Source organism: Thamnophis elegans, chromosome Z (assembly GCF_009769535.1).
Source record: "Thamnophis elegans isolate rThaEle1 chromosome Z, rThaEle1.pri, whole genome shotgun sequence".
Lineage (NCBI taxonomy): Eukaryota > Metazoa > Chordata > Lepidosauria > Squamata > Colubridae > Thamnophis > Thamnophis elegans.
The window spans coordinates 82,672,852-82,774,934 of NC_045558.1; the positions used below are offsets into that span (position 1 = coordinate 82,672,852).

The 102,083-nt window shown below is 38.5% G+C and overlaps 2 protein-coding genes across 10 annotated transcripts; one reads left to right on the forward strand and one right to left on the reverse strand.

Annotated features, from left to right (window-relative positions):
• Nucleotides 1-4,403: 4,403 nt before the first annotated feature.
• On the reverse strand, nt 4,404-33,967 carry TRIP13 (thyroid hormone receptor interactor 13). Of its 2 annotated transcripts, none has more exons than XM_032234732.1 (15): nt 33,887-33,967; nt 33,656-33,776; nt 31,495-31,619; nt 28,529-28,694; nt 25,639-25,768; nt 24,716-24,771; nt 20,470-20,560; nt 20,049-20,121; nt 19,460-19,523; nt 17,569-17,655; nt 14,862-14,968; nt 13,062-13,215; nt 12,684-12,796; nt 10,183-10,252; nt 4,404-4,784 (listed from the first exon to the last, which is right to left on the reverse strand). In XM_032234732.1, the coding sequence occupies exons 3-15, from the start codon at nt 31,584-31,586 to the stop codon at nt 4,689-4,691; spliced, it is 1,299 nt and encodes a 432-aa protein (XP_032090623.1). In that variant the 5' UTR covers nt 31,587-31,619; nt 33,656-33,776; nt 33,887-33,967; the 3' UTR covers nt 4,404-4,688. The 2 variants fall into 2 exon arrangements, with proteins under 2 accessions (XP_032090623.1, XP_032090622.1); XM_032234731.1 differs by having other exon boundaries at nt 33,862-33,952.
• A 50-nt stretch (nt 33,968-34,017) lies between these two features.
• BRD9 (bromodomain containing 9) lies at nt 34,018-94,987 on the forward strand. 8 transcript variants are annotated; one of them, XM_032237345.1, is made up of 17 exons: nt 34,018-34,191; nt 39,695-39,909; nt 52,658-52,790; nt 57,926-57,986; nt 64,265-64,409; nt 68,011-68,121; nt 70,499-70,674; nt 74,184-74,316; nt 75,604-75,679; nt 79,827-79,922; nt 81,300-81,432; nt 81,636-81,747; nt 85,356-85,394; nt 85,734-85,805; nt 87,167-87,272; nt 89,111-89,278; nt 93,858-94,987. In XM_032237345.1, exons 1-17 carry the CDS (start codon nt 34,098-34,100, stop codon nt 93,953-93,955), a joined length of 1,968 nt encoding a protein of 655 aa, XP_032093236.1. In that variant the 5' UTR covers nt 34,018-34,097; the 3' UTR covers nt 93,956-94,987. The 8 variants fall into 8 exon arrangements, with proteins under 8 accessions (XP_032093236.1, XP_032093238.1, XP_032093239.1 ...); XM_032237347.1 differs by having other exon boundaries at nt 70,559-70,674; XM_032237348.1 differs by having other exon boundaries at nt 70,562-70,674.
• The last annotated feature ends 7,096 nt before the right edge of the window (nt 94,988-102,083 follow it).

The window sequence follows — 102,083 nt, forward strand, 5'->3', positions numbered from 1 at the left end:
GCAGCCTTCAAGGCCATAGCTTCTTCAGTGTCCACGCGACATCTTTTGTGGTTCAAACAGTGGCAGGTGGAAGCCAGAACTAAGTGGAGACTAGCTTCTGCACCATTTTCTGCGGATCGTCTATTTGAGCCTCCACTTGAATTTATGCTGATTGAGTCTAAAGATAAGCGAAAGGTTCTGCCTTCTGCTACGCGTAGGACTGATAATAAATCTTCTTTCTCTTTCTTCTGCAGGCAGCCCTTTCGGAACACAGACAGGGGTTTCAATTACTCCCGTCAACGTCAGCCTTCCGCCAGGCAGGGATCTGCTACCTATGACAGGTCAGGCAAGAGTAACCAACGTTTCACATACAGAAAGCCTTACAAGGGAGCTTCTAACAGTCCATTCAGTAAGCAGAAGTGACTATGTGAGTTCCCTTCTCATTGGAGGTCACTTGGCGGCCTTTGCAAATCATTGGGATGCCATCACCAACGATGCGTGGATTCGCCGCACCATCAGATTCAGATTGGCTCTGGAGTTTCTCTCCACTCCCCCGCAGCACTTCGTCACATGTCCAGTTTCCAGGGACACTATCAAGAGAAGGTTGGTGGGAAAAGCTATTCAGCATCTCCTTCAGATTCAGGCCATAGAGGAAGTGCCTTCCAACCAAGTGGAACAGGGTTTTTACTTTTGTCTCTTCATAGTGCCGAAGTTTTCAGGGGGTTGGAGAGCAATTCTCGATCTCAAATGTCTAAATTACTATGTAGTTTATCGGAGGTTCAAGATGCATTCCCTGCAATCCATCTTGGAGAGTGTTCGCCCAAACGACCTCTTCTCCTTGGTGGATCTCACGGAAGCATACCTCCACATCCCGATTCTGGAGGCAGTTTCTCCGATTTTGTTATGCCGGAAAGCACTTCCAATATCGGGCTCTCCCTTTCGGCCTCTCATCGGCTCCGAGGGTCTTCACAAAAGTCCTTGCGGTTCTTGCAGCCCATCTGCACGCTATGTCTATCCGCATTCTTTGTTACCTGGACGACATCTTATTATTGTCCAGAACGACACACCAGGCCCACAGGGACATTCAGACCACTCTGCAGGTGCTCCAGGATAATGGGTTCCTGGTTAATACCAACAAGAGTCATTTAACTCCTGCCACTCGCCTCACACATCTAGGGGCTGTTATAGACACAAATATAAGGAAGGTTTTTCTGTCTCCGGAGCGAAGAATGAACACTCGCAGGTTAGTTACAGACATACGGCTGCAGCACAAGGTTCAACTACTACAATTGTTGCAACTACTAGGGAAGATGGTGTCGTGTTTTCACATTGTTCCATGGACTCGCTTCCACAGTCATCTACAGTGGCTTCTGTTTCCCTACCAGCGGTCTGACAGCAGCTGTTTGGCAGTTCATGTATGTCTCACTCCGGAGGTAAGGAATTCTCTACATTGGTGGATGTCCCCAGCGCTGTCACAGGCCACCCTGTTCAGGGATCCTCAAAGACTGGTCCTCACTATCGACGCAAGTCTTCTGGGGTGGGGAGCTCACATTCAAGATCACGTAGCTCAGGGATTTTGGTCCCAGTCCGATCTAAAGAACAGTATAAACTGGTTAAAGCTATGAGCAGTGTATCTTGCGCTACTCCATTTTAGGGAAATAGTCACCAATGCGCATGTACTTAGTCCTAACAGATAATACCACCACAAAGGCACATATAAACAGGCACGGGGTAACATGGTCAAAGACTCTAATGACTTTATCATTCCAGTTAGTGGCATGGGTGGAGATACATATACTTTCAATTCGCATAAAACATATCTCAGGCGTTCACAATCTGCAGGCGGACAGCCTCAGCCGAATGAACACCGGTGGAATGGAGCCTTCATCACAGTGTTTCCCAACAACTCTCGGAGAGGTACGGTTGCCCAATTCTGGATTTGTTTGCGACGCAGAACAACCATCAGCTCCCCAGGTACGTCACATGTTACACAACTGTGGGGGCGGAGGGCACCGATGCGCTCAGATGCAGTTGGCCGCAGGGTCTTCTGTATGCGTTCCCTCCAATTCCACTGAATCAACGAGTAATCAGAAAAATGTTGATAGAGGAAGCAGAACTTATTCTTATAGCGCCCCATTGGCCACATAGGCCTTGGTTTGCAGACTTGATTAACCAGTCAGTGGGTCCTCAATGGCAGCTTCCTCAGTTCCAGTCTCTTCTACAAGGTTCTTTCCGACACCCAGATCTAGCCTGGCTTCGTCTCACCACTTGAAGATTGAGTGGGAGGCATTGGCAGCAGTTAATTTGTCCCATGATGTAATAAGAACTATACAGACAGCCAGGCGTGCATCCACTAATTGAATTTATGATGCCACTTGGACTCAATTCTCTTCCTGGTGTCAGATACAACGAATTCCTCCATTGCAGACCTCCATACCTAATGTACTTCTGTTCCTTCAGTTGGGACTTGACAAGGGACTGTCCCCAAATACGCTATGTCATCAGGTGGTGGCCTTGTCCTCGGTCCTGTCCATAGATTCTTCCAAGCCGTTTTCGCATAAGCCTCTTGGCAGGTTTCTAAGGGGTGCTACCAATCTCAAGCCTCCTACAATACATAGGTTTCCTTCTTGTGACATTGACAAGGTCTTGGAGGCATTAACAGGGGCTTTGTTTGAACCTCTGCATTCAGCATCTCTGTACCACCTGACAATCAAGGTTGTATTTCTTGTTGCAGTCACTACGGCCAGAAGGGTTTCTGATATTGCTGCATTGTCTACCAGACAGGACTTATGCATATTTCATCTAGAGAGGGTTGTCCTCTGTCTGGATCCTAAATTCCGTATTTCATAGGGCACAAGAACTGGTGTTCCAGACTTTTGTCCCAATCTGGTACATTGGATGGAACGCAAATGGCACAATCTGGATATGCATAGGGCTTTGCCTGTGTACATCAAATGCACGGCGGAATTCAGACTGTCAGAATCTCTCTTTGTACGTTTCCAACCTGGAGGTAAGAAGGGGTCCAAGGCTTCTTCTACATACATTGGACGTTGGGTTCGCTCAGCTATTTCCAGGGCATATATCGCCTTATCTCTTCCGATTCCAACACAAATCACTGCACACTGCAGACGCAGCACTGCCACTTCAGTTGCCTGGTACTCTCAGGCCCCCTTGGAGGAGATCTGCAGGGCAGCTACATGGACAACGGCAACACCATTTATCCGTCACTACTGGGTAGACAGGTATGTGTCGGCAGATGCAGCTTTCGGACAGCAAGTATTGCAGCAGGTGGTGGCTCAACAGGATTCTTAAGTCCTTACTCCGTTCCATGTCCCATCTCTGGATGACGTTTTCACCTACTGGGAGAATGGGCGTTGGTTACTCACCTGATACGCCCCTTCTCCAAATGGTGGAGACATCATCCAGCCCCACCCAGGGAGTATTTTGTTCGGACTAATCTTTGTTTTTTATGTTAAGAAGGAGAGATCACATTTTAATCTGTAAGTGACACAGCAGTCTACCATTATTCTTCCTTCGTCTAAGCTGGAGAAGCTAGCACGGAGGGCGGAATTTGTCAATTTGGTAGACCCAGTCCTATTGGATACTGGCTGGAATACCCATGTCTGGATGATGTCTCCACCATTTGGAGAAGGGGCGTATCAGGTGAGTAACCAATGCTTATTCTATTATGTACTGTTCCTTCAGTGTTCAAACCTTCTGAACTAAAAACTCTTCAATCTTCTTAAAATAAAAAGAGCCTCAATAGCATTTTTAATTGTAGTTACTAATACATATCTTTAAAGCTTTATCATTCATACAATCTACTTGAAACCTCGGCTCAGAAGTGCTTCAGCCTCTAATTTGTATTGATTTGTTTTATTTTAGGGCATTGCCAATGCTATTTGGTTAATGTATTAAACTGTTTTTGCTTATTAGAACTGAATTAAATAAATACATATTAAATTGTAGGTAAAAAGGCAAGTAACAGATATTCTGTGAGATAGTTTCTTTTTAGATTGGTCTGGCCTATACTCATGCATATATTATACAAAAAAACATCTCTGCCACTATTAACATGTAGTTTTCAATGTGTTTTAAATCGAACAGTAGCCTTAAATAGCATATCCCAAAGATCCTTTTTTAAAAAGACAACAGAACTTGCTTGGGTTTTTTCTTTAAAAACTTTTCATTTCTCACCCAAGAAATTTCTTTAGTTCTGAACAGAAGAAGCTTCTTAGATGAGAAGCAAAACAAACACATACAAAAAAATGATTCTTATTTATTATTAATGATTGCCTAGTTAGTCTTAATGTACTGAAAGATAAGATTTTCACTACACACCATCTTTATTTTTTACAAGAGATATAAAAGTTAGTCATCTTGTTCAGAGAAATAATACAAACATGATATAAATTATAGGCATTCCAACTCCAAGAATGCGTCAAAATCATTGGGAATAATAACTTGGAATTGCTTTTAAGTTACTTCCCCTAACAATACATGGCATCTTGACAACCCAAACAAAATCAAACCTTTGAATATATGGAGGTAATTTATTGTACATGCAATAGTTAAAAAAAGAAAGTCTGAACTGATCTTCAGGTTAAAAACACATGGTTTTTAATTGGCAATCTCAGTAGGTAGATAGAAAAACAAAGTAAGAATGTATGTAAATAAAACTACCACAAAACAGAGTAGGAATGAGAACATCAAACACAGTCTGAAAGCTTTGCTCGTTCTTCAAATTGCTTGTCCACTGCAAGTGATAAAGCTTGGAGGAAAGTTGCCATTATAACATTAGGGGACTAAAAGGAAAGAAAAATGTTAAGTGCCAGAATAAAAGCTTATAAATTCACTATATAAAAAGAATTGAAGAGTTATTTAAGACACAATATGAAATATTACAAGCATTACATAAATGTAAATGTACAAATTCCATTGAAATAGAAACAGTTCCAATGGAATTTCTGCAGCATAAGCAGTTGGGTACCTCAGAGTTATGCCTTGGGCCCAGTGCTCTTCAACAATGGCTAAGGAAACTAGATATATTTAGCCCAGGAGTCCCCAATCTCTGGCCTATTACTGGGCTGCAGCCCGCTTGGAACTGGACTGGACTCAAGCACTGGGCAATTATGCCTATGCAAATGCGCCCATGCCGATCCACTTGTGTAATTGGTAGGCACTTGAATGGTAGGCACAGCAAAGCTCCACTTGTGCAAGCAATGGGTGCACGTGCCTGCCACATATACAAATGGAGCCGGGCATGCTCAGATGCCTGCCACTCACAAAGAACCCTCCCATCTCTCTCCCCCCACCTACTGGGCCACCACCAAGCTCGAAGATTGGAACCACTGGTTTAGCCTGACAAAGGGAAGGCTTAAGGGTGACATCATAGATGTCTTCCAATACTTGAAGAGAGTCACAGGAAAAAGGTGGATTGATTTATTCTTCAAAGCACCTGAAGGCAGGAAAAAACCAATTGGTGGAAATTTGTTACAGGGAAATTCTATCTGGAATTAAGAAGAAATTTCCTGACAATAAGAACAATTAATCAATTGGGAACAGTTTACCTCCAGAGTTATCAATGTCTATTGCTGGAGATTCTCTAGAAAAGATAGGACAATCATTGATAGAATAAGGACTTCTCCCAAGGGCAGGGGATTATATTAGACTTCCAAATTCTCCAAATTCTTGGTGGAGACAGCTCAGCCAGAACCAATAGGACTGAGTCTACTAAATAATGTCATCGTCTCTGAGGAGTGTCCTCCCGCATTTTTAGACTCAGTTTGATCAGGACTGGCTGTGCTAACTGCTCTCTCCTCAACTTACTACTCTAAATTCGTTTTTAAAAATTATTCTAATTGGCCTTTTTTCAAAGAGAATTAATTCGGAAGGATTCCTGTCTCCAAATTACCAAAAAAGAAAAAAGAAAGAATAAAAGACAAGTATCATGGAGGACGGCTCCTCAGGGAGTGAAGGCTTTCAAATAGCCCTTCAGGGGTCTGACAGAAGGCACCGCCACGAGAGCTCTTTCTGAGACTCGCAGCCTCCTTGCTCTCCATGGCTATTTAGAGGCTCCTTCTTCTCGGCGCTCCCTGGCATCACCCGCTATTGAGGACTCGCGGATGCCCCAGCGACCTAGTTTCCTGCGCCGCCGCTGCAAGGGTGGATTTCATCACCACCAACTGTCGCCGCAGGCCGTCACCACCACAAACACCGCAAGCACTGCTACCTCCTCAGAGAGCACCGCTGAAGTCTCCACCGCTTCCACAGTCTCTCCAAGGGCCAGTTATTGCCTGCTGGATACCGCGGCCTCCTCAGCCTTGTGGCGCCTGGCCCATAGGCTCTGTAGCCTCAGTGGCCATTTTGTTTAGGCACGAATCCTCCTGGTGGCCATTTTGATTTCTCCTTTCGGTCAGCAAGGTCATAGTACTGCTATGGCGTCTTCTCCAGCACAAGATCCGCAGGTTCCTCCACCTGTCCAGGTCCAGAATGCTTCAACTGCCTCCCCATTTCCGCTGCGCATAGGCACTGGCCTGCCCCACTGGCTCCTTCCAATGAGCCCTCTGCTAAGGTTTCTCAGCCTACTCGCAGGGCTACAAATACCGCCCCTTCAGACGGAGGGAATACTGCCACGTAAGCTCCTCCTAGGAAGGCCAGGAATAAAACCAAGCACATAGTGCCCCATCCTTTCCAGGCCCAAAGGCCTGTGGAACCCGGCCCTCCTCCCAACTTATCATCGGATTCAGAAGATGATTTATTCCCTGCAACTTCTATTATCCAGCCGCAGAAGGCCAGGGCCACAGGCGACCAGGTCTGCAATGGGGAGGAGTCGGAGGGTGACAGAAGTCTTACTCCAGACGGAAAACTCTTGTCCCAGGAGGATGTCTCTCCTCCATGCAGGCCTCTACCTTACCCACCTGACATGGCTGCTATCATATCCGATGCAATTGAGAGAGGCATAGCTGTGGGTCTTAAACAGAAGTCTTCTAACCATTCTACCCCACGCAGGTCCTCTTCTTCCACAAGTTCCAGACACAGGAATGGTGACCTTTTGGCTTCTTCCTCGTATGATCTCCCTGGTACCTCCAACCAACCTTCTGTTTTTGGAGAGGAGGAACGCCCTGCCCAAGATTCGGATCTTTCTGAGGATGAAGGTCTCCCTCCAGATCCACCCGTTTATTCGTCTGTTTAAACCTGCTATCTTCTGGTCTCTCCTCTTTAAGGCAAAGAAGATTGCTGGCATCCCTCCACCCAAGACTTCTCAGGGCACAGAGACGAACAAGACGGACACCACTGATCCCCTCTTCATCCAGCCCAAGGTGGAAAAGAAGATGATTCCCTCGCCCAGACTCTTCATAGATGTGGTTCAGAACCAGTGGGTGTCTCCAGGTACAGGTCCTCCCCTCCCCCTTGGACAAGCGCTTCTACAATGTTGGTCCTGACCTCGCCAAAACTCTTGAGGTACCCTCCATTGATTTACCTGTTTTGATCTTGTCCTCTCCTAATGCGGCCTCAGCTGCTCCCGAGGAGGCTCTTCACCCAGAGGACAAAAGGTTTGAACAGACTCTTGTTAAGGCACATCAGGCCGCAGCTTGGGCTGTTCATGCTGCAACTTCATCCTCCTTCTTTAGTCGCTCTGCCCTCCTATGGCTTAGACAGCTTCAAGAGAGAATTCCCCCCAGAGATTCCAGGGCTCACAGGGGCATTAACAAACTTAAGGCAGCCCTGGAATACACTGCAGATGCATCTTTAGATGCTGCCCGTTTCGCTTCAAAATCCATTGCTTCCTCTGTCTCGTCTCGCAATGGCAGGTGGCAGCCCTTGCAAAGTGGAAACTTGCCTCCTCAGCCTATTCTTCTATCCTCCTCTTTGGTCCCCCACTACAGCCCCTCTTAGTGGAATCAAAGATAAATAGAAAGTCCTCCAGGTTGCCACTAAGAAGCAGGAGAGATGCGGACACTCTTTCTACCGTAGGCAGCCCTTTAGGGGGCAGGACGGGGGTTTCTCCAATTCCTGTCCCCAATGTCAGGCCTCTCCCAGACAGGGTCCCTTCTTCTCTAACTGATCCAACAGAAATAACTAGAGGTTTACCTCCAGGAAATCCTTCAGGGACTCTTCCAATAAGTCCTTCAAGAGGCAGAAGTGACTGTCTGGAGAATCTCCCTATCGGGGGACGTCTTGCAGCCTTCACGGATCGTTGAAACGACATCACCAACAATGCGTGGCTCAGGTCCACCATCAGATTCGGTCTAATCTTGCACTTGCACTCCAATCCTCCGAACCACTTTGTCACATGCCCGATCTCCAGGGATCCTCACAAAAGGCTCCTGGTGGAACAGGCCATTCATCATCTGCTTCACATTCGGGCTATTCAAGCTGTGTCTCCAGGCCAGGTGAGGCGGGGTTTTTACTCTTCTATTTATCATGCAAAGTCTTCGGGGGGCTGGAGAACAATCCTCGATCTCAAATTTCTCAACCAGTTCATAAGATAACGGAGATTCAAAATGCACTCTCTCCTATCCATCCTAGAGAGTGCGCAAAAACGATCTCCTCACCTTGGTGGACCTCACAGAGGCCTATCTCCACGTCCCCATTCACAAACATCACAGATGTTTCCTGAGGTTCGTCTATGCAGGCACTATACACTAATAGAATTTATGAGTCAACATGACAAACGTTCACAACCTGGTGCTTCTCTCGATCTATTACCACCCTCGAGGCCTCAGTCTCCTAGGTCCTAGAGTTCTTGCAGCAGAGTCTCAACAGGGGACTTTCACCTAACATCCTACGGCGGCAGATGGCGGCCCTTTCCTCTCTACATTGTGAAGAACTTCTTTCCTTGCATCCACATGCCAGACCTTCATTAGGGGTGCGTCTAATCTCAGCCCCCATCACCCATCACTTCCTCTCATGGGATCTCTCCGAAGTCCATGAATTCCTCACAGAACCATCATTTGAACCGCTTAGATCTGCCTCATTGCTACATCTCATACTGAAGACATTTTTTCTGGTAGTCATCACGTTGGCTCACAGAGTTTCAGAATTGGTGGCTCTTTCCCTCAGATCTGATCTGTGCGTGTACCATCCGGACTGAGTGGTCCTTCGAATTGACCCTATCTTTATCCCCAAGGTAAATTTGGCTTTCCATTGGTCTCAAGATCTGACCCTTCCAAATTTATTCCCAGGCCAACTTATGCCCTCGAACACAAGTGGCACATACTAGTCATGTGTCGTGCCCTTAAAATATATGTGGACAAGACAGTCAGCTTCAGACGCCCCAAGGCCATTTTTGTCTGTTTCCACCCTACTAATAAAGGCCTTAAGGCATCTTCTTCAATGATTGGGCACTGGATTTGATCAGCCATATCACGTGCTTATCTAACGCATCATCTCACACCTCTGGACAACATTACCACACATTCTACATGCAGCATTGCAACGTTGGCTTCGTGGTCCATGCAGGCCTCGGTGGAGGAAATCTGCCGGGTGACCACTTGGACTACTCCAAAGCCATTTATTCGCCACTACAAGGTGGATAGATATGCATCAGCCGATGCAGCCTTCGGACATGTGCTTCAGCAAGTGCTCCCCTCAAGCGCCTAAGCCAGACACATTCTCACCTGGGGACAGGTACAGCTTTGGTACATCCCACACATGGCTGCTGTCTCCACCAACTTTGGAGAATGGGGCGTTGGTTCTTACCTGATATACCCCTTCTCTAGGCAGGTGGAGATAGCAGCCACCCCCACCCTTCTGGGGACTGGCCTAGGTCGCGGAGGGACTTTGGGGGGTCACCTAAACATAGAGGGATGAGAGCAGTTGACTATCGCATACCTATTGTCTTCGTCAAGAAAGCAGGAGGACACTCCTCAGAGACGATGACATCATTTAGTAGACTCAGTCCTATTGGTTCTGGCTGAGTTAACCCATGCATGGCTCCTGTCTCCACTTGCCTAGAGAAGGGGCATATCAGGTAAGAACCAATGCCCCAGTCTCTTCCAGTTCTATGATTCTATGTTACTAACCTAATTGATTTTTTTTATTTGCTATTGCATATGAATGCTTTGTTTATGCTAATTTTTTGTAACATGTACCAAAATTAAAAATGGGAAAAATTATAGTTATCACTGAGTAAAAGTCAAGCTCACACATAGGGCTATTTATGTATTTTATGATTTTTATAAAATAATATCATCTTACTTGAATATACAGGGCATGGGCTAGAAAAGGAAGTTTTCTTAGGATGCGGCCGCTAAGTCCTTCACTTTTCCTATAAGCAGAAATATGTTATGCATTAGGTTTAATTTTTGTCAGTATGAGCATATAAAGAAATTGGAATAAATTTCACGACACAATACATATTGAACCAACTTGCTATTGGACAGTGAGCCTTGTTTGCTCGATTGGTAATATTTTTCTGTTTTATTATATATTGGAATAGGATCTCATCTGACTGAATTAACTTTCTATCAGATTACACATTTTTTAAGTATATACCTTCATATTACTCACAACTTCTTGAGCTTCCAAATTCAAAATAAATTTTGAGGATATATTTTGTGATTTATAGAAATATTTTCTCTTTTCAGGCCCCAGGTTTGGATTATTGTTTTTTTAACCTGCCCTTTCTTGTTTTTAAAAAAATATTTTCTAGCATTCACCAAGTAAGTTGCAGTAACAAGAAACCTATTAGGGCCAGCAAAATATACTATTTATACTAAAGTACCGTAATGATTTTACTACCCTAACACGTTTGCGTAATCTAGCTTTGTTCTATTAAGGATATACAAAATATTTCAGACCTTTGCAAAGCATTCTTAATTTTGAAATATTCTGTTTCTATTTCAAAAGTTCTAGTATAATCATTTATAAACTAGCTCTTCAATTTCTCAGCTTTTAAAATAAATACTTCTAGGTTGTAAACTCTTAAAATTTAAATAGGAGTCAAAACAGTGGATGTTGTAAATAAATGCTCCAGGAATTAAATCTGTCCTTCGGAAATATCAGATGTTTCTTATTGTTGCAGAGGTTTTGCTTTTTCTTTTTGAACAAAAATAAACTGTCAGTGTGCATTCAGTTTTTAGCTTTCAGAGTACTGAATGTACCTAAATATATTACTTTCTGGCATTTTTTCTAGATTTTGCTGAGAAATTGTCCTGAAAATGCAGAAATACACTTATGCAAAGTACATTAGGAAGAGGTTTCAAGCAAGAGCCAGAGATGAGAACAGTATTTTTCTACTGTTAACAACAATAAAAGTATGTTTATAAAATGGAAAAAGGCAGCCAGAACTGATCCTCAAACAATTTTATATATCTAGAGGAAAAAGATATATAGCATTAAGTTTTATTCCAACTGTTACCTAAAGTAAAAAATTTGTAATTTTGTTCCAAAATAGACTTCTTGGGATTTTATGTAGAGGGCACTGAACTGTGGAGTATTAGTGGATTTTCTTTGGGATGTAGTACCTGAAAAGGATTGCTTGTTAGCATAGCCTTTGGACTAAGGTTCAATCTCATTTTGTTATTTAACAGCTACATGACATTTATGAAAATGTTCATTTAGAGTATTAAAATACAGTATTACAAACATCCAATTCTATTACTCCTTCTCATTAGGACAAATGAGAATATTGATACCTAAGAATCTTGCCCAAATTTGATTATAATCTAGATAGGATGGGTAACTTGAGATAAATGCTGAACATTTGACTGCTGATTATCAATAAAAAGTATTTATCATTCAACCTGGTCTAGAAAAGTTATATTCTGAAAAATCAGGTATGTTAACTAGGATTCATCGATACTATGCTGTACTTTAATTATTTAATCGGAAATAATTATGAGACAGAAAAAATCATCAGAAAGTCAGTATAATGTTAAAGTATCAGTGTAGAAATCAGGAGACTATGAGTTCTAGCCCAACCTTATGCACCAGCAGACTTTGGACCAGTCACTCTCTCAGCCCTAAGAAGGTGGCAATATCAAACCACTTCTGAAAAAGTCATAATCCCCTGCAGAAACTAGTCAAGACAGTTGCCAGGAATCAGTCTGATTCAAAGGCATCCCTTTCCCCTAGCTTACAAATAGCTAAGTATCGTAAAACGTGTCAGTTTTTCAATTGTTTTTTAATTGTTGGGGGAAGAGTCTACAAGATTGTTTGTCTCATGAATTTGTAGAAAGGGAACTTTCTACAGTAGAAAGGGAACTTTTATTGGCATTATCACAAAGATCCATTTGTTTATCTCAGAGGCAAAGCTTTCCTGAGTTCTGTTTTTGAAAAATGTTCTTCCCAGGTACTATCTGGCTCCAGACCTAAAGGTGGACACTGAAATACAGCTTTCCATCTCTCCTCCAGTCATGCTGGAGACCCAGTGGAAGAATTGATCCAGTGCTTGGGGGCTGTTATGGTCTGAATGAAATGAAGCTGTATCTAGCCAAACAGAGGTGTTATTTGTTTCAGATGGTACCATTATCAGATGGTGCTACACCTTCTGACTTGGGCTTCTTCCAGACTTATATTTACCAATACTTCCTATCTATGTAGAAAAGACATAGGTTGGTATGTCAGAATTGGCATTATCTGGAATCTGAGGTCTTGGCTATTCGATTCTGGAAACAGTGTTTGATCTTATCGAACAATAATCACAAAGAAGCATAAAACAAAACAAAAAGTAAGCAAAACTAAGCACTGATATATACCTTGAAATATTTTTTAACAGGAGACTTAATTTTGACACGTCGTTTTCTAAGTAACCAATCACTTCTAGCTCATGGAGTGTTAACAGTTGCTGACGGGGATATATTATTTGGCACTTCAGGAAAAAAAGTTTTTATTTACAAAAAATGTATATAAAGCTAAAAAATCAGTTACTTAAAAGGTGCTAACCACCAATTCAATAAATATAAAGACAATATTCAAAGCAAAGAAGTTATTAAAAAGGAATAGGCATTGCTTCCATGTGAAAATTAAATACACAGAAAAATACATTACCAAGAATAAAAATAAAAATTATTTAAATACAATCTCTTCAAGGATAAGAATTATACTTGTAAGTATTTTAAGAATACTGAAATTACCTTCATTAGTTCTTCTATGCAAGAATGATAGATTTTGAATATAGCTGCAGGTGAAGGTGGCCCAATATATTGTTTAATATCAGCTCTATCTACAAAAGCAATATCAATTTTCTCTGTGATATTTGAAGTCGTCAGTATAACCACATTAGGATACCTTTAAAATCACAATTGCAAGAGTGTCACTTCATATACTTAAGGAATACATACATTTTTCTACTTCAAATATTTTATTAGTTTATCAAAATATAAAATACAGAAATATAAAGAAAAATGAAAATAAGGGGAAAATAAGGGAGGAAAAGGGTCAGAGAAAAAACTGTAGGGTAGGAGGGAAAAGAAAAAGACACATTGAATTCTGAGTCCTTTTGATCAGTAGAATAAGGGAGTAACAAAAAATCTCAACTTTTTACTTTTATACAGGATGGATAAAAATTGATGATTTAATAAAAATAACTCAGATTAAAAAATTAAATCAGATTTTTTTTATTCAAATTGGATTTTTTATTTTTATCAAATTTATTTTATGTTTATAAAATATATAATTTATAAAATGCTTTTGGAATAAAATCTATCTAAAGATAATTTTCTATTTAAGATACATTAATAATTTAGTTTATTCAGCATGAAATGGAACTTAGTTATGTAACATGAGTCTGTATATTCTGCAATATTTACATTTTTTGTAAACTCATACAATGAATCCAAGTTCTGCAAACTGAGCTTGGCACTTAACATGCACTGCATTAATGCATTCATCCAATTTCACAGTAACAATGAAATAAATCATAAAACACAGTTCAGGAATAACGCTTTATCCCATCATTTTACAAATGTATTACACTACAAACTGTATGATTTTTTGAAGAGAAATGCATCTGTACCACCAGACTAAAAGGGTGAGGAGAAAAGGCAAGTAGTAAAAATGAAAGTAAAGCCTTCTAAGCAGCTTATAAATATAAAATTAAAGAACACCTGTCATTTCAGATCCATCATGGCAGCATCTGTTAACGGGCATTCACTAACTTGCTGCCTGCCATATCCCTCACCTTGTTGTGCCACTGCTGCATCACCAGCCATCCCATTAAAGTGAATGGGACTGTTGGTGAATCAACAGTGAGTCAGAGGAGGAGCCACTGCAGGACAGAGATATCAGTTGCTCTTTAAAACTTTTGATTTCAATTCAGTTGATTTAAGTCAAGCCTTTTTACTACTTGATTTAAATCCACCCTGCATTTATATAATCTATACTAGCCATTTCTATAACAATAAATCTATCTAAACAGCAAAACCCAAAATCAAAGTTTTATTCAAAGTCCAAAAGCAGTGTCCAGGTAGAAACAAATTGTCTTCTCTTCTTTAATCAGAGCAATCAATTTTGCCATCTCTGCTAACTCTATCAACTTTTGCAGCCATTTTGAACACAGAATTTTTTAACACAAGACAAGTTTTCATTCCTCAAGAAATTGTTTGAGTATATAATACTTCTCATTATTCCTACACAACAAATTACTACTCGGTTATGGAGCAAATGAGGTTTGACAACTTTAAATCAACTCTGAAAATTAGTGCTTTTGTTTGATACTAATTAAAATAATTATATAATTGAACATAATGGATAGGATAATTATATCAATCAAAGCCACTCATTTTCAGTATAATTAAGTAATAATTATATATATTCTCTAAATTATAATGATTTCTTTTCAAAAGTTTCTGTGAAAGAAGGAATATTATCTTGCTTCCAGATAATCCCATTTTATTTTTAATCTTTTGTAATAAATGCTAATGATTAATGATTACCTTTTGATCTGATCAATTTGTGTAAGTACAGCATTTACAACACGGATGGCATCAGAAGGCTCAGTACCTGCTTGAAAAGCACTACGAGCAGCTGTGAGACTTTCCACCTGCAAAAGAAAAAAAGGTTGCTACCTCATATTTTTAGTATAGCAATTTTTTAAAAAAGAGTTCTGCCTGAACTTTTAAACCAGGGGTGTCAAACTCACATTGTCATGGTGGCATCACGTGGAGACTTTTTTCCCCTTTTCACTAAACCAGACGTGGGCATGGCCAGTGCATGACGCATCCAGCCCGTGGGCCTGGAGTTTGACAGCCCTGTTTTAAACAATGTGCCATTTCTATTCTTTCTGCCCCAGAATAAAAAAAAAATACTATAATATATATTACTGTAATTAAAAGATACTGAACATCTAAAACAGTTTTCTTAAAAAAAAAACTTTGCTGCCTGAAAATTCAGCAGAGAAAAACCTTGGCCTCCAAATGGTTTTGCTGATTTTATTTTTTGCCCACACTTACTTTGATGGAGTTGGAAAACCATATATTGTTTAAAATAAAGTAAATTTTTAAAAAATTAAACAGAAATAGAAAAGAAATTTTGGGATCACACAAATGTCAAAACTAAAAAGTCTCCCCCCCCCCCCTTTAAGATTTTTAAGTTTGGGAAGCTTTGCAAAGAACAAAGCAAACTTTTCCAGTAATTAATTTATATCTTGATATTTATATCAGTCACATAGAAAGCATTCTTTATTTCGAGTTATTTTCCTGCTGGTTGTATGCCAAGTCCAAATTTGAAATTTAGTAGTAAAAATAGTTCACTGTGAAACAGAAATGGTAAAATAATCACATCTATTCAATTTATCATTACTAATATTATGACTCTCTCCTTATCCCAAAACTAAATGAAATGTCATACTTTTGTTGTTAAATGACCAAATTTTGTGATTAGTTTAGTAATTCCATGTCTTCTAAAAATTTATATAAAATTTGTACATTGGCTAGGGCCGTAAACTTACAAAATCTAGCCATCACTGAATAAAAGAAAAAACCCTAACGCAGATGGATGTAGAGCAAAATGCCTAAAACTCTTTTTTTTTCCAGGGAGAAGATATGGTTGATTTATCAGTGAACCTGATTAAAGACTTTTGTCATTGATGATACGTGGCCCTGCACAATGTTTTCACTTGAGGTAAACCCCAGCCTGCACATCTGATTCTTAAGCCAGACTGCAATTAAAGCAGTATTTCGCCAGAAACTCTGCATCCGCCATATGTAAGTTTAATTTCATTCTTCTCTTAGTTCTTCTGGGTTACTTGGAAGAATGTAGCAGCCTAGCTCTGGAAGATTGTCAATGGTTTCTTGAGTGACAGAATGTTGTTATTCTAAAGTGAAAGTGATAGGCCTTCTTCAAGAAACCTTTCTTGGAGCTAAAACATTTAGACAATTATCTTTTCTTTCTAAGTCAGCAACAGAGTGCCTTAAAGATGGAGTGGTATTATCTAGACTCCTTTTAGCCTAGACTCAAATCTAGGCTTGGGATGAAAAGGCCATTGATTATTCTTGTCAATGATTTTAAACAGGAACTGGATGGAAAAAATACATCCCTTCCTGTCACACCCCATAGCATGATAGTTTTAAGCATGATATCCTCCTGGAGCACCAGTTGACACTGAGAGTTGGAAGCTTTTGTTTTAGGAATTTATAAAAAGGGAAATTTCAGTTATCAGCTGTTGGAGAGATCTTGTCTCCAGACTAGGCTAGGGTTGGCCTGGGAAGACAAGGAAGGGAAGTGGGGGGGGGGGGGTGAAGTTCAGCTGAAAACAGTGATGGGACAACAGCAGAATTCAGTAGCCATCTTAGCCATGTTGCACAGAGCAGTGTAAAGGGGAGAGATGTGGAGATAGGCAGGAGCTAGTGAATCAATTTTTGTGCACCTTGATCTCTCGGTGGCTTTTGATATACAATATTCTTTTGAATTGGCTCCAGGTATTTTATGGTGATTCTCTTCTTTTCTTTTGGAACACAATCAGTGTTGGGTTACAGGGTAGACTTTACTGCCAGTGCCTCCTTTGTGGAGTGGAGGGGCCTGTGTGGTTCACCCTGTTGGTTTTCTGAAAAGCTGGCTCTTCAGGCCTTGGGCTAGGTGGTTAGGGATAATGAATATATTTGTATGCATGGATGTTGTTGACTACAGTTGACGTCTTGTTTTTTTTCAATCATAATTGTGGGTCTTTTGTTTTATTGTAAGCCATTCAAAATTAGTTTGCAGCCTGTCAGTGTCTAAATTGAACTGAATTTATTTTTACTTGCAAGCTGCCATAAGTCATTCTGAGTGGCCTTGAATCTGTGCTATGAATATAAACTAGAACTCAGATTAAAATGTATATTATGAAAATATATCTGATGTAATGTCGTAATGAATAGGTGTGTATGTATATAAATTTACAAACAAACACAGGCAGAATCATGAGCATATTCAGACTTTAACCTGAGGATTTAAAGAATGGTAAATGTAACCCATAAAAAGCACAGGTGGATTTTGAATTACCCCTGCATGAATTAAAATCTGATTTCTTTTCCTTCATACAGCCTAGCTTGGATTCTGACAGAAAAAAAGACATAGAATTTTGTAATACGCATACTGGTGATATTGTATAAACACTATCTAGTGCAAACAATTTTTAATATTGAAGTACTATTATAATCATACCTCATCAATAAGTACAAATACAAGGGCATCTTTGTCATCAATTAATTCTTGAATCTTCTGAAACATTTTTGTAACAAGTTTTCCACTCTAAAAAAAAAACATATAAATTGATAAAATACATTTTATCCCTACAGGGCAGGCCTGTCAAACTGGCGCCCACCCTGGCTCTGCAAAAGCAAAAAACATTATGATATGTCACAATCCAGTGCGTGACGTGGTCGAATTTGACACCCCTGCTAAGGTTAAGTAATACTCCTGCAGAGAAGAAGAGTCTGTTTGATTGGTCAGCCCAACCTTTATATTCTTGAAGAAACTTGGGGTTATTCCTAAACTCTATTGAACAGTCTGACCAAGGCTGTCACAGCCTGTAATGAATTAGTGCTAACACCCTTGAAGTACACTTGTATGAACTCCCTGGATGCTGGAAGGTCTGTTTTCAGAGGAACTCTACAAGAGGAAACAGTGAAAGACACTTAAAGAATGCAGGAGAAATAAAGAACAAATCCAACCAAGTATGAAATGGAGAGAACAATAAAATATATCAAAAAGCTTATTTAAATGAAATTTAAATAAAACAAAACCTACTTATATGAAGACTTTGCCATCATTTGGAAAAATACTTAATTTTTCACTATTCTGCAGGCCATTTGTATTATGCAGCTATATTAAGATTACTGAGATTACTGACTCCATCTCCTGCTATGGGAAATATTTCATAATACTTTCCTACTTTACCATCTTAAATTGTGGTAACAGCTCTGAATTCATTTGCATACTACTATGAAAATTATGATATTATTGAAGATAACATTTTCATTTGTTAATTTTGCCCCTTCTATCCTTTATTTTTGCTGTGTTGTTATATTTTAAATATTTATATGGGGATTGTTTTGTGTAATATTTTATGTGCCTGCCATTTCATTGCAATGACATGCAAATATATTTAACAATAATAATAAAGTGGAATGGAATGGGGAAAAATGGAAAAACCTCTGTAGTATCAGTAGGGTTTGAGATGTGTGGATACGATCTAAGGTTTAAAAAGTGTAAAATGGCACAAAACATTCAAGACTTGATATACCCCATAAATTGTAATAAATTTCACAGATTCAGTGGCTGGGAACTGAGGATCAAAGGTTAAAGTGTTAAAAAAAGATTATGATTTTGCTTTGTTTAAGAACAATAACATTTAATTACTAAAGTTTCAAGAAATAATTAAGCAGACACAGATCTCATAAAATATATGTTAAAATTTTCCAGTGAACTATACATTGGAGCAGATAGATTTCTGCAATTAAAGAGTAATTTACATCAAATTCCATTCCAGCCTTTCCCTACTCTTCCATCAAGATTTATTACACAACAATCTTCATTTGTTTTACTTAAGAGCTCTCGCCTCAGAATCTCCCTTAAACCCATTTTCTCTCTCTTGCCTCCTCCCCACCAATATTTCTCCTTTATTTCTGGAGGGGGCTCTTTTTGGGGTTTTGCTCCAGCAAAAAAACCTTCTCTTCTCTTGAGATTAGGATTCCAAAATAACTAAGCTTTTGTTAGCCCCAAAAGAAAATTATGGATTATCCCCCATACCTTCCTCATTTTTAGGCATATCCTATTTGGAAAGCAAAAGTATGGAAACCTTGTTTGATTGAGTGTAAAGTAACCTTCTGGACTGACTTAGCTTGCCTACTTTTCCAATGTATGGCAGATTCTGGAATGAATAGGGCTTGTCCATTCATTACACAGATTCATTATACTGAGATATGATCATTTATTTTTACATCAAAATCTAGTAAGATGAGAGTGTAAATTCCTTAGCAATTGAACATATCACAGAAATCACAAATGGGATTTCAACATCTGCAAATATATATATACATATATAAATACATACCTCCGAGAACCACTTAGAGAAAAGGCTGTGACTATTTATCTCTACCAACTGTCCATAGCTGTACCTAAAAGTTCAATTAAAAGTAAATCTTAAAACAAAAATTATTATTCCTGTGGACTTTATAAAGCATTACACCAGATAATACTTTCCCCAAGAGTCTTAGAGTTATGAAGAGAGCAATGATTAAAACAAAGTTGACCATTTATCATTTTAATGTGAGAATTAAGTAAAACAAATGAAGCTGAGCTGGGTCAACTTTGTCAACCTGAAATAACTATTGTTAAATAAGGAAAAACAACTAGTATCTATGGAATTAACAATTTCAGAGTTATTACAGTTCATGGTATTTCATTTATAGTGCTCTGAAATACATAAATACTATCATTTTCATTAAGATGTTTACATTGTTGTGGAAGCAGCAGTTGCATAACAGGGATAGTATGATGTCCAAATGCGAAAACTCCAGATTAAAAGAAGAACCATGTATATATACAATAATATTCAACCTTTGCAAATTAATATTGAAATGCTAGCTTGTGAATTTGATGCTATTTTGACTTTGAATATAGAAAACATTACTTAAAGTTACCTATGTGAAAGTCTAATAGTCAATTTCTGTGCCATTGCTCTGCAAAGGGAAGTTTTACCAGTACCAGGAGGACCTACAATCAAAATATAGAATACTGTTAAATAACATAATTCAGCATGTTTCCTGCCACATCAACTGGCAGCATTTGCTACTGAATTATGGCAGTCTCACAAGTGACAAGTCACACAAAGAAGTTAGGTACATGAAAACACAGTGCAAAGGAGAAATTGTGATTATATTTTGCTTCATCTTTCATTGTAGTATAGTATAAGAGAAATAATATGGATTTTATTACAGGATTATTCTACAAATTATTTAAGCACTGAGGAGAAACATTCTCAGTTTTACAAAATGCTACAAGTTAAGCATTACACTGAAGTATTCTAGCTACATACTTTTTAATTAAAAAGTTAATAGTTACCATGTAGTAGAATAACTCTGTTCCATGATATCAAGTTGTTATCAACACTTCGGTCAGAGAATAGTAATGTTGTGGTAACATAATTTAATAACTAATTAAAGAGTAAAATAGAAAATAGCGTATCAGAATAAAACTGAACATTTTATTAATTGTTTCCATCTATGTAAAGAGCAAATCAATCCAATGATATTAAGGCATGAGAATTATTATGACATAATAAAAGTATTAGACATTAGGTTTGTTGTAGATTTAATAGACTTGAATAAAAACAAAATCAACTTGTAATTTTATCATCAAATGCCTTTGAAAAAATTGTAGCTGCTGAGATTATACTTTATTATTTATTTTTCCTTTTGCTATTGAATCTTAACTTTTTTAAAAGTAGTTTTTATGCAGTGCCTTTTCATTAAGAATGTATGCATTTATATTATAATTATCTATGATTTGTCCTTTTCTGGTATTATTTTAAAAGCAATGAATAAGTAAAAATAAGAATAGGAACTGAGATTCTTTTCTTAGTAAATAATTGGTTTTTTTAAAACCCTTTTCCCACTTTGTGCAATAAAAGTATGGTATTTTACATACATATACATTAAGATTTTGGGAACAAATCAAATTATATCAAAACAGATGGAATTTGGGAATAAAATAGCATTCCCATTTATGAATTATATCTCTCTTGCAAATAGAATTTCTCAATATCCTCATTTTTAAATGCCTGTATCTTCAGGATTCAAGAATGGAGAATTTAGAATACACAATCCTAAATTAGATAATTTTGCTTTCTAAAATTGAATGCTGTATTTGTACAAATGTTACATGAGATTCCCTTTAGAAAAGAAACTTATTTTTCACTCATTGGAAAGCAAAAGCCAAAATATATGAAATGAGCCAAAAGAAAAAAAAATATTTTCCCTAATGCCATATCACAAGTACAACTAAGATTAATAACTTTATCATTTATTTATTTTTTCACATTCATTCTTTCCTTTTCTCTCCCCCCCCCCCCATATCAAGTCTGATGAAAAGTATGACTATGATTGACATAACAGTGTTCCAATATCTCAGGGGCTGCCATAAAGAAGAGAGTCAAGCTATTCTCCAAAGCACCTGAAGGCAGGACAAGAAGCAATGGGTGGAAACTAATCAAAGAGAGAAGCAACTGAGGAGAAATTTCCTGACAGTTAGAACAATCAATCAGTGGAACAACTTGCCTCCAGAAGTTGTAAATGCTCTAACACTGGAAGTTTTTAAGAAGAGATTGGATAACCATTTGTGTGAAATGGTATAGGGTTTCCTGCCGAAGCAGGGGGTTGGACTAGAAGACCTTCAAGGTCCCTTCCAACTGTTATTCTATTCTATTAAATTGATTAAGGTTCTAATGAATTGTGGATGGAAAATGTATTGAAAATAGGAATGTTGTGTTGAGAAATTAAGAGGGGACCATATAATAGATCTGAATGAAGGTGATTTTAAAACAATTTTAAAACTATATACAATTAATCTCAACTTCACACCACTCACTTGTTGCAGATCCTAATTAAAAGAAAATGTTTTCCAAACTGTCTTCTTTCAAATATGACTATGACTAGCCTATCAAAGGAAATAGCTTGACACTTAAGTATTGTAATATATATATTTGTAAACTAGACTGCACTCAACAGAATGCAGTCTTATTTTCAGCTATATGATACTTACTATTTTTAATACTCCTGTAATACCATTTTTATTTTGCTGAGATAAGAAAGCACCAAGTTCTTCAATGACACAAACACATGCCACGAAACATAGTGAAGTAGTTTAAGTAAACAGTTATTAAAAGAATACTTGTTATCAATCATGGGGTGAGAAATTCCTGTAATTAATAATGTAGTTCTGATCCTGTAAAATCATTGCAAAAAAGGCATCTTTTTGAATGAAGAAAATCTGACAGTCAGATTGACCCAATCTGAATCAATTGAAGCTACAACTGAAGAAGCTTCTTGGAGGAGAATCAAAATGTTTTTAAAAAAACCCAAGAAAGTCTAGTTGTATTTTGGCAAAAGCACCTTTGGGACAACCATGACCTGAATGATTGAATAGCTCCATAGACTGAGAGAGGAGGCGTTGACGTCACGATGACACAACGTGCGATTTTGCAGCTCCAAGATCGTAGTTGATACTTTTGCCGCTGGACGGTCCTTTTGCACCTAAACCGTCCCGAAGAGATGGTGGCAGGGAAGAATACTTCCTGCTGATCTCAGGGACACCACAAAGTCTCTGATTGATCCAGGAGAATCTTTTTTTACCGGTGACAGAAGCGCAGCCATTGAAGCTGCTGAAGTTGGGACAGCTCCGGAACGGGAGGAAAACGGAAAGAGAAAATTCCATCTGGTGAGGAAATCATATTATTATAAAAGAGACTCCCCCCCCCAAAAAAAAAGCTAAATTAAATTTGAAAACAGAAGAGAACAAGAGGCGAAATTAAGCTACATTAGACAGTGTGTTATCCTTTTTAAAAAATTTCTTTTACAGATGGAACTTTTGCAATTATTTAAATTGAATAGATTAGTTTTTCTTCTACTTTTTATATTCCTTTTTCTATACCTATGGATGAAAATCTTTTTCCTTATTTTTATAATGCTGGATTGGATGGGTTTTTTTTTGCTCTATTTAAGCATTTTGTTTTCTTTAAGTCTGGAATATAAAGAAGATATAAAAGGAATACTAAGAGGGCAGTAATAACAGAGGGAAAGGAAGAACACTGCCACTTGGAAGCTGAAGGCTTGGAAATATTGTTTTTTCTTTTTTCTCTTTGATCATTTGACTTTGCATTTCAAGGTTCTTCAGTTTGTTTACAGAGACTGATAGTGAGAAGAGCATGGGTTGTTTATACAGGTGCTCTTCAGGAGCTTTATTGGCAGCTGGAATGGAGTGAAAACAAAGCCTTGTCTTGAAAGATAATAAATGAATTTGCTTTAAATTTAATAAAAAGTTTTGAATGCCAAAGTGGCAGTGTTTACAAATTGGAAGAATGGCGCAACATGAAAAAGAAACCTTAACATTGCAAAAGATTATGTTTGAAATTCAAAAATTATTAGAAGTAACAGAGAAAATTGGAGAACGTAGATTGTAAAACAGTAAAATTTGATGGAAAAATTGAGGATGTTCATCAAATGAAGAAAGTGGAGGCCAGAGTTCTAAAAACGGAAGGAAAAAATAAATAAAGAGACAAGAAAATTGTTGATACTGACAATGAACTGAGCGTGGTTGGAAATGGAAAGAGTGGAATATGGAAAGGGGAGATAGATGATCTAGAGCTCTACCCCAGATTTCAAAGTATAGAAGAAGAAAAGAGAGAAGAATTGATGGAACTAAGGAGAGAAATCTTGTCAGAAGCACTAGTGATAACCAAAGATAAGCTGATCAAAGAAACAGATGGAGGGTTTAGAGCTTATACAAGATATGCAATAAGCAATAAGTTGCGGAGAAGTCCATACAAAACTTACTAAGGAAATAACCAGAATACTAATGCCAAAGGGCAAGAGACATAAGACTGCACTATTACTGGAAAGACACAGGTTGATGTAATGAAAGCTTATAATAAAAGTCAAATTTAGTTAAATTTAGAGCATTATGTATAAAATGAAGTGATAATGAATACAGTTAAATGATTGATAATGATAACAATGCATATATATGTATTGGTTTGATAAGAGGAAATTTGATATAAATTGCAAATAGTGACTACGAAAGGAGGTTTAGAAACTCTGTTATTAAATATAACCAATTTTTATTTAGAACATGTTATAAACATGTAATGTTACTGGATGATATTGGGAAGAGCTAATGGAATGCCATTATGTGGTTTTGCTTTAAATCTGGAATATTTTATATAAAAGGACGTAAAAACAATTATAGTCAAATGAAAGTTGAGGTATGATGATAGTAATATATATAAATATATTGGATTTAAAATATATGATTTTATATGAATTGTAGGTGATGACTGTGGAAGGGATGCACAGAAGTTTTTGTAACCAATCAACACACTTTCTACAACTTGTAATGGAAGATGGTTTTGTAGGGTTTTTTTGTTTTGTCTGTTTGTGTTTATTCAAAATAAAATAAAAATAAAAAAATTCTTTATAAAAAAAGAAAATCTTGATAGACCTAGCCACACTGACTTTGTCAATCTGATAAATTATAAATTACATTGTTTCAAACATAATCAACCATTTAGAAACTTGATAAAAATGCAACTTACATCTGATTTTATTTCAACATCATAAATTAGGCTTTCCCATAGACGATGAAACTCAACTGTTAAAGACAAAAACTCTATATTATTTTAAAGAGAAAAAAGGCAAACTACTAAAAGCAGTAGTTGGCAATGGAAACTTTGGATTTTTTTGAAGTAGTGACTATAGCGAGTATAATAATGAGGGACTGGCCATTTTCCTACATTGGCCAGTCAGAAAGCTCTCAATTAGCTAAAAAGAAATATCAAAACTACATGGCTTCAAAGTAAAAATAAAACCAAAAATAGTGATAGTATGTATCTTTATGGTGTATTATCTTCCTTTCAAATATAAAGCTAAGAACATGCATTTCTGAACAAATAACATCCTTTTTAATATGATTATCTTTGCCTACACAAATCATGAGGTATAAGCCAAGGTTCCTCAACCCACCAGGCCGTGGCCCACTACTGGGCTTTGAGCCTTTCACAAAGCTTACACACAGGCATCCTATTCGTGCAAGCAGTGGGTGCATGTGCTCCATTTGCATGAATGGCAAATGCATGTGCCTACCACTCGCATGAATGAAGCTGTGCACATTTTTGTACACCATGCACGCAGAACCATTCCCAACCACCTCCCAGCTAGTTCCCCAGTTGGGGAATTTGTATAAGGCAACTGTTAAAAAACAACTCCACACGTTCCAGGAATTTTAGCATGAACACTCTTCAGTTCATGCTTCATTTTCCCACTAGAATTGAAATCTTTAAAGATGATTATGTCAACTAGAATATATTTTGTTGACTCAAAAATATTTCTAATTTCAGGAAGCTGAATATTTCATTTCAAAATGATGTTTAGTTTGATTCTTGTTTTTTTTAATCCTCATTTAAACAAAATCTTGTCCATTTAAATAACCTAATGGTATCTTTAGGTTCTTTTGAAATACCTGTAGGTAATAACCAATGATTAGCTGCAACAATATGCTCATCTTCAGCATCCAGGTTTTCTGTAGTAGACCCTTCCTCATTGAGATGAAAAATATGGATTAAGAGTTTGCATTTATTCAAGCTGATAGGCTGCAGTGAAGAAAATGAGAACAAATTAGGTGCAATTAAACTTACTCTTACCTAAAAATATTTGTAATTGTCATGGCCCAATAAGAGCCCAGTTTGGAGGAGGAGTTCGAACTGGGACCATCCAACAAGGAGGGCATTTCTCCCTTGGCATTTTTGGAGAGGCCAGCCCCTCCACATAGACGTTGGGGGAGGTGGTCGACCAGATGAGAGAGCTGCCTGCCTTCACAGAGTGGAGGATCAGTTGTTGACAGGCAGTGGTGTTGATAGGCAGCAGATTCCTTCTGGTAAGGAACTGCTGCCTCCTCCACTTAATTCAAGGGCATCGAATTAAGTGTAGGCAAGCTCAGAGAAGACTACAAAGCTATTTGGGAGAAGGTCACTCCATCACTCCTCACAAGGAACACCTGCAATGGAGTGATTTAAGAAAAAGCTGTGGGAAGTTAGTCTTTGCCAGGAACAAATGTTTTGGCTTACACTACCCCAGCTTTGACTCATGCCTTTGGCCTTGATGATTGCTTTTTGCCTAGACGTGAGAACTGCCTTCTGCATTGGACTTTGCCCTTGCCTTGTGAACTGCTGTTTGCCCTTTGATTTGATTTGCCTTTTGCCTTATATTTGCTCTGAGGAATGTCATTTGTCTTGTGCTTGAATTTTACCTTGTGGACTAGTTTGTCTCGTGAATACACTTAGCCAGATGGACTGGACTTGGAACCCTGGACCTTGCCCTCTGAATATGTTCCTACTCTGTGGATTTTCTTTGTAATATATGGGCTGTTATTTGCAGGACTGAGCCTTTGTGGTAGTGTGGGGTGGAGCCTTATAGATTGTTGGAACGCCATTTGTTTGAACATGTATTGAGAGCAATAAAGGACTCTCTGGATAACAAAAAGACCAGGACCATGTTGTTCCACAGAGCAGGCTTTTGGGTCTATCACCTGACACTATTTCTATTTCATAGAAAAAACCTGAAGCATAATCACTTTGTTGGCTCTCATGGGCTAAGCAAAGATAATTGAAGATGATTCCTCAAATAACTGGATCCTTTGCCACATTTTTTTGGTGGGCAAAAATATAAGTCCTCCTCTGCAAACAAGCCCCCCTGGACAACTCGCCCCCCTCCAGCCAGGCAGAGTGCCACTCACCAACCTAGCGGTATCCTGAAGGTACCAAGCTGCGGGAACCGGGGGGGGGGGGAGTGATCACATTGCTTGGCGCCTTTGGGATACCCTAGATTGGTGAGCGGCGCTGTGCTCAGCTGAAGGGGGGGAGGGGTTGCCAGGTGGCTGCTCTTTTGCGAGCGGGTTCCCAAAGAGCCGGGCACAGCCTCAGGGGCGAACGGTTGTGTTGTGCTGTTGCAGCAGCACAGCAGCCATGAAGCCTCCACGCTCACGAGTAGCCACCCAGCAAACCCCCTTTCCAGCCGGGCACAGTGCCATTCACTGACCTAGGAGTATCACCAAGCCACATGAGCGCCTATTCTCCGCTGCCCGGATCTCACGTCTTGGCACCTTCAAAATGCCAGTGAATGGCACTCTGCACAGCTGGAGAGGGGGGGGTTACTTGAGCGGCTGTTCCACTCCTGCTTGCGTGCCTCCCAGCCTCCCGATGCCCTGGCCCAGCTCTTCCTGCAGAGTCAGAGTACCTTCATCGCCATCGCAGCATGGCTTTTTGGGCAGCTTCCAAACCGAGTTTTCCTGCAGTGGCCGCTCTGGGCGTACGCTCTATGGTTGTACGCTCTGGGAGTTTGCCCTGCCGGCAGCCGACTCACAACCATAGAGCATATGCCCAGAGCGGCCACTTCCAGAAGACTCAGTTTGGAAACCGCCGAAAAAGCCATGCTGAGATGGTGGCGGCAGCAGAGGTGCTCTGGTTCTGCGGGGAGAGCTGGGCCAGGGCACCGGGAGGAGCGGGAGTGGAACAGCCACTCGCGTAACCCCCCCTCTCCAGTTGTGCGCCATTCACTGGCATTTCGAAGGTACCAAGCCGCGAGATCTGAGCGGCGGAAAACAGGCGCTCATGTGGCTTGGTGATACACCTAGATCAGTGAATGGTGCTGTACCCAGCTGGAAAAGGGGTTTGCCGGGTGGCTGCTCCTGAGTATGTTGCTTCATGGTTGCTGTGTTGCATTGCTGTGACAGCGCAAGACAGCCTTTCGCCCCTGAGGCTGTGTCCGGCTATTTGGGAGCCCGCTCGCAAGAGAGCAGCCACCCGGCAACCCCAAAACAATAAGCCCTCCCCTGATAATAAGGCCCAAGCCATATTTTGTGTATAAAAAGAAAATCAAACCCTGTCTTATTTTCAGGGAAACACGAGATGTGTGTGTGTGTGTGTGTTCCAGAATAACTCTGGAACATTTCGAGCAATTTCAAACAAACTTGGTACACAGGTGACTTACTCTCTGGAGAAAAATATTGTGGGGGTAAGACACCCCTAACACCCCTTGGAGTGTGTGTTCTGTTAAGATGCAGCCTGCTGTGCCTTTAAATGGCTTCTACTGTACTGCTGTAAAATGGCTTCTACTATACAGCACAGTGGAGTTACCATGGTAACGGCTCCACAGTGCTCCACATGGGGATTCCATCTGATAAGAGGAAAAACCCAACATTAAAAATTAAGTTTGGTCCGGGCATTTTCCCCCTATAAATAAATACCCGGGCAATGCCGGGTTATTGGCTAATAATAAATAAAATATGCAACATTTTGATATCAGCTAATTATGGGGAAGCAAATAAGCAAAAGAAGAAATAATAATTATCATACCTGTCTTTCTTTCAGTATTAGCTCAGTATCGACAACTGCAATTGACTGTACATTATTTGTTAGGAAGCAATCATCAAACTCAATCCATTTGTAATCACCAAAAATAACATCATGCCTATTTAGTAGCTTTAAGACACTTAGTTTGATATCTTCTTTTTTTGCAGTACTGGTTAAAATAAGAGAGAGAAAAAAATAATCAGCTTCACCCATAATCAGTTACAGCCAGGAAATGATAGAATGCCACTTATTTCAACCAGCTGAGATACAAAATATCATCTATCAGGTTATCTGAGAAAGGTATGAAAAGTATACTTCACTGATGACATTCTTCTGATTATAATACTCTCAAACAATTGAAGAAAATGTTCTAACTTGATACCAATACTAAAGTGAACTTCAAAAAATCTAAATTATGATGATTGAACTACAAAATCTTACAGAACAAAGAATCTTGTCAGTACTCATGTACCTATTTACCATGATAAAAAGCAGCAGTACTTTCTCTTCCATCTCCCAACTTTCCAGGATATTTATCATTTTTGTATTTTTCTTTAGCAGGTTGGTAACCAAGATTTTAAAGAATGTTCAGAGAGCCCATAGGCAAACTTCTAAATGAAAATTACCCTGGAAGCTAAGCTTTGTAATTTCCTCTATCGGATTTAAATTTATTTTAGGCCATGGAATAATTAATCCCAGAACAATCTAAAAAATAGTGGTTGTAGTATTTTCATAGGAGAAAAAGCTTTCTATGGTTTCTTTTGAATAATATGTCTGTTGTCCAACATAGAACCCATTCATGAGGTGTAGAGCCAGAAGTTTCATAGAACATAATGTGAAGAAAACTGAGAAAGGCCTGACAAACATTGAAAACAACCCTCAACTCTTATAATCTTTATCCTTGTAGAGCAGCGGTTCTCAACCTGTGGGTCACAACACCTTTTGGGGTCGAATGACCTTTTCACATGGGTTGCTGAGGAGCCTCTGTAGAGAAGTTGGCGAGAAGCTGGCCCGAAAGGAAGGAGCGGCTCAGGTTCCCCATATGGCAGAAGGAGAGGTGTATGTGTGTGTGTGTGTGTGTGTTGGTGGTGGTGGTAAAGTAGGAGCTGGAATGGAGGCAAGGAGGGGGAAAAGAGACAAGCGCAACAGAGACTGCTGGGAAAACAGCTTGTTCCAAGCGATGGAGGTTGACGGGCAGAGCTACAGAAGCCAAGAGGTACCATTTCTGAGGCGTAAAACAAGGCGGGGAAAATAAAATAAAAGTGGGATGCGCATATGCTGAGATTCCCTATTAAGACTGTTACCCATGCTTAGCATGGGTAACAGTCTTACTAGGCTTTGGCCCTTCTTCTGCGGCTCCCTGCTGACCCAATCGCACAATCTGCTCTCCGTCCCGAGAAGGCACGAGCCTCTCACCTGCTTTTGCAATTCCGTGTCCTTCACAGGCAACTCAGTGTCGGGAAGAGCTCCAGCCCCTTTCTTGTGCTCATCTCTTGCGTGCGCGCGCAAGCAAAGTACCCTCCTGGGCTAGGATCAAGGCAGAGAGGACGACTCTCCTCCCACTGTTGTCACTGCGCAATGAGATGAGTAACTGGGTACGTAGCGCAGGGGAGCCACCCTGCGCAGGAGACTCCTCAGCACCAGACGCAGGTCAGCATGAGCCGCGGTCCCCTTCGTGTTGGCTTAGGAAGGAGGGGAATGGGGAACAGCAGCAGCTTGTTGTGTGCAGAGAAGGAAGAGCTTCAGTTCTCCTGCGCCGCACAGGGCTCTCCTTGCACAGAACTCTGGAACTCTTCCCTCTCTGCGTCCAGAGACGGCTGCTCCAGCTCTTTCCTGAGTCAACATGAAGAGGACGGACCTGAGTCTGGCGCTGAGGAGTCTCCTGCGCAGCGCAGCCAGCTACTCACTTCTCAGTGGCGGCAGCAGGAGTCGCTGTCCCCACCGCCGTGATCCCAGCCCAGGAGGGTATTTTGCTTGCACACGCAAGAGATGAAGAAAAGGGGAGAAAGAGAGAGAGATAGGGGGAGAAAGAAATGAAAGAGAGCTGAAGGGAGAGAATGAGAGGGAAAAAAGAGGGAAACAAATCAGGGGGAAAGAATGGAAGAGAAAAGAAAGAAACTAAGTTTCTCAGACCTATGAAGAAAGCAATGGCAAGCTAGATCTCTTGTCAAGAAAACTGCAGTTTGCCAGAAGGCACAAATTGGAAGCAAGTCTGATTTTTTAAAAAGAAAATAACAGAGATGACAAAAAATGCATCTGAAAATAAGATTACTTATAATTTTGGATAACTTATTATATTGTCAAACTCAAAAGAAATCAAAATATATATCCTATTTCTGTTAGTACAATCTTGCCAGCTTCTGTCAATTTAGAGTTCACAATGAAGATTACAGAGAAGCAATTTCCTAGAATTAATAACTTTATTTTGGATTTGCTATCGTATTCAATAAGAAAGAAAAAGAAAGAGGGAAAGGGAAGGAAAGAAAGGAAGAAGAGAAAGGGAGAGGAAAAATAGAGAAAAACAGAAATGAGAGGGAGTGGGAGAGAAGAGACCCTATTCTCACAGAAAACACTGAGCCATGAAACCTTGGTAGGCATGTCTAGGGGGGGAGCATGTGACTGGGTGGGAGTGATGTTGAGTTGGCCATACCCACCCAGGTTTTGTGGCTCCTGATATTACATAGTAGCAATGAAAATAATGTTATGGTTGGGGGTCACCACAACATGAGGAACTGTATTAAAGGGTTGTGGCACTAGGAAAGTTGAGAACCATTGTTGTAGATAATGTTTTCATATGTTTAATGTACCTATTATATCCTGATTTGTCAATTTTACTTCTCTAAATATGTTATAGGTAAAATATATCTTTTAAAACTAATCATTTCTCCATCTACAGCACATTATACATTTGATAAAAATGGTAGGAGACTTTCTGCAATAGAGAACAAAATCTGCAATACAAAACCAACCTGTTTGATTTCTGATGAACTTCCACATGTATTTGCAGGGATTCATAATCATTTTGAAGAGGCAGTTTTAAATCACCTGTTGCTTCATCCATTTAATCCAAACTAATTAGAAAATAGTTATATATCTAAAATGGCCAAGAAATAAGTTATATTATCATTCAAAGCATATCTTTTTAAATTTTATTATTAGAATTCAAAAAGCAACAATTGCCTGGAGCTCACTCAAGAAACTCTGGGCTAGGAAAGACATTTGCCTGAAAACCAAAGTCCGTATATACAAGGCTGCTATCATACCAACGTTATTATACGGTTGTGAAACCTGGCCAATAAAAATTGCTCACCAACACAAACTGGACTTATTTCAAAACCGTTGCTTGCGTAGACTTACGAAAATCAAGTACTCTGAAAGAATATCCAATGCTGAAATCCGCCGAAGATGTGATATCAATGAAAATGTATCTGCCATTATAGAACTTAGACGCTGGCGCTGGCTAGGCCATACATTGAGAATGCCAGAAAACCGAATCCCAAAAATTTCCCTGCTTGCAGAGCCTGGTCCGACCTGGAAACGGCCAAAAGGAGGTGTTCGGCTAACCACTCTGCGTCACTTCAAACGGAAAGCCGAAGATATAGTCATGCGCCCATTCAATCTTAGCCGAAAATCATATAATAGCGACTGGCTGCACCACCTGACAACCCTAGCCCAGGACCGAAAACAGTGGCGCCAAATTTCCATGGAAGTCGCCTATACCCACGATGGGTGAAGAGGCGTCAAGTACAAGTACAAGTTATTAGTCAAGTTCTGTTTTTATTGTGTTTTCATTTCTGATTTGCTTGTCAGACACATTAAAGCAAAAATGGTTCTGACAACAATTTAATGGCACAACCATGTCATTTTCCAGAATTTCCAATCTGGCCATTGGCTGAAAGAGATTTAAGTCTGAATAATGATCTCAAAACAAATTTAAACCGTATATTTGCATTTTAAATGTCCCTGGAACAATAAAAACATTGGCTTGCACCAAACACTGTCTTTTATACCACTTAGAAATAGTGGTATAAAAAGATTCTAGTCATGCAGTTCATATTACTTTTGCATTATGGTGCTATGTCAGGCTTCCATGGGACTGTTACTGTACATATACATACAAGTGGCCCTTGGCTTAAAACCACAGTTGAGACCAAAATTCTGTTTCTGAGATATTTAAGTGGATGTTGCCCCATTTTACCTTTCTTGCCATAATTATGTGAATCCCTGCAATCCCTAAATTAATAACAAGGTTGTTAAGCTTGACTTTGTCAGAAGGTTGCAAAAGATGACCTTGGGACATTGCAACTATCAGAACTGGTCAACTGAATCAGTTGTCAAGTGTCTGAATTTTGATCACATCACAATGGGAATGCTGTAATGGTGGTAAATATGAAAAATGAAAGTCAATTTTCAGTGCTGTTGTAATTTTGAACAGTCACTGAATGAACTGTTGTAATTGAAGGTATTAGTATGAAATTACTCCCTAAATTGGTAATCAACTACCTGTGCTCCCAATTTATTCAGAAGATTTCCCTTCTTTGTCTTCTGCCATTATTAAAACATGGGAAATTATGGAAGAAATTTGGGGGGGGGGGAGCCTAAATCCCCAATTTTTTTCTTTTCCAGAACACATTCAACATAGGGAGCAGTTTCAGCTTCTTTTTGGCAAGCTTACTGGGCAATTTTGAAAATCATTGATAGATGTTCTTGAAAAGAAAGCTAGTTAGTTAATTTACTTATTTTACATTTCTAGATCTCCCATTAGGCAAGATTTGAGGTGTAAAGCAGGAGGTAATGCATTTATTTAATGTATTTAAAGTGGTTGGGCTATTTAATTAGGCAACTGAAGAGCTTAACTTCCCCATTTTAGATCAGTGAGAATGTTAAATAACTGTAAGCATTTCTTGCATTTTAAGACAAAATTGCAAAACGAATACTGGACTTTTTGTATCAATTTAATTTTTCCCGGGCCCTCCCTTTCTACCAAAAAGACTGATTTTACCCGCCCACTTCCGTTTTCCAAGTACAAAATCTTTTCCATGTATTGTAAGCAGCACTATTTTCGCCAATAATCTCTCAGTTCACTTAATGCAAGAACACGAAAGTCACGTCCACAAGGCTTGGAATTACATCGGTCTGTGGGATCCCGCAGCCGTTTTGTTTTTATTTCTTTCCCAGGAATCCTCTCAGAAAAGGCGGATAAAAATCAAGCTTCCTTAGCTTCCCTCTTAAATTCTGATTTTCCAAAGGCCTAAAAAAATTATGGAACAATATTAACTTATACAATCTCATTCAATTCACACGTTTCATAAGAGGCGAGGGTCTTGACCACGTACCCAACAGCCAAGATGCCTTCAATACCTGGAACATACGTTGGTTGATCACTGACGCCTGTACAAATTTCCCGCGCTTCTTTCTTCATTAACCAGGATCCGACTTGAATCAGAAGTGTTTCCGTGTTAGCTATTTACGTCATTTCCTGCCATTTCCGAGTTCCCTGGATTAGAGGGAGGAGTGGCTTCCAGGTGGGCTGAGAATAAGTGAGTCTTAATAGTTAATTATAATTATAGTTATGGGGAAGAAACATAAAAAGCATAAAGCGGAATGGAGATCAACATCTGCCCCAAGTGTCACTGCTTCTGGAACCGGCGCTACTGCTTACGATGGTAGGTTAAATGGGCAATCGTGGAAGAGGCAAGGGAATTAGGGAGGGGAAAGTAAATCCACAATACGAGCTTCTGGAAAAGCGTTAAGCTTTGCACGCCTCAGACTTCGTCCCATTTTCCCCAGGCTGTGATAGAACTTCGTGGTGGGGGTGGGGGTAATTTTTATTTATATTTATATTTTATTTATATTTATAAGAGCCAAGGTGGCGCAGTGGTTAAATGCAGCACTGCAGGCTACTGCTAGATCAGCAGGTCAGCGGTTCAAATCTCACCGGCTCAGGGTTGACTCAGCCTTCCATCCTTCCGAGGTGGGTAAAATGAGGACCCAGATTGTTGGGGGCAATATGCTGACTCTCTGTAAACCGCTTAGAGAGGCCTGAAAGGCCTATGAAGCGGTATATAAGTCTACTGCTATTGCTATTGCTATTTCCCAATAATCTACCATTATTCGGGAGAAATCCATTTCTTTCTGTAAATCTGATCAAATAATATTTTACATATGTGATAGCAGGTGCGATTTGCTGCCTGAGCCTCTAAATAAGGACTATATTAAAATAAAACTGCCAGTTCTACAATTGTATATAAAACTTGAGAGACGTTGCATCTGAACTGAGAAAAGGCTAGTGCTCCTTTGTCACTCTCCTATTTCTGTAATTTATTTGATTGGGGCATCTCTAAATTAAATGACATTGTAACAGGAGACCATCTAATGTGGTTTCAATATTAACCAATCCTGTCACTGTGTGCACCTATCATAGCTCTTATTTGTACAGGCATCTGTTATGTTGTATGAAGATAAAGTCAATGGTGGGATTCAAAATATTTTACTACCGGTTCTGTGGGTGTGGCAGGGGAAGGATATTGTAAGAATACTGTAAAATCTCCATTCCCTCCCCACCCCAAGGGAAGGTTACTGCAAAATCCCCATCAGCTGGGATTCGGGAGACAGAGAATAGATGGGGGTGGGGCCATTCAGAGGTAATATTTACCGGTTCTCCCAACTACTCAAAATTTCCGCTACTGGTCCTCCAGAACTGGTCAGAACCTGCTGAATACCACCTCTGGATAAAATGTATGAAGAGACTCAACTTATGAAGTGAAAAGAATTTCAGCAGAGAGTGATGTGATATAAATTAGAGGGCTTTAGGTTTAAATAAGGGGAAAAAAATATTACGATCCATTTGATCTTCACGTTCATTGTAAACTTTGGACTATTTACAAATATGTTAGTTAATCCTACCTTAAAATTTACTTGTAAAGAAAAAGCAACACAATTCTCCTTTGACTTCTGCATGACAGCTCTTTACAATGAAACACTTGAAGGAAGCTATCCTATCACAACACAATTTTCTCTATTCCAGTCTAAACATATTCAACTGTTTTTCCTCTGAAGCCCTTATCATCTTTGTTGCTCTTTTCTACACATATTCTAGTTTGTGTCTTTCCTAAAAATCAGTGTCCAGAATTAAATGCAACATTCTAGATGCTGTCTGACCAATGTAGCATAGAGAAAAATTATGTCTTCTCCTGAACTTGATAGCATATTTGCATTGTAGGAATGCGTTTACTTTTTTTTCTTTTTTGCAAAGACATTGCAGTGTTAATTTCCCATGTTTGTATTATCTGCAAAGTAGCAATTGTATTTTTCTCATCCAGATTATTTTATGAATATTATAATAGGAATTAAAATATCTATTTCCAATTTGATTTCAAGTTTTATTTTCATTTTTGTCTAGTCCAGTTCCATTTTGAAGAAATCCATCAAAATTGATATGTTTTCTCTTCTTTCATAACTGATTAATATTTTTCTGGGAATCAATATCTGACTGACTTTAATGGACCCTCCCCCATTTGATGGTATAGAGAAGATTTATTCTCATCTAATTCTCTCTGATTACTCAAAAATGATTCATGAAGCTATTTATTGGTTTCTTCAGTATTTTGGGATGCAAAATTCTTCTGGTCCTAGATATTTAAAGTTAAACTAAATAAATATTTTCTGATAATGTTTGATCTCATGGTTCAATCTTGCGCCTAACCATGTTTTTTATAATTATTTCTGAAAACAATAAAAGTAGCATTACAGTCAGAAAAAATATTATTAAAAGATGGGAGGGAGTGGGAGATGGAGCTGGGGAGGTAAGATACTTCTCTTAGTCCACCTATAATGCTCCCCCATTGGGGCCTCAAGCCAAATGCCAGATCCAGATCTTCAGGCCCTTGCAAGAAGATCAGTGGGATGGGAGCAGATGGGATAACAGAATAATAGACTTGGAAGGGACCTTGGATATATTCTAGGCCATCCCTCTTCTCAACAAGAGACCACTTACCATTTCAGACAAATAAAATATTCCAAAGTTCTGGAGTCACAGCAGAAAAGGTTTTGCTGGACCCTGCCAGCCAGCTGACTGGCAACTGATAACCTCAATGATACCATCAGGTCTAACAAAGTGGATCAAAGTGTTCCCAACAGTTCCCAAACTGTTCACCAGGCAGGAATCTTACATGAACTTGGGAATGAATCTGAGCAACTTTGTCGATCAGATGTTGTACAAATTTTTCTGCATGACTGTGAAGATGATCACCTGAGTCCTCCTATCCCAGGAATGACGAGTGTTCCAGAACAGGGATGCCAGGCAAGATTCTGTGAATGCAATAAGGGTGGAGAAATAATGCTGCTTCTCCACTCTTATTACTATGAGGCATTAACATCAACTCTAAGTCGTGACCAGTCAGAAACATCTTTCATTTTACTCCATTGGTGACTTATCTTTTCAGAACCTGCACCTCTGCCAGCAGGGAATCATCATTTGCTCTATTTTTTTTAAAGTCCAGCTTCATTTAGAAATCCATCCACAGTCATGTGAAAAAGAATGACGTACATCCTCTTTGAGCTCTGATTTTACATATCAGGACATAATAAAATTTATTTGGTCCTTAGCAGTTCTTAAATGACGATAAATACAACTTCAGATGAAAATGCATTCTAATTCCCCTTCATCAGATTTTTGATCTAGGCTTCATAATTATTTCCTGGGCTCTCTTGACTTTATTGTGGTCAATTACAAGTCTCTTATCTTCTTCAGTGATCAAGCTAGCATCTACCGTGTTTTTCCCAAAATAAAACCCGGTCTTGTTTTCTTTTGGCCTTCAAAATAAGCACTAGGGCTCATTTTTGGGGAAACACAATTTCAGGCTGATCAGTTCTGCTGGACATTCCTTCCCCTGGCACATACAAAAGAATCAGCAAGCACGCAGGGACCGATGGTATCCGGCAGCAGCTGCAGCCTGTTGGTCCCTTGCTCAACGCACTCTGGGGCTGTGCAGAGCAGAAGGAAGGTGATGCTGACACATAGAAGATAGATGATCCCGATGCACCGTGCGGGCTGCAAGTAACCCAAGAGATGTGAAGATGAGCTCCCATGGTCACTCCAGCCCAGCACCACTCAGCTTTCCCACAACCTGCATGGCACAACCAGATTGCCTACTTCCCTCTGTCTGCTTCCACCTGCTTGTACAGGTACTCAACTCAACTGCTACACAAGCTGCAACTGCTGCCAGACACCATCAGCCTGTGTGTGTTGGCTACCTCCTATGGTGGCCATGCCCACCCACATTCACTAGGGTTTATTTTGGGGGTAGAGCTTGTATTAGGTGCATGTGTAAAAAAAAAACCAGGGTGGAGCTTATTTGGGGGGTAGATTATATTTTGGGGGAAACGGTATAAATGAAATTCCAGATAAGAGTGTTCTATTCCTATTATTTCTATTTCTCACTCAGACTAACTTATCAAGCATAGTCATTCAAATAACAAGACCCAATGCCATGTAGGCATTTATACGTAGGTCATAACCAACAGCTTAAATTGCATTTGAAAGCAGACTGGTAGTGCAGTTCATGGAACAGAGGTGTTACATGAGCATACAGAGGCAACAACATTTCTGCTTGTCTCACTACATTCTGGATCAATTGAAGCTTCTAAGTGCTCTTGAAGAAAAATCTCACCGAACAGATGGCTGTGAGATGACTAGGCTTTAACGACTGTTAAAATAGTCTCTAGGAAAGGATGCCATTGACACAGCAGAAGAAGCTGTATCAAGCTGTATCAAGGCCGCCTTGGCATAGCTGCTGTTACTTCATTAAACAGAAGCTATGAGTCCAAGAAGATTCTCAAATTGCACACTATCTTTGAGTTGAAGACTATAGATTTAAGATCAAAGATCTCCCTGGATTCTAATGAGGCCCAACAACCACAGCCACTTAGTCTTCATAGATGGAGCTGAAGATGCCTTATTTGGCTGGTTAGGGGTTGAAAAATGGTGATTATGATTGAATATCATTGGCATGCTAAACTCCATTGGATCATTTCCCTCAGCAAATAAGTGAACAAATACAATGTTTTGACTCATCTATTTAATTGAGTTCTCTTTATCTAGTTTTAAGATGTGAGGAGAACATTACATTTAAGTCATACGCAAAAATTCAAATGAGATCATATTAGGTTCAAAAATAATATGATTAGACAAACATTTTGGAGGGAAGCCTTGCAAAACATCCTCCAGCATATTCCAAATCTTTTGTTCAGAATGTCTGTTTTTTTGAAGGCTTGAGGCAACTACTCTATGGCCCTTTGAGTAAATGTGGTATGCATGGAAAACCATTGTTTCACATCTAAGAAGACTGAGCTGTTAAAATACAGAAACAAAAGACTCTTTTCCAATGGAACCAAAAGAACAAGAAACCCCATCTAATTTCACAGAAAGGATTCTGCTCCTGTTTCTTGATAATATCATGTCAGCAGAGCTAACAATCAAGGACTATAAATTGAGACATGCTATAATAATACGTTCCTTGTTTGATTCCCATTTACACTAGAAAGTGGCAGAAAAGTTAATTGTAAAAGAAAATGATATATAGATATTGGCAATATTAGTTTACATATATAAATCTGTTTCTGAAAATGTTTAATACAAAAATATTTTATACTTTGGAAAAAGAGATTGAGTTACAATTTAGCCAAAAATATCCAATGGGTTTCTATGGCTAAGAGTAAACTTGAATTCAGGTCTCCCCAGTCTTTGTCCAACATTTTAACTATTACATAGTGTTGTGAGTTTTGGAAGTTTCATTGTGTTCTTCAAAAACTAATAAATTGTTAAGCAACTTGAAACACAGTTTACCAAAAAAAAAAGTATATTTCTGACTGTAGATAGTTGATCCCAATGCACAGCTTCCTTGATATGCAACATTTTTTCAACCATTTGTATTATGGTTTGCAAATATATCACCTGAACTTAATGATGTCTTGCTGCTTGATTAATTAGTGAAATATAGAATATTGCCTCATATCTATATATTATCTTTCCGCAAGGGTTAGTTCAGACAGAAGTATCTACTCTAGATCTTTTGGAGAGAACAGATAGGAAGAATTCCTTCAGATTTGTTGCCATGCAAAAATACATAAATTTTATGTTGTTTTCTTACTGTTATTTGTTTTGATCAGATTATCTGGACAAACCTTTGGAAAAGCCATTGAAACTGGTGCTGAAAGTTGGAGGTAGTGAAGTGACTGAACTTTCAGGATCAGGACATGATTCCAGTTATTATGATGACCGATCAGATCATGAGAGAGAGCGACATAAGGAAAAGAAAAAGAAAAAGAAAAAAAAATCGGAGAAAGAAAAGCATCTTGATGATGAGGAAAGGCGGAAGAGAAAGGTAAACACCAATTTCAAGTAATATATGTTGTGTTGCATTTTTAAAATATATTTAAACACTGTCATAAAATAATACAACTGGAAGGATCCATTTTGTTCTAAAGGGATATAAACTGTATGTCAGACCTGCTCCAGTCGGGTCCCTTAGGAAACAAAGATTCTTGACTTCATTAGGTTGAAGCAAAAGATTCTTTTACTAAGGAAGTTGGTTGCAGTAAAGTCAGGCTTTCTTAAGGTTTTCCCACACAAAAAGATATTTAAAAGGTTGCCTTTCCCCCTTCTTGCTGTTACCAGTCTGTGCTTCACCAATCAGAGCACAATCATATTGCCCATTTGTGTACCAGACTTGGGTGGCAGGACCTGACATTCTTCTCTCCCTCCCCCCCTGGACAGGGACTTAAATACTGCAAAGGAAGAGAAGAGGGAAAGGAGAGGCACAGAATGTTTCATCATTAATAATTGGTTCAATGTTTGTCTGAGTAACACTCATTGAACTTTCTAAGCAATCTGGAGGCTTTAATATGTTTTGAATCAACCCATTTAGTCTCTGATGAAGGAAAATCTTTCTATGCCACCAGAATTTCTCTGACTTCAAACTGTTGTTTTCCCTCAATCATAGTAAATTGAGAGGTAGTTGCACCTTTGGATACAGGGAAGAGGTAATTTGATTTTAATAAACTGCAATGAAATAAAGAGTATATGCATTTGAGCATTTTTGGTAGTTCAAGTTGTATAGTGCTGGGTTAATAATTCTTTTTATGGACAAATGTCCAACATATTTTGGACACAATTTTTTGGATGGTTGTCTAGACTGGAGAATTTAGTAGTCAAATAAACTTATCTGCCAATTTAAAGTCCTAAGTATTTGTGTGCTTTTTATTGGCTTGCCTTTTGTATGCTTCTTTGGCTTTCTCCAAAGCTTTTCTTTACACTGGCCAGGTGGCTTGTAATTGGGTCACCCATTCCTGGAACAATGAAATTGATTGGGTGGCCTGAGGCAATTCAGCTATAGATACAAAGTCTTGTCTCATGGCAATTTTAAATGGAGTAAACGCAGTACTACTGTGTACTGAGTTATTATAAGTTATTGTAAAAGATAGCTACAAAAGGAGAAAGTCTGTCCATTTGTCCTGCTGTAATTTCCATATGGGGTAATTACCATACGGTAAATGTCTTTCAAAAATCTTGGGACAATGGGGAATTACCTGAGGATTGGAAAAGAGCTGATGTGGTTCCCATCACCAAAAAAGGAAGAAAAAATAGATCCAGGAAACTAAAGACCAATTAGTCTAATATCAATACCTGGGAAGATACTGGAAAAGATAATAAAAAACAGATCTATGGACATCTAGAAACAAATAAAGTTATAATTAGTAGCCAGTGTGGGTTTGTTAAAAACAGATCATGCCAAACCAATGTTGTTTAATTCTCTGATAAAGTGACTAAATTAGTAGACCAGCAAAATGCTGTGGACATAGTATATTTAGACTTCAGCAAGGCATTTGACAATCTAGACCATAACCTGCTTCTTTATAAACTAGAAAAATGTGGGATAGACAGCTTCACCTCCAGATAGATTTGTAACTGGCTGACAATTCACACTCAAAGAGTAGTCCTTAACGGTACAGCATCTACATGGAAGGAAATAAGCAGTGGGGTACCACATGATTCTATCTTAAGCCCAATACTCTTCAATATTTTTATAAATGATTTAAATGAGGGAATGGAAGAGGAACTTATCAAATTTACAGATGACATTAAACTGGCAGTAATAGTCAACACTCGGGATCCAAAAAGCTCGGGATCCAAAAAGATTTTGACAGACTTGAACAATGAGCCCTATCCAACAACATGACATTTAATGTGGAGAAAAGCTAAATTTTACACCTGGGCAGGAAAAAACAAAGGTACAAGTACAGATTAGGCGAATCTTGGTTCAAAAACAGTAACTGTAAGAGGGACCTTGGAGTCCTACTGGATAATTACTTAAACATGGACCAGCAGTGTGCAGCAGCCGCCAAAAAAGCTAATACAATCCTTGGTTGTATAAACAGAGGTAGAGAATCAAAATCGTGTGAAATATTAGTACCTCTCTATAAAGCCTTAGCAAGGCCACACCTGGAATACTGCATCTAATTTTGGTTACCACATTACAAAACAAATGTTGAGTCTTTGGGAAAAAGTGCAAAGAAGAGCTAAGATGATTAAAGGCTTGGAGACTAAAACATGAAGAACAGTTATAAGATTTGAGTTTGGCTAGTCTGTAGAAAAGAGGGACTGGAAGAACATGTTAGCAATATTCCAGTATTTGAGAGGCTGCCACAAAGAGGAAGAGATCAATTTATTTTTCAAAGCACCAGAGGGCAGGTCAAGGAACAATGGATGGAAAGTAATCAAGGAGAGAAACAACCTGGAAAGAAAAAACTTTCTAACAGTGAGAACAATTAACCAATGGAACAGCTTGTCGTCAGAAGTTGTGGGTGCTGCATCACTGAGATTTTTTAAGAAGCGATTAGACAGTAACTTGTCTGAAATGGTATAGGGCAGCAATGGCGAACCTTTTTAGGCTCCTGTGCCATAAGGGGGGAGCGCAGGGGGGTCATGCCAGGCGTGCTGCACCCATAATGCAACACGCGACCCCCTCCCAGGGAGCATGCGCGCATGAGAGACGTTCCTCCCAATTTTTGCATGCTTTTTTCGCCTTTCCCAGGCTTAAGAGGCTTTATAGGAGCCTGGGGAGGGCAAAAGCAGCCCCCCGCCCCCCCCCCCCAGGCCCTCCAGGGGCTTCAGAGACCTTCAGGAGACCTCACTGAAGTTTCCAGAGGGCTTAAATCGACCTAATAAGCAATCCGGAAGTCCGTTCCTGAACTTCCAGTTTACCCATAGGGCCGTGGGTTTTTTTGCACTTCGGCGGCTTCAGGGAAACTTCTGAAGCCTTCGGAGGGCGTCCATGGGAGAGGAAGAGGCTCTTTTCGTCCTTCCCAGGCTCCTATAAAGCCTCTGGAGCCTGGGGAGGGTGAAAAATGGCTTTAAAAAAGGCTGAATTCAGCTGGCCAGCGCGTGCATGCACGCTGGCCAGCTGACAGAGCAACGCGATAGGTTCGCCATCCCGGGTATAGGGTCTCCTGCTTGAGCAGGGCGCTGGACTATAAGACCCCTTCCAACTCTCTTTGATTGATTGATAATTAATATAGCATCTGAGGTACTATTCCAAGACCCCATTGATATGTTCACAGTCACCATTAGTAGCTGGATGATTCATGGAAGTGAGCTCCTGATAATGTCTCAAAAGTTTTAGTAACTCTTGCCAAAATTGCAAATCGGACTTCGTGATCTGAGATGATCCACTTTGGAGTGCCATGTAATCGGTAAACATGCTGCAAGAATAGTTTAGCCAAAGTGGAAGCAGAGGGGATTTTTTTGGCAGGGAACAAATGTACCTACCATATTTTTTGGAGTATAAGACACACCTTTTTTCCTCAAAAAAGAGGCTGAAAATCTGGGTGCGTCTTATACACCGAATACAGCCCCGCCCCCTTCACCAAAATGTCTGTGCATACCCTTATGGAGGCTTTCAGAGAGTTCCAGTGGGTTGCAGAGGACAGAAATGAGCAAAGAATGGGCCGTTTCCCCGCCCCCAGCAGCACTCTATAAGCCTCAATAAGGCTATGCATGCAATTTCTTTTGATAAAAACGGGCCTGTTTTCACGAAAAACAGGCTGTTTTTTGCTCGTCATCCCCCCCCCCCGGAGCACTCTGCAAGCCCCCCCCCCAGGCTATTTATGCCTTTTTTGGGACGAAAAACGAGCCCATTTTTGTGAAAAACGGGCCATTTTTGGGAGGTTTGCAGAGTGAAAAAACTTTCCCCCCTCTTTTGGAAAGCTCTTTAACTGATTGATGAGAATTACATTGATCAAGTGTTGTGCCAGCAAAAACATCTACCTATCTACTGTATTTCTCTCACTCTCTATTTCTCTCTATCCCTCTATCTTCCTACCTACCTACACACTCCCTACCTACCTACTGCATTTCTCTCTATCTCTCTCTACTTCTCTCTCTATCCCTTTATCTACCTAACTACCTACCTTACTACTCTCTCTCTCACTACCTATCTACTGTATTTCTCTCTCTCTATTTCTCTCTCTCTATGCCTCTACCTACCTATCTACCTACCCTCTCTTTCTCTCCCTACCTGCTTACTGTATTTCTCTCTATCTCTTTCTATTTCTCCCTCTCTATCCCTCTATCTATCTACCTACCTACCTACCTTTTAAAAATTTGGCTCTTCAAAACCTTGGTGCGTCTTATACTCTGGTGCATCTTATATCCGAAAAATACGGTATTTGGAGAATATGTTGGTTGTCACCCAAATTGCTGTGTCCCATTAACTTTTGGGCTATTCTACTATAAAGTTCATTGATATCTCTCTCCATGAAGCTTCTATGGATTGAAGGGTCCCTTCAATCTGTAGAGAAGAAGAGTGTCTTCTGTTGTCTCTGTTTGGTAGAAGCACAGGTAAGACAGCTGGCTACATAGCCTTCTATGTCCTTTTTGAAGGATGGACACCAAAATTGCCACTTGACTAGGTTCAGGGTTTTTACGAACCCAAAATGTTCCGCCACTTTTGAATCATGGCTCTGTTTTTAGGAAAAATAAATGATGGCTTTCTAGGATGTACAGTTTGGCCGCCACCCAAGCTAGATCATCCTGCGGTGTACATTCATTCTTATGCACCTCTTAGCATTTGTCTTCTCCTGAAGCTGCTCTTAGGATGTTCTTTAAATCATCAGTTAGTTGGGCTTTTACTTTTGCCTGTGCTTGGATGGTGATTATTTGCCTGGAGGGGATGATTGTCTTAATTACCTCTGGCTTAGAACTATTGTATTGTGGCAGTCTGGCTAGAGCATGGGTCCTCAAACTATGGCCTGCAGGCTGCATGCAGCCTGCCAAAGTCATTAATCTGGCCCGCACAGGACCACGAGACTGTCCTGCCCACATCACCCTGCCCACCCTTCGACCAAGCACAGGACTTACCTTTGTGTGCCCTGTTGGCTGGAACTGAAAGGTAAGGCCAACAATTAGGTGGGGGAGTGAAAAATGGGGTGCAGAGATGCCCCAGGAGGCCAGAAAATTGGCAAAACTGGCCCATCTTTCATCTCCCCCTCCTCCAGAAGATAGATAAAGAGAGATTGATAGAGAGATATCGATAGAGAGATAGACAGAGAGAGAGAGAGAGAGACAGAAAGAGAAGGAGAGACAGATAGATATTTCTCAAGCTCCTTGGGGCTGAGAAGAATTGCTGCAAAACGGAGTTTCCTGAAGTGGACCACTAGACTCCCAAACAACGAAAAAACGATTTAGTAAAAAGAAAAGGCAACCAAAAAAGCACATGCAAACAAAAGCAAATACTTGCTCCCCCAGGAGCAATACAAATTAAAGTTTGGTTTGTATGCATTGTTCAATGGACTGTTAAATTGGCCATGCCCACCTAGTTACATTACCTAGCCATGCCTACCCAGTCACATGACTACCTAGCCACACCCACCCAGCAAGTATGGCTTCCCAACAGTCTGAGGGACCCTGAATTGGCCCCGTGTTTAAAAAGTTTGAGGACCCCTGGGCTAGAGTATCTTTCCTCCTGTGAGATATCATAATGTGAAGTGAAATCAGTTAAAGTACTGAGCCCACCAGGCCTGTTTCAGCAATAAACTCCAGCCGGGTTCTCAAGGCTTCTAAGTTCTTATGGTCAGTCCAAACTTCAAATAGGGTTTTCCCCATTTCTAGGAAATGCCTCCAAGTTAGGAGCACCCAGCATGGATTGGGTTTTCCTTCCGCTTTTGTCTTCAGCAGGCAAATCCCAGGAAACTCTGCAGCTGCTTTCTAGTATCAGGAGGAGCCCGCTTCAGCACTGCCCGTACTTTCTCTGGGTAAATTTCTATGCCCTCATGCAATATTCAATATTCCAGATAGTCAACCTTATTCCGGTGAACTTCACACTTGGAAAGTTTGACTTAAAAGCTGGGCAGCTTGTTTCTGGGCCATCCAAAAGACAGGACCCTGAATTGGAAACAGCCTAAGTGGCAATTTAAAGCTATCTTCCACTCATCCCCTTCCTTGATTCTCACTTGATAGTATGCCTCCTGCAAATCCAATTTGGTGAAAATGTTCCCTTTTGCCAAATGAGCCAACATGTCCTTCACTCCACTCCTTTTAGGGCTATTTCATGAGCTCTCTAAGGCAGCTTTACCTGCTTTTTGGTAGCTCCTAGGGTTGTCTTTTGGGTTGGGTGTGTGGCTCAGAAGAGAGCAGTTCTGTGGCCTTCTTTTCCACACCTAAAGTAGCCAGTGGACTGCCGGTGTGGACTCTGCTTGTGTGGCTGTGGTTTTGGCACCTCTTTTTTCTTGGGCAGGGATCTCTGCCACCAATGGCTTGGCCAATATTTGGATTGCGATAGAGATTGGTAAATCTCTACCTCTTCTGCCAATGATGGAGGGTGCAGGGGTATTGTAGACTCAGCCGGTCTTGGAAGCAGCCAATCAAAATGTCTTTTGGCTAATCAGTTAACCAGTAGTTCAGGCCATGGAACTCTTGGGTGTACTTGCCCACTCCTCTCTATCTCTGGCTGATGGTTTTAATGCAATCTCTGGCATTTTCACATTTTCTATAGGTGGTCATGAAGCAGTTGAAGTTTCTCAGCTCTGGGATCTTGTCATTGTGGAGAGTGATCATCAGCTCAGCTGTGGGTCCCTCCAATGCCATGGTGATACACTCCCCTTGGCCAGTTATTTCCAGACCATACTCCTGCATGTAGGTCCAGATGTGCACCAGGAAAAACCACATTTGCTTGGGGTCTCCATTGAATTTTATGCTAATGGTGGGTGTCTTGTGATCCCTCTGTCACTCAGGAGTTGGTCCCGGGGCAGGTTGGACTACGGAGCCCAGTGTCTAAATTAACGTCTCTTCAGTCCACCACACAGCCTTGAACAATGAGAAGACTTATCCAGCTGCTCCAACAATATATAAGATTCTATTGTATCTACAGCCAAGACAACTGGCCATCATTATTGCCATTGGCAGAATGTTCTTATAAAATCTCTCTCTAACACATCGATTTCAATGATACCCTTTCAAGCTCATCTGGAATATACCCAAGAATATTAGCAATAGCACTGAGACTTATATACCACTTCATTGTGTTTTATAGCACTTTCTAAGCAATTTACAGCATCAGCATATTGCCCTGAACAATTTCGGTCCTCATTTTATTAACCTTGGAAGGTTGGAAAGCTGAGTCAACCTTAAGCCAGTTAGATAGAACTTCTGGCGGTGAGCAGAGTCAACTTGCCATACTATATTCTAACCACTGCCCCACCATGGCTTCTCTTACCCCCATAGAAGATTTCCACTTTTGGCCTTCAACTCCCAGGCATGGGAGGGGAGGGACTTTCTAATGCTATTTCTGTGTCCAGCAACTGCCACCTGACTCACTGTCTATTTCAGAAACAGATAAGATTTCCTTTGAGGTAATTTCACTGCTGCCTTATCAAGTTTCCATGGGAACTCAGACTATTGAGAGAGTATGCAGGAGGGAGAGAGCATCTTTGAAGAGCCCATGAAGGAGGAAGAAAGCCAAGTTGGGGAGTGGTGTAAGAGGAGCAGACTGAACCTGAGGGTGAGGTCAAACAGGTCATCAGTTGATAGTCACTATACTCCACAAGTCCATACACCCCCTTGAACTGTGGATTCTTATCTATTGACTATTTGGTTAGACTGTTAGTGGATCATATTCTGTATAGGCTGCATAAACTCTTAGGGAGGGTAATGGCTCGTGGTTAAAGACACAGGGCTTGTCAGCTGGAAACTCAACAGCCCAGGTTCAAGAGTGCCATATGACAGGATGAGCTCCCCTTTTTTGCCCCAGCTCCTGCCCACCTGGCAGTTCGAAAGATGCAAATACAAGTAGATAAATAGGTGCCATTTTGATGAGAAGGTAATATAGTGTTCAATGTGCTCAGTATATAGTCATGCTGACCACATGACCAAAGAAATATCTTTGGACAATGCTGGCTCCCTCAGCTAGGAAATGGAGCACCACCTCCTACAGTCAAATACAACTGGACATGGGAAACCTTTGCCTTAATAACCTTTTTGTGCTTTAAACTAAACTATTAATGATTACTTGTGCCTGACAAAAGTGATTCTTATTATAATTCAAATAAAGTAAAGAATTTGTGCATATGCAAGTCTATTGAAAAACAACCTGCACTAGTCATGTGCTCCATTTCCAAAGTATACTCCTCCAAGAGTAACTGTGTGGGAACTTTATACACATGAGTACAAACACACTGCAGCACCCTGGAATACCAGAAGAAAGAAATATACAACTATACAACATTTTGTAATAAAATGGATACTCACACAACTGTATCAAAAAGTCTCTGACTAATCAACCGGTTAAAGCATAACCAATACAAGCTATGAAAAGGATAACATAGATAACTGTTCTGACCCCCCCTTCTCTGTCCAGGAACGAAAGCCAAAAGCAAACGTAAATCAGAATACTTCTAATCAGTTCAGACTCTTGTTGGCTGCAAGCCCAAAATAAACAAAGAGATAAGTTCTCTGGCAGCAATTAAACAAGCTTCTCACAGCAAACCACTTATCCAAGTTGGTTTCTCTGAATCATGAACGTGAACGTTGACTCCTGCAACCCGGGCGTGGTACAAACAGTTCCCTTTATATTCAGGAGAGGATCCCAATGAGCAACAGCTGCTCGCAGTCATGTCCTGTAAGTACTCAGTTATTCCTTCCGTCGAGTAACCCTTCGATGGGGTGCATCCTGCAACAAGTGTTCCCTGAACACTCCCTCTAATCCAAGGCTCCGCCGCCACCTGGTGGCCAACCAGTCTCTCCTCGCCCTGCTCAGAGTCAACACCCTGTCCAGGGTCCTCCACCTCCTCCAAGACCGACTCATAAGCCCCCTCGCTGTCAGAGTCTGGCGACAACTCTAACAGCTCCCGCCGGGCCACAACACTATCCCCCACCGCAGGGCCCTTCCCCTAGGTCTGATGCTCAGGATGCGGCCGGGAAGGGTTGATGACGGCTTCCACGGGACACGGTCCAAGACACCGGTGGCCGAACTGTTTAGCCGACCGGTGGAACGAATGATGCTGTGGGGACCACCACACACAATTTCCTACAGCCACCTCCGGAGACCCATCTGTTGCCCTTCGGTGATCCTTCCTCACTCAGCCCAGATAGCAGCACCCCACCTGATGGACCGCCGGGATCCCAGAGACGAAGTCCTGTGCTGCGGGGACTGGGGTCGGCAAGGGCTGCAATAATCTTGGAGACGCCCCCCTCGCAGACCTGGCTCTTTGACACTGGACACACGACACCACGCACTTCTGCACGTCGTTTCATAAGTGGGGCCACCAAAATGTACGGGAAACCAGGCGCAATGTCTGGAAAAAACTACAATGGCCTACTTCTGGAGTGTCATGACACTGAGAGAGAACCAAAGTTCTCCGGTTTCCTAGACAGGGCATCCGCCCTTTGAGTCAACACACCATGGATGCACATCCCCTTGGGCGAGCTGGGTACCTGGGCCGCACAGACCTGCTGGATTCCTGACTCGTTGGTTCATCGCTGAGGGAAGCCCGCAGGCCGCACAACCCTCCTACTCTTCTTGGGGCAACTCCCAGCCAGGTGTCCATCATCCCCACAGTAAAAACACAACCCCTCAGCACGTCATCTGTCCATCTCCGTGCTTGACACTCGGGTTCTGACGGCACCCAACTGCATGGGCTCCTCCCATTCAACTGCAGTCCCTTGAGGAACCGGCACGCTAGTGGTCTCCTGGGATGCCGGTGAGGCCTCCGCCTCTACAGCTGGGCATCTCTCCAGAGGCACAAGTGGACCAAGGTATCGAACATCAGTGGCCTGTCCACCCTCGCCAGTTCATCCTATAAGGCATCGGACAGCCCATCCTGAAAACTGTCCATTAGAGCTGGTTCATTCCAAGCTGAATCCTGACTACACAGCCGGAATTTGCTCACATAATCCTGTAATGAACCACGACTCTGCTGCAGTGACTTAAGACGTCTGGTTGTTGTTTCCCCCTTAATAGGAACCTCAAACATCAGCCTGAGTTGAATACAAAAGCCCTGGAAGTTATCCAGCAAAGGGCTAGGCTGAGTTAACAAGGGTGTAGCCGCTGTGCCTGAGAGCAAACTAATAATAAATCCCACCTTCGTCCGGTCACTGGGAAAGTCTTCCGCTCTCAAACTCAGGAACAGCTGGCATTGTGCCAAGAATGCTGCAAAAGTATCCGACATAGCTACTGGGCACTTCCTCCGTGGCTGGGGGGGGGCAGGGGTTTGCAGGTCTCTGAAGCTGAGCAACTTGACCAGCCAGCAAAGGAAGCTGTTGAGCCAACTGGGCATTCTCAGCACGGAGTTGCTCCATTGTAGCTGAATGGAGGTTTGTTTAGGTAGGAGTCAAACTGTTCTGACCCCCCCCCCTTCTCTGTCCAAGAACGAAAGCCAAAAGCAAACGTAAATCAGAATACTTTTAATCAGTTCAGACTCTTGTTGGCTGCAAGCCCAAAATAAAGTAAGAGATAAGCTCTCTGGCAGCAATTAAACAAGCTTCTCACAACAAACCACTTATCCAAGTTGGTTTCTCTGAATCATGAACGTAAACGAGAACGTTGAGTCCTGGAACCCGGGCATGGCACGAACAGTTCCCTTTATACTCAGGAGAGGATCCCAATGAGCAACAGCTGCTCGCAGTCATCTCCTGTAAGTACTCAGTTGTTCCTTCCATCAACTCACGAGTGTTTCCCTGAACACTCCCTCTGATCCAAGGCTCTGCCGCCACCTGGTGGCCAACCAGTCTCTCTTCACCCTGCTCGGAGTCGACACCCTGTCCAGGGTCCTCCACCTCCTCCAAGACTGACTCATAAGCCCCCTCGCTGTCCGAGTCTGGCAACAGCTCTAATGGCTCCTGCCAGGCCACAACAAATAACATAATCATATATCAAAAACATCTCATAAATAACCAGCAAACTATTACAACCATAACAAACAAATTTATAAGCCTTCCAAAATAAAGCAAAGACCCAGCAGACCAAAAAGAAGAAAAGAATAATTTGTAACTTCCTACAACACTTTACTACTACTGTGTGGAATAGACATAAATCCCAACTAGCAATCAGAAAACATCACAGAAACTCCTTAATTTCACAACACATAGACAGACTCAATCATCGTTTCAACTGGGAAGCTGCGAGCATCCTAGACTAAGCTAAATCCAAAAATGTTTGGAAGCTTGACATTCAGATAAATTAGCCATCAAAAGACAAATCACATTTAGACACCATTCAAAAGAGACAGTAAAAAAGTTAAAAGGAAACAAAAAGACCAAAATACATCCTCTCCAGCAACCTAAACACAGAGAAGCAGACATTATAGTAAGTAAGGAGAGCCAATTTGGTCTAATGGTTTAAAACACAAAAAGCAGAGATCGTAAGTTTAAGTCTTGCTTAGCCATGAAAACTTGATGGGTGATTTTGGTCCAATCATTCTTTCAGTCCAACCCACATCGTTGAATTGTTTTGGGTGGGGGGAGAGAAGTGGGAGGAAGGTGCATTGGATATGTTAACCCACCATGATTGTTATTGTTTGCAAATATAATAAAGGCAAGAAAGAAAGAGGAAGAAAGAAGAGGGAGGGAGGAAAGAACAAAGGAAGGAAGGAGAATATGAATGAATGAAATGAAATGAAATTATTAGCACCAGATAACTCAAGCAGAAAACAATATCCTCTTCTTTTCTAGGAGAAAACCACATCTCCACCAATACTGTTTAGGCAATGTTGCATATAAGCAAACACCACATTCACTAGCGTTAATGATGCTACTTACTACTCATTTGGGTAATGAAATGTTTGTGAGCAAACAATCAAACTCAACAGCAAGGATTTCATAGTTAATTCTTTGGAAGGGCAAACTTTTATCTTGTTACTTTCCATCATTTTTCTTAAGTTACATCTTGCCTACATTTTGGTTTTCAGATAGGTGATCTCTGTTACTAAGTTAATTTGTTTTCATCTTTGGTTTGAAAGGGGAAGAATGTGAATAGACTTTCTAAATGAGATTATTAGTGAACATATACTGATTTTTATATTCCATTATTTTTACATTTTTCATTATATACTGCTCTTGATGACAGAAGATAAAATATTTTTGCCCATACTTTATATCTTCTTTGAGTTCTAAACAGCCATTGAACTGTTTCTGAGTTATTTTGTTTTCTTCTTTACAAAAGCTGTTACCATCATATGTGATCACTTCAACTAAAGGAGGAGATAGCAATGGCTATTGTTCCCATTGCTGCAGTTTCCATATCTATAATGTGCTTGGAGAAAGCATATCTAACAACGTCTCAGTGCTCGTTTGCCTAGATATCAATAAAATGAGAACCCAGATTGTCGGGAGCAATATGCTGACCCTATAAACTGTTTAGAGAGGGCTCTAAAGCACTGTGAAGCGGTATATAAATCTAAATGCTATTGCTATAAACTACAAGGTTGAAGGAGCCATTTTCCTTTTTGAAATCTTACAGTCATCCTCAGCTATTTTGTTCTCAGTTTAATTTAATTAAAGTGCTTGCTAATCTTTATATTACAGTAATATATGTTTCATATATATATATATATGAAAATATTGACCACATTTTTTAATATCAGGAAGAGAAGAAAAGAAAGAGAGAGAAGGAACATTGTGATACTGAAGGTGAAATGGATGACTTTGATCCAGGAAAAAAAGTGGAAGTTGATCCACCTTCTGATCGTCCAGTCCGGGCCTGTAGAACTCAACCTAGTGAGTAATTTATATTTGGTATATCAGTAATGTCAGTCATGATAATGCATTTACAAAAGTCATGGCAAATCTATAATATGCATGTTAAAAGTAACTTGTCATGATACTTTGGATGACACCAGCATTCACCAATATCAACAAATATTCTGAAAAGCATGCCCCATTCTCATATGATTTTTAGTAACTATGTGAGAATGGAATATGCTCTCAAGAGGCCTCTGCACTCTCCAGAAGTTGTGTGTGACGGCTATGCTCTTTCATAGCATTCAGAGCCTCTGAAATCACGTGAGAGGGGTGTGTGCTTTCATGCACTTTTGGAAACTTCAGAGACTGCAGAAGGGTATTCTCCAAAACCACTTCAAGAGCGAAGGCCTCATGCAACTAGTTGCAGTCTTGGGTAGGCTAGAGCCTCTCAAGCAGTGTGTAGTAAATCCTAAGACAACAAGGCAGCCTTTTTGATGTCAGTGGTGATGTTAGAGCTGAATTAGAAGCCCAGACCTTTACTTCAGGTCCAACCTCAGTGCTACTGCCAGGTTTGTCTCAACTTAGATGTTTAGGAAAAAAGACTCCATTCTTTGAAGTGAAAGACTCTCACTAAAGTCAAGTAGTTACAGTGAAAGCAAAGCTGGATCTGAGTAATCCTGCACAAAAGTTGCAATTTTCCCCTTCCTCTGGCCCTCTCCCCTAGAGCAGTCCGTTGGTGTCCAATAGTATTTCTTTTTGATGATTTGGGATTGACTTTGAAGGTTGGTGCCTTCAAGTTTTGCATACTATTCTCGGGCTTCATCCTTGATCAGCCAGTTTAGTCCAGCTCAATAACTTCTTATCACTCTGGCATTTTATGCCATATCCTTAGATTTCTATCCTTGCACATTCCCAGGCCAATTCTTATGTCCCGGTGGCTTTCCCCTCCCTTGCATTTTATGGTAGGATTCCATGAAGGGAGGTATGCTGTAGGTGGGAGGTCTGACATTCTGCCACCCCCCCCCCCTTGAAAAGACATTAGTCCTGTAGGAAAGGAGACAAAAAGGAGAGATAGTTGGAGTTTAATTAGGCTTATTTGGATATTTGTGGTGGAATTTATGAAGACATTTTGGTGCTTGCACATGTTGGGTATCTCCCCATTCTATCTGTGAGGGCAGGAAATCCTTCCACGCAATTAGATACTGAATTTTCCTCAGTGTCTGTGAGAGTCCAAAATGTCTTTAATTTCAAAATTCTGTTCCCCTTCAATTAAAATGAGAGTTGGTGTTGGTTTTGCAGGGTGTAGGGGTTTCAATTGCTGGTTTCAATAGGCTACAGTGAAGACAAGGTATACATGCCTAAGTGGTTTTGGTAGGTCCAATTGAATTATTACTGAATTGATGAATCTGCTGACAGGGAAAGCGTCAATGTATTTAAGACCCAGTTTTTTCAATGGCTGCCTAGAATGAAGATATTTGGTGGAGAGATAGACTTTATGTTAAAATCTTTTGGTTTGGAGCATTTTTTGTTGGCATTATTTTTATAGATTTCTCATGCTGCTTCTAGCGTTTTGCGCACTATTGACCAAGTGCTTTGAAGTTGTGGAATCCATTTTGCTCATGGTGTAGTTTGTGGCTTGGCCTGGGGTAATTCAGACATTGCTACAAAGTCCTGGCCAGTGGCGACTTTAAAGGGGGTGAAGCGTATACTATGTACTACGTTATTGAAGGCCACTTTTGCAAAGGGGAGGACTAAACCCAGTTGTTCTGTTGGTAGTAAATGTGGCAGGACGCCATTTGTACATTCACACACACCTCATTCATCTGGATATGATGGGAAGATATCCCAGGAGTAGTGCCAAGCAATTTTAGAAGCTCCTGCCAAAATTGTAAAATCAATTGAACTCTGTGATTTGAAATGATGAGCTCCAGGGCTCCATGGAGTCTATACACATGTTGCACAAAAAGTTTGGCTAGGGAGCATGCTGTGGGAATCTTAGGGCATGGTACAAAATGTCCTTTTTGAGGGATGGCCATGCAGCTTGCAGACCTCCTCTGTCCCCCCCTCCCCCCCTCCATGCCCAGTCCACTTACTTGTCACTTTCCCTGCAGGAGTTGACAATTGTCTCACCTAGAATGCTAACAAGGGCAATTTACCTCAAGATTAGAGAGGCAATATTTCTCAAGCCTGGCCAGGAATAGGAACTTTGCTTCTGGCTCTCTGAGACCTTTCCATGCATTACTGGGTCTAGCTGACAGAGGCCTGGGCATGGTGGGAAATAGGGGAGGTAGTGAGCAGATGAGTAGGGAAAAAGTCAGACTTATTGTGAGTGATGGTGGGGAAGCAGGAGGCCTATGGACCTAACTGGCTGAGAACTTCAAGCCCGTGGCAGTAAGTAGGTAAAATTTATTATGGTCAAAGACCAGCAATACACATTAGTTTTTACACTATATTAAAAAATACAAACATTAAAATATAATTAAAAAGTATTGACATTAAAAGTGGATAATAACATAATGGTCCAAAGATTGTTAAAGGTATGTTCAGATAATTGGTACAAGATGACTTCTGTAGCCAATTTTTTTCTTATGGACATTGCAGCAGCACAGAACTTTGCCACTGCATACGTGGTAACTGGGTTAGTGTTCTGGAGGAAAAAGCCTAGATAAAAATTGTCTGCCCTCCCTGGCAATCTCTCTAATAAGGGGAGAATATGTGCAGACCTATAAGCTCTGTATAGCTCGCAGTGTAATAGAACATGTGAATTATCTTCCACTTCTCCTTTACCACATATATAAACGTGTTCTGCTATAGGTGTTCTCTTATACCTTATACCTGCCCTGGAGGAGTGCTGAAGGAAGAATGTTAAATCTGGCTCTGAAGAAAGCTATTCTTTGTTTTGGGGAGATCAGGTCATTTAGATATCTTGCCAATTCTCACACTCCCTGTTTAATTCTGTCCCTACTGTGGAGAGGCAACCTATTCAGTTTTTCTTGGAACTCCATGTCCCTCATTCTATTAATTACTACTTGCTTTGCTTGCTCAAAGCCTAGGGACATTAAGAATAATGGTGAGAGCCCATAAGAGCCCAGCTTGTGATCAATTGCCTGTTTCCAGGGGGATGGGAAATTGTCAGTCAACACTAGTGGGGACAGTCCCTCTGGGAAGAAATGCATTTTAAGCCAATAAATGATCATCATCTTCCAGGCTCTTACCTGAATTTGAGGCATGCCTGTCTCAATTCTTAACTGGGCATTTGGAGTTCCATTGGGTGCAGCTAAGATGGCTCGCAGGAATTTAGTTTGTATGGTTTCTAGCAAGTCTCTCTTTGCAAGGATTCCTGATTGTGCCCCGTAAAGAATTTGTGCCTCAAAAAGTTTTAAGGCAGCAGGTACTAACTGACCTCCACCTGTATAAAAGAAATGTTTGATTGCATTTGAGGACCTAATGGCTACTTCCAATGTGTGATCCAGGTGTGCCTTCCATGTCCCTAGCGAGTGGAAAACCACACCAAGGTATCTAAATGTTCTAACCTGTTCCAAACTATGTCCTTCTATCTTCCAGGAGTATTGGCTTGGTCTTTTAGCAAAAACTAAAATTTTTGATTTATCAAAGTTAAGGACCAGCTTGTTTTGCCTGCAATAGTGTTGCCCTAACTGTTTTCTTCAGTCCTACAGGGGTTTGTGAAATGATAGCGGCATCATCAGCATATAAGAGAATTGCGTTGTGCTAGGTTAGGAGGATGGAAATCAGGGTTCTGTAGGAGATCAATCAAGGGATTAATATAGAAGTTAAAGAGGGAGCGGGACAGGATGCAACCCTGCCATACCCCTTTTTGTACCCTTACTAAGCTGGTTAAACTCCCTTGGGGATTGCACCTCACTTTCAGGGTGGAATTGTCATACAATTTTTGCATGAGGAAGAGGAGTGTTTATCGATAGTGGTGCATTTTAATTTCTCCCAGAGGGTGATCCTGGATATTGAATCAAAGGCCTGTTTAAAATCCAGGAAGGCCACAAAAAGAGACATTTTTTTAAATGTGTATTTTTGCACTAAATGGTGGAGTACCAAGATATGATCCACTGTGGATCTTCCTTCTCTAAAACCGGCTTGTTTGTCTTTGATTATCCCCCCTGAAATTAGCCCGTGGCAAGTTTCTGCACACCAGTGGCCTAGTTGACTGAGGTCTCTCAGGTCATGGTATAGTGGGAGTTATCAGGGCAAACACATTGGCAAGCACCCAAATTGTGATGACACAGACACTGGGGTGCTGCACTGGGCAGTGGTTGTAAGTCTGTTTTGGTCACTGAGCAAATGGTTGTAAGTCGAGGACTACCTGTATTGAAACAATTTTGTCCTCATATTTTCTACAAGAAACTTTTGAAAGAAAGATCTCATTTACAGATCTATTCAAAACAGATTTGGATCCAGATGCTTGAAATATTTATTCCTTCAGCATAAGTCTGGATCTGCTTAACCTCTTATGTATACTGATATGTTTAAGGTTTGTTGAAGATTGCCTGCATAAGGTCTTCTTATTGCAATACCCATATATAAAATTCCACACACTGAAAGTTTTCTTCCTCTTCACTGGTATCTCTTTAGTATTTTTTGGAAGATATTTGATTTATCTTATTTAATTCTATTTATTGCAGCTTTAGGTGGTGCATTTTGGGTTTGCTACCTGTTTCCCTGAAAATAAGACTTCCCCGGATAATAAGCCCAATCAGATTTTTGAGCACATGCACTAAAATAAGCCCTCCTCGAAAGTAAGCCCTCCCTGAAAATATTGCAACACAGCAGCAGCCATGAGGTGGCCATGCTTGCCGCCTCCTGCACCTCAAAAATAATAAGACTTCCCCAGAAATCAGGCCAAGCACTTATTTCAGGGGTCAAAAGAAAGTAAAACTCTGTCTTATTTTTGGGGAAACAAGTATTTCTTTTTTATATATATTTTAATGAATTCTATTTTTAACATTTGCTCTTTTGATTAGTTCTTTTTTCTGGGAGGGAAGATAGAATATTCATTACTTAAATGAATGATTAATTTCTTATCTTTCTTGTGAAGAAATACATTCAATAGTAGAAGACTTCTGTAGAAATATCTTATAATTAGAATTGTGAAAACATAACAATTACTTTTCAAACCTATTTTTTATATTGTATTATAGCAGAAAATGAGAGCACTCCTATTCAGCAATTATTGGAACATTTCCTTCGTCAGTTACAAAGGTAAGAATATATTATATATAAATATAATAAGATGTACAACTGCTGTTTTGAAATTTATATGCTTAACAAGGTGTCATCTCTGATTAAGAGGTGTTTTAAAGTTTAAAATTTCTTTACCAGATTGATTTACTTTATTCTTTGCAATAAGAAAAGGGCTTTGGACACTCTGGAAATATTTATGGATCATATTGCTTGGTACAGGTAGATGAGCTTTAATCATGGTTCTTAATTTACCTCCAGGTTGGGAAGACCCTTTCCCATTTACTGGACATTTATGTTCATTTTTGTTACATTTACATTTATATTTACATTACATTTGTGTTAAGAGCCATGGTGATGCAGTGGTTAGAATGCAGTACTGCAGGCTACTTCTGCTGATTGCCATCTGCCTGCAATTTGGCAGATCGAATCTCACCAGGTTCAAGGTTGACTCAGCCTTACATCCTTCCAAGGTGGGTAGAATAAGGACCCATATCGTTGAGGGTAATATGCTGACTCTGTAAACCGCTTAGAGATGGATATAAAAAGCACTGAAGCGGTATATAAGTCTAAGTGCTATTGCTATTTGTCCTCCTCCTGAGAACCCAGATTGTTGGGAGAAATATGCCGACCATGTAAACATCTTAGAAATAGCTGTAAAGCACTGTGAAGTCTAAGTGCTATTGTTATTTATTGTATGGAATCTAATGGGAGAAGAATAGGTGACTACTTTGAACAATATTTGCACTGAACTATGTCTCTTATTCATATGATAACTAAATTGAATTATTGCTTTTTGCAGTAATTCAATATAGCAACTAATAGGTTTCTATAATTAACCCTCTACCCATCACCAAGCATCTTGTCCTCAGAGCACTTGTCTCGAATTTTTGACTTTCTCCAGGAATATCGGCTACCTAGATCCTCTTAAGCCATGTAGAAACATGCAATAGGTGTACCTAGCAGCACTAAGATTGTAATGGGTGATTTAGAGTAGTTTCTCACAAACATTTTGCCTTCTTCCTACCTATCCAAGACATAAAGTCTATAGGTCTTTTTATAGTTACATATCAAATTAATCCAGTGATTTATATCTGCAATTGGCTGCTTTCAAGAAGATTAATTCAATGCAGGTAGTGTTTAAATAGTTAATTTAGTGACAGAAGTTACAATGGTGCTGAAAAATGTGACTTACAGTTAGTCTTCACACTTAACAATCTTTGCAGCATCCCTAGAATCACGTGATCAAAATTCAGGTGCTAGGCAACTAGCATATATTTTGATGGTTGTAGTATTCTAGGATTAGGTGATTGCCATTTGTGATCTTCCCAGAGGGCTTCTGACAAGCAGAATGAACGGGAAAAACAAGTTTTGCTTAAGGACTAAGATTTACTTAACCACAATATTCACTTAACCACCATGGCAAAAAAGGTCATAAAGTTGGGTGCAACTCATTTACAGAATATCAGTTTTCAATTCAATTGTATAGAATGTGAAGGATGTGTGTTTGTGTTTTGTTTTTATAATCGTAATGTATACTGAAGATGTCATTTAATTTCATTGTACAAGGTGCAATGACAATAAAACAAACTAAAAAAGAAATTCTAGTTCCAATTCTGGCATAGGTTAAGGACTTTCCATATCTCATCAGTTGCTCTCTGAGGGGGACTCATTCTTCACATCTTCCTCATCTATCTCATCCTACCCCAAACACTAATTCTAGCAGATGGGAAAGAAAACTATCAAGCAAATAAATTCACTGGAAGGATAACTTAATCGGAGAATTAGTGGGAGGGAACAAAGAATGTTTAATCATCACAATTTGTGTGTCAGTTTCATCTGAAATTCCCCCATCCTTATGAACTGCCTTCAAAATTACTAGAGTTTATCTCCCAGGATGAAGAAACTTGACTTTCGGTCATGTCCAATTTCCCATTTGTGTTTGATGTATAAAAGAAGAGAGAGAAACCTTCCAATTCTGCTATGCTATGCTTGTCTATTAAACTTGGCAAGCTCTTCAGGCAAGGAAGATGGGGAAAGATTATGTGCCTTTCTGATGGATGAGATGAGAATTTTCCTTCTGATGGATGAGATAATGTGACAGAATACAGATCTGGCTTTTAGAAGGGAAAAGAAAGCAATGAAATGTTAAAAGGAAGGAAATTGCAATTCTGTCCTGAGAAAGTGGAATATATTAAATAAATACTCCAAATAACCTCACCAATTTATTTGATATAAGATGGGACAGATAGAAACTCTGAGAAACTTTAATGATTGTATTATGGTATCCTACAACAATGAAGAACATTTCTGGAATTTTTTATGCTTTAACTTTATCTATATTGAAAGCCTGTTAAAAGTCACTGGATTGTTTGATAATGTAAGTGTCGAAGGCATCTAGCTCATAAAAAGAAAAACTAGAAGGAGGAATATCGTATTAGGGACCTGTTGCAGACCCCCAAATGATTCAGAACAACTTTAGGAGGATAAATAAAATGTTAAAAATCTATGAGGACATCTCTTGAAAAATTTATTGTGCCATAAACAAGATGCCAGATAATTTCTGACTTCTCTTTGCCTTTTTCTTTTTTCTTTCCTTGCCCTTTTCAAAAGGTAGAGTTGCAATCTTGGATTCATTAATTGATTTATTGGTTAAATTTATATGATGTCCATTATATTGTCAAGCAACTCTGTGCTTTGATCTATACTACTAGAGACAGTGGAATTATAGAATAACAGAATTGGAAGGGACCTTGCAGGTCTTCTAATCCAACCCCCTGCTTAGGCAGGAAACCCTATACCATGTCAGACAAATGATTATCCAATCTCTTCTTTAAAACTTCCATTGTTGGAGCATTTACAACTTCCAGAGGCAAGTTGTTCCACTGATTAATTGTTCTGTCATGAAATTTCTCCTTAGTTCTAGGTTGCTTCTCTCCTTGATTAGTTTCCACCCATTGCTTAATAGTTGATTGAAAATCTCAAAGTAGTGGGAACTTTGGAGGAAAAATGATTATTGTTAGAATTCTTGATTTTTACAATTACATAGATTTTAAAAAACTAGAACTTGGATTTTCAGAAGGCCAATTTTAATAACTTGGAGAAATAATAAAATATTCTGGGGATAAAATTCTAAAACCAAAGAAGTTATAATTGTTAGAAATTCCTTGGTGCAGCAGTTGAAGATGCTGAGCTTGTCAACTGGAAAACTGACAGCCTGGTTCAAGATCCATAGTGCCATGCAATGCCCCACTTCCTGCCCATCTAACAATACGAAAGCAGGCAAATGTAAGTAGTTTAATAGACACTACTTTTGTGGAAAGGTAAAGTATTCTGTGTAGGGAGATAGCTATGTGGGCCATATGACCACGGGGAAATTTCTTCAGACAATGCTGACTCCCTTGGCCATAAATAGATGGAAACATCTGAATAAGCCAATATGTTTAAATATGCAGATTGCCAAGAAGTAAATATAAATAAGACTCCTTATAGAAAATGGAAGAAAGGCTAACAGCCAAGGAAGTCTAAACTCAGCCCTTCAAGCTAGGACAGGTCATGAAACAGAACAACTGTTTCAATAATTCTACTTTACTATTGTAGGTTGTAGTAAAAATAGGCTATTGAAAGTTTGGTAGAGTATCCCTTTGTCCCTTTTTATACCAAACAGAATCATGGCAGGTTAATTTAAGTTTATTTTTCATGCCTTTTTCTTTCTTAAGATTGAATTGTCATTTATCAATCCTTCTATTTCTTCATCATAATTGTACTGATACTCCACTATATCTACAGTACTGTATGAAGTTTCAGCCCAGTAGGTATGAGGTCAGGAAAGCTAAGCTAGCAAGAGAGACAAAATTCATCAATAAAGATTTTAAAAATATGTAAGAAGAAAACGATAACAGAGGCTTACTGCCTATTTCAACCAGAAAAAAAATTAAGATGAGCAAGAAAAAATAGAGGAACTCAATTCCTATTTTGCCTTTGTCTTTACATCTAAAGGATCTAGTGATTTGTGTAGCATTTGAGGAGTCCTGGAGAACTGGCTGGGGGTGCCAGAGGATTGGAGATGTCTCCCTGCTCAAGAAAGGAAAAATAGAAGATCCTAGTGATTATTGAACAGTGATCCTAGCGTCAATACTTGGAAAGATATGTTAGAGCAGATAATAAAGCCAATCATTTGTAAGTTTTTTACAAACAATGTTGTCATTTGCTAAGAGTCAGCATGACTTTTTCAAAAGTAGGCCATTTGAGACGATTGTTATTTTCTTTAAGGAGGCAACTATTTTTTTTTCTGGGGGACTGCAACAAATACAATTTATGGTGATTTTAGCAACTTTTAACAAGGTTCCACATTTCATTGACAGAGAGCTAAAGTATGATTTGGAGGGTTCTACAGTAAAGTCGATCACAATTGACTACCAGTATACTCAGAGTCAACATGCATATCTCTTGGGCCAATACTATTCAATATTTTAGATAATGGAATTGGTAGTTGGTAATTGGTGACTACTGGTCACAAAATGGAATGACTGACCAACCTGGGAAGATAGAACAAGATTGCATTCTAATCTGGACAAGTTGAAAAACATGGATAAGAACAACAAAGTATCCTTCAGTAGGGATAAATCTAAGTTATAAAGTTTAGTGGAAAATATTTGCATACATAAAAGCTGGGGGAGTTTTAGCTTAGAGACACTCCTTTGAAAAAAATTTGATTATGATCATTGCCAACAACTTGCATATGAATAAGAAATGTAAGTCAGCTTTTAGAAGGACTTATGCAATTCTGGGCTGCATTAAAGTCATTGCATGACAAATGTGTGAAATATTTATTTCCTTCTATTCCGAACTAGTACAATCATATCTGGAATTCTGTTATGATTCTGGACATGGCCAAAAGATATTGGTAATTTAGAATAAATTCAGAGGAGGATGACAAATACAATACAGAGACTTCAGAATATACTCAAGAAAAAACAAAAAATATCAGTTTAGAGAAAAGAGAAAATATAATAACATTGTTTAGAGGTGGTATTCAGCAGGTTCTGACCAGTTCTGAAAAACCAGTAACGGAAATTTTGAGTAGTTCGGAGAACCAGTAAATACCACCTCTGACTGGCCCTGCCCCCATCTCTTCTCTGCCTCCCAAGTCCCAGCTGATCAGGAGGAAATGTGGATTTGCAGTAACCTTTCCCTGGAGTGGGGAGGAAATTGAGATTTTACAGTATCCTTCCCCTGCCACACCCACCAAGGTACGCCCAGCAAGCCATGCCACACCCACAGAACCGGTAGTAAAAGAATTTGAGTCCCACCACTAGTTTAGGTACATATAGAAGGATGTCAAAGGTCAGGAACTCTACAACATAGAAAGTAGATCCAGAAATAGGTTGCAGCTATGTAGATTTCATTTAAATATGAAGACAATCTTCTGTAAGATCAATAGAACAATATAACAATTTCTCTAAGTAGCTTATCCATTTTATGGGAAAGTTCTCAAGGTTTTGATCCATTAGGAAATATTGGACTTTATGATTCTTGTGGTTTCAACTCTACATTTTTATGATTCTAGGATACTTTTCACGCACATAACTTTCTCTCAGGAAAGGGGAGTTGATTTGCTGGCAAAGGAATAGAAAGATCTGACAATTTTGAAGAGAGGTTGAAGGAAGAAAGAGATTGCTGCTGAACTAAAAATGGATTCTGGGCAGCATTGGCTATTGCAACTTGTTTGTTCCAGGGGAACCCAAGACCATTAAAGCAGTCCAAAGGAGAATGGAATAAAAATAGAGTGTATATGATTCAAAAATCATCAGAAAAAGAAGATGGGATCTGAAAGCATGTCTTTTTGGTGCAGGTGGTCCTAGGAAGGAGGATTTATGTAGTTGAATATAATAGACTCCATCTTAGCTGCCTGAAAGGGATTTCCAGTCAGTGAATTTAAGCCCTTAATCTGGATAGAGAGGATTGTAGAAATACTATGCAAAGTTCTGCTTTTTGTTTTATTCTACTTTCATTAGGAACAAACATAGAAGGAGGCTTTTTGTCCCAAGTTCGAACCCCTCAGCTGGAAATAATGGCATACGCTGAATATTTGTTATTCTCAAATATTTATTTGTAATAGATGCTCTAAGATTTTTGGCACTTTGATGGGTTAAAAATTGTATTTCAGTTCTTTATGTTTTCCATTCCTTGGCTTTGCCTTTGGATATTGCATATTGCAGAAAGTTGTTAATTGATATCATTAACATAGTATGACAATATTATACCTAAATATAATATTCTGTGCTGTTTTTTTTTAGGAAGGATCCTCATGGTTTTTTTGCTTTTCCAGTCACGGATGCTATTGCTCCTGGCTATTCCATGATAATAAAACATCCTATGGATTTTGCTACCATGAAAGAAAAAATTGCAGCAAATGAGTACAAATCAGTAACAGAATTCAAGGTAAATTAATGGAGATTTATTAACCCAATATTATTGTTCATACGAATCTTTGTTTTCTCTGTAACAAAGATAAGATTCCAGGGATAGACATAGAAATCTTTGTATTCTACAGGAATGTGCTTCAACCTAAAAAAATCAAAGCCATTCAGTGAGTTCAATGTATTATATTTCTACTTGTCCTACATATATGCATTTTATAAACTATAAAAATTATTTTAAGGTTATAGCAGTCTTCTAATAACTTGGCACCTTCATTTTTTATTATTTTGCAGATTTCCCCTATAACTTTGTTGGCAAATTGTTTAATTCCCCCCCCCCTTAAATGTATTAAAAAATAGGACAAAAGTAAATAGTAAAATGAAATTCTTGTTTGGTTCTTGGAAGCATCTTCTTTCTACCTCTTTTTCTGCTTTTGCCAAAATAATGTCTATATTTCATACTTTTCTTCCCTTTTCAGTCAAATTATTCTCTAAACAAACTTGCCTCATAGATGTCTTCTTCTTCTTCCTCCTCCTCTCCTCCTCCTCCTACTCTCCTTATTCCAGAGAAAAAGTAATCAAGAACTCTATACTCAAGAAATAACATTGATATTCCTTGAATGGATGAGTAATTAAATTTTCACTGATAGTTCTGATCTAGACTAGTTAATAGAATATTCTGTTTTAATCTATCTTTTGCATCAACATTAAAATATTATATAAAGTTTAGAAGTAAATAAAATAATATAATCTGCAAGTAAAATTTGGGTTCAATTAAGTATATACTATTCTGAATAAATATTGTTTTCCTCATTAATAATTGTTTTTCATGCTGGCATATTTCTATCAAGTTCAGGAACCAATATTTCACTAAAATCTCTCTCTCTTTTCACTTATCATTAACACACATATTCAAATGTTGAGAACAATCAAATAACATAATAAGGGAATCTAAATTAGGTTTATTAGATCCATAAACATTAAGTATAGTTATACTAACATATAAAATTAAATAAGCCCATTTACATCAGTAATAAATTTCTGTACATCAGTAATTAACTGTTGTACATCAATTCAAAATCTCTTTCAAACTCAAATACTACATCTTTAGCGAAGTATCTGAAGTAAACTTGTTACTCAATCCTTTATTAATATAAATTTATCAATTTCTATTAAATGAGTCTTCTGTAGATAAGTAATATCTATTCTTAATTATTTTATATATGATAATATATAAGTTTATATATTATAAGTGTATATAAGTTGTGTATATAATATCACAAGTTTTTACATTAAGATTAACTTCATAAATTTTATTTTCATCCACTTACCAATATTCTCCTGATACCAATTCACTTGATGAACACTTAATAAGTATCTAATAATTACCTTTTTATTTTTAAATATTTAGCATATTTTCTAGTGTTGCTTACAGACAGTCTCAATTTAATATTCAAATATTACATATATAATTTTCAAAAAACATGATGATGGCATAAAAAATTAAAAACAAGAGATTGAAAAAGTGCTAAAATAGAAAATAGAATACATATAAGTTAAAAGAATGAATGCATAACCCTTTTAACTATAGGAACAACAGTTGTTGTCATCTAACTATCTGTTATTTCAGGATTTCTCAAATACTAAAGGTGTGACAGGTCATCAATCACATTAATAGAATAGAATTTCAGATTTGGAAGGGACCTTGCAGGTGTTCTAGTCCAACCCTCTGTTCAAGCAGGAGACTTTATATTATTCCAGACAAATGACTGAACAGTCTCTTTTTAAAAGCCTTCAGTGATGAAGCACCCACAATATTTGAAGCAAACTATTCCTTTGGTTAATTGTTCTCACTGTAAGGAAATTTCTCCTTAGTTGTAGATTGTTCCTGTCCTTGATTAGTTTCTGTCCATTGTTTCTTGTCTTGCTTTCTGGTGCTTTGGAAAATATATTGACTCCTTCTTCTTTGTGACAGCCCCTCAATTATTGGAACACTCTCATGTCAGCCCTAGTCCTTCTTTTCATTAGACTAGACATACCTATTTCTGCAATTGTTCATGTTTTAGCCTCCTTCATATGTTTTAACCTTCATAAGAATGTATATTATGTTACATTATGTTGTTATTATTCGTATTATATAATACTATTATATATGCATGCCCTTTCTACTGCATATTTCTGTAAATCTCAAGCTGCAGTCTTGCCTTTCAGTTTCTTGATGGAATGAAATTTTGAACAGACATGAAAATAGTAATTAAGTAACTATCTTCTTTTCTTAATCATTAGCATTTTGCCCTTTTCTTTGAATAACTAGTATCTTGGCTGCTTTCTCTTCAATATTTTTAAAGAAATCTTTTTGATTTGATTTGATTTCTTAGCATCTAACTAACATCAGTTCATTTTGAGCTTTGTTTTCATGGCATCCCCTATATTGTCCCAGGCTATATACTTGTATATTTGTGACCTCTCTTCTTTCCATTTTTTGTATATTTGTATATGTTTCAAATTTTCATTATTTTTTAAAATTAAACTACATTGTTTCTTAAATCTCCATTTTTCTCTTCTTATTGGAATTTTTTGTACAGGTACAATTAGTCCTAGACTTAAAACAGTTCATTTAGTGACCATTCAAACTTGCAATGGCACTGAAAAAAATGATAATTTTTTCACATTTATCACCATTGCATCACCCCCATGGTTAAGGGATCAACATTTGGGCACTTGGTAGCTGACTCATATTTATGATTATTACAGTGTCCCAGAGTCATGTGACCACCTTTTTCAACCTTCTGACAAGCAAAGTCAATCAGGAGGCCAGATTCACTTAACAATCATGCTACTAAGTTAACAGTTGCAATGATTCTCTTAACGACTATAGCAAGAAAGGTTGTAAAATGGGGAAAACCTCACTTAAATGTCTTACTTAGTAACACAATTTTTTGGCTCAATTATAGTCATAAGTCATGGACTACCTGTAGTCCTAAAGTTATAGCTGGTCATTTAATATGTTTGAATTACAATTGCCTCATAAAATGGTGCTTTACAACCTGTTAAGCATTTCTGGCTATTATAAAATGTTGCCCAAGCGTCCCCATGATCATGTGATTGCAATCTTGGTGCTTGTCAACCTATTTGCACTTATATGGGATTGTCAAGCACCATGCAAATATGTGATTACTATTTGCAATCTTTTCTGCTAGCTTCCTCAGAAAATCATTGGGGAAGTTAGTTGCATGCTGGTTACACCTGCTGAGAGAACTCTCTCTCATTCTGTCTGAAAGAGCTGCCTGCTGAGGATGGAACCTGAAATCCTTTGGCAGGCAGCTCTTTCAGTCAGCCACTAGAGATGAGTCAGAGATGAAATCCAAGTAAAGAGCAGGGAGGCAGTACAGTAAAAAGTATGGGTGGATTGAGTTGTTGGGATCCTGGGAACACATGAGTGTCTCTGTTTCTCAAGAGCTGAAAATCCTGCTGACATCCTTACAGGAAGGATTTTCAGCTCCTGTGTGGAGGCTGCCAGGGTATTCCCTGCCTGTTTACATTTTAAGATTCTACTGAAATTGAATTTCTTAGGATATAAACAGTTTTGAAAATATAGCAATAATTATGTTTATGTTTTCCAGGCAGATTTTAAACTGATGTGTGACAATGCAATGACTTACAACAGACCAGATACCGTGTATTACAAATTGGCTAAAAAGATTCTCCATGCTGGCTTTAAGATGATGAGCAAAGTAAGACAACTACAACAGAGAACATATTGGGACCAAAAATATAGATTAACATTTGTAGATGATTACAATATGACATTGTTTTATACTTCTGATTTAGATTTAGTTTCAAAAAGGAGATTCAGGTAAACGGGTATGTGAATGCTTAGTACAACAATTGCTGATATACTGCATTCATACTTCCACGTGCTCTTAAACATTTAACTTTACTTTAAATAAAGTATTCTACTGTAGGTTGATTATTTATCACCCTAGAGGCCAGACTGTCTTTATAAAATAAAATTGGAAATTAAAGGAATTTGGATTTGCTCTTAGTGTTGGCTTTTCAGACTGCTGGATTTACTAAAGGTCTCATTGGCATTTCCATTATACATCTCTTTTCTTTTAAACTGAATACTACTCTTTTAAGAATTGGTTTATTCTTAAGATAAAAATGTTAAACTGAAGCTTTCACTGAAGAAGTAAACATTGTCCTATTAAAATAAATTTGGAATTATTCTAGAATGTTAAGCATTTTGCTATTTTTATGTTTCTTTCCCTAAAATATTGGAAGGTGGCGCAGTGGTTAAATGCAGCACTGCAGGCTACTGCTAGATCAGCAGTTCAGCGGTTCAAATCTCACCGGCTCAGGGTTGACTCAGCCTTCCATCCTTCCGAGGTGGGTAAAATGAGGACCCAGATTGTTGGGGGCAATATGCTGACTCTCTGTAAACCGCTTAGAGAGGCCTGAAAGGCCTATGAAGCGGTATATAAGTCTACTGCTATTGCTATTGCTATAAATGCATACATACTCTTTATTTTAAAGCTGTTTGATTATATATTTAATGAATCCCTAAATACAGTACCTATTTCTTCACCTACTGAATAGTATAATGGAAATGTTTATATAAAATGAGTGAAAGGTGGATCTGTGTAACACATATTTATTATAAAGGTGAAACTCGAAAAATTAGAATATCGTGCAAAAGTTAATTTATTTCAGTAATGCAACTTAAAAGGTGAAACTAATATATGAGATAAGATTCATTACATGCAAAGCAAGATAGTTCAAGCCGTGATTTGTCATAATTGTGATGATTATGGCGTACAGCTCATGAAAACCCCAAATCCATCATCTCAGAAAATTAGAATATTATATGCAATCAATAAAACAAGGATTGCACATAGAACAATATTGGACCTCTGAAAAGTATAAGCATGCATATGTACTCACTACTTGGTTTGGGCCCCTTTTGCAGCAATTACTGCCTCAGTGTGGCGTGGCATGGAAGCTATCAGCCTGTGGCACTGCTGAGGTGTTATGGAAGACCAGGATGCTTCTATAGTGTTTGCTGGCCAATCAAGCACAGTAATCCAACAGTCATTGAACCAGATTTTGGTGCTTTTGGCAAAAGTTGCTCTCATCAGAAAAGAGGACTTTGTACTTCATTAAGACCAGGGTCAACGCAGCTGTCTACCAGGAGATTTTGGAGCACTTCATGCTTCCTTTCGCAGATGAGCTTTATGGGGATACTAACTTCATTTTCCAGTTGCCCACACTGCCAAAAGCATCAAAACCTGGTTCAATGACTGTGGGATTACTGTGTTTGATTGACCAGCAAACTCGCCTGACCTGAACCCCATAGAGAATCTATGGGGCATTGCAAGAGAAAGATGAGAGACATGAGACTGAACTATGCAGAAGAGCTGAAGGCTGCTATTGAAGCATCCTGATCTTCCATAACACTTCAGCAGTGCCACAGGCTGATAGCTTCCATGCCATGCGGCAGTGAGGCAGTAATTGCTGCAAAAGGGGCCCAAGCCAAGTACTGAGTACATATGCATGCTTATACTTTTCAGAGGTCCGATATTGTTCTATGTACAAACCTTGTTTTATTGATTGCATGTAATATTATAATTTTCTAAGATTGTGGATTTGGGGTTTTCATGAGCTGTACACCATAATCATCACAATTATGACAAATCACAGCTTGAACTATCTTGCTTTGCATGTAATGAGTCTATCCCATATATTCGTTTCACATTTTAAGTTGCATTACTGAAATAAATGAACTTTTGCGCAATATTCTAATTTTTCGAGTTTCACCTGTAATACTATATTTCAAAATAATAAAAACTTACTTCAAACTGAACAATTGATTATCTTTTATGAAGATTGTGTACAGGTAGGTGGCCATTTGTATGTATGGTTTCCCTTCTGAAATAGGTTGCAGGTGTTCCGGTGTCATGCTGCTCATGATTGAATCACCTTGCATCCTCATTGAAGATGTAGTTCTTAGGTGCAAAGCCATGGCCATTCCCATCCCATCCCATCATCATAGCATCTTCGCTATGAGGGAAAGGTGTAAAGTCCCTGCTGCTCTGTCCTTTCTAATTCTAGGAACGGCTGTTAGCTTTGAAGCGCAGCATGTCGTTTATGCAGGACATGGATTTTTCTCAGCAGGCAGCTCTTTTGGGCGATGAAGATCCAGCTGTTGAAGATCCAGTGCCCGAAGTTGTTCCTGTGCATGTAGAGACTACCAAGAAATCCAAAAAGCCAAGTAAAGAAGTTATTAGGTAAATGTTGGAGGAAGTGTTTTGCTCTTTTGTGCCTTTATTTGCAGGTTAACATCCCTATTTTTGGAATGAATTAATTAAATCATCAGTTTATAACATTGAACTACTAGGCACAATATATAATTGTTTTTCAAGGACTTTAAGCATCTTGGGGATCTTAAGCAGAATCATTATGCATCCCTGCAGTTCTTTCTAGAGTTTACAGTCAGTATAAGTAGCACTTGATAAATATTTTGAAAATGAGCTGAAATAATTGAAAGAGATGAGCACACAATATTCCTTCCATTCATTGTAAGTTTTCCACATGAGCCAGAAAAAAGATACACTTGTAAGGGGTGCTTTAATTTTAATCAGCTCACTTAATAAATCTGCCACAACTTTTTGGAGAATGGAATAGAAGTGAAAAGAGAGATATTGTTTTAATGAATAGCAGCATGACATGTATTCATTCTTATGCAAGAATTAAAACAGTTCTTCAAAATTATTTTTAAAATTAGAGGTCTTGGTGCCACCTGAGCTTTCTTGTTTTTTTGGAGACATTTCATTACTCAAACTAGATAATGTCATCAGTGCTAGTAAGGACTGCTGTTTGCTGTCAGTTTATATTCAAGTGGTTTGCTTGTCACTGTTGCTGAGGATAGTCTTAGAGATTCTTTGGTTGGGCTGTTGGCTGTTGGCTCCTTTGGCAATTTCTCCTCTTAACATTTTTAACTCTTATACATACTACTTTATATTTTAATATTTTCTTGTACATTGCTCAGAGCCTCTCTTTGAAGGAGATAAATGATTAAGAAAAATTTAAAAATAAAGAAAAAAAATCAATGAGGTATCCTGTCTAATTCTATTGGATACCATCCATAACTTCAATGTTAAAACCTGTTGCTTGATATATGCATTACATACTTTCAAAGATATGGAGCACCAGCGAATTTCCAGAGGACTGGAAAAGAACTGATGTAATTCCCATCTTCAAAAAAGGAAAACAAAAATCGATGCAGGAAACTACAGACTTATTGGCTTGACCTCAATACTTGGGAAGATTCTGGAAAAGATAACGAATCAACGAACACCTAGAGGCAAACAAAATCATAACCAAAAACTAACGGGTTTGTCAAAAACAGATCATGCCAGACCAATCTTATTTAATTCTTTGACAAAGTGACAAAATTAGTTAATTAGAGGAATGCTATGGCTAAAATGTGGGTTAGACTGTAGACAGTATCACCATCAGATGGATTCATAACTAGCTGACTAACCGCATTCAAAGTGTAGTCCTCAATGGAATTGTATTTACATGAAGGGAAGTATGCAGTAAGGTACCCCAAGGCTCTGTTTTAGGCTCAAGGCTCTGCAACATCTTCATCAGTTTGGATGAGAGAATAGATAGGGAATTCATCAAATTTGCAGACCACACCAACCTGGCAGGAATAGCCAACACTCCAGAAGATAGGTTTAAGATACATTAGGATCTTGACAAACTTGAAAATTGGGTACTATCTAACAAAATGGAATGCAATGGTGAAAAAAGTAAGGTTATACATTGGGCAAGAAAAACAAAATGCACAGGTATATTAGTATCTGGTCAATAGTAGTAACAGTGACAGGGATTTTGGAGTCCTAGTGGACAATCACTTAAATATGAGCCAGCAGTATTCTTGTTGTTAGTTGCAAAGTCATGTCCGACTCCTCATAACCCCATGGACAACGTTCCTCCAGGCCTTGTATGCTAGAGCTGCCAAAAAAGCCAACACAGTTCTAGGCTGCATTAACAGAGGGATAGAATTAAGATCACTTAAAGTGTTGATATCACTTTATAATACCTTGGTAAGGCCACACCTGGAATACTGCATCCAGTTTTGGTCAACACGATGTAATAAAGATGTTGATATTTTAGGAAGAGTGCAGAGAAGAGCAACAAAGATAATTAGGAGACTGGAGGCTAAAACATATAAAGACTGGTAGGTGGAATTGGGTATGTTTAGTTTAATGAAAAGTAGGACTAGGGATGACATGACAGCAGTGTTCCAAGGAGTTCCAATATCTCAGAGGTTGCCACAAAGTAGAGGCAGTCATTTTCCAAAGTACCTGAGGACAGAACAAGAAGCAAATGATGGAAACTGATCAAGGAGAGAAACAAACTAGAACTAAGAAGAAATTTCCTGACAATTACAACAATTAATCAATAAAACAACTTGTCTCTAAAAGTTGTGAATGCTCCAACACTGGGCATTTTAAAGAAGGCATTGGACAACCATTTGTCTGAAATGGTATAGGATTTCCTGTCTGAGCAGAGTTGGATTAGAAGACCTCACTTCCAACTCCGTCATTTTGTTATTTTTTCCACTGTCAAATTCCTTATCAACATTTGAGTTTTCTCTTTATTAATATGGTAACTTGACTCTGAACCATATTGTTTTACCTGCTCCATCACTAATTTTAAAGAGTCTTTAGGGTGAGCAATTTAAATACAATATCATTAGCAAATGGTAATTTTCATTTATATTCTGTTATATTGAAATTTTGCTCTTTTAGTATAGCTAGTAGGCTATGGTTCTCATGCCAATAAAGATATGGGATTATCCTTGTCCCCTTTGATATAATATATTGCTTTGAAATAAAAACATTTACTACAATTTTGATGCTTATTTTTTTTATAAATGTATGAATATAAGAGAATTATCCCCAACCTATTTTTTTTCAAAACTGCAAACATAAAAGCCCATTTCATATTGTCAGAGTTTTGTTTAGCAGCAACAAATATCATGGCCTACTTTTAATTTTTCTGATATGTGTTATTGATAATATTTAAATTATATATAATATTATTCCAGATATATTTCTTTGAGGCAAATCTGTCTAGTCAAAATGTATCATTTCAGCTAAAAACCACCTAGAGTCACTTTGGGTAGCGAGACAAGTGTCATATAAATTTAATAAATAAATGACTATTTAAACTCAGCAAAAATTGTTGAAAAAGCTTATAATTCACTATCAGTAAAATGTAGGTCTATGGTTCAGAATGAGTTAGATCAGATAATCCAGAACACAGCAGCATGGATAGTTATGAGCATACCACAATATCATTATGTAATTCCTTTGCTTCATGGTTACCCACTAGGCTTTTGGGTATAATTCAGGGTGCTAATTATCAGCAATAAAAAATTTGTATCATAAAGCCTGGATGTCTGAACTTCCATCTCCTTAAATCTTCCACAAACTTTAAAGCCTGAATCTTCTACTAGGGTTTGGATTTAGTCAAGAGGTAGACTCTTGGTGGGAATGATATATGGTGAGAGGATGCTTGGTTTTATTCTCAAAGACAGCTTTGCTGTTGCTGTTTAGGTGGGATATTAAAATTAAAAAATATAATAAGATGAAAAGAATTTGATTTACCCAGGAAATTCATTATATTTACCTAGTGGTCATAAAACTCAATGGCTTAGAATCTATTTGTGGAGAGGGAGGGTATTTGATTTGTTATTTATTTAATAACGTATGCTTTGTTATAGCTGTATATTTGAACCAGAAGGAAATGCATGCAGTCTGACAGACAGCACAGCTGAAGAACATGTCCTGGCCTTGGTAGAGCACGCAGCAGATGAAGCACGGGATCGAATCAACCAGTGTCTCCCAAAAAGCAAGGTCTTGTTCAATTAATTGACATTTTGTTTAGCTAATTTTCACAAGAGTTTTTGCTCAGCTGGACAATAATTTTTACATAGTATTTAATACCTGAATATTTTTAATGAGGAGTTTTTATATTAAATTTTTACAGTACAGATTAAAAATTACATGTTTTAGACTTTAGTTTGAATATAAGTGGAAATTAAATGACATGTTCTTAAAAATTCTTAAAAATTCAATCGTTTAACCTACATGTTAATGTTGCTTAAGACCATACTCTATATTAAAAAGATTATATTTAAGAGTATAACCAAACTAGAAGAGTTGAAGTTAAAAGTTGATGAACAATATCAGCTGATTGTGTTAATCTAAATGAATATTTTGCATAATTCCATTTTTTTCTTCTTTTATTTAGAGCGTTTATGAATACAAATGCTCTATTTTTTAGAACAACATGGAAAATTTTTGTTTCAGTACAATGTTTGAATCCAGTTTCATTGTATATTATATTTGTATATTATATTTAAGAATGGAAATAGTCATATGCTATTAAAAGATTATTTATTAGATTGCATAGACACAGTTCTTCTTCCATTGACACATTCAACATCAGATATTTTTAGTATCTGCTAACATAGTGGTCCCCAAACTTTGCCAATGGAGGGGAGAAGAGAACCAGCCAGGCCATGTGAGTGGCGGGCCAGTGCACATGCGTTCAAGCAGCTTAATTCGACAAATAGTGTGCAGGCACTTGCACATGCATGCACAGTTTCATTAGAAGTTGAGCTGTCCATGCGCACCAGCCAGCCACTTGTGTGTGTGTGGAGCTGCATGTGCATTTGCCCCAATTGACTGCTCGCACAATTGGAACTGCATGCTCGTGTGTGCATTGGCCTACCTATTGTGCAGCCCAGTTCCGAATAGACCAGGGCCCAGGAGTGGGCCACAGCAGTGGTGAAATTCAATTTTTTTTACTACTAGTTCTGTGGGCGTAGCTAGGTGGGCGTGGCAGGGGGAAGTATACTGAAAAATCCTCATTCCCTCCCCACTCCTGGGGAAGGATATTGCCAAATCTCCATTCCCACCCCACTCTGGGGCCAGTCAGAGGTGGTATTTGTCAGTTCTCCGAACTACTCAATTTCTGCTACCGGTTCTCCAGAACCTGCTGAATTTTACCCCTGGTCCACGGCTTGGGAGATGGGGACCCTTGTGCTACCAGATCTGTTAGTATCTGTTAGTATTTATTGATTAAACAGGAAACATTAAAAGAAATTCTGATTGTCCTTTTGTTATACTTAAGTACAGATAGGTTACCTGAAAAAGAATACTGATGGATCTTTGATCTTCAATGTACTCAATCCATCAGATCCTGAAACAGAAGGTACTTTTCAGATAATTTTAATAGTTTATATTTTTAAACATGTTTTTAATTATACATAACTAAGTTTGTGTTTGTACATTTAATTATCAAAAGAAAATGTATAATATTTTCATCTTTATTTAATAGACATAGGTTATTCCATTTGAATATTAAATATGCTGATGTGTTAGAAATGGCAACAAAAAGATTTGCAAACTGAAATATATTTGGTGAGCTAATATTTGAAGGCTTTTGGCTAATATTCTAGTAAGGTCAGAATTAAGTTTAATTTGTGATAAAATATAAATCTACAAGTAACTATATGAATAAAGACTGTGAGCTCTAACTCAAATGCCATTAATATTTATTCATTATTTATTTATTTATTCATTCATTTTTCAAGTTTTTGCACTGCCTAGCTCTCTCTGATGTTGCTTATTATGCAACCATTTTACCTAATTAATTAAAAACTGTTCAGTTGCTCCTTAAAAAGTAGACCATAAAGTATAAAGTAGACGATTACTTACTACTAGATAAAATATAAAAATGTGGGTTAGACAGCATAACTACCAGATGGATTCATAACCGGCTGACCAACCACACTCAACATGTAGTCCTCAATGGAACTGCATCTACATGGAGAGAAGTATGCAGTGGAGTACCCCAAGGCTCTGTTTTAGGCCCAGTACTCTTCAGCATCTTCTCAATTATTTGGACGAGGGGATAAATGGGGAACTCATCTAAATTGCAGACCATACCAACCTGGCAGGAATAGCCAACATTCCAGATGATAGGCTTAAAATACAGAAGGATCTTGACAAACTTGAACATTGGATGCTATCTAACAAAATGAAATTCAATGGTGAAAAAAGTAAGGTTCTATATTTAGGCAGGAAAAACAAAATGCTCAGGTACAGAATATGTGGTACCTTGCTCAATAGTAGTAACTCTGAGAGGGATCTTGGAATCCTAGTTGACAACCATTTAAATAAGAGCCAGCAGTGTGCAGAAGCTGCTAAAAAAGCCAGCATAGTTCTAGGCTGCATAAACAGAGGGATAGAATCAAGATCACCTGAAGTGTTAATGCCACTTTATAATGGTAAGGCCACACTTGGAATACTGCATTCAGTTTTGGTCGCCACAATGTAAAAAAGATGTGGAGACTCTAAAAAGAGCGCAGATAAGAGCAACAAATATAACTGAAGGATAAAACATATAAAGAAGGATCGCTGTAATTGGGAATGTCTAGTTTATTTTTTTTTAAAGGACTAGAGGTGAACAACTTGCCTTAAGAAGTTGCGAATGCTCCAACACTGGAAGTTCTTAAGAAGATATTGGATAACTATTTGTCTGAAGTGGTGTAGGGTTTCCTGCCTAGGCAGATGGTTGCACTAGAAGACCTCCAAGATCCCTTCCAACTCTGTTATTTCATTCTATTAAGCTGAACTTGTGTAGAAGATTATTAAACCTGGCAATAGTATTAAATCTGTATTAGATTCATTCTGACATAGATAATTAGTCTCCAATCCATTTTTCTTCTGCATCACCTTTAAATCATGTTATTGTACTGATGTTAGCACCATCTCAGCATCATGAATAAAAATGCTATATTTTAAAGCAAAAATGCACAGCCATGCAAAGCAATATACTACTAGTTCAACTTGTCCTACAGTTGAGACAAGTATTTCCATTGCTAAACAATGCAGTCATAAAGTAAGATGTCACATTAATATATTACAATTCTGGGACTATCAATTGCTGTCACTAACCAAATATTGTGGGTTGTTAAGTGAGTATCCACCCAAATCCAAGCCTTTCCAGATTTCGTCCCTCCTAGCCCCAAGTTTCAGTAAGATAAAGGACTGTCTCCAAGTCCTCCCATCTGCCTATTCTTTCCTCATTTATTTTTGGAACAGCAAACAATCCCCGAACTTGCATCTCTGGTACTGTTTGCTATGCCCCAAGAAACTACATTAATCAACTAAATCAGTTACCCTCGACATCTGCTACTCCACTGCTTCAAATGATCTTCAACATCTTCTTGCTCCTTCTGTTGACAAGGTGTGCCTGGCCTGGCTGCTGAGCTGGGCTTTGGCTGCCAAAAAAAAAATGGCCTCAGAGGTTCACATTGCTCCAAAACACTCCTTTGTAAAACACTCCTAAAATTCCGCTTTGCAAAAACTCCAGAAAGGACCATCACAAAAAAACCAACTCTTGTCTGGGAACTCTTTGCAAAGGAACTGTTTCTGCCTTTTTTCTTTTTCCTCCTTGCTCCCCCCTGCCCCATTTTGAAAGTAAAGCCCTCCCCAGGAGGATTTTTCTCTTTCTTTCTCTTTCTTTCTTTCTTTCTTTCTTTCTTTCTTTCTTTTTTTTCAAATGGATTGTTTTAGGCTTTCCCCCCATATTTCTTGCGCAAAGTCAGCCCCAGCCTGGCCAAGGAGAACGATTGAAAAGGGGGAGTTTGGCATCTCTTCAAAAGACAGTCCCTGCGTCACAGCACAAAACCCAGCCCCAACCCACCCTAGCAGTCAGGATACATACATGCTTTCTCAGTAGGGGGAGCAAAAAGAAGGCAAAAGTCAGTTGGCGTCACCTCTTTAAATAAAGCACATGTCTAAAATTGATTGGAACTATTATTTGAAGTTCTTACATAAATCTTTAATTTTATTTTTCATTTTCTTGGATAATCCTAAATTAGGGCTTATATTTCAACATTTATTAGTTAACCCAACAATTTCACTTATTATATGTCAAGCTCTTTCATGTTTATATTGCTAATTATGTTTTAATAATTATTTTAAATGAAAATTTGTGTTTTACATGCTCGGTTTCCCTATTCATTTATTCAATTATGTCAAAATTAACTTGTTAATTAATTTTCTTGCATCAATTTCTCACAGTTAATGCAACGTATTGACTCTTCCTTTTAGTAAAAGAAATGAATTCTTTAGAAAAACAGTTTCTAAAGTTTATGTCAATCAATTCTACAAAGAAGTAGGAAGTCAAAAATCAAATACTTATCTATATTATTTTAGGAGTGTTTTCTTTTTTACATTTATAACTAATAGTATAGTGAAGATTATAAACTAAAATGTATGCTTCCTTTTCAATTCAATGTATACTGCTTGATATAAGTAATGTTTTATCGAGCATTAACTGTAAAATTTCAGTCATTATCGGTCCATTTATAGATCTTTTTTGAAAATACACCTCTGTTATAATTTTAAAAAACATAAGATCTAACTCATTTATATAACCTAATATTATTTTCTTTTATTTTGTTTATTATCTATAAATCTTTTGCCCCTTTTACTAATTTGTGTAGCTCATTTGTTTCTTACTTTTTGAAAAAGTTACTTTTTAAAAAATATTAATAATTTCTGAATAACCTTTTTAATAATTTCAAGCAAAAGTTCCTAAAATCTGTGATAGAGTTACAAGAGTATCCTCCTGTCTATTAGTTTTAAAAATACCGTGACCCGTCAAAAGCGCGTTCCACAAAAGCGCGTTCGACGAAATCGTGTATGTGACGTCATCACAACGCGACGAAAAAGATCGAAAAATTGAAATAAAAATTAAATTACAGCAAGCCGATTCACATAAAGGTAAGGGTTAGGTTAAGGGTTAGGGTTAGGTTAAGGGTTAGGGTTAGAGCGTTAGCGTTACGTTTAGCGTTAGGTTAAGGGTTAGTGTTAGGTTTTTCGTTAGGTTAAGGGTTAGGTTTAGGGTTAGGTTTAGGGTTAGGTTTGGGGGGGTTAGGGTAAGGTTTTCGCTTTATTTTTACATTTTTCGATCTTTTTCGTCGCGCTGTGATGATGTCACATACGCGCTTTCGTCGACCGCGATTTTGTCGTCCGCGGTTTTGTGGTGGAACCAAAAATACAGCTCTGTTATAATTTTTAAAAAGATAACTGAAAAAAGAATTATTTTTGCTTATTTAAATATATAAATAATAACATTTTTTATTTTTGTTCATTATTTAACTTACCTTTTCTGAAGTTCATTTGTTTTTTACTGATACTGTTTAGAACATTACAGTTTCTGAATAGCCTTTTTGTAATTTCATGCAGAAGTTGTAAAAATCCATGATAGTTTTATAAAAATATCCTCTTGTCTATTATTTTTGAAAACTTAATAAACATTTATTTATGTTTATTTTTTAAAATAGAGGAGGAAAGCCATCCAGTGGATCTGAGCTCTCTATCTAGCAAATTATTACCAGGTTTTACAGCATTAGGTTTCAAAGATGAAAGAAGGCACAAAGGTAAGTTCTGTGATGCAAATAATGTTTATATTTACAAAATTAAACATTTGTCTTCATATTTATAAAATGTTTTCATTCACTTTTGAATATTTTTAGAATGTAATTACTAGATATCCAGTGACTTAGGCAGTTTGGTCCTGTAGGTCTAATTGCAATGTAAATGACTAATTTCATTTGGATGAGGTACCATAATGCAAGCTTTTCTCAAGCATACAAGTTCTTTGTGGTGTCCATAAAGCTGTCTTAAAAACCAAGGAAGGCTTATCTGTAACTCGCTGAACTAGAGACATATTTTGGTGGCATAGTCAGGATTCTGTTATTGGCTCAGAACATTTCAATTTTAAAAGTATATATATTTCAGCCATTTTAAAATATGTTTTATGTCATTTTTCATATGTAATAAGAATACCAAACAACAATATTTATTTAAAAAATCAACAAGAAAAGTTCAAATACCATTAAAACATGCATCATAGTGGAATTAAATAATTTAAAACTTTATCAAATGTGAAAAAACAGAAAATGGAAATTAGCTGAATCTGTAACGGTTGTGTGCTGATTATTTATTAATTTGTGTTATTAGTTTTTCTAGCTGTCCAAGAAGAAGTTTGCAAGCTATAGTGTGGGAAAAAGAGGAAAAGAGGAAATTAATATTTTTACCACCTGTTTTATTTTTACAAATGGTAGAAATAAATCTGTGGAATCTCAGCTGCATCCTGAATCTTTTACAAAATGAAGAACAATTTTGTGTAAATTGCAGTTATACAAATTGTAGGCATACCTTTACTTACATTTGATTTTTAATTTATGATTGACCTCACACAGGCTGAACAGAGATAGCCAAAGGGCCAGATGTGGTCAGGGGATGTAAAATACCCTGGTCTGATCAGGATTCTCAATATAAACAGTTGGATAGGAAGCAGAAACGTTAAACCTGGTTGAGAATTCACCACTTTCCTGCTTCTCCAGGCTGGCTGCTGTTTATTGCCTTGACTTTGATGTATAATGAGGGTCTTTAGATTGCCTGAGCATTGCAGGATATCAAAGACCAAAGTCCTGTTCCAAGAAGATTCCACCGAAAACGTGGCAAAGATATGGGGTAAAACAAAAGAGTTTGGCATTAAAACAAGAGAAAGCACTTTGTAGGATGGTTTATGAACAATGCTTAGATAATACTTCAAAAGACTCATATGTCTTCTGTATTATTCTTTTACCATACTCTCTATTATTTGTAAAGATTGCACAAATAATTTTAGGAGTCATACTACCACAGTGAACCCAAGGTATAACCAATTGTTTACTGTAAAATATGTAAAACCCAAGAGTTACAGCTCAATTTTTTGCATAATATTTCAAACACATTTTTTATATTTTCAGTTACATTTCTTTCAAGTGCTAATACAGTGGTTTCAATGCAAAACCACTCTATCTTTCATGATCTGAAAATGGATGAAATGGAGCTGCTATATTCAGCATATGGAGATGAGACTGGGATTCAGTGTGCTTTAAGGTAAGATTGTTAAACTGCATTATTGAATCCCTGATCTTATAACACTGTTGGCAATATACATGGCCTTGGCATATGAAGAAGACCAATTTATTTTGAAGCTAGTAAAATAACAAAGAGAACAATTTTAAAAATATCCAAGAAACATAATCAAAAGCAAAATATGAATGCATCTGATATTTATTTTACACTGAAATTTCTTTTAGTCTTCAAGAATTTGTGAAAGACTCTGGAAGCTATAGTAAAAAAATAGTAGATGATTTGCTGGATCAGATCACTGGTGGAGATCATTCCAAGTCTATTTATCAACTAAAACAGGTAAGTGTGTTCACCAGACTTTCCTATCAAAACCTACTTTATAATACAGAGTTTGTAGCTGAAATTATTCTTAAATTCTTTTTATTGAAACAAATTATCTATCTCATCTAAATGGACTATAGCTAAATTATAATTAAAACCTGTGTAAAGACATTTTTTAACCTCAGAAATATTATATTTGACATAGTCATAAAAAATATTCTTTTCATCACAAAGATAGTTAAAAGGTACTTCTTCCTTTAAAAAAATAACGTGCATAGATAAGTTTTTAGAGTGTACTATGCCAGACATAGAAGGTATATACAGTGGATATAACAGCATCCATGTTAAAATGTGAGATTTTTTGAGATGTAAAAAAATAATCAGAGCAGGATATGTTTCCCATTTTTAATAGACTAGAACAGAGTAAAGAGTAAAGGTCTTCTAGTCCAACACTCTGGTAAGCAGGAGACTTTATACCATTCCAGATAAGTGGCTGCCCAGTCTTTTCTTAAAAGCCTCCAGTAATGGAGCACCCACAACTTCTGAAAGTTTAACTGTTCTCACTGTTAAAAAAATTCTTCTCTCTCTGGTTGCTTTTCTCCTTGATTAGTTTTCATCCATTATTTCTTGTCTTGCCTTCCCGTGCTTTGGTAAATAGGTTGACCTCCTCTTCTTTGTGATAGCCCCTCAAATATTGGGACACTGCTATCATATCTCCCCTGATCCTTCTTTTTACTACACTAGCCAAACCCAATAATATAATGTATATTAATCACATATTAATATATTTATAACAATAACATATAAATATAACATATAAATTGAACATTTTGTTTGAAAAACAAACTGAAATTTTCAGTGGGGGGGAAACAATAAAAAACCTACAATGATGTGATTGCATAAGTGTGAATAACCTTAAACTAATACTTCTTTTATTTTATGACAGTACTTGGGGTAGGAACGTCTATGCATGGTACATCTTGCCTTCGGAATCTTTGCCCCCTCTTCCTTGCAAAAGTGCTCCAAATCTGTCATATTGTAAGGACACCTCCTGTGCACAGTCATCTTCAATTCACCCCACAGATTTTCAATTGGATTCAATTCCAGGCTTTGACTGGGTCATTCCAAAACTTTGATCTGGTGAAGCCATTCTTCGGTCAATTTGGAGGTGTGCTTTGGTTATTTTAATATTGAAAGGTGAAATTATTTACGTCTTCAGCATTATCAGAGGCCTGAAAGGTTTGGGCCAAAATTGACTGATATTCAGAACTATTCATAATTCCCTCATCTTGACTAAAGCTCCTGAAGAAAAGCAGCCCCAAAGCATAATGCTGCCACTATTGTGCTTCACTGTGGTTATGGTGTACATTTGGTGATGTGCGTGTTGTTTTTGAGCCAAACATATTTTTTTGAGATTACAGCCAAAAAGTTTGGAAGGACATCCAGTTCTTGATAGTGTCATTTTAGTGCTATATTTTCTTTTCAATGACTGTTTTGTTTGGGTTCCATGCTATATGTAATGCCTTGCAAATGTTTTTGTACCCTTCTCCTGATTAATATCCTCCAACAATGAGATCCCATTGATGCTTTCTAAAGTCTTTGCAGTCCATGGTTTTTGCTATAAGAGACAACTGAGTTAATGTAAGAAAATTCCCAGTAGAGTAGCTGAACATTACATAGGCTTGTTCAGAGTCACGTTACTTGATGACAGGTGTATACTCACTATTTAATATTAGATTGAATGTGATTGGTTAATGCTAAAGAGAGCCATATCTCTGTTTATAAGAGAGTGTGCAGCCACAGTAATAAACATTTTTATTGTTTTTCCCCCCAAAAGATTTCTGTTTGTTTTTCAATGGAATTGTCCAGTTTATGTTACATTTAAAAATATATTTCCATATCAGAAGCCTGGCATTTTAACAGGGCTATGCAGAATTTTTAGATCCATAAACTATTTGCTTAGATCCATAATTCAGTAACTTGATTTTTACCAATATTCCCATAAAACTAATCCCTTTGAGAAAATAACGTATTTCTGGTCCATGATATTCAGAATTGTCTCACTGACTAAGGGATAACTTGATACTCTTTATATCTTTTGTTTAAGTAGAAATATTTTCCATTGAAGAGGGGGATCACGTGAAGTTCTAGTACTGCTTTACAAAGCCTTAGTAAGACCACACTTGGAATACTGCATCCAGTTCTGATCACTATAATCACAAGATATTGAGCCTCTGGAAAGAGTGCCAAAAAGAGCAAAAAAATTATTAGGGGGTTGGAGTTGTTGTTGGAAAACAGCTTTGTATATATCTAAAATCACATGTCTGCCATAGATTTACATCTATATATGGCTATAATTCTATGAGGATCTAAATTGAAAAAAAACAAAAAAATATAAAATAAAAATGAAATATAATTTTAATAAAATTCATGTATGTTAAATGGTCATGCTGGAACAGCATGAGTCTGAAAGCTCTGAAGTTGAAACCTCTGGGCCTCGTGACGAACCCAGATTGGATCTTACAAGACATTTTCAATTTCAATATAATTCAAATACTGCGTCTAAGAAATTTAATTTTCTTACTGAATCAAATTATTGTAAATTACAGGTAGTCTTTGCTTAACCATTCATTCAGCAATCATTCAGAGTTATGACAGTGCTGTAGTAATGGCGGCCATAACCAGTTCTTGAAGTTTTGGCCATTCAATACCCCTGCAGTCATAAATAAAAATTTAGGTGCTTGCAATTGGTCTGCCTTTATGACTGCAGAGTGTTTTTCAATTTCCCCTATCCATCTGTCTCCTCACATCTTTATCCTTTTGGCTATTCTGCATTCCACTGCTACCTCCCCTCAACAGACCTTTACTTCTTCCTCTAAATGTTGGCCCAAAATCCAGGGTTGGGTGAGGATTCAGCCCTGGGATATGCGCACAGTGAGTGTAGTAGGATGGCGAAGCTATGTCTGCAAAAAGCTTGCCAGTTCAATTAGGACGAGGCAGCAGTATAGAGCCAGCAAACGTAACAGTAGGGCCAACAATTCCCTGGGCGATTAACAGCCTTATACAGTGCTGCCACCTGGCTCCTTCCACCAACACCATCCCTCTTTCCTTCCTTGATGGCCCAGCAAGCTCCCTTTGATATGTGAGAGTCTGCTACTTTGTTGTTCTTACTGAACATGTCCTAGAACCATGCCCTCAGCTAGCACCTGGATCCTGGGCCAGCAGAAGAGGGATAAGACAGTGGAGGTTAAAAGAGGATGGCAGGAGTAGGTGTGCTGGGTGAACAAAAGGGTGGAAATGGGAAGAAATGAAGGGAAGTTGAAGTGGAAGAAAGCATTATACCGGTAGTACTGTACAGCCTTGTTTGCTGAATGGAGCTTGGAGAGGAGGCAACAGGTCCAAACCAACTGTTCACACAGGGCAAGAGAAGCCCGACAACTTTGCCTAACTACTGCAACCAAAATGACCAGAACTATTGTCACTAAGTGGAGCATTATATTTCCCCTAATAAATGTTTTGCTTAGTGATGAAAACTCCAAATCCAATTAGTTGTTCAGTAAAGACTAACTGTACCAGAAAAACAGCAATATTATTTTAAAATTTATTTTTACTATTATAATTTTCAGAGAAGAAACATTCCAATGAAGCCACCAGATGATCTCAAAGTAAGTAACATTGCATCTCTAAACCTCACCTTGTAAAAAAAATACTGTTTCTTTAATGGAACAAAGATTTCATTTATATAATAAATGAAGATAATAGTTGTATTATAGTAAAATTGCTTACCAGTATTCCTGATCTTTATAACACTTTTAAATTTTATGCTTGTTTGGGGTGAAAAAAATGTATGTAATTTTGCCATGATTTTTCCTATTAAATTATTTGAAGTCCCTTAAATAAAAATCATACTATTTTCTTGCTGTAACTCTAGTGATGCAAAAATGATGGTTCCATAAGGAAAATGATTATGAGGTATAAATTAGCTTTAAACGTGATGTTTTTAGGTTCCGTCAGTCCTCATAAAAGAAGAACATAAGTTATGTAATACTTGCCCAGATGACTCCAAGCAAAATATGGTAATATTTCTTTTTAAGTTTAATTCTTTCTTAACTTATTATTTCAAATAGTTGGTTCTTAGCATTTTCTACCTCTTTTTTAATTTTCCTTTCCTTTTTTCTTTTAAGATTACAGACCTTATTCTTTATCACTCTTCCTCTGTTCCCCCCTCCCCCCCTCACACATATACATGCACACACGCGAGCGCGTGCACACACAAAACACATGCAGGTCATAGGTCAGCAGATGATCCAGGTCAGGAATACAGGTAGTCCTTGACTTACAACTTTTAGTTACCATTCGAAGTTACAATGGGACTGAAAAAAGTGACTTAAGACCATTTTTCACACATGACCATTGCAGCATCCCCATGGTCATGTCATTTATATTTGGATGCTTGACAACTGGTTCATATTTATGATGGTTGCAGTGACCCTGGGTGTAATCACCTTTTGCAATGTTCTGACAAGCAAAGTCAATGGGGAAGCCAGTTTCATTTAATAATCGTGTTACTAATTTAACAACTGCAGTGATTCACTTAGCAAATGTGGCAAGAAAAGTTGTAAAGTAGGACAAAACTCACTTAACAAATGTCTCACTTAGCAACATAAGTTAACTTGCACACAATAGTTCAAATAGACTTGGAGTAAAACTGAGCTTTTTTGCACTTAAGTACACTATCCGCAAGCTCAAATTAATTAGTTTCATATGATTTACAGTATATGTACAAGGGATGTTACATGTGACAAGGCCCAGAAAAGATGATAATTATATCTGTGTCTATTAAAATTTTGTGGACACCTTGATTGACCAAAGCAAGGATGGGCAGCTGTAATCAACGTATTGCCTATCAGTGTTATCCCTGATTTCTAAGGTGAATGTAAGAGAAAATGTAGATCTGAATGAAAGTTGTTTGATCTTGTCAAGTTGATGACTCAATGCTAGAAGTTATGGTTAAGGAACAAAAAGGTAAAAATGTATGTCAGAAAGTGTAAATTGTAACTTCATTGGTGTAATGTAGGTTGTATATATGAAAGTAGGGTGATCCGTACAGCTTTTGGTTAGGAGTTGTGTTGAACAAACATACGTTTCAAAACGATTCTGCAAACATAAAATTTGTTCCTGAATAAAAAAGTTGTTGCAAATAGCACTTTACTGAATTTTTAGCCCTAGATATGCAAATAAAAAATAATTGCATATTTGCATAGTAAATATTTTTTCTCATTTGGCTGCTATGTAGAAAGAATTAAACATTTTATGTTGTTGAAACTTTATTTACATTTTACTAAATACTGAATTGATAACAGCTTTCAGCACAGTAATACTTATTATAGCTAATTAATCCATTGCATAGATATAATTTTCTTTGTTTTTTTTCCAGATTGGAGAAGCCATTGGAGATAATAATAATAGTTCTGTTTTGGACTTTTTATCTATGAAAACCTATTCAGATATGTCACTTGATATATCTATGCTGAGTTCATTAGGTAGGTGTTCATATGCAGTAGTTTAGCACTGAAGGTAAAAATACAGTGCTATACATTATCTGTTCCATTAGTCCATTAAAATGTTTGGGAATTGCTGGGTTTTGACATAAACCTTATAATATATACAATACTCCTTTTAATGCTTTGCTATGAAAATCATGGTTTCTACTCTAGATGGCAGTACTTGGAGGGAGATAGAATTGTAAAAACTATGTAATAATTGCATATGCTCTTTGTGGTTATAATTTAATAACTTGTGGGTGTGGGGGTAAATTAATGAAAGGGATGGAGCATTCTGAGAAAAACAGCATCTTCTATAGATGCTCATAGCTTCAGGTCAGTTGTCAGTTATTTAAACCAATAGTCATCTATTTTGTTTAAATTGCTAATTCGAGCAGCCTATCACTGCTCCCACTGCTAATATATGCTTACGCAATTTATTGTATCCAAACTGCTGGGAAGAATGCTCAGCTGTAACAGCTCCTTTTTTCAGAAAAGAATATGTAAATCAAATCATAAGATAGAAAAACATATTAAGAAGAATTTTGCATTTTTAGCAGCTACATAACATAGTATCTGATAGGATTTCATAATTGTTTAATTTGGGGATCTATTAAGACCATCAATGGGTCATCACATATATTATATTATGGTGATCACAGGTACCAAGTTGTTGATTCCCAATTTTATGTAGTCCTTAAAAGATTCAGATGGCGATGTACTCGTTCATGTAAGGAGGAGCTTGGGAACTGATAACTTAAAGGCATCATGGAGTAATTGATACATTGACAATTATAAAGTGATCACTAGAAATCAGCATACCTTTTTGAATTTTTGGTTGGATAATTTCATTAATAGAATGTGGAATATAATATATCTTGATCTCATTTAGACATTTGATAAATACTTTCTTATAGTCTGTCCAGAAGTTTAGTTAAAAAGGTAGATAATTAAGTGGATCATAACTATCTGGAAAATTGCATTGAAATTGTCTATATATAAGGAAATCAGAAATGCTTTGTTTAAAACAATTGTTTCTTAAAAATCAGGAAGGATAAAAAGCTGGATCAGTACCAGTGGTGGGTTGCAGGCGGTATGCCACGGTACGTTCGTACTGGAGCCTGCCTGGAGCACTGGGTACCGTTCCGGTATGGTGCTCCAGAGGGCCCGCCCGCCCGCCCAAGCTCCTTATCTGTCCTTTAAGCCTTTGGCGCTTATGCACATACAGCGCGTGTGCGATGCTCCACTGAGCAGCTGGAGTGTTGCAGAGGCTTGTGGAGCCTCTTAAAAATCAGGAAGGATAAAAAGCTGGATCAGTACCAGTGGTGGGTTGCAGGCGGTATGCCCCGGTACATTCGTACTGGAGCCTGCCTGGAGCACTGGGTACCGTTCCGGTATGGTGCTCCAGAGGGCCCGCCCGCCCGCCCAAGCTCCTTATCTGTGCTTTAAGCCTTTGGTGCTTACGCGCATACAGCGCGTGTGCGATGCTCCGCTGAGCAGCTGGAGCATTGCAGAGGCTTGTGGAGCAACGCTGGCAGGTACAACGCATGTGTGCGCTGCATGCATGTGTGCAAGTGCCGCTCATATTCATGTGGGCGGCGCCGGGCCCATTCCAATCGTACGGGTTGGAATGGGATCTGGAGCCCATCCCCTGGTCAGTAGCCAGAGAAGTGTCTATACAACTTAGTCCATATTAGCCTTATTCTTACATTTTATTCAGCATATATCAGTTTTATCTACCATTATATAAGACTGATGGAATAACAAATCTTTTTGATTTTAACTTCTTAAACTATCTCAAATTCTTTTTGTACTCAATAATCTAATGTTGCTAACAGGTAAAGTAAAGAAAGAAGTTGATCATGATGACAATCATTTACACTTGGATGAAACAACTAAATTATTACAGGACCTCCATGAGGTACAGACTGACAGAATAGGATCCAGGCCTTCCTCCAACCTCAGTTCCCTCTCTAATGCTTCTGAAAGGGAACAACATCACCTAGGTAAATGTGTTTAACAGTATAATTACCAAACTCTTTATTTTCATTAAAAGTTGTTTGTAAGATTATGAGGGTATGAAGTATATTCATGGTGTATAAGTAAAGCTGGTTTCTTCGTCTAGCATCTAGTAGACTATTTTTTTCTTCTCATTCCCAACTTCCTTATCTCATAGATTGTTTTGATCATAAAGGTACCGTATTTTTCGGAGCATAAGATGCACCAAGAGGCATTTAAAAAAAAAAGTTTTTGCACTCTGCAAACCTCACAAAATTGGCCTTAAAAAAAAAGGACATGAATAGCCTTTAGGAGGCTTATAGAGTGCTCCTGCTGGGGGGGAGAATTTCTGCCCTCCCCAGCCCCCAGGAGCACTCTGAACAGCTATTTTGGTGAAGGGGGCGGGATTTCGGGAGGCAAAAAATGCTGTATTCAGTGTATAAGATGCACCCAAATTTTCAGCCTCTTTTTTCAGGGAAAAAAATGAGTCTTATACTTTGAAAAATATGGTACATTAGAAATATTTCAAATGACAGAATATAAATACTGAATTCTAAATAAATGCAGATTGATAAATTTGACTAAAATTTAGTTTTTCTAAATTTTTATGGATTTTTATTTAAAATATAGATTTAATATTATTTCACCAAATTAATTGAGATGGGCCTCTCATAGTTCCAAATAAACATTTATAAACATTCAAACAAAATTATTGGTAATATAAAGAAACATAAAATATGTTATAAAAGTTATATTTTACAGTATAATAATTTATTACTCTTGGAATTTATTCCATCATTCCAGAATGCTACTGAAAAGTTTCTGCTTCTAATGATTATTGGCTCACTCTTAATAGGAGAAAGTAAACATACGTTAGATGAATGGAGTGGTAAATTTAATTATGAGGCAGAACCTTTCAACAGAATAAATGCTATAGTGATCTTAATGTAACCTGTCTGCTAAATCTCTGTGAGCATTTATTTGTATAAAATTGAATTGATAGACCAGGACTTCTCAAGTCACCTTTCAATCAGACGCATGTAGACACAGCATAGTCATCTGCCAGTCCAGGCATCTATTGTTATATGTCTGACTGGAGAAATCCTGGTCTGCCATTTTTTATAGCAATCATGTCATATCAGACCAGCAGCACAAATCAAAATGGCCATGAACAAAGTTGAAATAAGGGGCATACTTACAGGCAGAGGAGCTAAAACCTGTCAGTAAAAATTGGCTAGATTTTAACACTGCTATTACATTATCACCATTGCCACTGAAAGATTATCTCAGGAGAAAATACCAGATCAGAAAAACCCAAAGTTAGTTAATCTCATTATATTCTGCAGATGAGAGGAAAGCTGTAGTATGTAGACATGTCCTTAAAATTACATTTGCTGAGCCAAAATTCAGTCAATTATGAATGCATCCCAGAAATCATGTCTTGATAAAACTGCATTGTGAATTAGTTCTCTAATGCTACATACATCTAATTTACTTCTTCCTCAAATGAACAGTTTACTATATAGTCTAGACTGCAATAACTTAATAAATACTTATGGTTTATTATATTAAAACTACCTATCTAATATTTAACCTTGTTTAAATCCAATAATTCTAGATGCAAGTCACTTCAATTATCAGAGTAACTCTAGGTGGATTACATATTAAGATTAAAATAATTATAAAATTCTAAAACAGAAAACAAAAGTAATGCATAGTCATGCATGATGGAGGATAACCAACATTAAACAATTATAACAATCAGGATTTAATTAGTAGAGAGTAGGTCATGCATCTTATTGCAAAGTCTTCTGGAACAACTTTTCACAGCTTTATGAATGCCTTGGAAAAAGCCTCAGGAATACTGTATTATACAGATTAATGGAAAAGTTGCACTTCCTAAATCCAACAGGATTGTAGTGCTTGACAGCCTGACTTGGCGTTCATCAACTCTGGTTGGGCAGAGACAGCAGAAGAAATATAATAATTGATACAGTAAAAGATAATAAAAGATACAGGTTATTAAATCCTAAGCAATATGGAGTTCCATAAGTGATAACCAGCACCTTGAATTGTACCAGATTATAACATAACCAGTGCAATTTGCAGAGCAGAGGTGTTACTTGGGAAAAAGAGGAAATACCCAGAAACATTCACTTGGCTGCATTCTGGACCAATCACAGCTTCCACATAGTTGGTAGTTGACTATCCCTGTAATTGACCTTATATAGAGCACATTGCAATAATTCAAAGAGAAGATACAGCACAGCATAAGTAACTGTAAGAATACTCTCCCATTCAAAAAAAAATAATGCAACTAGCATCTCAGAGGGATGTATTTATTTATTAAGTTTCTATGCTTCCCATTTCACAATTCAAGGTTACTCTGGACAGATTTATGCAAAAGCCCTTCTGGGCCATGGCTGCCACCTACTTGTTGAATCTAAGGAGGATTCCCAAAATGTATCAGTTCTACTTGGAGAAATGTGATTCTGCCAAGAACTAAAGGGTTCAATATAAAGATGGATATTATTTGTATACCGATGATTTCTGATCCCATGCGTATGGAAAGCTTTATCTACCGGCCTCATGTTGATGTTAAATAGGAATGGGGAGAGGATGAAACTAAGTGGGGTTCTATATAGTAAGGGTCTTGGATTAGATGTCTCTTCACCTATCAATAGCAAGTGAAATAAGCTTTAGAGAAAGTTGAGAAACATAGATAATAGCTATCATTCCCAACCCTTTGAGATTATCATATTGTTCAGAAGGGATGTTATGACTGATTTTATTGAATGCCATTGAAGTCAGGCAGAACCAATAGGGTCATAATGGCCCATCCTGTTCTCACTATGCACAAGCATAGTCTCTATGCTGAACCCAGATCAGTTTGAAAAGGATCCTGATAAGTCACTTCCTTCAGAACCCCCTAACATTGAATTGAATTGAATTGAATTTATTATATTTCTATGCTGCCCTATTCCCAGAAGGGACTCAGAGCGGCTCACAAATCAAGTCAGGGGAGGGAGGGGATACAAATAGGAAAAAAAGACATGGACAAAAACAATACCACAATTTAAAAACAATTAACAACCACACCATTCGAGCGGGGACAAGAACTCATCATCCCCAGGCCTGCCGAAACAGCCAGGTTTTAAGGGCTTTGCGGAAAGCCTGGAGGGTAGTGAAGGTTCGAATCTCCACAGGGAGCTCGTTCCAGAGAGCCAGAGCAGCCACAGAGAAGGCCCTCCTCCGGGTGGTTGCCAGTCGGCATTGGCCAGTGGATGGAATTCGGAGGAGGCCTAATCTGTGGGATCTAATCGGTCTGTTGGAGGTAATTGGCAGCAGGCGGTCTCTCAAGTACCCAGGTCCAATACCATGAAGGGCTTTATAAGTGACGACTAGCACCTTGAAGCGTATCCGAAGACCAATAGGCAGCCAGTGCAGCTTGCGGAGGATAGGTGTAACATGGGTGTACCGAGGTGCACCCACGATCGCTCGCGCGGCTGCATTCTGGACAAGCTGAAGTCTCCGAATGCTCTTCAAGGGCTGCCCCATGTAGAGCACATTGCAGTAGTCCAGTCTTGAGGTCACAAGGGCATGAGTGACTGTTGCGAGGGCCTCCTGGTTCAGGTAGGGATGCAATTGGTGCACCAGGCGAACCTGGGCAAATGCCCCCCTGGTCACAGCCGACAAATGGTGTTCAAAAGTCAGCTGTGGGTCCAGGAGGACTCCCAAATTGCGAACCCTGTCTGAGGGGCATACTGTTTGACCCCCCAGCCTGAGAGATGGAATACTTGGCCAATTGATGGGAGGGAAACACACCAGCCACTCGGTCTTATCCGGATTGAGTGCAAACATTGCCATACCATCACTTTATCCCAAAAGAATATGATGCAATAATGAACAGGAGACATACAGTACCATTGCTTTGGGATAGCCGTCTAACTCGAGTATGAATTCACCATTTGCATCCAGCCAGTAGCTAACTCCTGGGATTCCTTGGGAAAGAAATATGAAGAAGTAGTACCACTAATATTACCAAGGACCTTGTCCACTTTCTCAAGATTCACACGCTTAAACTCTTCTAGATAAATAGGGCAAACCCTCCTCCACAGTCAGTTCCACAGGATCTGTCCAGTAAGTGTTCAACTCTAAACAAATTGGGATGATTATAGTCTCACAAAATCTAGTACTTAACACAGAAGTACTTAAGATATTCTTTAACGATCTGTGACAATTTTTGTAGCTCTCGGAGCTTTCTTTAACTTTCAAAGGTAAGGCCAACAAAAACCACTATTTTGGAATCTGAAATATAGAAAAACTAGAATGTAATATGAATAGTAAGTTTTACACAGCTTTAAAAAAAGAACTTTCTTGGCATTCCAAAGAGTAAACAATAAAAAATGTTCCAGCCTTCTCTGCACTGTTAAATTTGGCAACTTTTTTGACAATTAATAAAATTGACATTATAGTCTGGATCATATTCATTTAAAAATTGTGATAAGACATTTAAAAAGTGAAACTTTCAAAATGTCTCATAATTAATATTAATTATTGATTATTTTCTGTCCATGTTTTACACAGGAAGCCCATCTCATCTAAGTATAGGAGAGCAGCAAGATATGGTCCATGACCCCTATGAATTTCTTCAATCTCCAGAATCTACAAATACCAATAATTAATCTCAGATATTCTGTACATATTAACTGTATAACAGTTAATAGAATCCCATGAAACAGTACACATTTCAACCCCAACTTTCAAAAAAGAATTAATGTTTAGTAACATGTATACATTTTACTTGGATAAAAAACGTCATGGTATTGGTACCACCAGAAACTATATTTTAGCAGTATGTGCAATGGACATTGCTGAAGGAGTTACAAATTATGTACTTTGAAAAGAAAAACTTGTTTAATTTTATAAAAAAATGGCTAACTAGCTGTTTATCATGCTTTTTGATTGTTACGCATACTTGGTGTACAAGTGTGTCTATGTAAAATTTTGTTAGGATAAATTTATTTTATTTGTAATATAAGTTTTAGACATAGGATAGTTTTCATATTTGCCCTCCTATCAGTTGTCAAGATGGCCTGATGAAAAGAAAGGTATTGACTCTTCATTGGGAATTTTTAAAATTAAGTGTTTGAAATTTGATATTGAATGATTTTTAAACATTATGTGGAAACTAGAATAATACATTCAATATTAACAATATTCCAAATATTAATAAATGTATACTTGTGTTCTGAAGTTTCCAGTTGATAATTTGTCAGCTAGTTCATAATTTGTCATCTTGAGTTAATTATGATGTGCTATATATGCATCACTTTAATATTGTAGTTTTAAGATTCCTATAGCAGGGATTGCAAACGTGACCCAAGAGCTGCATGCGGGCTGCTGAATTCTTTTGTGTAGCCTACATTAACTCATCATGAAGTATTGTTTGCTTCTCCTCTTCTTTTTTTTGTCCTGGAAGGCCCCAGCTTTCTACCATTGTCTGGCTTTGCAGGATTTCTTTCTGCGGGTTGGCGCAGCATTTTTGTAAGACTAATTCTTATGTGCAGCTATGATGGCACTAATGATGATTCTAAATATTGGTTAGGGTAACCATGAAGAGCCAGAGAGTGCATGTCAATGCAGTATGTTTGTACACAGAACAACATAGTGGCTGAGGTATGCAACAATATGCCGGTTAAATGGAGAAGATCAAAATAGCAATAGCAATAGCAGTTTAGACTTACCACTTCATAGGGCTTTCAGCCCTCTCTAAGCGGTTTACAGAGTCAGCATATTGCCCCCAACAAAAATCCGGGTCCTCATTTTACCCACCTCGGAAGGATGGAAGGCTGAGTCAACCCTGAGCCAGTGAGATTTTAACAGCCGAACTGCAGTCAGCTGAAGTAGCCTGCAGTGCTGCATTTAACCACTGCGCCACCTCGGCATCTGCTTCGTTTTTTCTTGCTACAAGAACTCATGACTAAACAATATTTTACTGCTTTACAATAAGTAGCAAATTTCTGCTTTGTAAAGATGAGTGATATTTTAATTTAATTTTAATAATTACTAATATATTTCATTTGTTATTTAATAATGTATTTTAATATTTGTTGTCTTTTTTCCTTTTAAAATATGTGGTCTAAACTCAGTGCATTTTATGTAAGATACTAATATTGATTTTGTTTGAGATTACAGATACAGAATACAGATAATGCTTTCTTATTGACATTAATTAGGGCAGAGATTCTGTTTGCTAATCAAACTGGCATAAACACAATATCATGTAACTGTGCTAAGCAAATTCAAATGCAATCATCACTGCATTCCCTGGTCAAATCATTGCTATTTGCAACTTTCTTCTGACTTCCCCAATGACTCTTTGTTCAATCAATCAGAATAGAACTGGAAGGGACCTTGGAGATCTTCAAAACCAACCTTCTGCTCAAACAGGAGACCCTATACCATTTCAAATAACCATCTACAACTTCTGATGGCAAGGTATTCCATTGGTTAATTATCCTCACTGTTTCTCCTTAATCCCAAGTTGCTTTTCTTGTTTATTAGTTTCCATTCATTATTTCTTGTCTTGCCTTCTGTACTTTGGCCAAGTGTTCCATCTCTCAGGCTGGGGGGTCAAACAGTACGCCCCTCAGACAGGGTTTGCAATTTGGGAGTCCTCCTGGACCCACAGCTGACTTTTGAACACCACTTGTCGGCTGTGACCAGGGGGGCATTTGCCCAGGTTCGCCTGGTGCACCAGTTGCGTCCCTACCTGAACCGGGAGGCTCTCACAACAGTCACTCGCGCCCTTGTGACCTCTAGACTGGACTACTGCAACGTGCTCTACATGGGGCAGCCCTTGAAGAGCATTCGGCGACTCGAGCTTGTCCAGAATGCAGCCGCGCGAGCGATCGTGGGTGCACCTCGGTTCACCCACGTAACACCTATCCTCCGCGAGCTGCACTGGCTGCCTATTGGTCTCCGGATACACTTCAATGTGTCATAATGCATAATACAGGGAAAGATAGCTGAACAAAGTCAGATTAGTCTTTTAGCAATAGCAATAGCAGTTAGACTTATATACCGCTTCATAGGGCTTTCAGCCCTCTCTAAGCGGTTTACAGAGTCAGCATATTGCCCCCAACAATCCGGGTCCTCATTTTACCCACCTCGGAAGGATGGAAGGCTGAGTCAACCTTGAGCCGGTGGGATTAGAACCGCTGAACTGCAGATAACAGTCAGCTGAAGTGGCCTGCAGTACTGCACCCTAACCACTGCGCCAACTCGGCTCTTTTAAACTTTAAGAGAGCCAGCTTCAACAAACTAAGATAGAAAGGGTTCCATGGGTGAGAATTTTAAGAAGGAAAAACAGTGCATGATGCTTAGGATCTCTGAAAAACAAAATGATAAAGAGCCACACAATAACAATACCACAGAGGGAGAGAGAACAGTAAAAGATTCCAGATGAGAAGACCTCCAAGGTCCCTTCCAATTCTGTTATTCTGTTGCATAGAGACAAAAAGGACAAGTGGAATAAGGGGCATGTAACTAGAGCAGGCTACCAGAAAAAAGCCCAAATGTTCAATGACCAAGTCGGAATGGTTAAAACTCAGAATGAACTAAGACTTGCAACAAATGCCAAAATAACAACAACAACAAAGTTTATTTCAATATGTAAGGAACAAGAAAAAAGTCAAGGAAAAGATCAATCTACTAATGGGAAATGATAGCATAAAGGTTACAGGCAGCATGGAGAAAGGCAAACTGCGTAACGCCTTCTTTGCATCTGTCTTCACCCAAAAGGAAAAGAAAATAGTCCTACCTATCAAAAGCAGCACAATAAGATACAGAATAGGAATGCAGGTAAAAATAGGCAAGGAATTAATAAGAGAACATCTATTTGTTTAGGAGAAGTTCAAATCTCCAGGAACAAATGATTTACCTCCCAGGGAATTGAAGGAATTGGCAGGTAGGCTCTCAAAACTACTTAATGAAATCTTTGCGAGCTCCTGAAGCACCAAGGAACTGTCAGAGAACTGGAAAAGAGGTGATATAGTTCCAATCTTCAGAAAAGGTAAAAAAAGTGAATGTAGGAAATTATAAGTCAATCACCTTGACATCAATACATGAGAAAATCCTGGAAAAGTTAATCAAGCAGTGGATTTGTGAACATAGAAATGAACAAGGTGATTACTGGAAGCAGCACGGGTTTGTTAAAAATAGGTCATGCCAGAAAAATGCTATTGCTTTCTTTGATAAAGTGTCTAATAGGTCAGCAAAATGCTGTAGATATAGTATAATAAGACATAGTACCAACAGCAGATGGATTCGCTATTGGCTGACCAACTGCTCTCAGCATGTAGTCCTTAGATCTATATCTATGTGGACGGAAGCATGCAGTGGATTGCCTCCAGAAACTTTCTTAAGTCTGGTGCTTTTCAACATTTTCATAAATCACTTTCGGTAAAAAGATAGCTAACTGACAACACACCCAGAAAAGGATCCCTGAAGGCTTTTCCCCTGGACTGTAGTTTTTTTCAATATGCCAACAGAAGGAACTGGCATTCCTTTATATGATTCTCCTGGGAAAAGTCCTAGAATTATCCCACAAGATCCTCCGATACAGCAAAAGTCTGCAAGTAGCTTCAGGAGCCAGAATGGGACAATTCTCCATGGCCACATAACCTGCCCATTTCACCACAGGTTTTCCAGCATGGCTGCCCCCCCCCCCCCCGCCGCCGCCGCCGCCGCCTTTTATCCACGTCTGTTCCACCACTACCACCACCCAAAGATAATTAAAGATGCCTTTGGTGCTTCTAACTTCTAGCATAATTTTGACATACACCTGATGGGGAGAGGCACAGGGAACATTGACAGAAGTAGTGCTGGAAAACAGTGGTGCTGTTGGTGGACTAGGGGGAGCTATACTGTCACGTTCACCAGCAGGGTTTGGGTGGTGAGGGAAGGGGGGTGACAGGCAGCATTTAGGTGGGAGGGGGCTTTGTTAACAGTGTTTGGATAGCATGGGTAAGAGGTGACAGATTTTGCCAGCAGTGGTATCACCACATTTTGTGCATTAAATGTACACAATTTGTGGAAAAACCCATTAGTTGGGGAGCAGGGAGGGAAGTTCAAAATATGTGTGTTTACAGTTGTCAGGTGCAATGAGTAGCCTCCTGCATGCCACCATCATCTCGGTTTGAAGGATGAGGGTTTAGCCTCCATACGGTTCCACTATGACAATGATTCCATACTGCCTGAACATGCCTTCCCCATATACCTCTTCCCCCTGACCCAATATTCTCTTCATTCAGGAACTGCCCCTCCTTTTATTTTCCACATCCGAAACATCAGTTGCATTTGCTTTTCCTTGCACTGTGAAGTTCTTTGCACTAGGGGTGGAGGAATCTGTCAGCTGCCCTGAAAACAGGGTGAAGGGTGAGGTGTTGGATCACCACCCCAGCAGTTACTTTCTCCAAACACCCAGGCAAACGGTTGCCCCCAACCAGCAAAAGTTCCCAAGGCCAACAAGCATGCAAAATTAAACACATCATTATGTAAAGACAAGCAAAGGATCCAAATGATAGAGATCCACAGACCTCAGGAAGCCACACTAGGAATCATTTTAAAATAAGCCAGGAGCAACCTGAAACCTTTCCAGCAAGAGACACATCCCAAAACAAACACCCAATCAATCAGAATAGAGCTGGAAGGGAGCTTGAAGGTCTTCTAGTCCGTCCCCCTGCTCAAGCAGGAGACCGTATACCATTTCAGACAAGTGACTGTCCAATCTTTTCTTAAAACCCTAGTGATGAAGCATCCGCAACTTCTGAGGGCAAATTGTCCTCACTGTTAGGAAGTTTCCCTTTAATTCCAGATTGTTTCTCTCCTTGGTTAGCTTCCATCCATGGTTTCTTGCCCTGCCTTCTGGTGCTTTGGAAAATAACTTGACCCCTTCTTCTTTGTGTCAACTTCTCAAATACTGGAATACTCTATCATGCCCGCCCTAGTCCTTCTTTTCTCTAGACTAGCCAAACCCAAATCCTGCAACCGTTCTTCATAAGTTTTAGTCTCCAGGTCTATAATCATCTTAGTTGCTCTTCTTTGCACTTTTTGCACCCTTCCATGGTCAACCCCAAAGTTTATCCCAGCCAAATCAATGAAATGCAATTAAACATTGGTGTTTGATTTAAACCCATGGAGGGACTGTGCATGTTGGTTCATGTCTCTCACTGGAAAAGTAGGTTATAGATCCTGGTAATAATAATAATACATTTCAGACATTCTCTTCATCTCCCACCCTGTGCTATCCAAATGTTGCATATAAAGCTGCTCCCCATGCTTTCCAGACATTATTGGCAAAGCCTCTCTGTCACCCACTTCCTCCACCATCCAAATAGTGCTGCTGAACGTGACACCACAGCACTCCTAGTACCCCCTAAACCACCAGTGTTTTCCAGCACTCCTGCCAATGCCCCCTGTGCCTCTCCCCTTGAGGCATGTGCCAAAAGTGCTCTATAAACACCAGAGGTGAGTTTAATTATCAGTGGGGGAAATTGGCTGTGAAGACTTAGATTGTGACGCATCGGCCACGATTAGGCAGCTTCAGAGAAGTAGCAGAGAAGTGGCAGTAGTATATGACGGGTGGAGGATGAGCTGTGGACAAAGGGCCATGGTGGATCAGCTGTATTGGAAAATTAGGGTAAAATAGGCAGAGTCATGTAGCTGTGAAGAATTGTCCCAGGCCCTTCTGGAGCTGTGCTTCAAAGCAGCAGATGTGCAGACAGCTGGGGGGGGGGCAGGGCTACAATCAGTTCATTGTTGAAGAAGCAGCTATTTTGAAATTTATTTTTCAAATGGACAATAAATTATGCCTTTCATTTCTTAGTCATTTTTAAGGCACATTTATCTTTATTAAGCTAAAAGCTTGTTTTTTAGTCACAGCCTGTTATTTCTTTTTGAAGATCTGTGCCATTTTGGGGATTTCTTCATTGTTAAACCACAAGGAAGAAAGATGCTGAAGGCAAGCTAAAATAAGGAAGTGTGGAGTATCTTTTTTTAAAGTTCTGTAGGAAGTTAAAACCCACTTCTCTCCTAGAAAAATGAAATATCCTAGCAAATATTGAAAAGGCAGAATATTATATTTTCCTGGATGTGAAAATGGTGAAACATGTTTTAAACACAAAGTAAATTCCTGCAGTTTCCTGCCCACCCCACTTTTGTCAATGGGCCATTAATATGTCCAAGCCAATCTATTTACATAACAAAGAGCCCTCCCCTTCAGCTCAAGGAATGGAATCAAGGCATTAGCCCTTTGCCCAACTCACCACATGGCATCTGAGAACTCAACCAAACCTGGATACAGCCTAGAGAGTTGCCTCTGCATGGCCCCAAGGGAGTCTGCCAACCAATCAGAATACATTTCTTACACAGGAACAAGAAATAAAGGTGGGGGCGAACAGAGTATTAAAAACCAAGGAGCCTCTCCTCTCGCTCTCTTCTTTCTTCACCCAACATCTGGAAGCATGTGATCACCTTTTTCCCCAGGACCTCAAGCCATGTGATCCTGTCCACCATTAAACCATCTTTCTAAGCAGCCTCCATGTTTCCTGTGTCTTCTTCCCCACTTGGAACTGAACCCAGAAGGACATTTCTTCCAACAGTTCGATGGAGAAATATAAGACAGAAAGTTATGGCTCTAGTTTATTACTTTTGTAATTTGGTCTGCTTTGCTGTAGCTGACTATACTTTTCGATTTTTATGAATCCTGATTGGCCAGCAATTCTTAAGTGACTTACAAAAAAGCTACTCTTTGACTGAAGATAAAGTTAAAAAGATTGAGGAACAAATTATTAGAGATGTATTTTAAAAATCTTTAAATAAAATCCATCAGTTCATAGATCAGCTATGCTGCAAGGATGTTAAAAAAATCTTCTCAAACTACGGTACTTCAGAGATGCAGATATGGGTAGAAAGTTACAAAATCATGGAGCTAATTTCATAAGTACCTAACAAAAGCAGAGGAATCAATTGCAATTTTAGAATATAAACCTGATACCATTTTTTATATCTTAAACCTCCCAACACAATTGAAAGAAGAGCCCAAGAAAATCTGCAACTCTTAAAAGGACAAGTTTGGAACTTTTTTTTCCTCAAGGACATTATCAAAGTTAAGAAGTCCTTGAGAAAAAGAGAAGCTTATAACTGCTTGATAAACAATCCAGAGAAAAAAAAGATTTTATTCCATGAAGACAAGCTGGAAAGAATGACTTAAACTTAATGGAGTCAATTGGAATTGGGATCAATTTTTTTTCGGTCTGATATTTGTAATTGAACGAAAGTCTTAATCTAAAGTTTGAAAATGCATTTTTTCCTTTATATATAATGCTTAACTAATTCCTAAAGTTGTAAAATATTATTGAAAGTGTATTTGAAAGTATGTTAAAAGAAAGTTAAAGAAAAAGATGTATTAGTTAAAGAAAAGTTTAAAGTTTTAAAAAGGATGTATACAAGAAGGAAAAAATATTCAATGAGGGTAACTTGGAGGGAGTGATATAAATGTAATGAGTTAATTGGAGTTAGTTGGAATTTTATTGAAAGTTAAATATAAAGTACTGTTTATATGTTAAGAAGCTAAAAATGTATTAGAATGTTTTGATTTTAGAAATGTTTTTAAAGAAAAGTTTGGTGCTTTAAAATGGATGAAAAAAGTATTTTTTCCTTTAAAGTTAAAAAATCTGAAAGAATACAGTGAATTATGTTAATATAAATAGTGATAGTTTATAAAAATTATTAAGTGCAAACACATAC

Bases quoted from the DNA above. Each gene is read 5' to 3' on its own strand.
- TRIP13 (XM_032234732.1), bottom strand. From the start codon at position 31,586: ATGGATGAAGCAACAGGTGATTTAAAACTGCCTCTTCAAAATGATTAT. The intron at 20,122-20,469 runs GTAACTATTAAC...TTTTGATTGTAG, and splicing joins CAGAGTTATTCTACTACATG to GTCCTCCTGGTACTGGTAAA. The intron at 14,969-17,568 runs GTATGATTATAA...TTTCTTTTGCAG, and splicing joins TATTTGTACTTATTGATGAG to GTGGAAAGTCTCACAGCTGC.
- BRD9 (XM_032237345.1), top strand. From the start codon at position 34,098: ATGGGGAAGAAACATAAAAAGCATAAAGCGGAATGGAGATCAACATCT. The intron at 64,410-68,010 runs GTAAATTAATGG...TATGTTTTCCAG, and splicing joins AATCAGTAACAGAATTCAAG to GCAGATTTTAAACTGATGTG. The intron at 89,279-93,857 runs GTAAATGTGTTT...TGTTTTACACAG, and splicing joins AAGGGAACAACATCACCTAG to GAAGCCCATCTCATCTAAGT.